Source organism: Ambystoma mexicanum, chromosome 1q (assembly GCF_040938575.1).
Source record: "Ambystoma mexicanum isolate Mex_15411 chromosome 1q, UKY_AmexF1_1, whole genome shotgun sequence".
NCBI lineage: Eukaryota > Metazoa > Chordata > Amphibia > Caudata > Ambystomatidae > Ambystoma > Ambystoma mexicanum.
The window spans coordinates 289,667,612-289,811,790 of NC_090922.1; the positions used below are offsets into that span (position 1 = coordinate 289,667,612).

The 144,179-nt window shown below is 45.3% G+C and overlaps 1 pseudogene; it reads left to right on the forward strand.

The window, feature by feature from the left end:
* Window positions 1-13,395: 13,395 nt before the first annotated feature.
* LOC138555350 (large ribosomal subunit protein mL44 pseudogene) lies at window positions 13,396-73,313 on the forward strand (annotated as a pseudogene).
* The last annotated feature ends 70,866 nt before the right edge of the window (window positions 73,314-144,179 follow it).

Below are 144,179 nucleotides of genomic sequence, written 5' to 3' on the forward strand. Positions count from 1 at the left end.
ATCATGTACTGGATCTCTGGCTTGTCAGGCCTATGTGTGTGCTATGGTGCTAATGCCTGTTTCCATTTTTTGTCTTTCATGTTTTTGCAGGTGATGACGCACTTGATGCTGTTGAGGTTGAGGAGATGGTGCAGACCCAGGAGGAATCTCAGGCACGACCGGGCACCAGTGGGGGACGTGGTGTGGTTGTGGGTGAAAACCCAATCTTACTGCAGACCATACTGTCCAGGGGTGTCTCTGGGTGCAACTCCCAAGACCTCTATTCAGGTGCTGAATCGGATGATGAGACTTATGTTCCGTCGCAGGTGAGTGGTTCTGGCAGGGATTCTGTTCTGTCCAACCCACCTGCACCAGGGGTAGAACCCTCTATGGGGATGTCAGTGTTGGTAAGTCCGCCTTTGGCGGTTACGGATGCAGGGTCACACTCCACAACATCTGATCTTGTTCCTGGGCCAGCAGATCAGAGAGGGAATGCAGTCCTGCAGCCTCAGGCAGTGCCAGCACAGCAAGGTGCAGATCACCTTGCCCCGAACAGGTGTGGTGCCCGCCGACGCGGTGGCCGTACGCCACCAGGTAATACTGTGTGGGAGAACATCATGTACGGTATGGCAAACCAACAGGCAGCATCAGTTGAAATGATGGCTTAGGCAATGGAGAGGGTGGCCACCTCCATTATCCCCCCTGAAAGGCAGATGGAGCAACAACAGCAGGCAACAGACTCTATTTGCCAATCAAACAGGGAAGACATGTTGGCGTCCAACAAGGACCGACGGGTGGCACTGGAGACTCTGTGGGAAGCCATTTCTATAGAGTCACAGGGCCACAGGGAAGCCCTGAGGGTAGAACTCAATAACCTCAGGGAGACTCTTGTTGAACTTGAGGCTTCCACAAATTTGAGGACAGAACAGCAGCTGGAGCGGCTCACACGTTCACTCTCAGCTGAGCTACAGGCAACTCAGGAGGAGATCCGGGCATCACGGGAGGCCATGCGTGCAGAAATGCAGGCAACCCGTCAGGTGCTGCATGGGGATCTCAGTACTATCATCCTCCAGAACGAGACCTTCCACACCCGCATGCTTGCTGCCATGGAGGACCATACCGGGGATTTGCGTGGGCTGCCTCCCATAGCACCACCACCTCCTGATGCAGCAGCAGAGGGTGATGAGAGCGACAGCAGCACTTTTCCCACAGTAGCGTAGCCGTGCAGGCCATGAGCCCATGGAGGTGTTTTTTTTTTTGCAGCATCCACACAGGTGGGTGTTGGTGTGCACCCTGTCCTCGGACCTCCTGGGTGCCCCCCCCCCCCACATGGCCATTTTTGATTTTTTTTTCTTTTTTTTTTTACAGTGTGTTGGCTTGTGTGGCTCCCGTGGGCATCCACTGTGTATTCCGGCTGGGCACCTGCCTGCAGGCTTGTCCTGTGTTTGGTTAGATGCTTGGGTTCCTGACACACAAACACCCCTCCTGCTTCCCGTTTCCATGGGCTTGCAAAGGGTGTGACCAAGTGACAGTGACTTACACAGTGACATTGGGCTCCCATGAGCTGTGTGGGCAGTTTGTAATCATAACTGTGTGAACATCCCTAGTGGGGTTTGTTTTTGTATTGAACACTGCATGGTGTATTGATATGTGCTTGTGCATCCATGTCTTCCTCCTTATCCGCAGGTACCTTCTTCATGTCTTCACAAGGCCGTCTCCTTTGCAGATGCAGGTGATGTTGTATGAAGTACACTAACACATTTGCCTGACAGCAACACTCTGGAGTTGGAAGGGGTCGATGTGCTGGCTTATTGAGGTTGTATGACTTACATTACCTTGGCCCTCATTACGACCCTGGCGGAAATCGGAAAACGATGGCGGAGATGCAATACCGCCATCGAATAGCGCTCGGTGCGACTATGACCCGCCACCGCAAAGTACGAAGTCATTAGCGACACCGTAGTGAACGCCAACGCTAACTGCACCAAGTACGCGCGCGCGCGCCATGCCAAACCGTAAATACCACCATGGCGCAAGGGTACGCGAATTCCGACCCTAGCGGACATGTACCTAACGCCATCAAGCATGGCGGAAAGCACCATTCCGCCATGGTGAGAAGTACGGCATCGCGAATCAACCGTAAACGGCCCCACTGAGTGCCTGTACACCGCTCCCTGCCCACAAAGCATAACTCCTCGTAGGTGCAATGAAGTCACAATGCTACCAGTGAAATGCACAAGTCACCCATGCATGCCAACGAACAAAAGATCCACAAGAGGGGCCAATGGGAGCTGCAGGGCACAGATGGCACGAATACAGAAGCCATTCCAATGGACATGACCACATTCCCCCCCCGAAACGCACGCAAACACAGGCACCTGTGACCAGCAATATTCCGAAAATCACAACATTCCACCAGTCCACCTGGCTGACCGTCGTCTGTTACACAAAACCCAATCCCCCGCCCCTGAGCATGACAACATCCAAACAGTCATATTGGCATCCCCCATCCCTGACCTCACTGGGCTCCGTGGGCAAACGCGCCCAGCACAGTACCACGCGACTATACTCCGAAACCGGAACCCAAAGCAGATCTCCTCACAATACATCGCTCCCCAAATAGGAATATGCCACATCACTCGCAAAGAAGAACGCTACACGGCCCATATCAGAATAGAAATTTAATGCACAACTAAATCACCAAGCTCATACAGCCATCAGTCCATGAACTCCAAAACACATATCACCATTGTGGGCTGCATCCGCAAGGAATGACCAGCTACTACTTGTGTGACGCCCTGTCCCATCATGGTACACAGAGCCACATTCACGTACGAAAAGGCAACATGGAAGCGCACAGAACCGCAGGCCCGTCCCAATGGGGAGGCACTAGTCCAATTGAAAGGCCGAAATGTTGCTCCGAGCCACTAGTACTGCGTAAGGGCATGTGGCCCATTGGCGATCGTCCCATAAGATCCTAATGCTGCTCCACTGATTAACACGAAGCAGCAGGTGTCGTGAGTATACGCCATCTGCAGGAGTGGCATACAGATGGCAGTGGCAAAAGGGTAGGAGATACCTGTCAACAAAAAGAAAAGAAAAAGAACAGAATGGCCATCAGAAGTACATTCGAACAACTCACTCCAATGACCACACTAAATCCACAGCCATATGCATGCTAGCCCACTCCAAAGGATCATCACCACCCCAAAACCACTTGCCACTCATAACTATCTATATCGAGGTGTAAACACCATCCCAAACGAGTGTACCTGTGCATCCGTCTGTCAAAACAGATTCCATCAGATGGGAATGTCAACGTGCATGGACACAAGTGTCTGAAGGCGCGTCGAGACAGGGAGGGCTCAACAAGGCCAGATAGACGATGGTGCCACTATGGCAGCCCTGCATCACATAGCGCAGGGGAGGCGTATAGATTCCAACAAGCCCTGTACATGGCAAACCCTGTATCAAATCAGCTGGCCATGCATCCATTCATCATTCCCTCATCCTGTTATAAATACACCGGAATATTTACTCACAAGACATTCGGGATTTCCATTGAGTCTGTGCGTTATGCAGCCTGCAAAATCCACAGTGTCCCAGCCCGTAATTTCTGTGTTGTGAAGTTACATGATTTTGGGAACGTCCGGCCTCATCGCCCACGTCACTATAGCGCATCCCAAACTATTCATATCAATCATTGCTTCCTCGCCATGGCCTCTGTCTCAAGGACATCGAACAATAGGACGTTATACTTGCAGTCAGACCTGTGGGCATCTCCTCTCAGCTAGCCGAAGACCGAAAGCGCCGGCCTTCGAATTCCTCATTTGCAACATCACGTCGAAAAGGCATCTGTGGCCGTTTGAAATCACAAATTAATCCAGCTAGTGCAGCTGTGTGTGAAAATGTCAACTGCCATCACCCACTAATGGGACGCCCCGCCCGTCGTTGCAACCCTGTACAGTGATGCATGAGGGCCCACCGTTACTCGAGTACTACGTTCCACTGACCCATCACAAGTCTGTTCGCGACTGCAAAGATTGTATGTGAAACAATGGGACCATAGCCGAATGTACATATCAACAAATGTTACACGGCCATCGTGTACAAATACATGAATGCAATAGCAAGATGCCGTTCCTCAATTAGCAGCGTTGTGTGCGGGACGTGCTCGCCCAAAGGGGAGAGCAGCTTGCACAGGTGGAATGAATCACCACAGGTGGAGGCCATACAGCCTGAAAACACATAAAGTGCACACCCAGTCTCCTCCCACAACCACACCCACTCCGAAATGCTACCGGCAGGACTCGCGATGTTGGCCCTGGGGGACCTGATAGCACTGCAAGTACTCCAACTCCAAGAAGAAGACGAACACCAACTACAACCGGCCGCACGGAGGAGACGCAGGAGGAGGAGGAGGCCAAGGCAGGGCCCGCAAGGGCCGCCAGCACAGCCACTACCACCACGCAGGCAGCCCGCAATCCCACGCCTCCGAGCACATCCGTTCAACCTCACTGATGAGCAGATCCACACCCTCTACCGTTTGGACCGGAACACCATAGCCGCAATAGTGGACATGACACAGGCTGACCTTGTCAGCATGATAGACAGCCCAACCGCCATCCCACCCCTACTGAAGGTGGTGTCTGTACTCCACTTCCTGGCCACGGGCACCTACCAGCACACAGTCGGACAGTTGCATGGCATTTCTCAGCCACTGTTCTCACGGACACTATTGCAAGTGCTCGATGCCCTCCTGAAGCACGCAGACGACTACATCTCTCTACCACGCTCGGAGCAGGACATTACCAACACTAAAGTGGGATTCCATGCACTTGCCGGCATACCGGGTTGCATTGGTGCCATCGACTGCACCCATGTGGAATTGGTCGTCCCACATGCCATGGAGGCCCAGTACCGCAACCGAAAACAATATCATTCCCTGAATGTACAGATGGTGTGTGACTCCAACAGGATCATCACACATTGTTGTGCCAGATTCCCTGGATCAACCCATGATTCTATGGTCTTGAGGAACTCTACTATACCACGCTACATGGAGCGACACGCAGGGAACAGATCCTGGCTACTCGGTGAGTCTCTTTTCATGCATGATGATGTGGGGTATGTGATGCGGCTATGACCTGGCAGGAAGGGGGGGGGGTGTGCGTACGTAGCAATGGCATTCCACATCATACGTTTATCGTCCACATACAGGTGATGCTGGGTATCCACTGAAGAGATGGCTCCTCACACCAGTCCGGAACCCACGGGACCAGCATGAGGAGGACTACAACCATGCCCACTCACGTACCCGTGTAGTCATTGAACAGGCATTCGGCCTACTGAAGACTCGTTTCCGCTGCCTCAGCAGGTCTGGCGGGGCACTCCTGTACCGCCATGAGAAGGTTGCAAAGATGGTGATGGCATGTGTCATGCTCCACAACATGTGCGTACGTAGAAATCTGCCCATGCCCCCAGACGCAGAACTGCAAGCACCTGATGATGGTCATGATGAGGGTGGGGATGTGGCAGCACCTCAAGGAGTCTGCGAGGCACCGGAGGGCCGTGACATTCGTCAGCATGTCATTGATGCATGCTTCTAGCACTCACGCCTGGTGGCTGATACATGGACACGGGACTCGTGGCACTGTGTGTGTCTGGTACATGCACAATATGGACTATACGCCTAGGATGGCCTAGTACATAATGATCATTGTCGACACATCTCATTGGTTGATCGTGCACTTGTTTATGGCATATGTGATATCATGTTGAACACCCTATCGACCCGCCACCCAAGTGAGCCCAACACACCCCCTCCACCCTCCTACCTCCCCCCCGAACACCAGTGTTCAAAGATGCTCATTGTCAGTGGACTGTCGCTATTGCAAGCCCCCTCTGCGGGTGTCTGGGGCACCCCTGCCTGTGGAGCGCAGGTTCCTCCCAGATCGACGTTGGGGGCTGCCCTGGACGGAACTAGCAACGGAAGATGTCTCTGCCTGCTCACGTCCATGCATGTCCCTAAGGGTTTGTGAGAGCTCCGTGAGCACACGGCGCACTGCAGCAAGTTCGGCACATACGTCTTTGGACGTCGCATGCAGTTCCCCCCTCAGGCTCTCGGTGCTTCTCTCCATTTGGACTCTCAGGCTCTCGGTGCTACTCTCAATTTGTGCCCTTAGTGTCTCTGTACCTCTCTCCATTTCTGCCCTGAGTGTCTCAGTTGATGTTTCTATGTCTGCCTTAGTGCCCCCACATTCATCGGCATGGTCCTTGAGGAGCGTGGCCAGTTGCTGCTGTTGCCCGATTAACTTGTCGAGGGACTGTTGCCTCTGCTGGGCCATGGCCATTTGCGGGGGGGTCACAGAGGGGCTGTTGACCTCATGTTGCCTTGCCACAGGGCTTGTGGGGGATGGCCAGTCGTCGTCTTGTGGGTGCCCCTGCGTGGTATTCTCATGTTGTACGGAATGGGACAGACAGGGGGATTGGGACAGGTCATGGATGGATCGTACATCGACATCCCCGTCTTCTGTGTCGGAGCATGCTGCCATCATTGGGGTGTCACCTATGGTGCTGCTGCCACCAGAGCCAGTGCCTTCTGTGGCATCCGTTGGGGGGACCTGTGGTGGTGGTGTAGTGGGCATGCTGGCTGCTGGGGTGCCTGTTGATGTTCCCTCCTCTGTGCTGCCACCTGATTTGTGCTGCTCCCGTGTCTTGATGCGTGCAGCTGAGGTGGAGGGTCTTTGGCCGTTGGTCTTGGCCCTCTTTGCAGGTGTGCTGGTAGGGGTGTCCTGATGCTCGTCGTTTGGATCGGACCCTGTGGTGGAGTAAAGGAGGGCGAGGGTTATTAATGGGTCTGTGGGTATTGGAATGGCATTGTATCACATGCATTGGGGTGGTACATGAGGGTGATTTGGGTCGGGGCCTTAGAGGTGCTTTCATTTGTGTGTGGGGTGAGGGTGCAGTTGTTTGGCAGCCTGCAGTTAGGGTGTGCCTGCTGGACGTGTGGTGGGTGTTTTAGGGGTTTTTAATTATTTATATATTTATTGTGGTTTTAAGGTGCGCTATGAGGGCGATGTGTGTGGACGTTCTCCTGGTCATGTGTTCCTGTTGCACTATGTGGACACATGGTACTTCACATGATTGGACATTGTGGTTTTAGCATTATTTTATCTGGCCCACCTACCTGATTCTTCTGATGTCTGCACTCCTTTCTCCATCCCTCCGACTCCCTCAATGCTCTCCATTCCGATGGTGGAGGCACAGATTTCTTCCCAGGGGGTCAACTTGATGGGTGATTCAGGACCTCCCCCGGTGGCTGTGGCAATGTTGCGGTTGGCAGAGAGTATGCTGCGGACGCGTATCCGCAGGTCGTCCCACCGCTTTCGGCATTGTTGTGGTGTGCGGGGTGCGGTCCCCACCGCGCTTACCCGCTGTGCTACCAGAGCCCATATGGCCTTCTTGTTCGCAAGTGCCGTCCTGGTCATTTGCGTGGAGAAGACGACGGCAGCATTCTCCTGGAGGGTCTCTGTTAGCACGGTGAGTTCCTCGCGGGAGAAGTGGACCTGCCGCTTGCGGTCGCACGCTTTCTTCGCTACTTTTCCCATTTTTCTTGGTTTCGCTAGGGTGGATGACGGGTTGGGGTGTGTCTCAGGGTTGTGTTTTTAGTGGTAGTGTGGTTTTAGTGGTTTTATAGGTGTACGGCGGGTTGTTTCCCGTTCCGGGCCCATGTTTTTACTTCCGTTTCCGTATATTTCCGGTCACCGTACTTTCCGGTAGGCGCACTGTGCGGTGTCCGCTGTGATGGGTGGCGGTATTGCACCTAGGGCGACGTACGGCGGCTGTGTGGGCCGTTTTGGGGCCATTTGCGCCATCGCGGACTTTGCACTTCCGCCATGGCGTGGTGCTCGTGCCCGATGGGTCGGAATGGACCGCTCTTTGCTCCTTCGTGCAATGGCGGAAACGCTATTTACGCTGTTGCGGTCCGGTCAGTCAATTTCCGCCAGGGTCGTAATGAGGGCCCTTGAGTTTGTACTGTCATATTTTGGCAATGTTTCATGCTTTGTTGCTGTATTGTGTTGCTGGCAAGTATTTGGTCATGTGTGCTGTTTGCTATTGATTACTGGGAGCATATTGTCTGTGGCCTGTTTCCATTTGGGACAGTGCACTTTGATACACTTGTGTCATGTGTTGTGCATTCCTTTGTTTGCTTTCACATTGCAGGACATGCCATAGTGTGTTGGATGGCGGAAATGGGGAGGGGTTGGGTGACATGGCGCTATTTTCATGTTGTATTTTGCAAGGGGGTAGTCATTCATGCAGCATAAATGTGTGTCTTTTTGTGACACAGCATTGGTTGTCTTTCGGTAGGTAGGGATGCACACAATGTAACACTTCCAGGTTACCAATCTCAGGCTGGTATGGTTGTGACAGTTGACTGTCCCTTATGTCATCATCATTGATTGTCAGCTGGTATGTGCCAGGGCTGTGTGCACTCCACAGGGGTGTGATTTTAGGTGCAGTAATTAGCCACCAGCTACGTACGGGCTGCCTCACCACGTGCCCTTTACCCTCCCATGCGCAGCAGCCGTGCTTGTGGTTGGGGATGTGGGGGCACCACCATGTCCACCAGCAGGCCCCGGCGTGTTGCAACGTTGTGCAGGACACATACTGCCACTATGATCCTGCATACTACTGGGGGCGCGTATAACCGCTGCCCACCAGAGCGGTCAAGGGAGCGAAAGCATGACTTGAGCACTCCAAATGTGCGCTCCACTATGCCCTGGGTTGCAATATGGGCTGTGTTGTATCTTACCTCAGGTGGTGTGGTGGGGTTCCGAATTGGCGTCATCATGTGGGTGCTCAGAGGGTAGGCACTGTCCCCTGGGCAGGTGATGATGGGTATCATTAGTGGGGTTGTGACATTACTCAGTATCTGACATGCATGCATGTGCAGTGGCATTTAAACTCACCAAGCAGCCATGTATCGCCATGCCGCCCAGCTTCTAGGTCCCGGTTTAGGGTTGACAATCTGTAAATGAAACTGTCATGGGTGGACCCTGGATAGTTGGCATATACTGAGGTGATGATTCCCTTGGGATCACATACTACCTGCACGTTGATAGAATGCCAGTGCTTGCTGTTTCTGTAGATGTGCTCAGTTGCCCTGGGAGGACGTAGAGCCACATGGGTGCAGTCAATGGCACCTAGCACTTTGGGAAAGTGTGCCACCCCGTAAAAATCCTGGACGACAGCCTGCCTTTCTGCAGGTGTTCTGGGCAGGTATATGTGCCTGCGGACTGATGGGCGTGCAGTCATGTTGGCCAACAACTGGTGCAGACAGCGTGACTGCGTGGCCTTTGACACCCCCCCCACTATGGCACTTGTCCGCTGAAATGAACCAGTGGCCAAGAAGTGCAGTACATTGAGCACCTTTTCCAAGAGGCTCAGTGCTTGGGAGCACAGGGTGGGTGATGTGAGGTCACCCTCCCACTCACTCACCAGGTCGAGTATTATGTGAGGTGGAAACCTGCACCTCCCATACACCTGGTCATCAGGCATCCCATAAAGGCTGGTTCTGGGTGTAAAATTCTGGCCCTGACTATCCTCCTCCTCCTCCTGCGGTATCCCACGACCACTGCTGCAAGGAACGGTATATTCATCTTAGCGTCTGAGCTTGTTGTTTGCGTGCACTTTTATGCTGCGGGGGTCCACGTACGCCTGCTTCCTGCTGGCGTACGTGTTTCCGGATTAGCGTGTCTTTTTTGGCACATGCGTTAGCCCTGTTCGATTCCATGAATACGTGTTGTAGGCGTGCGTGTGGGCGTTCCGCGCATTTGCCTCCTGTACTTCCCCTGTGACGCCCACATTTTCACGCATTGTTCCCCATTCCGCTTGTTACGCCCCTTGTTACACCTACTTTTGTTGTGTGCACTGTATGTGCGCTTTCGCTGTGTGCATAGCGCACGCTGTTTGAAGACGTGTGCGCCAGCATGCGCCACGCAGGATTTTAGCGCACATCCATGGATTTACACGCGCACGGACTTCCATGAATCGCTGTGCATGGGTTTTGCTGTGATTTTCATACTTGCGCTGCGATTCGCACGCTTTCGAACGCTTGCGCCGAAGTTTTCTGCGCACATTAATTCCATGAATGGGCCTGAAAAACATTTGGCAACAACTCATAGACTTACATAAAGTTAGACAAGCCCTGCAATATCTAAAAAACAACAATGAATACTACAAAGAAATTAATATTGAAGAAAACCTGAGAGAAACCATTGAAATAATTCAAGAGTCACCAGAAACTGGTCAATTTGAACTTCTAAATCCTGATACAGGGCCTCATTACGACCCAGGCGGTAAGTTACCGCCTGGGCCATGACTTTACCACCATGGCGTAAACTACGTTTACGCCATGGTGGTTGGCGGACTTACCGCCCCATTCCGACCTAGGCGGGGCGGTAAGTCCCCAATCCCCATTTACCCTTCCCCATTCCCATTTTTGCCCCATAGGGCATAATGGGAGTGGGGAAGGCGTTAATTACGCCACCGTAAATTACGGTGGCGTAATTAACTCCATGGTCCCTTAGCGCCATGGATTTTAACACCTGCTAAAAGCAGGTGTTAAAAGCTCCATGGCGCTAGGGGACCTCGTAATCAGGCGGTAAGGGTCGGCGCTGTTAACGCTGCCGTAAACCCCTTACCGCCTGAGTTGTAATGAGGCCCAAGTCCAATATTTTAGACCATTATACAATTTATCCTTTACACTCTAAACACATTATCGATGATGCACTGGGAACGTACCAAATGCGACAATCCAAAGGATATCCAATCAGCATATGGGGAAAAAGTAAAGAAGCACTGGCCTTTCCTCTACTCTTTCCCACTGGAAAAGGAGGAAGGTACGATGATAGACCCATACAAATAACAGCATCAGAATATCGCTCTTTACGAATGTATTCTGACAACCCCAGATTCAGACAAAACGTGGAATACATATTCCACCTTCTCTTTGAAAGTGAACTAGTAACTCTATGCTACGGAGTTGCACACACATTACAATCAGATACCATATGTCAGCTACGCAATTATTACAAAAAGTGCAAGAAAAAGATGATGTTTTAGAATCAAGTATTACAAATCTTTTAGCAAACATGCGTGGTACAAAAGAATACTGGTTCCGAAGTCACGGAGATGTACGCTATATGATAAGAAACCTTGGCCACCCACTTGGTTTATTACATTAAGTTGTGCAGAATATGCATGGGAAGATTTACACGATTTCCTACGCATAGCAAACAAAAACAAAACAAACATAGATATAAAAACACCAGGCGAACTCTGCTCTCTAGATCCTGTAAATGTATCAAAATATTTGCATCATCGCTTCATTGCTATGCTACACTTTATTTGTAATAAGACTGTTCCTCCCCTCAGAGAAGTTCAACACTTCTTTTGGAGAAAAGAATACTAAGCCAGAGGCTCACCACACATTAACATGCTCTCATAGATTAAAGATGCTCCTAAATTTGGTCAGGACAGTGATGCCACTGTTTTACAGCTCATCCAAAAATATGTCACTTGTGAAATCCCTTCACAAACACACCTTCATGCACAAATTTTACAATTTCAAAGACACAAATGTGGGAAATATTGTTGTCGCAAATATTTTTTAAAAAAAGGGAAATACTACACCAAATGCCACTTTGGTTTCCCTAGACCAGTTTCAGCACCAGGTCAAGTAAACAACTTCATGTCTTCAGTCAGACATATGGCCTCATTAGGAGTCCAGTTGTAACCATGCCGAAAATTCTGGCAGGTTACCACCGGACTCGTATTACCATTCCGCCTCCGTGATTGCCAGAATCACCGGGGAATTACAACCCCGGTGACCCGGTAATTCCGGAGGCAGAATTCTGTTAATCCCCATTGGGAAGTGGAAACACTGGCACCATGCTGTAATGGTGCCAGTGTTTCCAGGTCTGCCAGCAGGCGGGTGGTGTTAAACCCGACAGGTCAGATCTGGCGGGAGTGACATCTCCCGCCTGCAAGACTCTTAATCAGCCAGTCCAGAAAGAACAGTGGTGGTGGATTTACCACCACCATTCTTTCCGGACCTGCTGACTCGTAATGAGGCACATTGTGTCAAAGGTGAATCACCTAAGAACACATATTACATAAAAAGAACAGAAGAATCAAAATACATCAATGATTACAATGCAATCATTGTGTCATAATCTGTGCTGGGGCCTGATTATGGCCATGTGTGTATGATGAGTGGTGATGTCAATGACATTCTATGTGGAGTGTTGGTGTGGTGATGTCACTGACATTCTAGGTGGAGTGTGGATGGATGTTTGGAGTGCTGGGTTCTGCTGCTGTCAGTTGGACCTAATGTGCTGGGCTGGATGGATGCCCCAGTGCTTTCTCTACCTTATATCTACAGAGAATAAACCTGGATGTAAACTACTTACCTTCTGGTGTTCCTGTTCTATGAAGGAGGCCTAGTTTATCACACTTACGACGAGGATGTTTTCTGTGCTGCTGGGAAGGGGCAGCAGGCGAGAAGCGCTGCCTTCCAAGGAGACATCCATCTGGTTGTGAGAAGCTTCAGACAGGCGGTGCAGTGAAAGTCCAAGCTAGGGTCCTGGTCGAGGATCCTGAAGGTCCAGTGTCCAAGCGGCCAGAGGTGGCAGACATTTGTGCTCTGCAAGCCGGGCAAATGCAGGAGCAGTGGAGAACGAAGGCCCAGTGTTCAGGTGGCTAGAGGTTGCGGCCGTTTTTGCCCTGCTAGCCAGGCAAGTGCAGGAGAAGTGGAGGGGACCAAAAAGGGGTGCTAAGGTGCTGGAGTGTTGGAGGAGGCACAACAGAGAGGTCCAACAGTGGTGAAACCAGGCGAAGGGCCGGCTGTGGTCCGGGTGTGTCGGGTCCTTCTGCGAGGGGCGAGCTGCGCAGTGTGCACATCACAGGAGGAGCGGTCCTGCAGTGGAGACACCTGGTGAGGTGCCCCCTGTGGTCCTGGTGTGTCGGGTCCTTCTGCAAGGGGCGAGCTGTGCAGTGTGCACATTGCGGGAGGAGCGGTCCTGCGGTGGAGATACCTGGTGAGGTGCTGGCTGCGGTCCTGGTGTGTCGGGTCCTTCTGCGAGGGGCGAGCTGTGCAGGGTGGCGCAGCAGAAGTTGAACAGCGTTATGAAGGACGCCTGAGATGTCGAGCTGGTAGGAGATGTTACTCCTTTGGTGCCGTCTTTCAGTCTGTTGACGTCGGCTGGAGGAGGGCCAGCGTCGGTGAAAGGAGCAGGCTGTGAGCGTACATTCCAACAGGGAGAGCTGGAACGTGGTGCCGTCGTGGACGTTGGTGTTCATGGTTGTGAGTGTGCGTTCCAACATGGAGAGCTGGAATGTGACACTGCCATGGGTGTTGGAGTGGGTACCCGACTGGTGCTGCAGGAGCGTAGAGCAGTTGAGGGGCTGGATAAGAGGACTGCTGATGATGATACAAGTACTGCTGATGGGGAGCTAGCTGATGGGTTTGGCACGATACGGAAATTGTTCTTTGGTTGTGCGGATTGCTGCGAGGACGGGTTCAACAAGTTCATGGACGTCAACGGTTACTTCATGTGTGCACCGGAGTGGAGCTGTCATCTGGAGTTGTGTGTCCAGTGTTTTGGTGTCACTGAAAACCGAAGACAACTGGATCCTGATCTTTGGGGTCTGTACATGAGGATGAAGACGTTCAGGAAGGTGGAGGACTATTCAGGTTAGGTTGTGATTGAGGCCTGTAATTTTGGTGTTGTGTTTGCATTGTGGCCTCGGGGGGTAGTTGGGCCCTGGGTTAATGTTAGCTGTTTTGGGCCTATAACAAGGAATTTAGTTGCTGTTGTCTCCGTGTTGTGGCCTGCTGTTTAGGGTATTCCCTTGGGTTTCCTTGTGTACTGGTGGGTTAAGGGTCACATTTTGTGACAGTGTTTTCTGCATTGCAAGACTGGCTGCATGTCTTGGAGGTGCAGGGATGGCGTAGGGACCTGGGCGCCACATCATTTTAGTGCATCTTTTGGTTGGTGCAGGGGTTTTGGTGCCAGATCATTTTTCGTGCATATTTTGGCTGGTGCAGGGATTGTGATTTTGGTGCCATGTCATTATTTTTGTGCATCTTTTGGACATGTGGGTGTGGGGTTGGCGCAGGGGATTTTAGAGCCATATCATATGTTCTGGTTTTACATTTTGTTGCTTTGCATTTCATTTTATGTGTTGTCCTGTGATGTTATATGTGCGTTCGTAGGGGCATGTCCCCTGGTCATATTTATGGGGTGCTATCTGGTGCTTTTAAGGGGCAGTGAGGTGCTGTCTGGTCATTTATAAGGGGCAATGAGGTGCTGTCTTGTGGGCAGTGAGGTGCTGTCTAGTCATGTTAAGGGGCAGTGAGGTGCTGTCTGATGGTTTCAAGGGGAAGTGAGGTGCTGCTTGGGTATTTTAAGGGGCAGTGAGGTGCTGTCTGGTCATGTTAGGGGGCAGTGAGGTGATGTCTGGTTATTTTAAGGGGCAGTGAGGTGCTAGCTAAGGGGCAGTGAGGTGCTGTCTGATGGTATCAAGGGGCATTGAGGTGCTGCTTGGGTATTTTAAGGGGCAGTGAGGTGCTGTCTGGGGTTTTAAAGGGCAGTGAGGTGTTTTCTGGTCACTTGAAGGGCAGTGAGGTGCTGTCTGGTCATGTCAATGGGCAGTGAAGTATTGTCTGATGGATTTAAGGGGCAGTGAGGTGCTCACCATTAAGGGGCAATGAGGTGCTGTCTGTGGTTTTTGAGGGGCAGTGAGGTGCTGTCTGGGTAAGTTATGGGGTTAGTGCATTGATATGAGGTTGGCTGGTAGGATCAGAGTTTTGGTTTGGAGTTTTTGAGTTGGACACAGACATGGTGGCCACATGTCTGTGTGGGGATTAGAAGGCGAGTGGGTTAGTTTTGGTTGTGGTGTGCGGGGTCTCCTCCGGAGAAGGATTTGTGTGTTTCTTCCATTGTTGTTGTCCTACAGAGAATAAACCTACATGTAAACTACTTTCCTTCTGGTGTTCCTGTTCTATGAAGGAGGCCTAGTTTACCACACATTGCCCTCCTATGGAATGCAAACATAGATGCAGACAATTCCACTACAGTAGCACCTTATGTCACAGCCTACTTAACCAAAGCAGAGAAAACAGAGCTTCAGGACCTCTGGAATGACATATCATCTGACAAAACACTATCACAGAAATCGTAGAGCTTAGGCATAAAAATGCTCTCTCATAGAGATGGTGGCTGTTATGAAGCTGTAGACCATTTAACCTGTACTGCCTTGTATGGAAAATCTGACAATATAGTCTTGATCTTGCTAAATCTAGAAAAAGAGTTCTCAAATCAAATCAGGACATAGAAACAATAGCCAAAAATGATCCTAACAGCCAAGACATTTTGGAAAACAATGTACTAGACACATACTACCCAAACAGGAGTACCACTTTGGAAACCATGTGTCTCTACCACGTAGCCCAAAACTTCACATACAAAAATAATGTTAAACCAGATGAAAAGAAAGTTAGATACACAGTTGTAAATTGTGAAGGCAGCTTAGTGAAACTTACCAAACGCAGCTTAATTAATCATATCAAATTGTCATTAAAAACTCCTCAACATAAAGAACTGTATTACATGTCCCTGCTACAACATTTTAAACCATGGACCATGGAGAAAAGAGGAAGAGTTACTGGATACGTATGACTCCTATGAAGACTCTTTCAAAGCAAATGAAAGCACTATAACAGACGTAAACTTTACACAGTACCAAACAATGTTGCACAATGAACAGCAACACAAAGAAGAACTCCAGGCCCAGCTACAAGTGGACACTCCCGACAGTAGTCAACCTTCTGTAACAGGAAGCCAAGAACCACTTGGACACCCACTAATAGAAAATTAGGCACAATTAGCTATGATAGAAGTAGAAAACACCATGTGTCAGTATGAACAAGCTACAGAAGACTTCGCTGTACTGAAATCACAACTGAACAATGAGCAGGGTAGCATTTTCCAAGAAATAACAAAACAAATTGAACATGGTGTGGAACATGAAAAAAAACACTGTACCTGCCAAGACTACAAACCTATACTGCTGTACTTGAGTGGTGAAGCTGGTTCAGGCAAAACCTTCTTAATCAAAATCATCAGCAAGTTCCTTCAACAAATGTCAAACAACAAACTGTCAGCTGTAGTGACTGCCCCACAGGATTAGCTGCCTACAACATAGGTGGTGTCACTTTACTACTCCTTCCAGTAGAAGGGCAACACAAATTAGACTATTACAAACTTTCTACAGGAGCTGCAATGGAACTACGCTGAGTTTTCAAACAAATGAAAATGCTGCTAATAGATGAGGTGAGCATGGTCTCCAACCTAATGTTGGCTTTGATTCACCTCAGATTACAAGAGGTCCTCAAAACAGACTACGAAGAGCTCTTTGGAGGAAAACACATTATTGTTTTCGGAGATCTTCTTCAATTGACACCAGTGAAAGGTGAGCCTATTTTTAAAACCTTTGGGCACAAACTGTGCCGTAAAACTCTTGGTATCATAGGAAATGTCAATCGTTGGCAACATTTCCAATACAGCGAATTAACAGAAAACATATGCCAGTCTGCAGACCTCACATACGCCAACATTTTAAAAAGTATTATAGTTGGTGTACTATCTCAAGAAGCACAATCAATATTAAAAAACAGGCACATCCATGCACTCTATGGCCATTAGCACATAGCAATGGCAATTGTATGTCCTTGATGCCAACTCTTGCAAGCTGTTCAAAATTCAATGAAACAATGTTGAAAAAAGAAATGCAACCAATAATTGAAAATTGCTCCACAGATAAACTGGACGTACATGGTATGACACTACCCATGTGTCAATAAGACACAACACGACTAAATACCTTAGAAAACTCTATCTCCAACACAGCTGGTTTGGAGAAAATATTTAAATTATCTTTAAACTGTAGAGTAATGCTTAAACATAACCTTGACATGGAGCAAGGACTAGTTAATGGAGCACTTGGTACAGTTGTTGGTTTTCAAACATACCCATGTGACAAAAACAATCAATTTGTCAATATTCTCTTTGACAAACTATCAGAAGTTAAAAGGATAGGACGCTCAACAGCCCGCTTCCTTCTTTTCAAAGACATGCATGTACGCAGAGAACAATTTTCACTAACTCTAGCATATGTGTTAGGGAGAATTCTCTTATAAGGCTAATGTCCCAAACCCAATGAGTCCCCTAGCAGCTTTGCTGGATTTTTGGTGTTTGTTTTTTTCTCCTGCTAAGAGTGAGACTCTTTTCCGCCCACTCATAGGCATGATTTGAGTGTCTTTGACTCTGTGTGTGCTTATGGGCTAAGGGGTTTTTCTTTCTACTCCATAGGATATCATCCATTTGTTTATGTGTGTGTTACACAGCACCCTCAGTGCAGTAACACAGGAGTGTCATAGTGACCCCCAAACATAGACTCCATACCCTGGGACTGACTACTGTTTCCCAGGGCTTTTGAAGTCACCATTGACTTTACTAGTCCTAAATTGTGAACAGAACCAGTACAAATCATCATATTGTGGAAATACTGGAAGGGGTTAATTATATTGCCCCTGGGTCCGTTTTCAAGAGGGCACAGTCCAGTCCCCCCTTGTCGAGTTTCTGGCTGGTGGCAGTGGTTACCACGCAAAATATTCCACCGGAATATTCTCTATGGGATTTTCCCATGGATTTTAAACGCACCACTTTTTGGTGCAATGTTAAAGATACCGCTGGTTTATTTATTTAATATTAAATTCACGGATGGGTCTTTTTGCCAGAACTCTTTTCTAAAATGGCGTTTGTGTCCGTCTCTGTAACTCTGACCAAGGTCGAGTCCTTTGTTCCACTTTTTGGCGGCCTTCTCCACAGAAGCGCTCCAAATGGTGCCACTCTGTCTGGGTTCCACAGGAGGGGTGGAGGGGGGAATTGGCACCCTGGACTACGTTGCCTTGGCAACCCAAGTCGCACTCTACTCTGATTGGCCCAGTCGTGAGACGCCCCGGCTCACCACTTAGCATGTGTGATTGACAGCTAAGCTGATGAATGGGGGTTTTTCTGCATAAAAGCAGGGCCTTTGGGACTGGACCTTGAGAAGTCGCCACAGGACCTAAGAATCCCAAGAGGGAAGAAGCTGAGCCATCTGCAATGACGACACCACCGATGAAGCCCTGCTGCAATTACCTCACCACTTTCCCGACTACAAGAGAAGATCTTCTGCTGGACGAGTCTTCTTCCCCTGAGCTGGTGGGACCAACCAGTTCGCCCTTTCGCCTTCCAAAGACATCACTTGGTCGAATCGCCCATGCCAAGCACCCCGGCGGCCGGATAGCCAAACTTCACCACTTTGACCGTGAATAAAAGGGCCGCTCCTTTTATTGACAAACTCCGCGGCTGGTTTCGTATCTGTGCAGTGCAACGACTCCATGTTTCCTCCTCGACGAGATCCTCTCTTCCCATGGTCGAAACAACAAACTGCAACCACTGTCAGGAACAACTGCCACCGCTGGAGCTTCCTCTCTGTTTAAGGTACTGTGTCCTGCCTGGCCTCCCTTTCTTCAGTTTGCCCAAGGTGACCCTTAAATCCTTGGCTTGCCAACTGGGTTGGCCCCAGACCTCCTAACTTTACCTTCTTGAATCGCCCCAACCTCTTTTGAACATTCTTCAAAGACTTTTAGTGCATTTTTAAATCGTGTGATCCTGGGCACATTTCGCTTTGCTCCCTTTTAAGGGGGCCTGGCCTATGAACTTTGGCTCTACAGTCTATACTGCCTTTATTCCCTTGCTGAGAACTTCTAAAAGTGTTGGGACCTGTTTTATTTGTATGCTCTGCCTTTTTTCTCTCCCTTTAACTGAACTATTGGAGTGCCATCAGGTTATGCGCTCACATCTGTTTAACAAATCGTGGTCTTCTAATTCTGACTTGTATAATAGTTATTAATGGAGGTGTGCATACTTTACCTGACTGTGTTTTTAACTTGCTTTTGATTTGGAGGGCTAGTATACTGCCTAAAGTGTGTTTTAAATTAATAATTATATACTTTTTATACAAAGCTCTGGTCAGTGTTTGTTGTTTTTTAGCCCTATTGTGTATACTCTATATACTGCTCTACTCTTCTTGAGAGAAGTCTGACTGCTCAGCCACAGCTGCCAGGTAAATCTGGGTGGTGCAGACTGCTACCAATGGGGTTTACTGCTTACTCCTGTAGTCTTAATCTTTTTGCAGTGTTCCCCAAAGGAACTGCACAGGATTCTGCCTAACAATACACAGTTACCATTCACAAATCAAAAGGTCTTACCCTAGATAAAGCATTAATAGATATTAGTAGCACAGCCTTTAAAGAAGGCATGAGCTATGTAGCACTATCATGCTTACGTACACTTGACAGGTTATTGGTAATCAACTTTGATGCAAGTAAGGTGAATGCAGATATTCCTTGCATTCTAGAATACAATAGTCTGTGTTCACTCCACACCCCCCATCTAAAAACCTATCCTGTTCCACAAAAAACAAAACATTGTAAAAGAAAACTACTTCAAACTGAAACGATACAGGATATCACTGCAATTCTTCCAAAGAAAAAAAAAAACTAATACTTCACCAAGTACCACAACCAAAGAAGAATCTACTGGTCAAAGTAACTCAACTACTTCTTCAAAGAAGCAACACATACTCCGAACGAATGACTTCGAGACAGAACTGTCAGGTCCATTCAAATGTTCAAATATAACTGCTGTAAATTGCTACGCAAATGTAGCAATCAATATTCTATTCCAATTGCCACCAATTATTGAGAACATATACTTACACAGTACAGACCAATTGTGTTGCAACCAACAATCATGACAACACTTCCTTTGTTCATGGAATAAGACAAGAATTGGACTACTGTGCTGGATTTGTCAAATGCACTATAAACTCACAAGAAGAACCACAAGAATTTCTAATGTACTTACTACAAGTACTGGAAAACAAAAACATACCCATAAATGAAATCTTCCAGATTTCATACATGTGGAAACATACATGCACTCTCTGCAACCATGTGGCACAGGAATAAGTCCCTAATGAACGCTTCATGTATGTATCCATGCCTAACTGTGAATCCATTCCATTTCAGCAACTTGTACAACATGCAAACCATGACATATTATGTACTACCTGCAATTCAGATAATCGCTCCACCTTACAAATACAGACACATAGTAAATATGTAATAGTAATGCTTTTACGTTACAATGCAGATGGTACCAAAAACAACTGTAAACTGACTGGATTCACACATGGTCAATAATCACTTGGTAAGAAAATCTTCACAACAATAGGTATAATCTACCATGCAGGAGCCACAACCAATGCAGGTCACTACACTGCATATATAAAAAAGAATTGTGGATGGTTCGGATGTAATGATAGTACCATTACTCTAAAGCAGAGATTGCCAGCAAATCTTGTAAACGCTTAGTTAATATTCTTAAAACTAAAATGTAATACGTAATCTGGGTATGAACATAAGCAAAATTCAACTTCAGAACTGTGTATGCCAAAATGCATCTAACTGCCCCAAAAAATCTGTAACAACCCAACAGATAGATGAGTAGCATAAAAGTAGAAATAAACAATTAAAATACGCCAACAGGTATCTAATTGCCCCAAAAATCTGCAACAAGCCAACAGATAGAAGATTAGCAAGAAACAAGAAATGAAAAGTAAAACAATGAAAAAAAGATATTGTACCACAACATAGAAGGTTCATTTTTTAATCCAGCACCGATTATTTTCCCACAGGCCCAATGATTTAGAAAACAAACACAGAAACTTAGCAAATTGCGTAGTACACTGCTTTGACCAATAGTACTTGTAAAGTACTAAATATGAGGATCAAAAACATACAGAAATGTCTATTATGCAATGCAATAACTCACTATGAACCACCTACTCTAACATATGATCTTTTCTTTTATCACAGAGATCAAAAAAGTATGTCTGATCCAATTACCCATGTCATGAAAAAACTGACTACAACCACAAAAAACTCAGCCAGTAAGTATAAAATAAATACACTCACAAACGCTGCATTCCTTGTTACACACTCTACAAACATAACTGCATAGCCTAGCCAAAACTTCACATACAAACTTTACACATGAAACAGTACACAAACTTTTGGGTTGTGGATATTTGATGGGTGCTTGATTCCGTAGGCCATGCACCCTAGACTCTAGGTCCTGGCCACAACCACCGCAGCATAATGCACCTATACTATCAAACATTTTGACTGTGGTATGTGGGCTGCTTATAGGGGATATTAATTACAATAAATGCTCTACTAACATCCCAAAACTAACATCATAACTAAAGTAAAGTAGCTAGTTGTGCATTTATTATGTCCGTGTGCAGCTGCATAAGACCGCGGATAGCCGTAAACTCATCAGGGGCACCTGCCACCTAAACAAATACAGTATTTGACCCATCTCTTACTCCCCAGCCCTGCCCAGCACACCAACACACTTCCCAAAATTGCATTTTGCCTCTGTTCACCGCAGCGCTGTCGGTGGATCCAAGATGGCGGGCGCATCGAAACAATGTGTCGCACCTCACTCCTCCCTCCAGCCAATCGGCAGACATGTTGTGTGTCCACGGACATGACGCAAGCCGATTATCCAATCAGTGTCCTGTCCGCGGAGCAAACAGGGAAGTGTGTCCGCAGAGCGGACATAGATATCACTAATTATTTTGCCTTACGTTTTTGCCTAACTACTGGACGGATTTACACCAAATTATTAAAAGCACGCTTCCAGGACTAAGCCACTGCTCCTACCACAAATTTGGTGGAAATCCGTCCAGCGGTTTGAGCTTAGGCATGTGCAAAGTTTTTGCCATTATGTCTTTAGGAAAAAAGAAATTATGGGACCCCCCCTATAACTTTGCCACCCTTGGACCAAACCGCACCAAACTTTGTATAAAAAAAAAATTCAGAGTGGGCAATATACTTTTTTTTGCAAAGTTTGGTGAGGATTCGTCCAGGGGGAGCGAAGTTATAAGCCCCCCAAAAAGTTGTCTTCCTATGGGATTAGCAATTTAAGCATAACTACACAGCCACTCCCGTGGGCTGTGTAATATCAGTGAAAAAACATTGTTAAAAGAGCATTATGGTTAAGTTGTACTAACATAAATTCAGTTAAAAAACGCTGTGAAAGGCACATTATGGTTACAAGTAAAACCGAAAACCCCCAGCAATTCACCACTTATGGTAAGATAAGCAACATAACTTGCACTACCTCCGTTCTCTGCTAAGACTAACACCCAGGACATCAAAGATGACATCACAAATGTTATTGATGACATCACTGATGACATCACATATCTGGGCCACTTGTTTTTGTTTTTACTGACAATGAGAATTTTCAAAATGTAAAAGGTGTTATATATCTGCACATTAACCTTTTTATATGTTCTTAAATCACTTTGCTTACAGTTTAATCTGAGCTCATAGTACACAATCATGGGGCAATAAGCAGGCCACAAACATACAATGAATGTGTGTACATGATGATTAACTCTAAGGTTGTTGTCATTTTTTGGTGCAGTTGTTTCTTTCTTCCTTACTTTAGTTTCCCTGTATGTGCCTCTAATGTGTATGCATTGTGTGTGTTCATGTGTCTTGTTAGTACTAGCACAGTTGTATAGTAAGTCTTCAATTGTTAACTAGTTATTTAACATTACTCAAATCTCTGATGAGGTAGCATTCCTTATGTTACTGTCCAAAATTACAAGATTATAACTATTTCCTATGTTTAGATACCATTAGGTTCCTGTATTGGCAACAACACTCGAATATAATGTTCTTTAATATATTAAGTACCTCATCATAGGTCTCCCGATCACCCTTGACATCTTGTTAGCAACATTTTAAACACAGCCCCTTTTAGGGACTTTTCATTTAAATCTATATTATATGCGCTGTCATCAATTACATTTGTGATGTCATCTTTGACATCTTTAGTGTTAACCTTAGCAGCACACGGTGGTGACGCGGGTTCTGTTTGCTTAGTTTAGCGTAACTGGTTTTTCGGTTTTACTTGTAACCATAACATCGGTTTAACATTTTTCACTGAATTTCATAAGTTTCTTTTAGTGCAACTTAACCATAACGTTCCCTTTAACAAAGTTGTTTCTGTAAATTTCATGGGTTTTTACCAGTGCAAGCTAATTTCCTGCAACTTACTAATATCACACTGTGCCCAATTTTGTAACATGTTTTCCAATTTAAAAACATTCCCCTTAAAACTCTGCCATTTCCTACCTTCTAGCATCATTTCTGACACTTCTATACACTATTTTCAACTTTTTCCACAGTTTTTTGCATCCGTTGATGTTTGCGAACGTCTGACGTCATCACAGACCTTCCAGAGAGTTTAACGTGACCGTGCACTCATGCGTGGCATGATGACGTGTCTGCGAACGTGTCTGCAATTTTTCGATGGGGTCAGTGCTTCGTGGACGGTTCGGAACTGCACTTTCTAACGATCTAGGAACTTTCAAGCTCAAAATGTACCCTTGCACAGCTCCTACACCTATTCTTACTCATTATCCATTAACAATCTAGTACACAGCACATACTTGGAGGAAGATTACCAAAACTGCTATTTATCTATAAAATGGCATCAGCTATTGCCATCCCGCCTCCCCAAGAGCCACCACCAACAGCCACAGCAAAAAAAGCACAGTACTTCCAGAGACAATGAAAAAGACCATGAAGATGAGGTGGTATAAGGGCCCACCTCTAGCACGAAGAGAGAATCATGGGTGTGGCAGTTCTTTACCACTGTTGGGAATGCACCAAAGGTTAAAGCTACCAAAGTGAAATGCATTGAGAGCAACGTTGTATTTAGTCGCAGACTACCTGGACAGTAATCCTACGGGACCACCTTCATGTGCCACCACACCCAATCCAACCACTGCAATGCACCCAGAAAGGCTGTTCCTTTCTTAGCAAGTAGTAGGATGTCTTCCTCCACCTCATTTTCTTAATCGGTACTACAACAACACAGCCTACTTCTGTGGGACACGCAATCCCATCAGCTTCTGTGCAAGCAATAAAAGAGGTTGTTGGTCCATATCTTTCGAAGACAACAGTACTCTGTATATACTGCAACACACCACCCTGCTGGGGCGAGCAATTTTGAAGTGCTTTGGAAAGTGTAATCAAAGAGCACGGGAAACACTGCCCCTTACCTTAGATGTAACACACCCGCAACATCTTCCTCTGTCCACCTGCCACCCCACATTTGTGGTTAGTGCCTCTTCTTTCATTTTCCTCCCCACCTTACTTTCTAATCTCCCGTGCAAAAATAAAATGAATAATCAAAAAAACAACAAAATATGCTTCATTTAGAAACCACCTTTCACAGTTTAAAAATAACACAAAAAGAAATCTTACACACTCAATCTACTGTACATTTCTCAATAAAGTAGATATACTCAATAAGATTCTATCATCCTAATTTCAAAAGCCCTTGTGGCATTGATTATGTTAGCCCGCCCATAATGCTTACATCACTATACGTTCAAAATAAGCTCCACCTATTTCAATGACATCAGACGGCAGCGTGGTCAAACGTACCCTGTCATCACCAACGTCCTAAGGTTATCTAACGCAAAACAAGGAACTTAAGCACAGTCATCCACAGCAAATGCAAAGGCTTTCTTTCTTTTTACAAAAATTATAGAAACATTTTATTTTGAAGGAAACAACAGTACGCGGGACAGTAACAAGTATTTTTCAATTTCACACGAAGAAAACATTCAATTAAGTTCATGAAAATTTGGTTCATCTTTTCAAATACAGTTCCTAGCCACCGAAATTTGTTTCGTAGTCATTGTCAGTAAAAGTCTGTCAAAAGTCATTTTCTAATGGCAAATGCGATCAATTCATTTTAAGTCTTTGCGTTCTATAGCAAAAATGACCAGCGAATAATGTATGCACACGGTGCTCCATTACAGAGGAGAAATTAGAGCTTTAAAATTGAAATAAAAGCAACACTTTTACATTCACACGTTTCTAGAACCTATACGCTTCCATGTTGCTCTTTGTTACTGCAACCGCGAAAGGGCAGATTGTTGTCTGGCGGTCGTCCCAGATGACTGTTATTACATGTCCCAAAAAGGAGGGGGTTAGGTAAAGGCTCTATGTGTGCACTCTACACGTCCCGAAGTAGTTGCTAGGAGTTGAGCTGCGCTGCAAAAGTCAAAGGCCAGGCATACCTACACATACCCAGGAAAAATGATGAATCTTTATAGGTAATGACCCGCAAATCGCGCTCTTCCTTAAATTAGTAAAACATTTTTTACAATTAGTGAGATGAGTATATACATATATGTAGACAATCAGAATCAGTCAGCACCAGATGTTTATTGTCATGCAGTGTCAGCCGACACATGTTTCAACAAAAAAGTTGCTCTCAAGGCTGAGAAAGTAGATAAAGAGATTGTTACAGTCCAATGTAATCAAGTAAATTCACATTGAATAAGCATAACATCACACATTAGTTCAACAGAGTATAAAATAATTCAAAGAATGAACGTAAGGGGTTCACATACCCAATTCGTGAAGACACGTACCAGCGTTGCAGAGAAGGAACAGGAGAGGACAGAAGGACAGTTCATTACATTTTCATTGGTATAAATTAGTTAGTGACATAAATTGGTATTGCTGTCAGCATGTATGTCAGGCATTGCACATGCGCGCACAGCACCTCAGAGTGACACCAAAATAATGTACCCCAAAATATCGTGTCTGTATCAACCATACACAGATTCAAAAGAATGTAGGTGAGACATAATCTATCTTGTAATCATTTTTGAACTTGGCACTGAGCACGTTAAGGTGACCAGGTACTCTTTCACTGTAATTGCACCCCATATATCGAGGGCACTCAGCTAGTACTGCTGCCTTAGATCTTTAATAGCTACTATAAAATGTTATTTTTTTACTTATAATTAACTCAACACACCTAATTTTGGGGTACATTATTTTGGTGTCACTCTGAGGTGCTGTCCGTGAATTTGAAATGCCTGACAAACATGCTGAAACCAATACCAATATATGTCACTAACTAATTTATACCAATGAAAATGTAATGAACTGTCCTTCTGTCCTCTCCTGTTCCTTCTCTGCAACGGAGGAACGCCTCTTCACAAACTGGGTATGTGAACCCCTTACGTTCATTCTTTGAATTATTTGATACTCTGTTGAAATAATGTGTGATGTTATGCTTATTCAATGTGAATTTACTTAATTACATTGGATTGTAACAATCTCTTTATCTGCTTTGTCAGCCTTGAGAACAACTTTTTTGTCGAAACACGTGTCAGCTGACACTGCGTGACAATAAACATCTGGTGCTGACTGATCCTGATTGTCTACATATATGTATATACTCATCTCACTAATTGTAAAAAAAACATTTTACTAATTTAAGGAAGAGTGTGATTTGCGGGTCATTACCTATAAAGAGTTATTACATATCCGTTGTTAATAATTATTGGCCAAAAACTGTTGAAAAAGCTGTAGGCCACTGTGCTGTACCCATGAAATACACAAATCAGGATCATATAACTGTATAAGTGAAAAACTTATTTCAGTAACCACTCTACAATTACATATACACAGTAATATTCTTATTTTGCCTACACATTTCAGTGACAATTCACACGAACAATGCCTATTCTTTGCCTCAAATTGAACATTCATCTGTCAGCACTTTATCATATGGCACACAGTATACTTTTAATCCACACTTCAATAAATATTATTTAAAATCTTGCTTACTTTGCATTTTTTAAATCCATTCTTCCAATGTACCGAAGTATCAACCGCTTTAAAGCAGTTTTCCGAAAATAGAAACTTTACTCCAACATCGGCATTTAATATAGTCAATCTTATGATTTCTTTGTGGATTTTTGACACATTTACTCCTTCAGATTCTTAGTGTGCTGTATTCAAGGACACATAACAATGAGACCCTTCATGTATCGTTCACAGCGTGCCCGAGCCCGTTGCATTTTATAAAAACGCATGCCACAAAAAATGAACAATATTACTGGCAGTCAGTGAACTGAAAAACAATTAAATATTTGAAGTAAACCACATAGCACAACATTTACTTCCATTTTACTGCTATCGACTCATCTGTTTCCAATACATTTATGTTTTCTTTAAAGAAACAACCTCAGGTGCGGGCAACACAAGCACACACTTCCCTATGCATCAATAATAATATGTTCCCTGCTTTCTGCTATCGGAAGTGATTCCCCAGCAGAGATTTGCAGTGACAACATCTAAGGTATTTTGAATAAAACATATCCAATAACAACTCGCTTCTTGCAGTTCCTTGCTACAAAAGTACTAGAGCAGGAGGTAGTAGCTTCCAAGTTTTGGCCCTAAACACTGGAACTTCCTCCCACTAAACATCACAAATGAGGGATCGTTCCCTGGATTCAAAACATCTTTAAAAACCTGGTTATTTAACCAATTTTAGCAAATGTTTATAAAAGCCTACTTCAATCAGCCGCCATACGCCTTGTCAGTTTCTCTAGGACCAGAAAGACGCACACCTATTGGAGTCCTGAGCTGGATATTGTAAATAATTATGATTCCTGTATTATTTCATCCTATGTATTTTAATAGTCTATGCCATAATGTCTATTTTGTAATGCTGTCTATCTAGAAGTACATAAGTGAATATTTCCAAAACAGATGTCTGTAACTACGCCGTGATACCTCAGGGTCTTGGCGTGTAACAAATGTAATAAATAAAATAAATCAAATAAAAACTAGTTTCTCAAAAGCATCTGCAGATAGTGTGTTCCCACGCCTCAGACAGTCTTGTGCATAATGCAAGGGTCTTAACTTTCATCCTTAAACCAACCACAAAAGCCTCACACTTTGTCCGCCATAATTACTGGAACCTGAATAAATAATAGTAATGTAAATGCAAACACACTGATCACCTAAGAGTGTACACATGAACAGTGGAGTGCAGGCTTACTAGCTTCTGTATTGATGTATTCCTGCAATCATATCTATTTCTGGATTCATATACACGCCCCTCATTGCCCTCCACAGTAAGAGGTAAATGTGCAAAGGCCACAGGCACATGTTCATATTGCACATTGTCAATAAAAATGTGTTTGCCCATTATTTGAATGTTGACTAACACTGTGGCACATAAAAGTTTGGTGTATTGCAATCTGCAGACACTTATCATTGTACCTACTTTCCCGCATGTCAAATTACATCCAGTTCAATTCCATCATTCCTTCATGTTAGAAACACTTTGTAACCCCACTACATTACCTACAACTACTATAAACATGTTACTACTGTGGTGGTTGTACCCAGTGAACATATTCTGGGCCCCCAGAATCTGGCCAGTGACGTCCGATGACACCGAAATAGACCGGCGGCATTTCCGAACCCTTTTTCAACCTATAAAAACAGCTTCACATTGCCTTCATTCCACTTCACTACCATTTGTGCACCCTCTTCCAGCCATCAACGGACTCCAAATGTCTTTTCCCAGTGGCCCGTCCACACCGCCGTCCGTGATCAGCTATGGCACCTGCCGGCCTTTTTCAACCTACGAAAAAAGCCTCATATGATCTTTTTTCCACTCACCCACCCTTCTCAGCCCCTCTTCCCACCATCAAATGACCCAAAATGTGTTTTCCACACTTTTTCTCCAATGCACTGTCTGCGGCCAGCTATGTCTGTCTGCGAATCCAACATGATGGATGCTTCCAATAATATGATGCACCTATGTCCGCGGTCCTCACACCGCCCTGAGGACCAAACGAAGTCCCGTCCGCGGACCGAACAGGGAAGCGAGTCTGTGGACCAAACCAAGATATCATTAATGTTTTTTGCCCTACTTTTTGGTCATTTGAAATAAAATTACTAGACAGATTTACACCAAGTTCACAAAAGCACGCTTTCGGGAGCAAGCTACCGCTCCTTCCACAGATTTGGTAAAAATCCATCCAACGGTTTGGGCTGGAGGCGTGAGCACATTTCCGTGGTAGCGGACATTGTGGTAAAAACATATTAAAAAACACAACATTGCACTTGTCAAACTGATCAAACAATCTCTGGGGAGATGATCGGTGATGGAGATCCCTGAAGTCTGTGAACAGTCCGGATGTTCCATTACTGTCCTGTGATGTTCACGAAAACTTCAGATGTTCGTGGACATCTATGCCTATTTCTGCATTATAGGGTTGGTGAAAAACAGTTTTTGGATGGCTTATAACTTTGGCACCAATCAATGAAACTGCATGAATTTGGAATTTTATTCTGGACTTGATTCTGAATGGTTTTGCAAAGTTGGGTGGGATTCTGGCAAGAGGGGGCTGAATTAGATGGGGGGTCCCAAAATATTGTAAATGCTTATAAATGTGGTGCCATTTCACAAATCTACACAAAGGTGCGCACATTTTTTTTAGATCTAGATATACATGTTTTTGTGTTTAGTGGGATTTTGTCAAGTGAGGGCTACATTAAAGGAGGGTCTCAACATGTTTAAATGGTTTATAACTTTGTTGCCATTTTATGAATGTGGACAAAAATTTCCAGAAAAATTATAGACCCAACCTTGAATGTTCGTGTAAAGTCTGAATCAATTTTGTCAAGTGGGGGCTAAGTTATATGACTATTGTATGTACATACATTTTGACACTTTTGAAAAAATAAAACAAGGGCGGATTTCCAGCAAAATCATGTAAGGAGCGTTGGCAAGGACCTTAAAGCATGGTTTTGCAAATGTGCCCGTGTTGTATTTTTTTTACAAGTGTCATAATGTAGATACAAAATAATAGTGATATACCTTTGGTGATCTTGGTATAGCCTGTGGCCATGGGCAGTGGCCAGATTGTCGGGTCATGGCATAAGGTCATGACCCAGACAATCTGGCTACTGGCCATGACCACGAGGGACAACAAATGGCGGTAAAGTGGCCATGTCCACCTGGCACCGGCTTTGTGGTACAGTTATTTCGAAAGTGGGATAGGTTTGAAAGGGAAATAAAATAGTTCCCGTGGCAATATGGTGATAGGGTTCTCTCTTCGCCTTCTGCAGGCTGCCATGGAAAGGGAAGAGGGCTCTCTAAGGAGACCCACCTTCCATTTCCATGGTGGCAATCTTGTAAAAGGATTGTCCTTCCTACAGCAGGATGCCGCAGGCGTCCCGGTGTAAGAAGAAAAATCCTGGTTTTTTTTTTTAGCACACCAGGTTTCTGCTTTGGGAACCTGGGGTGCTAATGGCCTTCATCCCCCATTGCAGGGACTGGATTGGGATAATGGTCTGGAGCCCTCATTATCCGCCCTCACTTCGCTTGGGCCGATAACTTGGGCTGCTGGCCCGTTATTCCCCGTTGCAGTCCCTGGAACGTGGCATGGACGCCTCATTATTCCCATTAGCATAACACAAAATGCTAATGGAAATGTTGGAAAATCTTATTGAGTCTATATGCTTTACTGAGAAATGTAAAGTAGATGGAGTCTATATGATTTTTTTTTTGTTCTATTTTTTTACTGTGAAAGGTGGTTCCTAAAGGAACCTTTCTTTTGTTGTTGTTTGATGTATTTATTTTTGCAAGAGAGGTTAGAATGTAAGATGGGGAGGGAAATTAGGGAAAAGGCGCCAAGCACTAATATGGAGGGACAATTGGACAGAGGAAGATGTTGCATGTGTGTTACTTCTATGATAGAGGGCAGTGTTTCTCATGCTCCTTGATTACAGCTTCCAAAGCACTTTAAAATGTCTTCCCCCTTCAGAGTGGTGTTTTGCAGTATATACAGAGGAATGTTGTCTTTGAAAGCTGTGGATCAACAGCCTCTTTTATTGCTTGCAAGGTAGCTGGTGAGATTGTGTGTCCCAGAGAAGTAGGCTGTGTGGTTACAGTATTGGTTGAGGAAGATGAGGTGGAGGAAGACAGCCTACTACTTGCTAAAAAAGGAACAACCTTTGCTGTGGTTGGATTTGGTGTGGCGGTGCATGGAGGTAGTCCTATAGGAGTACTGTCCAGTTAGTCTGCACTGAGTACAACGTTGCACTCAATGCATTTCACTTTGGTAGCTTTAGCCTTTGTAACATTCCCAACAGTGGTAAAGAACTGTCACACCCAAGATTCACTCCGGGTGCTAAAGGTAGGCACTTCCTCTACCTCATGTTCTCGGTTGTCTTCATTGTTTTTGGAAGTACTTTTTTTGTTGTGTACGTCCTCCAGCTGGTGGTGGTGGTGGCTCTTCGGTAGGAGGGATGCAATAGCTGATGGCACGTTTAAGATAAATAGCAGTTTTGCTAATATTCTTCAGAGTTTGTGCTATGTACTAGATTGTCAACAGATAATTAGTAAGTTTAGGTATAGGAGCTGTGCAAGGGTAAATTTTGAGCTTGAAAGTTCCTAGATCAGTAGAAAATGTAGTTCCGAACTGTCCTCGAACCACGGACCCGATCACAAAGTGCAGACGCATTCGCAGACATGTCATAAAGCTGCGCGCGAGTGCATGGTCATGTGGCACTGTCCGGAAGGTCTGCGATGACGTCAGACGTTCGCGGACATCGACGGACACAAAAACAGTGGAAAAAGTTGCAAAAAGTGTATAGAAGTGATGCTAGATGGTGGGAAATGGCAGAGTTTTAAGGTGAAACTTTGTAAATTGGACAAAAATATATTGGGGTAAGTATGATATTAGTAAGTTGTGGGAAAATAGCATGCACTGGTAAAAAACCATAAAATTCACTGAAAAATCTTTGTGATAGGGGTGTTTTGGTTAAGTTGCAGTAATAAAAAAACTATGAAATTCACTGAAAAAACGTTGTTAAAGGGACGTTATGGTTAAGTTGCACTAATAGAAACCTATGAAATTCAATGAAAAAACATTGTAAAAGAGACGTTATGGTTACAAGTAAAATTGAAACCCTCCAAAATGTGCCAGTTATGTTAAGCTAAGCAACCATAACTCGCGCCACCACCATGCACTGCTAAGACTAACACCCAGGACATCAAATATGACATCACAAATATCATTGATGGCATCACTGATGACATCATATGTGAAATTAATTTTGATGAAAAGTCCCTACAAGAGGTTGTACTTATAATGTTCGTAACAAGATGTCAGGGGTGATCGGGAGACATATCATGAACTACTTAATCTATTAACGAATGTACTCATCTAAACAACATTGTATTACAGTGTTGTTGTTAATACAGGAACCTAATCATACATAAACATAGGCAATGGCTGCAGCATGCACCATAGAAGTACACTATTTATAATCTTTTAATTTTGGATAGTAAAATAATGAATGCTACCTTATCAGAGTTTTGAGTAATGTTAAACATGTAATAACTAGCTAACAATTCAAGACTTACTACACACTTGTGCTAGTACAAACAATACCCATTAAGACCCACAATGCATAAAAATCAGAGGCACATACAGGGAAACTAAAGTAAGGAAGAAAGAAACAGCATCATCAGAAAAAGTTAATAACATTAAAGTGTATCTTCATGTATACAAATGAATTGTGTGTTTGAGGCCTGCTTATTGCACCATGAGCTGAGACCAAATCCTAAGGAAAATATGATAAGGTTACCATCTAGACATATAGCATTTTTTGAAAAACGTTGTTAAACATTTGTTACAGGGACATTACAGTTACTTTGCACTAACTACAACCTATCCATACTCTGGTTACAAGTAAAACCGAAAAAACTCAGCAGTTCGCCAGTTATGATAAGCTAAGCAACCATAGCTCATGCCACCACATTGCCCTGCTAACTCAACACCCAGGACATCAAAGATGACATCAGAAATGTCATTGATGACATCACTGATGACATCAGAATCTGGGCCACTTATTTTTGTTCACTGACATATCTAGGCTAGGTGGTTTTGTTCACTGACAGTCAGAATATTACAATTCAAAAGGTCCTATATATCTAGACATTAACCTTGTCATATTTTTTTATAAGTAATTTCCTTAGAGTTTGGTCTCAGGTCATGTAGCCTCTCTCCCTGCCCCCATCCCTCTTTGCTTTGCTCCCTCTTTTTCCCTCATGGAACCACCTTTCAAAGTTTAAAAATAGACTTATAGACTCTGTCCATTTTGTATTTATACTTAAAGCAGTGAGTGAACACCTGACATTTTTATTAACAAATACATTGTAGACAATTTGCATAGAAAGAAAAGATGACAGTAATACAATTCTGTCCCAACCCCTTTTCTCTGCCATACAAAATGTTAACCTGAACTGTAATATGCAGAGTAAGTGTTTAGCCATTATTTATGGCTTTCACACTTCTCACTCTTATTACACTAGAATCAAAAAAATAGTTGCTCCCCTTTTTCAGCACTGTAAATGGAGCATGGTATTACAAGTATAACACTGACACAAAGAATGCAATTTGTAAAACCTTCATTGAAGATTCAATGGGGTTGGAAAAACTCCTACTTTGCCCTACAGCTAAAATGGGAGGAGTCTCGACCATCAAGTAATAAATAAAATAGTCCTAGATGAGTCAGTCAAATCAAAATGGCCTATACTAACAAAATCCTAATGCCTGCCCTGTATCTTGTACAAAATGTGTGAACAGGAGATTATGCAAGCAAAGGAAAGTCAGTGTTCAAATATAAAGAATAAATGTGGCTGAGTCAGCTCTCCACCCCATGTTGGACAGCACAGAGTAAGCGGTCTCTGGGGGCAAGATGACACACTCTGGCTCCGGCTCTGAACATAAAGGCAGTTCAAGACGTGGATCGAGGACCGTGTGGCCTTCCATGTTAAAGTCTTACTTTCCAATTTCCAAATTACAGTTCACAAAATAGTTCACGTCAGTCCCCTCTGCCAGGCTCAGACCTCTTAAAGCAAAAGTTCACATTGGTCTCCCTCAATCGTGCTCAGAACTTTCACAGCAAAATAAAATCTTGCAGGGGTGCCCTTCCCCAAGCTTAATTCACTTCCTTTAAGGGTTCCCTTCCCATAACATATTACACCTTTAGTCTCCCTTAGTTGGGCGCAGACCATTTCCTGATGTTGAAGATTTTCGAATCTGCGTGGGTTTTTTCTACAGACATCAATATGACCACTTCAACTTTCCAGCATTCAATTCACACTCTTATGTTATTTGCCCAAATGCTTCATGTTCTGTGTAGTTCACTGTATTATGTGCCAAAGGTCACTGTTCACCTTTTTACTCTCCCCTTTTTTCGGGGTCAATTACGATCACCTCACTTTTACAGTTCATTCACTTTATGGTTGCAAACTTTTCACCTTCCACTGAGACCTTCGAGTGGACTACTTTCTTTTGCCGGACCACTATGTTACTCAGTATCGCTGACTTTACAGCTATCCTTACTTCAAGGTGCACTCACAGGTCTGCCTTTCTACACGTCTAATACACACGCATGCAGCCTTCAACTGTGTGATATAATGTTGCCACTTCAATCTTTCTTTAGCATACACCAGTCACACCAGTCTCTCAAGTCTCTTGCCAACTCACCGGCTGTGTGTGTTTCTTTTCTTGTCTTTACTGTTTACAAGTCAAGGTTAGTACCACAGGCTTGGCGTCGCCTCCCCAACTCTTTTGTTCACCCGGGAGGGTCACAGGCATCCTTGAAACACAAATAGCAATATATAGTGTCCACACTATGGACACTCACGTCCCATGTACACCTCAGTGCTGATAAATCAGCCAAAGACTGTGTTTATTCTTACATGAACTTCAAGAATTTAATATAAAAAACCTCAAACCCAAAAACGGATGTTATGAATTCCATTAGAATCTTCCAATACTCTTTTATTCAATGTTCTTTCACATATTCAAAAGTAAGCCCTTCATGCTCTATACTTTTCGGGGTAATGTTCCCCTTCTTCAGGAGCGGACTTCTGCAGAAATAAAACACATACAAGGGCACATTTCTTAGTTATCCAATTCCTCACTTCAGAACAATGTATGGAATCTACCACCATACTGCCTAATCAGCATGCCATTAGGTTTACAGACTACATTGTAATACATACAGATGTACTTTGTTCACATGTTTTAAATTTTTAACGTACGTTTCCATGAAGATTCATAGCCTTCGATTTTAAGCCTTGGATTCCGTGATCATTCATTAGTATCCCGGATGTATGTGTTACACTGCGGCACCCCTAATCATTAGTGACACCAATGTATTCATTATGAGTAATCAATCCAACCTTCAGTGATCACCCCAAACAGTGATATTTTAATGAGTATCGAAATGCCTACCTGGCCAAATCAAAATAATTGTTATACCGATATTCTTTTATGGATAAACCCAACTAAAAAGAAAAAAAAATATTATAATAGAGAGTACTATATTCGAGTCCTGTTCTCATATATAGGACTACAATTATTCACAGTAATGGACTTACCTACTCCCTTGAAAATTGTTCCCCATTAATTCAAATTATGGGTGTATAGCATGTTCTTCCCTCACACTTTAATTTAGATTCAACCTTCTAGCGTCAGGTCTGGAAACCCAAATGTATATTCTGAAATTAAAAGGTGAGGACTCTATCAACCCTTATGGTTATTACCACCGCTAGTCTTGCACTGTTAAAGTGCACCGCACATTGACTCTAATTAACAACAATATACACCGGAGTGTGATGTCGGGGGTCTTACCTTCACTACTGGAGCCTCTACATGCATACGCCTTCGGTATCACCACCAACATCACGTGAAAAAGTGATTTGGATTCCCTTTAAGTGTATTTGACCGGAGTGGTCACATGGGATCCTCCACATCCCCTTCGGTCATGTGACCCTATACGCAGCGATCACTTGTACCTCTAAACGTTACGTATATCCCAATGTATTCATCTTATCACTTCTGCAAAATTCAAACAGCCATGTTGGCTTAGGTGAAAACACCACTGCCTAGCCACTCCACATTTATATTCATGGTATTTGTTAGAAGAACGGTTTTATGCGATAATGTCCATGCAAAAATGTTGCCATGCAAAAATGGCGCCTTTTTTTTGCAGCAACATTATCATATGGAACCTGCAGGGGACACCCCCACAACCCTCCAATTATAATTTTTTTTCAAACGGAGCGGGGGACATCCCCAAAACCCTGCTTCCATTTACCCCATATATTGTCCCCAAATATAATGTCACATATGCCGTTTCCTGCCGACTATATGTATGGCGACATTATATATGGGACAATATTACCCGATACCGATAGAACCGAGCCTCTGTAATGTCAGTGTCACAATATTTGTAATAAGGGTTTAGGAAGGTAAATACACATAGTGTAAACACATACTGTCCCCTGCATCCAATTTAAAGCTGCAGTCCCTCCTTATTATTTAGGCAGCCATCATGGCTTGGGGAAGAGTGTTCATAGCTCCTAGACTGTGTCCTTGAAACAGAATGCAGCTTTCTTGTTTGTGGTTTGGCCTTCTCCACATGTCTTTTGTGGCCTATGGAGGCAACCACCTCCTACAGGGAGCTCCTGGGGTTCTCCACCCATGGCTCTTGTCCTTCAGTCCATTGCTGTGCTCCAGATTTGCCTTCAGCCCGAAGTTCTGCTTTTTCTCATATTCACGTTGCTCAGACTGTGTCTCTATGTTCCGCCTTTTATCCGTGTGAGGAGAGATAATTGGTATGAGATGTATGCACTGAGATTCAAGTGCCTGACTTTGCCTGACCCAATTAGCGGGACATGTCCAATGCGATGGGTAAGAGTTAGCGTTATTACGATCAGTCGCCCTCTTCCTCAGCCTATTTTTTGTGTGGAAAGGTGGGGGAGTTGGGACATCAGAGAATCCTATCAAATAGGAGGTATCATGGGTATGGGAAAGGGAGGAATACAGCGTCTCGCCATCGGCTGCCACACACCCACTGCCCGATTAGCCCTAACCCAGGTGATCCTCCTGCACTGTTCCACTACCTAGGGTCTGGATCCAAAGGCGATGGCCATGCCCTGGCCACCTGAGAGAGAGATCCCCAGGGACTAGCAGATAAGGCACCCTTTGGTTTCTCACAGCACCCATAAAGTGCACAGACAGTTTTAATGTCTGTGGACTTCTCTGGCAATTAAAAGGGTTTGCAGGGTTAAAACTCAATTTACTTTTTTTATTCTACAATGGTGGCTCTTAACAGAGCCGTTTTTTAAAAATCCTTTTTTTACTTTTTTTGGTTTTCTGTACTTTACTAACAAATGCTGTACTGTACTAATTTTTTTTATATAACTTTTGCAAAATCTGCTTCAAAGTTTTTTGTTTTTCTTTTTTATGTGCTACGCCTACTAACAGATGCTTTACTATATGTGCCACATGTTGTCTTTTAATTTTTTCACAAAAACCGTTTCAAGGCATTGTGAACATTGGAAAGAAAAATCTTATTTCTGTCAAATGAGCTCCATGTCTACGAAAAATATTCACGCCATCAAACTTTATGTTCTCATTGTCAAAAGATGTAATTCCTACACCTTGTAAAAAATCACATGCAGCTTTATTAACATTCTGCCTGTCTTTTCCCATTTGTGGACAAAATAAGTTTGAATGTTTCCACATTTGCCTTTGATTAATTTGTGAAAAAATTATCTTTGAAACTGGAAACAGTTCCATTCAACTTTTACACATGCCCTTCATGGCAAATTGCAAGGATACTCCAGTCGCATACCCCAAATTGTTGCCTCCACAGTGTACAATAGTGAAGTCTGGACGTTTAAACCGATCCATATTCTCACAGATTGGTAATAATGCCTCCCAGTTTAACCCACAAACTCCATACCAGGAAACATCCACTACTTCCAATCCAAGATTATCAGAGATACCACAGTGCCCTTTAACCAATGGATCCATGAATCTCCCACAATACACACACTCTGCTTCTTCATAGCCATAGCCATCTTTCCACCACTTAATACAAGTAAGAAAACACATGCTACGCTGTGTTCCTGTACATTTCAACTCATCATCCACAACCACAAAATGATCTGGCCTATCCTCCGATGTCCACGGACATAGTGACTCTTTGTGGTCTCCACAATCCTATTTCCATGTCAGGCCTCCTTAAAAGATGCGCATGGCACATGCAAGTCTGCAAACTATTGTGGACCTACGCGGACACCATCGCACAGTGCAGCCCTTCGACCATTTTTACTTTTATGTTTGTAACACTTCCTCATTGGCTACTTTCAAGCAGTCACTCACCCAACCACCAATCACATCCAAAAACTCTACATGCAACCCTGCCACCTCTGTTCAACACTTCAGATGTACATTTCAAGTCTCTGAGTAGATGTCTCCTGTCATTCACAGCCTCCTGCTTCAAAAACTACTGTGAAACACACCAAGATTTCTATTTGCAGATTTAACAATATCTACATCTAACAAGACATAGTACAGATATGCTTTTATTTTGATATTTTATTTTTGTCAACACCTTTTTAAATATGTGTACAGGGTTGCTGCCACTTACCCTGGTATAAGCATCTCAATAAGCATATTCTTTTTTTTAACCACTGCTATCAAATGGCACATATTGCACCATTCTGCACCTGGTCACATTAGGTGGCAGTTACTTACATGTCTTCCTCACATCAACTGCCACTTATCAGTGTTGTACAAATCGTTTGCAACTGCATTCCCTTTACTTGTAGAACAAAATTACAAACACTGCACCTCTACATTTTTATGTTCAACAAAATACTCCTAAACTGATTTTTTTAAAACTCCTACATTTTCCCAATGTATCAATATCATATTTTCCAACCTTTGCCATCACATCCCTTAAAGTGCCACCATTCACCACCTGCTGACATATATGTGTATAGTGCTAATGTATGTGCACAGTTCCCCTTTCCATACATTCCTACATCAAACATGGAAACCTACATCCAACACTTTTGCATACATAAAAAAGACTAGTCGTTTGCAACTACAACACATCATATACTAACAGTATAGACTGCTGCAGCTGCAAAGTTCCACAGTGATACCATTAACCAACAATGTGCCCTACTTTTTAAAAACACTGCAACACATTACAAATCCATTGCACCACACCAACTGCACTTTTCTTATTAAAAGCACAAGGACAAAAACAGTCCTACTCCCAAAATAAATACATTTTTCATGCATGTTTGCATCAAGTCAAACTTTGATGTACAGCTAATACCATTCCATATTAGCTGTAGTACAAACTTCCCTGCACTGCAAAAATGAACTAAATAAGCATCTTTTTACACTACACTAATATTGACCCTGGTGCTTTTTTCCAATAACTCCTCCTACCTTAATAAATAACAACCTTTGTTAGTGAAATTATTTTACCATTACCTCATATACCAACTAACCTTCTTTTGTAATTAAAGGAAAAAAGAAGATTGACAAAGACAGCTACTGAATAAAGATAATTCTTCACATCCAACAAAGTAAGTCTATCATTATAGCATGTATATCTTGCTAATTGTAACGATATACCATCTCTACACACTAGCCTAAAGTATTTATTTCGACTGAACATTATTGTACTTCACTAATGCTCATTCTATTGCAGCTTTCACACTCTTTCTAATCCTATCTGAACATTGCTCTTTATTCAAAACACTGCCAATTGATTACTACCTAACAACACAAAGATTTCTTACCAACGTCTATAGCAGAAATACATGTCTTTATTCTTCCATACCCGTATGCACCTCAAGTCCTCAATTCCAACTCAGCAATTTTCACACTCATTGCATTCCACATTTCTAACACACATTAGCACACATAGATACTCTTCCTTGTCTTTTCAATTAAACCCACACAACCCTCATATCTATAGACTAAATCATACAATTTCAGCAACCACTGTTTTCATCAACACATCAAACCACCACTCCCTTAATCACTAACAGCAGTACTGCTGAACACATTCTACTATCAATACTTCATTACCTATTCCCCATCAAATGAATATACTTATTATATACAACACCGGATCTGAATGTCATATTTATCAAAGCCCATCACAACTATACAGCTTCTTACACTTACAAACTTCCCAATCACACCTATCATCCCACTACATAATCACACAGCACTCTATTCATCTTTACAATAACACCCACACCTCCATGCATAATACGTGCATAAACATTCCACAACTTTGAAACACAAACTTTATTTTTTCCCAACCAACAGAACAGAATGCCTACTAAAAACCAACCATGTAGAAAACAATGAAAATATAGAGCAGATAAAAATAAGAACAAGCCATATAGTCATCCGCCTCTAAAACAATGTATAGAAAAAATTAAACAGGATAGCTAGTAACCTCCTTCAACCAAAGTAAATGAGCCAGCACTAAAAACGTCAGCACCCTCTTGCAAAAATAAAAGTAAAATAAATGTACAAATAAAAGCAGACCTAAGAATGAACCTAACACTATATCTACCAATATTAACAGAGCCACAGTAAAACATTCCAGAAAATCAATTTTACAAAAACATGTCCACCATTGAGTTCTTAACAAGCTCATGAATTAAAAATAACTGCAAAACACAAATCCTCAAGGCTCTAATGGACAGCACATTTCTACCAAAGAAAATATGTTTATATTAATTTTAAACAGAATAAAACCACTAACTTATGTAATCAATAAGGAGGTACTTCTAAACATGTGCAATGTCAAAATAGATACCATTTCAAACTTCTGTGAAGGTGAATGTTTTCACACATGCAGCACAGAACCATATTTCAATGAAGAGGCTAATAAGCAAGGACAAATAAACATATTTTCCATAGACAATAATGGGTGTGGCTATCAAGGGGTAGGAGACACCATTGTGGCAAAGGAAACCCTTATAGAAAAAATGTCCCCAACAAACTTTCAACCAAGTGTTCTTTTCGTACAAACAAACTATCCAGTGTACAAATGGATGTGCAGCTCCATTTGTAACATACGCCAACAATCCTTCAAATCTGTATGACAATTCCTTAATCACTATGTGAAACTAAAAGACAAAAGCAGAATCAAAACATTACAAACCAAGGACCCCTACCCAATACGCATCCATACTGGACTGCACGGGCATTCAATAGCCTGCATTTCAGGAACTGCTTGCAAAAGCACCTTCATTCACATCAAAATCTTAGCAACACATCATTCTGCTTTACAAAACCTTGTGCATAGATTATAGTATGCAAAAAGTCCTGCTCTAGAACTTCAAAAAATAAATAACGTTCTCCTAAATGGAACAGTCAAAGAACTCCTTCGAGAAATAGAACACATCCAAAGTAAACATTTTGGAACTGAAGTTGACTTCAAAAATTCAGTAACTTTCGATAATATTAGCGAAAACCTCACAAACACCAACCTCTTTACAAACACATACAAAAAAGAAATTGCAAAGTTTCAAAACACATCTGCTGAAACACCAGACAAAGTGTATGTCTGTTGTCACAGACCATTTTATAAAAAGAGCACAAAAATGGTAGATATGACCTACAAAATAGAAGACAATGAAGAATCCCAATGTTTCCAATTAGCTTTATATCTAACAGCAGAAAATAAATACAAAATAACTGACCCCTCAATAGTTTGCACATACTGCAATACAAACCTTGACAATAACCAAATGCCATCACAGGCTATCATTAAATCGTCCAACTTCCAAAAGTTCTCCAACAACTTAACTTGTATGAGAGTATTATAATCCAACCAGTACACCCATTTCAAGCTATAATACACCTTCAACACAAAAGGGCCAAATCGCCTCCATCTGAGTTACTAAATGGCATTCATGGCAGAGTAGTATATTTGCCATCAGATCTTAAAGAAAATGTAGAAACTCTAGGAGTACGATCGTCAATAGAACAATCTTTGATTGTACTAGTTAATGGTGTACCAACAAAAGATGAAAAAATGTGGCAACAACTAGTAATCAAAGTTAGACAAGCCCAACAATATCTTAAAGAAAAAAATGAATACTAAAGAGATATAAAAATAGAGAAAACGTAGGAGAAACCACCCAAATAATAGAACCTTCACCACAAACTGGCCAATTTGAATGTGTGGATCATGTTACTGCAGCCAGCATTTTAGACCAGTATTCAATTCACCTAATGCATTCCAAAGACACCATAGAAGATGCATTATAAACATATCAAATGCATCAAGCCAAAGGATCACCAATGAGCATGTGGGAGAAAAGTGCAGAAGCACTTTCTTTTCCTCTACTCTACAGGAAAAAGAGGCAGATATGATGGAAGATCCATATAAATTAGTGCATCAGAATATCACTCTTTACGAAAGTATTCTGGAGACCCAAGATTCAGACAAAATGTGTAATACATTTTCCACCTCCTGTTGGAAAGTGACCTAGCAACTCTATGTTATGGAGTTTCACACACATTAAAAACAGGCTCTCATTTCTTAAACATCTCAGCTACCCAACTGCTTCAAAATATAAAATACAAAGATGAAGTTTTTCAGTCAAGTATCACAAATCTTTTGGCAAACATGCACACTGCAAACCAAATTAAAGAAGGCAATAGATATCAAAACACCAGGACAACTCTGTTTCCTTGAACCTGTCAGTGTTTTGAGATACTTTCACCATTGCATCAGTGCCATGTTACACTTTGGGCCTCATTATGACCCGGGCGGTAAGGGATTACCGGTACCGGTAAGTAATCCTTGGCTAATAGCGCCATAGTTAACACCTGGGTCGTAATGAGGCCCTTTATCTGAAATAAAATGACCCCTCCACTCAGAGAAGTTGAACACTTCTTTTGGAGAAAAGCATATCAATCCAGAGCAGCAACACACATCCACATGCTTTTGTGAATAAATGACACTCCCAAATTTGGCCATGACAGTGATGCCACTGTTTTATAATTTATTCAAAAATACAACACCTGTGAAATCCCTTCAGAAACCACACATAGTGACCTACGCACACAAATCTTACGCTTCCAAAAACATAAGTGTGGCAAATACTGCCAGCGTTGATATAAAACAAAGGTAAATACTATACTAAATAAAGCTTTGGCTTTCCTAGACCAGTTTCCATCAAAGGATAAGTTAATAGCTTCATGTCTTCTGATAGACACAGTGTAAAAGGGAAATCCCCTAAAAACGCATACAACCTAAAAAAAGACGAGGTATCCAAGTACATTAATGATTACAATGCAATCATTGCCCTCTTGTGGAATCCAAATATAGTCATACAATATGTTGCAGACAATCCCACTGCAATTGCAAGATATGTCACAGCCTGACTCATCAAAGCTGGCAAGACAGAACTAAAAGACATTTGGGATGACATATTATCTGACAAAACCCTGTAACAAAAATTGTACAGCTTTGGTATAAAAATACGGTCACACAGAGAAAGTTGCAGAACATTTAACAGGTACAACCTTATATGGGAAATCTGAAAAAATTGTCTGGCTAAACCTTGGTCCAGCTTCATCCCGAAAAGGGTACTAAAACCCTACCAAGTGATAGAAACAATAGCCACAAATGATCCTAACAACCAGGGCATTTTAAAAAACAATGTAATTGACACATACTTTCCAAATAGAAGTACTGCTTTAAAAACATGTGCCTGTACGACAAAGCCCAAAACTACTCCTACAAAAACAATGTTATGCCATATGAGATAACTCACAAATATTCAATCTCAACTTACGAAGGAAGCCTTGTAAAACTTACCAAGCCCAGCCCAATTAATCTTAGAAAGCTATTGGTTAAATCTCCACAATAGATAACTTTTTTTACATGGCCCTGCTACACCTTTTCAAAACTTGGAGAAATGTAGAAGAATTATTAAGTAACAATGACTCATTTGAAGCTGCATTCAAGGCAAATGAAAGCAGTATAACAAATGTCAATTGTAAACAATGCAAACAAATGTTGGACAATGAATGCCAACAAGAGAAATAAATTGAAGCTGTACTGTACTGCACTGTTCTCTCTCCTCTCCCCTGCTGATGTCCCAGACTACTCTGTGCACTGGTCTCCTGGCCACCCACTGAACTCGGGCCCAGGATCCTGCATGACCACTTGCCCTTGCACTGCCTCCGGGCTCCCCCAGCACTTAAGGGACTGTTTCTGCAACCCTACAGTCCCTTCTCTCTGTGCGTATGAGTCACCCTCCGGCAGCACTTATTGAGTTACCTCCACTCCCCCCGGTACTTGCCTCCTCACTTTTCCCCGCACTTGCATGATCTGAATGACACAAGGCCAAGTAAGATAGTTGTTTTGTCCTCCTTCTATTTCCCCATCCTTGTCGTGTTGCACCTAGAAAGATTTGTGTACAGGTGCATTATATATGACATATCATATCATGAAGACACTCCTGAAGGCAGTCAACCTTCTTTTAGAGGAAGCCGAGAACCATTAATTCTAAATGAAGCAGAAATAGCCATGACTGAGATAGAAAACACCATGAATCAATCTAAGCAATCTGAAGAAGACTTGTCAGTGCCCAAATCACAGCTAAATGATTAACAACTCACCATTTAACTAGAAGTAACTGAACAAATTGAACATGAATTTACACTTGAAACTAAAACTTGTACATGTAAACATTATAAACCACTGCTCCTGTATGTAAGTGGTGTAGATGGTTCTGGCAAAATGCTTTTAATTAAAATAATCAGCACATTTCTAAAGACCTAACAAACAATATTTCAGCTGTTGTGACAGCCCTCACAGGTCTAGCTGCATACGGCATAGGAGGTGTAACTTTACACCGACTACTTCTCCTCCCAGTAGCTCACCAAAACATATTAGAATACTACGAAATATCATCAGAAGATGTTACTGAAGTACACAGACTTTTGAAACAAATGAAAGTCCTCCTGATTGATGAAGTAAGCATGGTTTCCAACCTCATGCTTGCGTTAATTCATCTCAGAATGAAAGATGGAAACAAAGTTAACGCTGACATTCCTTGCATCCTAGAACACAACAGGCTACATACACTGTACAATCCCATCTAGCTATGTACCCTGTACCTCAAAAAACAAAACCTTTAAAAAGAAAACTAATATAAACAGAACCTATACCAGATCTCCCTGCATTACCACCACAAAAACAAAGAACAACTGCTGTTACATCAAATAATACAAGCACCATATTCTCTAGTCCAAACACAAATGCACATCCATCAAACGATGTCTCAACTTGAAAAAGAACTGCAGGCCCATGAAAGGAAACAGAAGACAACTCTCTGATCCATTTAAATTCAGCAACACAACTAGAGTAAATTGCTATGTAAACGTAGCAATCAATCTTCTCTTCCAATTGCCACCAGCTGGTCACAACATTTACTTAAACATCTTGGACCAGTTGTGTTTGCAAATGCCAAAAATAATCCTGACAGCACCAGCAGTGGCACTGGTATAAGGCAAGACTTGGAGTACACTGCACGAATGGTAAAATTCCCCACAAATACACAGAGGAAGATCCACAAGAATTACTAATGTACCTACTACAAGTACTAGAAACCAAATGCATCCCTATAAATTCCAGATTTCATACATGTGGAAACGATACATGCACTCTCTGCAACCATGATTCACAAGAGCACTTCCATAATGAACGACTTGTCTATGTATCCATACCAAATTGTGAATCTATTCCATTTCACCAGCTTCTGTAGAATGCAAATTATATCATATTTTACTCTTTTTGCAATTTAAATAATGACTCCAGCATCCAAATTAACTCACATGGCCAATATGTCATACTAATGCTTCTAAGGTACATTGCAGATGGTATCAAAAATAATTGTAAGCTCACTAGTTTCACACACGGACCAAGTATCACTAAGCAAGAAAACCTTCACAACAATAGGCTTAATCTACCACACTGGTGCCACAACAACTTCAGGCCCCTATGCTACATATGTCATTACAAGTGGTGGTTGGTTTGAATGTAACAACACTTCTCTTAGTCCAAAACATAGGTTACCAGCAATTCTAACAAGTGCCTACCTAATATTCTTGCAACCCATATTTACTCACTAACGTATGGTACAATACACAATTAGAATACTCCAATGGGTATCCAACTACTTGCAACATACCCTTCATTATAATACACTAAAAATATGTAATCACAGTTACACCTGCACAGTATATCCACAGTACTAAAATAGTACTTGTAAAATCCAAAGGAGTTAGAATACACCAATGGGTATCTAACTACTTTAAACATACCCTTCTTTACAACCCACTTCAAACATGCCATCACACACTTACATAATATATCCATACTACCACACACATGTATTCTGTAACATGTATATACGTTAAAACCATGTAAATGGCAGAAACTGTATTTAAATACAGTATTTTTCTTTATTTATATCGTGCTCGTGTTTCAAAGCACGACCATGCAAAGGGAGGGGAACAAGGGAGAACAAAAAATAAAAACAATGATCTTACTAGGCCCAGTGATATTAAGAATGTGCAAGTGCATGGGGAAGGGAAAAGGGGGAACAGTGCATAGAAGGGGAGAAGTGGAACGTGCAGAACAGAGGAGAGAAAATAATAAGTTAAATAAATGAATAAATACAGGCAATGAAAAAGTGGTAGTGCAGCCAGCAAGTGGCAAGTGCAAGATTAGTCAGATAGGGTATATCTGATAAGTGCAGAGGAAGAGTGGGGGACTGTATGGGTACAGATACAGAGCCCAGTGCCATGGGAGGCCCAGAGGCAGTGCAGAAGGGAGGCAGGATGAGCAGGTACCTGGGCCCGAAGGACAGAGGGTGTCCAGGTGCACAGTGCCAAGAGAGAAAAACAGGTCATCAGGGGAGAAGAGGGGTAAAGGCGGAAGCGAAGAGGAAGGTCTTGAGGTGCTTCTGAACCAGAGATGGTTCTCCTCAAGTTTCAAGGTGGCCGGTAGGCTGTCCAAAAGGAGGCCCCGGCCGAAGAGAGAGATCTGCCCCCAGCTTGTTTCTTTGAAAAATGACTGACCCTGAGGGAGTTAGAGGTAGAGGAGCAAAGGGCTCGAGAGGGGAGGTATTTGCAGAGGGATAGTTGAAGGTATTTTGGACCCAGGCCCCAGAAAGCCTTGTGGACAATGCAGAGGGTTTTAAATGTAATCCTTGCATCCACTGGGAGCCAATGAAGGGATTTCAGAACTGGAGAGATATGATCCCAGGGCTTGAGGCCAAGGGCAAGTATTGCAGTCCTGTTCTGGATTCAAGCAGTATCCACACTTATGGTAGAACTCAATGATATTGTTCAACCATATCACAAATACTGCATACACCCCATAGACTACCTATAATTACTATACGCATATTACTATGGCCACAACCACAATAATACAATTGAACCATATCATAAATATGCATAATACACCTTCAAATAACATGATTCACCCAGTCACACATGTCCGTGGACACATGTCCGTTTCCGCGGACACATCCCATGTCCGCAGCTTGGAATATGGCTGCGGATAGTAAAATTGGATGGAGACTTGGGGGTACCTGCAGAGCCTTTTTTAATTATGTAAAAACGGCTCCATCATAACTTCTTTCCACTCCCCCACCCTTCCCAGACACTCTTTCAGCCACAAAATAACCTCAAATTTTACAGAGTTTTTTCTCACCACACTGTCCGCGGACAAAAGCTGTAGTCCGCGGATCAAACATGGGCACCATTTAAAAAAAAAATATGCAGCTCACATTTTTCAACAACCAATCAGTTTGCATGTTTGATGTCCGCAAACACCATGCACCCTCTGATTGGTCCACAAGCGTCCGTGGACACCGAACAAGGAAAAGTGTTAGCAGACTGGAAGCAGCTATCACAAACTTGTTTGTCTACTTTTTGCCCATTTTAAAATCCATACCTTTGGGGCAGGCGTGCTATATAATTAAACAAAATACAAATACAAATTTAAATTGGCAAAAGCATGCTTTCGGGATCAAGCCTCCGCTTCTCGCATAAATGCATCCAGCATTTTCAGCTGTAGCGTGAGCAACATTTTTTTCCATTATGTCTACGAGGATTTCAAAAGTTTTCGGGTCCCCCTGTAACTTTGCCCACCTGGACAGAAACTGCACCAAACTTCGCAAAATCATTCCAAGGTGGCCATATACATTTTTTGCAAAGTTTGGTAAATTGTCATCAAAAGACACCAAAGTTATAATCTGCCCAAAAACTGCTCTATCTATGAGCTGAGCAACTTAACCATAACTACACGGCCGCGACTGCAGGCCATGTAATTATCATGCAGCTGTTCTGTGTGCATACCTCTTTCCAAATAATTCTATGGAACTGCACTCAGCCAGCGCCAGAAGATCGGGGAACCTGTTGCGCTCTGAGCCACTTCTCTGCAACACTGCCCTTTGTTGGCCGGCCCTGGATGTTGCGGGCACCGGAGCTGACGACCCTGTCACACTCTGCTGCCCTAAAGCAGAATTGTTTGCTCTCTCACCCTTGAAGGATTACCCACTTGAGGCGTTGATATAGTAGCACATAATCCAATATAACACAACACGTTACATGACCCAATACATGAAATAAGCAAATAGCATACCTATCTGCTCGTTGAGCAGCAAAGAAAGAGGAGGACGTGACAGTGGATAGAGAAGATTTGGGCAGGAGGTTGAAGAGGATTGGTATGTGTCAGTGCACACCAGTCATACCGAGACTACGAAAAGACTCAAATGGAATGGGACTGGTAAAAAAAAGATTCTTCATATTTGTTTGGTTATCATGCTATAGTTATGGCTTTGCTCATTGAGAAGTAAAGATTGGAGTAAAGCATAATCTGAGCCTCCGGTCTTGACATAGAATCCAAATATTTAAAGTCAAGATTCAGTCAAAGTCACTCAAAGTAACTGCTTTGTAAAATTGGCCAAAGCATCTAGGGTGAAATTGTGTGCAAAACCATCTTTAGTATTACAGTAGATTTGATGTTGGACTAAGTAACTTCCTGCTTCTTGATGCATTACACCCTACCAATAAAGGGCACAAGTTGAGAGACCATGCGGGTGGACGGCATCTACCCCCACTATTTTAAAGGTCGGATGCTGTCGACCTGTGTTTAAAGAATTTTGAAAAAAATTGCTATTTTATGCACAGTCTTGACTCAACCAAGAGTCGAACCCACTGAAATCAGTTGGGGGGATGAAACACTAGAGCCAAAAGACCACAGGAAGAGCTCTGCAGGAGTTGGCAGTGTTCAAATCTATTTTGAAATTATCCTCTACAGGACATATTTTGTTAAAGATACTTAGATCTAAAAGCGTTCTCTTTATAATTATCCAGCAATATAATGTTAACAATCTTCTCTCTTGGAAAATGCTTATTTGATGTGTGCAATTTCTTCAATTGTGGCAGACATCTTGAATGAAATTTGCATATTTCAATGTAGGATCTGTTGAGCTCCTGGCACGTCACTTCCGAATGCGTGCGTCAAAGGACTCTACTCTTTTAATTTTTTTAGGTCTCAAATCCGGAATAATACCATGACTGCCAGTACTTACGATCAGTCAAAAGCGTCTAAATGTATTCAAAATTAGGAGATCCACTTCATTGCATTTGCATTCAGAAAACTCTGAAACGCTGCTCTTCTTGCCGACTCTAGCTCAAGCTGATATGGGCCTTGTGACTAGAGGAACTACTAGAGGAACAAGAACTGTCTCTTCAATTTAACACCATTTCTACAACTTTCGGTAGGATTCCTATCCACTTACCATCTCTATTGAGGACCTTCAAGGACACTGATGGCCGGGGGTGGGGGTGTGGGCGGGGGCGACGGGCACAGCACACATTCATGTTTTAAAATGAATCTCTAAGAAGTAATTACAACAGTTCATTGAACGTGTAACACGCTCCACTGTAGGAATTGTATCTTGAAAGCGGCACGCTAGCACTTAGTTAATAGACATATGAAAGTTGCACATTTAGCTAATTGCATTTGTAGCTTCTTGTTTCCATCTCGTGCAGTGCAATGCTGTGGGGAGGGGTGCATTTGTCAATGCTCGGCTTCCTTCAACAGCAGTCATTTGCAAAACCATTGGACTAGAAACGGCTATAATTGTACTTCCCGCGCCGAGATCTTTCAGAGAAACCCTGACTATTCTGAAAACTCCACACAGCCGAGCCGCTCCACCAGTCACCGTGCTAAGCAATATCAACCCTCTTATCCTCATTAGCACTTCTCATATTCCCATATTTGCCACTGTTACCAAACAGAGGTGATACGTTGAGGTTTATTATGTTTATTCGGTTGTAACTGATCCAAATTGGATCCTATTCCCAACGTAAAATGTATTTCAGAGAGGACTGGCAGTTTGTCAGTAATGGAATGTGTGCCTCCTGAAAATACGCCGACACCGCCATGCTCTTGAATTAATGCGATTTCTAGTTTAAGCGCAAGACTTCTACTACTCTGGCCCTGGACTGAAACAGTAAACCTGGCACGTTTCTTTCTCTTTTGTAGTGACTACGCTTGAGGTACGTTTTATTATTTTAAGTTTTGTAACCGTTTTATTTTGCCTTGATTATGAATGCAATGTGTTTACCTATTTTAACTCTGCTGCATGAAGGCTAAATCAGCGGCAAGTGTGAATAGCATCTATTCTAATCTGACCTCAATCAACCAGAGTGTCGGAAGGGGAGAAATATATTTTTCTATCTAAAATAAAAAATGTACATTAGAAGAGAGCTTGTTGGTCACAAACGTTGCTCATCAGTATCCACCTAGAAGAGTGAGGTTTCATTTGAAATTCAAAGAGTAGACATTACAAGATTATGGACAATGTACACAATAAAAGCTTCTGATTATTAGTTTGGACCCAGGATAAAGATACTGCTGCGATCTATGAAGTGATAATATATGAAAAATATGATTGTAACCTATACATAGACATGTGTACAGAATGTCCTAGAATGAACACTCTCTGCATGATTCAATCAGGAAGACGTGAACTGCAGGGTTCCATGTCATTTCATCGCGGGATGTTTTTTCGCAGGGTTTTTTTACCGCAAATTTTTAAACAAAAAACCGATCGAAATTAGACGAAGCCCCCATTCCCATACATTTTTTATCTAGTCCCAAACACCCACACCCCATATATATAATTTTCCAACCCCCCCTAAAAAATTAGATGGGTTTTTTTGTTAATAAATTTGCGGTAAAAACCCTGCAAAAAAACTTCCCGCGATGAAAGGACGCTGTACCGAACTGCAGATGAAAGTGTGCTGCTCTGCAGAACTATATGGTCCAATCGTGTCTAAAGCGCCTGCTCGGACCCACACTACTATTAGGCCAGCAGTGATCCCAGTTATTAAGGTGAAACAGGAACTGCCTGACAGCTATATCTCATGCACTGTTTTTGGTAGCATAGGCTGATGGCAGGCAATCCTCTTCAGGCAGGGTGTGAGTTTGTACAGAAGCAATCCAAAAAACAATAGTATGGGGGTACCAAAAAAGAAAGAATGCCCAACGAAGGTTCTATAATAATACAATCTTTAATTAAGCAGGACAAATATATACAAATTATAAAAACACTACCGGCCCACCCCTGAAAAGCACAACATAGAGAAAGTGGACTTTAAAATAAAGAGGCACCCTGGATTTGTAAACAGGTGTGCTCAGGAAAAGATTTCAGCAGCAAAATGTCAAAGTTAATAAAGGTGTCTTTAAAAAGGTAAATGAAATGATATTTTATTTATATCACGCTCGTACGCAAGTGTTTCGGAGCGCAACCAAGCAAAAACGGAGGGGAACAAGGGAGAACAAAAAAGAAAACAGCGATCTTACTAGGCCCAGTGATATTTAAGAAAGCGCAAGTGGGGAGCCACCAGGGGCGCTGAGATGATCTGACGCTCCTACGTCTGTCTCATCCGAAAGGTGCAAACAAAGAGACTTGAGCCCCCCAAACTCCCCAGGACTGAGGTGCAGACCGCCACCGCGACCACCTGAAGGCTTGGAGCACCCGCTGAGCCTATCCCCGGTACTCCGACGTGGAGCAGAGCCCAAGTTCTGGTCGAGTGCAGAGCGAAGGAGGAGAAGACCTTCCTTCCCCCCACCCCGCGGCTCTATGCAATCTACTCGAGAGCCGCGGAGCGCGAGGGCCCTGAACTCCAGCATGGGGTGAGTTACAGCACCCTGGGCCCCCGCCGGATCTGGCATCACAATCCAGACGAAAAAGCAAACAGAAGTGAGATGAGCCTCGAGGTGCCAGGGTACCGCGGACTGTGCCAGGTGACCTCCTCTCTTTGTTTACAGTACTGACGTGCTCTTGAATCCTCCTTACTACGGGCCCTGTGCCAAAGGATTCCCTTGCTATCCTCACCCCGGCGCTTCCACCAAGGAGCCAGACCGCCCGCAATACTGTACCACTGGAGGGGTGTGATTAGCGGCGGGTGGGGGACCTGCTCCCCCTCATCACCCCCCCTCAGAAGACAGCAGCGGTTCTTACCAGAGGTTCTTGACCAACGGCACCCCTTCGGGAATGCTCTGCGCAGTCCTTCTCTGCAACGGGGCCTCCCCCTGGACCAACTCCCGACTTAGGACAAGGGAGAATCGGACTCCCACCGCCCCCCAGCTGTGCTTGTGGGGTGACTCGGGGGTCAGCCCTCTCTCCCAGCAATCTCATTTCCTCTGCAGTGTGCGGGCCCTCAAGGTGAACCCACAGGGGGTCCAGACCCGTCCGCATTGATCCACCTTCTCCCCCTTGCATGAGGGGGGTGCCTTTTGTCTGGGGCCTAATTCAGTGATTTCCCACGGGAATGCTTTCTGCAATCAGCACACCTGCCCTGCACCAGATCCGCCGTGGCACTCTTATCGATCCCCCATCAGGTGGGCCATTGGACTCCCTCCGGCGGGGTAAGTGAACTTCCAGCAGCCATAGCGGGAGACAGAGTGAACCAATCACCTCTGCGCCTGCCCTGGCATGAAATCAGAGGGAGGAACCCCCTGGAACTACCGTCGCGGTCACCGGCCCCTGATATTGGGTCGGGTCCACACTAGTCAGGACCCTCACTCTGCCAGCTTCCTGCTCCCCCCACCACGACTCTAGAGAGGGGTCTCTTAGCACATCACCTGTTTGGACCAACCACAAGGGGGGAGAGGCCCGCGCACATCGCCCCGCAACCGGGGCGGCTGAGAGACCTCGGGTCACTGTTGTGATTGATGTCCAGCTCTTGTCTTACTTTTGACTTGTTCTCCTTTATGGTCTGGTTGCTCCTTTAGCAAAAGCCCCCCCACGGTTCTTCACCGCATCATGCGCTCCATGTATGCATTATCCGAGCAGCCTCCAAATCGATTTCATCCTCTGCCCTTTGATCAGCACCGCCCCTGCGGGTCGACTAGCTTCCCCCTGTTGCCCGGCCCGAGAGAGAGTGGGCCTCATCACGAACAGATCCGGCACCCCCGGCCAGGGATGATCACGGTAGCATTCAGAAAAATGCCTTGAGTAGCTTCAATTGACAGCCTGGGCCCAAGGGGGAGGACTATTTTGCATTGATCTTCCCTTCCACCCAACCAGACGGCGCACAGGCTACACCCGGATGAGCTGGGTTCAATCTCTCCAAAAGTATCGCTACTCTCCATCTCTAGCCCTGACTTCAGCAGACATGTCAACCACTGCACAAGCAGATGTCATGGACGCCCAGGCGATGAATAAAAATATGACTGCCTTGCTGGAAGAAATTTGTGGCTTTAGGGCGGACATCAGCAAAAGGCTGGATTCTCTAGACAAAAAGGTGTACTCAGTTGACGACTGTGTCCAAGCCCTGGAAGCGAATCAAACCTTAGTCAACCTCCTTGAAACCCAAATAGACATGCGCCTATCAGAGTTGGAAAGGAGGGAGGAGATATGCACCCTTAAACTTGATGACTTGGAAAATAGGGAGTGCCGGAGCAATCTGAGGAGTCCCGGAACACGAAGGAGAGACTCAGGCGGACATTGTCAGGACCGTCAACTCAGTAATTAGTAAATTGTTCGATGAGGGCAACACCGATGAACCAATGATTGACAGGGCACATAGAGTGGGCTCCCCGAACAGGTGCCTCAGGTCGATCCTAGTAAAATTCCACTACTACTTGGAAAAGACTAAGATCCTCGACTTGGCAAGGAAAAAGGGCCCCGTCACCTCGGAGGACGCCAAGGTTACAATATGCCAAGATCTCTCGACCTTTACTTTGGTCGTCGTCACCTGTGTGGTCCCCTCACATGATGGCCCCAACCTAATGGAGTGAGGTACAGATGGGGTCACCCTTTGTCCCTTTCCTTTGAGTATGACGGTTACAAATACTCCCTGATCACGGAGGATGATATACAGGGGGTGACTCAGGAGCTCCTAGGCAGACCTAATTCGGGGGACAGCCGAGAAGGTAAAAGAAAAGATCCTTTACAGACCTGAGGCCCGAGTGGACCTCCCGAAAGATACAGAGTTCGAGGTCACAGAAAATATAGGAAGGTGACCCCGGCCTCACCCGGCACTTCCATGGAATGACCATACCCTGTTTCTATCTAAGTTAAGATCAATGAAGACAGCGACTCGGCCTTACTGGGGGCTTTGGAGGACATGAGTCCGACCCAGCTACGCCGATCTGGAGCGACAACGTTGGTGATGTATCCTACCAGTTCTGTCAGCTCCGGTGGGAAAGGGATGGGGTCTCTACTTCCACACTGGTGCTTTGAAGAGCGGGGGGGGCTCAATATTGTTTCTGAGTATCATGTGTATCCACCCTTCGGAGGTGGACTCTGGTGGCCTGGTTTGTCAACATATACAATGTCACATGTATTCCAGGTCCTCAAGAGGGCAGGGGGAGTTGTTGGGGGCTTTCGATTGTTGTTTATGGGTTTGCATCTTTCATACCTTCCCACCGTGGAGTGAAACAGGGCTGCCCGCTGGCGCCCGCTCTTTTCATATCGTTCCTAGGTGACGTTAAAGATTCTCAAGATATGATCAGGTCATTTCCTCCCAAAGTCGGCAACGTAAGGGTCAATCGACTTCTATATGCCGACGACCTGATAATCCTCGACCACACACAGGTCGGACTCCAGCGCCAACTGGACAACCTCGCACAGTACACCAAGGACAATAATTTGGAGATAAACAAATCAAAAACTAAAATCTTGATCATGTAGAAAAAGAGAAATAGGAAGAAAGAAAGCCTGCAGTGGTTCCTCTTCAAGTCAAAAATTGAAGTCGTCTCGGCGTTTAAATATCTTCGGGTCGAAATTGACAGCTCTAAGAACGCATCTAGTATGCAACAATCTTTATGGACAAAGACTAAACACCTAACAGCCCAGCTCAGAGCAGTTGATAGGAAATATGGCAAATTTAGCCTGTTACCTGCAATCCAGTTTTATAAGGCAAAAGTAATTCCGTCCCTGGTTTACGGCATGGATGCAACCCCTTCAATCCCGTCCACTCTCTGGCCTAAATTGGAAGGCTTTATCTGGCGAACAGTACTTGGTCTTCCAAAATCCACATCGTCTGCTGCAATAAGGCGAGAACTTGGCCTGCTCTCCTTGACTGCAATAGTGGCCCAAAGTACAATGCAACTATTTAGAAAGATTCGACACCCGGAGAGCCTCCAAATATACCGCATGATTAACGAAGAAATCATGAAAGGAAACAACCAGATGCTAAAACACTGGGTTGAAATTCAACAACAAACATTGCAGGAGATCGCGTGTTCAGAAGAAGATCTACTCCAAAATCCTTTAAGAATCAAATCGAAAATGGAATGGCTAGATTGGATAAACACAAACGAAAAAGCAGTATCAAACAAACTGCTAAGCCATCTGCCACCTGCTCCTAACACGCTTAGAGAACCCATGGAGTACTGCACAAAGTACCCTAGTAAATTGTTAATGAAAACTCTACTAAAAGCTCGTCTCAACCTACTACCCACCCAGGAAATTTTAGCTATCAGAGCAGCATCTAAGGACAAAACTTGTCGACTCTGCAAAAATTCAGAAACAATAGAAACTACAAGACATCTACTGATGGCCTGCCCGGCGATTGCACAAGAAAGGGACGCCTTCTTTGGCCCTCTACGCATAAACTCTTTCGTAGACGATGAAGATACGTGGTGGAACGGTCTAATCACAGGAGCTCGTACTAGATGGTTAATTCCGACAGCTAAACTTCTAATCATCGCCATGGAAAAGACCAACCTCCATTGATGCCAACGTGAATTTGTATCCATTAGCTATAAGGCATCCCAGATCTCTCTGACCAAAGAGTCCATCTACTTCGTAATGACGAAAAAAAAACGCTTTGTAAAAATCTAAAAAGATTATACACAAATAAAAAATAAAAAAATAAATAAATTACTACCAAGTTGGGAACTATCTCCTATGGAACCATTTGGTTCAGTCAGGGATTAGAGTGTATGGAGTCAGCAGGGGGGCACACTTCAGGAGAGCTACCACAGAGGAATCTTGAGATATGGTTATCCCTCAGATGGCTGAGTCTAATAAATCACTGACCCTGGGTTCACTTAATGTTCAAGTCTTGAATTCCCCCCATAAACGATCCTTGGTGGTCAGGGAAATTAATAGGCTGAAACACCACGTGCTATTCCTTCAAGAAACTCATTGGGCGAGGGGTAGGGAAATGGCACTTAGAACCAGGGTTGTACAGGATGTTTTTCACGCCTCATGCCAGGCAAAAAAAAGGGGAGTAGCGATAGTTGTGTCCCCAAAAGCCCACTTTGTCCCACAAGCTCAGCAAAAGGATCCAGAGGGCTGTTATGTGATGGTCAAGGGGGAAATCAGGGGTACCAAGATAACGCTGGTCTCATTTATGCCCTGAACGAGGACCAAGACTGGTTCTGGGAGGGGAGTAAACCGAAAATCATGGGGTTTACGGAGGGTGTCCTCATGGTGGGAGGGGACTTCAACATGGTTCTCGATCCTGAATTAGACAGGAAATCTGATCAACCACATACAGATCCTCACAAACAGAGGAGGATATCTGCCTCCTTCCATAACACAAATATTGACCTGGGCATTTCAGACTCCCATTCAACACGGAAGGGGTGTGCTCCTCTGTTTACCTTTTTCTCCAGCCCTCACTCCTCATTTTCTCGTATTGATTATATTCTAGTTGACAACTCACTTTGGGAGAGGGTATCCAGCTTCGGGGTGGAGTTGATCCCATGGTCGGACCACGACCTAGTAAGGGTCCAGATAGGGATGCCCCCAGAACAGTCCCGGTGTTCGAGGTGGTCATGCAATGACTTGTTGTTGCGAGACAAAGGGCTGTCCCAGCACCTTCTGCTGGCTATAAAGGATTATTTCGCATTTTATGACAATGGTGAAGTTGGGGAAGCCAGTGTATGGAAAGCCTTTAAAGCTACGATTAGAGGGGTACTCATAGGAATGGGAGCAAGAAGAAAACAGGAGAGAAGTAGGGAGGAGAAGCTCCTTAGAGATAAAATAGAGGCTATCCAGCCGGGGGGTAATCTTAGGTCCCAAATGTTCCCGGGCAAATGGTTGGCACTCCAACGACTGAAAGCACAATTGGCAGCTCTCCTGGTGGGACAAACCGAGAGAAAACTAGCTTTTCTAAAGCAAAGATATATGGAGGAGGGAGAAAAAGCTGATAGGATCCTCACCTGGAAATTGCGGGAACTCAGGAACAACAAGCGAGTCCATGCATTGCAACCTCCTGGAGGTGACAAATGTATAGATGATACAGGGATAGCGGAGCACTTCCGTTCATACTATGAACCTCTATACCTCGGAACATGGGGGAGAGGGTTCCATAAAAGACAAGTTTTTAGACTCTCAACCAATCCCTCGCCTTTCCCCTGAACAAGCGAGCCCTCTTGAAAACCCCATTACCCCTCAAGAGATAGTGGATGCAATAAGTTCTATGAAAGGAGGTACCACCACGGGTGATGACGGTTTCCCCGTCTCCTTTTATAAGACCTTTAGATCTACCCTCACCCCTTTCTTGCTAAGTTGTTCAACTCTGCTCTTGATTCTGGACTCCTCCCACATTCCAAGCTTTCAGTCCTTATAGTGGTGATCCCTACTCAGTGCCACTCCTATCGCCCTATTTCCCTTCTCGACATGGACGTGAACATTTTGGCAAAGCTTCTCGCTAATAGGCTGGCTCAGCATCTTCCGGCTGTAGTCCATGGGGACCAGGTTGGGTGCATCCCAGGCAGACAGGGGTCCAATAACATCAGAAAGACCTTGGACCTTATGCATGAAGCCTCGAGTAATAATGTAGAAGCCTATCTCCTCTCACTAGACTGAGAGAAGGCCTTTGACCGTGTCGAATGGCCATACATGGGCAAAGTTCTGAAAAGAATTGGGTTGGGTGAAAAGTTTTGCGGATGGATAGCTTCCCTGGACACCAGGCCCTCGCCTAGAGTTGCTGTAAATGTCACGGTATCCGATCCCCTTCTTCTCTCCAGAGGCACCTGATAGGGTTGCCCTATCTAACTCCTTCTATATACTCTTGCTAAGGAACCTCTCGCCAAGGCGATACAGCAACATCCAGGGATCACGGGGATAAGGGTGGGAGATTTAGACTTCAAACTCTCTCTTTTTGCTGACGATATTTTGGCCTATTTAACTAATTTGGGATCCTCTCTCCCCAACCTCCTCGACTTGATTTGTACTTTGGGATTTTTCTCGGGCTTGAAGATTAACCCGACAAAATCCTGCTTAATGCCAGTGGGGGTGGGCTCCCGGGACATTGAGAAAGGTGGTGTAGCAGGGGACATTAAAATAGTACATAATGCCATTCCATACCTTGGGATCTTCCTCCCTAGAGACTTGGGTACCCTCTTTGAATTGAATTTCCCCCTGATCCTTTCTAAAATAAAACTGGACCTTGCCAGGTGGGCCCCTTTGACCCTCTCGTGGTTCGGATTAATGGTGTCCATCAAAATGAACATCCTCCCCCACCCTCTCTACCTCTTCTCATCCCTCCCCACTGAGATCCCAGAGACTTACTTTAGATCCCTGCACTCCATGATCCAGCGGTTTATATGGAACGGCAAGAAACCTAGGATTAAACACGCCACCCTGACGCTCCGGAGGTCCTCTGGGGGGTTCGGTCCCCCTGACTTCCACCTATATTACAAGGAAGCCCAGCTCGGTTTTATGCTGGAACACATACAAAATGAGATGGGCACCTACTGGACATACATTGAAGACACCCACAAGCAACCTAGGAAAGAAGGGATCTTCTATGGGCCCCTTATAATGAGCTCCCCAGCCATGTGAAATTTCATCCTACGCTATCTGTTTTATGGGATATTTGGAAGCCCAACAGGGAAAACTTGGTCCTTTCTTCTTGGCCTTCACCTCTCTTGTCTCTATGGGGCCTTCCCCTTGATCTGGGTAATAGGGAACTAAGAAATACGCAGAAGTGGTCCAACATGGGCCTAGAATGGGCGGCTCAATTGTTCCATCAGAAGGTCTTCATAGAATACGACAAATTAGCTGAGGCAATGGGGGATAGCCCAATGTCGACATTTGATTATCTCCCCATAAAAGGCATCTTGACCACTCCCCCATGGAACAAGGATCTTGCGCGCCTCCTTCAGAGCATTGAGAAGGAATTGCAGAGTCCTCTTCACAGAGGGGATCCCTTGCTAGGATCTATGAGGTTCTGATCATGGCCCAGCTGCAAGGTAGACAAGGGTTTAAACAATTCTGGGCTGAAAAACTGGGGATGGTAATAGAGGAATCGACCTGGTCTAAAATATATGAGTTCCTCTTCTCAGGAACTCTGTACACCACAGCTATGGAGCACAATTTTAAGAGGCTTCATGCATGGCATTTCCCGCGGGACAGATTGTCAAAAATGTTTCCTCCCTGTGCCCTAGGGTCTGTGGTCAACAGGGTTCATGGTATCACATGCATTCGGAGTGCCCAACAGTCCCGATTTACTAGTTGAGCTTTTGTGTTGGATCAAGACATGATGGGTATTTCCGTGACCAGGTATTCCCTGGAGATTCTCCTCGGTGTCCCCTCTTCTGAGGTGGAATCGGGTGGTCTCCCACAGGTCATTAAGGGTATGCTTAGAGCTGGGAGGCTCGCCCTTGCACAGAATTGGAGGAGTAAACTAGCACCATCCAAGTCAGAGTGGTTGTCAAAATTGTGGGCGATCTTTACCTATGAGAACTTAACAGTGTTAACTCATGACACAATGGAATCGTTCCTGTTGGACTGGACTCTAGTGCTTCTACATGAAGACTGTGGGGCACTGAGACTTTGATCACTTTTTTCATGGATGTCCCCCCGTCTCCCAGTGTCTCCTGATTTATGCATACGACCACCGCCTTCTTTTGTGTGTTTTTATAAAACCCACTCGGGTCAGCAAATGTTTGATCCACAATCTCTTTTTTTGTGTTGTTATCTTCTTTGGTTTCAAGGTCTCAGTTTGAACTCAGTAGCTCTCGTGCGGGTGGTGGGGGACGGATGGGGGGTTGTTTAACTCCAGATGTTCTTGTCGTTGATTTATTGCTTTGTGTTGTAAGATGGTGTTTTGTCCTAATCAAAATGTTCAATAAAAACTTAATGGAGAAAAAAAAGAAAGCACAAGTCCATTGAAATGGGAGAGGGGGAAGGTGCATGGAAGGGGGAGAGGGGAAAGTGTAGGGCATAGGGTAGAAAACAGAGTAAATATTAAATAAATAAAAATAAATAATGGCGATAAACCATGGTAGTCCAGCCAGAAAGTGGCTAGTGAAATTTAGTCAGATGAGGTATATCTGATAATTGCATAAGAAAAAGTGTGACTGTATGGGTACAGATACAGAACTCTAGTGCAGAGGATGGCCTGGAGGCAGTGCAGGAGGGTGGCAGGGTGAGCAGGTACCTGGGCCCGAATGACAAAGGGTGGCAAGGTGCACGATGCCAAGAGAAGAAACAGATCAACAGGGGACAAATGGGGCAAAGGCAGAGGCGAAGAGGAAGGTCTTCAGATGCTTCCGGAACTGGAGAGGGTTTTCCTCAAGTTTCAAGGCAGAGGGATAGTTGAAGGTATTTTGGACCCAGGGCCCAGAAAGCCTTGTGGGCAATGCAGAGGGTTTTACATGTAATCCTTGCTTCCACTGGGAGACAATCAAGGGATTTCAGGGCTGGAGAGATACAATCCCAGGGCTTGAGGCCAAGGACAAGTCTCACAGTCCTGTTCTGGATTAGTTGTAAAGGACGAAGAGTGGAGGCAGGTAGATTTAGAAAGAGGCTGTTTCATTAATCCAGTCTGGACAGAACCAGAGCTTGGGAGACAGTGAATTTTGAGGGAAGGAGAGGAAATGCAGAGTACCTCTAAGGAGGTGCAATAAGAAATGTGACTTTTTGGAGATGTCAGAGATGTCTACGGAGAAGGAAAGTATAGCGTCAAAGATAACCCAGAGGTTATTAGCCGTGCAGGTGGGGTAGGAGGAGGGCCAAGGTAGGCCAGCCAGAGTGTGAGAGGAAAGGATGTAGATGGTGTGCCAATAAGGAAGTTACTTTGGGTAACTTCCGTTAAATAAGTTGGATCCAATCACCCAATACCAACTATTTTTTCAAAGAAAGCGCAAGACTAGGAGTGTGTATCCCAGTGATGTGGAGCCATTTTGTTACCTAGTAGCGAGGAGCCTGGGCCATGGACACACAATGCAATGTACATATGACACATGGACACACTAGGAGTACCTCACTGTACCATGCAGGATGGTGGCCTCCAGCTCCCTCGGTCCATCACCACTCACAAGCACTTAACTATCCCTCCATAAATACCTCCCCTCTCCAGCCCTACTTTTAACTCCCTCAGGGTTAGTCATTTTGCAAAGAAACGAGCTGGGGGTAGATCTCTGTCTTCGGCTGGTGTCTATCCCTCTCTCAGGCTGTGCAATGTTGGGTTAGTCCTGAAAATCCCTGCCAGAGATGTGGCGTACAGTCCTCCATTCATACCCCGCCAGGGCTACAAAATAACAGCATGGTGAGATGCCTATATCACCTTTAGAATTATATGCAGCCAATCAGGATGTAGGGAATGCCACTGACACCGATAGTAATGGCCTACGTTGCCTGCTCTCTTGAAAGTCTACAGAGTTGCTAATTTACCAGATCTGCTCCCCTCTGCGCTCCCTTTTCTGACTTCAGCCTCAATGGCAGGTTTTCTGGGGTTCAACACCAGTTTGTGTTTCAATCAATTGAATTCCTTATGTGATGAAACCAAGTTGAAAGTATTACACTGGTGTCTGTACAGCAATATGTGCAATTACAATGGTAAGAAATGATAACCAAAATGTGACTTCCTAATGAATAGAGAACCTTCCGATGTTCATTGTCTATTAACACAGGAATAGAGAATTTCTTCTCTAAAACTCAACAATGTATTTGCTGATGTCTCAGAGGATAAAGGGGCAATCACAAAAAAAATGCAGGAACAGAGTTACAAGTGTGTATGGGAAGTTACATGGGGAAAATTGGCACCTACACACCCCACAGAAAAATTGTCCGTTAAGAAGATGAATGTAAAGAAAATATAAATGTTTTGAAATATGGATGATATTGCATTGATGTAACATATCATCATTATAATACTTTATAGCTTGCACCTAATGTGTTTTTGAGAGTGTGCTCCTTCCTTTCTCAGAAATGTATTTCAGATTCCTCTGACATCTACACGTTCTCCTGCTGAAAGCCCTTTTATTGTGTGAGGGAGTGAAGGGCCGTTTGGCCCCCCTACACATTCTATGCGAAATGGACCACTTGCTCACGCACAAGCGGGGGGCGCCTGCATTGCCCTTATGCTAACATCAGCATAGGTGGGGCTATTGTGAGATACACTTGGCTTCCATTTTGTGTGCCCTCGACTCCATCTTTGAACTAGGCAGCACTACAATACTACGAAAACCTTCTCTCCTCTCTGCAGCACCGCACACATCGCGCTCATGAACCCCACCTTTTCTTCTACTGTCTGAAGCTTCACAAATCCCTTTCTCACGGATGTGCAGGGGATAATTGAAACACATAACACTATGTGTCTTCTCACTCTTCCTCTGAGATCACTGTCGTGTGTGAACCACCTCGGACCATGACTTGTATCTCATCCATCTCCACAAATCTGCTCCTGCCCTCTTAACCCCAGTGTTGGAAAATTACTGCCAATGTAACCCTGTGCCCTCCTAAATTATTCTCTTGATGTACCAGAAATGTGACTCTGCTGTGCAGCCCACCCCAGAGTGCCCCCACCAAATCCAGACCCCTGTCACAGTATATTGTTTTCTAAAACTAACATATGTCATTATACTCCCCACTCGCCTTGATGTGCTAGGAACCGCCCAGTCACCCAGGTTATCATGGAGGACAAGTCCCCTACACCCTGTACCTCATAAAAGTCCCAATGAAAGATGATGTAATTCTGTGTAAGCAATTTATAGGTTTGCAAGAATTACTCAAAGGTATACCAATAATTGTTGTTTATTATATGTCCAGTTGTAGTTTCTCATGCCAGCTTAGTTAGTGTCAACTCTATCTCGCCACAACCTAACCCTCACCCCATCCGGACGCAGGCAGCTGGACTTCGTGACACACAACTTCCCGCCGACTGGGCAGCCTATTCTGAGGAAGCAGCGCCTACAGAGCCATATGGGACATCACTCTCCAGCCAGTCATGTGCCAGCATTGTAACCTATATTGTGATGATGATATTTTGCTTCATAATCTTGTGTAATCGTAATGTTTGCCGGAGTGCTCTCGAGGCAGCAGAGTTCTCTGGATGTCAGTTTTATATAAAGGTTTGTTAACCTTGCAACCTGTTCTCTTAGTCTCATTCCCTACTGAGATGTGTTGTTTATTCTAACTTGGTATCGGTGCAACGGGGAGTGATCCTTTACACTTGCAACTCATAAGAACTGGCAGAAGACATCTCAGTGGTTGACCTTCATCGGGAGCATATACTTTCAATTTGACCTTTTTATTGCTTTGGAAAAATTTCATATTTTCTGTTTCATCCCTCCATAATGTAGTTGTAGTCCAACAACATTTGTAGAGAGGTGAAATAAAAGTCTGATACTGCAGCTATGGTAAGTGAACTTCTTTACTAAGTTCCAGTGACAAGGTATATACATCAGGTAAGTCCAAGGGTAAGTAAGTAGGAAAGTACACAGGAGACATCCACAAGCCTCCACTCTCACAGGCAGCTTCACTCTCCAACTGACATTCATAGAACATCCATGGGCACTCACACCGCAACATTCCACAGACATAACATTCCATTAGGCATTCTCTTAATCAAGCATGCATACAGGACCAAGGCAGGGAACACAAGACACAACACATCTCACTGCTCAAGAGAAACCAAGATAAAGGTATGTAAAGAAGTGCAGGGGAAATACACAGGGTAATGCGACCAAAGTACAAACCAACACAGGGAACACAAGATGCTCCACATCTCCCTCCTCAACAGAAACCAAGATAAGGTACAGAAAGTAGCACAAGGGAGATACACGGGGTAATGCTACCTAAGTATAAACCAACAACAATCTTGTCACCTCCATTCCAAACTCCAAAACTCCAATCCCAAACCCACTCACTCCATTCAGAAGAACAAGGAGGCTCCCACCTACCTCGTCCCTTCATCGACCTATTATGAAGTCAAACAACCATGCAAAACACTCAAAGTCTGTTGCTGGCCTAACAACAGACACTCAAACCAAGGAGCCATCCCTAAATCTCAACACCGCACTATGCCGCGCACTCCCGAAACAGCACCCTCATTCATCAATAACTTAGGTGTGCTGAATCACAGCACACCCTTCATCTTCTAGTATTCTAAACAAGAACAAACAATCAAAGCTCAAAATGCGCAGAGCACAGGCACACACTGCTGTGCACAGCAGGTGAAGCGGACCACCCACTAAGGTACTGGCAGGAAACCCCCTCAAGTGCAGAGTCCAAAACCACGATATTAGTGGCATGGTTGGCAAAACACCCCTATAAAACATGTGCTGTGCTTCAAACCCCCAAACACTGGTACGGGTGACAAACACCCCTAAAACATGTGCCAGGTTCCAAACCCCAATACTTGTGGCACAGGTAGCAGAACATCTCTACAAAACATGTGCCAGGTTCCCAACCCCATTATCTGTGGCACAGGTGGCAGAATACCCCTATAAAACGTGTCCTGGGTTCCAAACCCCAATACTTGTGGCGCGGGTAGCAGAACATCTCTACAAAACATGTGCCAGGTTCCCATCCCCATTATCTGTGGCACAGGTGGCAGAATACCCCTATAAAATGTGTGCTGGGTTCCAAACCCCCAAAAATTGTTAAGAGGTAAAAATGTCCACCATTCTCCCAATGCACAACACCCTGAACCACACACAAGGTGAACATTACAAACCAAATACTGAAACTATAAATATTTTGTGTAAAAGTCCATAAAGTACACGTTGCTCCTGTGAAAGAAAACGTTAGTGCAAGATATAGCACTGTCATAAAATTGCATTGCTGTCATATCACACAATAAAAATAATGGGAACTAATCTCAGCAGAGGCCACATCAAATACATTCATATCAGCCAAACATCAAACCTCACTTCAAGCTAGATACATCCTTGAACACTTCTCAAGAACAGGCCTCACATGACATTTCAATCAAAACATATAATTGCAAGATCTCTCCAAAATGGGTCTCCTATTCTGGCCAAAAGAAACATATTGCTGCAAGGTTACTTAACATGTCTCCCTGATCTGGACAGAAGAACCTCTTACAAATGGGACCCAAAAAAAAACCTTTTGAAAAAACATGAAAAATGAAACACATTGCAAATGTCAATTTTGTCACCATTTCCTTGAATCACAATGAATAACAATGGAAAAGAGAGTGACACCTGCCTGGAACAAGATGCCAGACATTATAGATAGTGGTGCCTCAGGTGCTACTCCACACCCTGTCCTCAATAGCAGGCGTTCGCTTCGTTGGACCTTTTTGTGACATCAATTAAGGCCAGCAAACCGATATATCTGATTGCACAGCCGTCCAGCATTATCCCGGGCTCTCAGACGTGCCCAGGGAGAAGCTCACAGCCGGAAGGAAACAAACGACGTTGGCAGGATGAATGAGGGTTCTTTCCTATTATCCTCTGGAGGAACACTCACAGAGAAGAACAGCTGTTGCCATGACCAAGCCTCCTACAGGCGCAAACATTTCCCAGCGTTCAGTGGAATCACCATCATCACACGCTCAGGTCTCCTGACATCACCATTGCGTGGAGCCTGTAGGGGGCATGAGGCCCCAACAAACTCTGAGTCTCCATTTGCTTCGAGCCCTGCAGCGTTGTGCTCACCTCTCAGGCATCCCACAACCAACCCCCTAGCTCCTTCACCACACTTCACCCTGGTAAGGCCCACGCACAGGGAAAAGGCTCCAGATATTACCCGGATCACCAAAAAGCAAACAGGTGCCCTGACCTTCATGGCCCACAGTGTTAACTGCTGGCTGTCACAGCAGCTCTTATCACATCTCCCAGGCATATGTCGCCTTCATTGATCACTTCCACGCTCTGTGCCAGTGCACAGGTGCTGTAAGGTGGCCCTGCTGGTGCCAGGTCTTCCAACTACTACCAGCAGTTTACTCCAGTGGGCTGGGCAAAACATTTTCAAGGTGGCTGGCCCCACTGGGCAATACAATGCCAGTGGCCAAATATCTGTAAGGTGGCCCCACTGGAAAATGCTGCTCAAGTGGCCACAATTCTTAAAGGTGGCCCCACCGATACTCCTGTTTCAGTGACCAAAATGCTTAAAGGTGGCCCCACTGATGCTCAAACTTCAACATACAGTCGAATCCCCCCTTCCTGCCTTGCAACTGCTGTTGGGCCATGGGACAGGGGTCATCTCCCCTCTGGGGGGCCGGTGGAGGTCCCCTCATTGGTCTCAATGCTTCCTTCCTTCTGTAGGGGAGGACAGGCCTTGAAGGCCCCCCTCTCCTGCATTATCCTCCCCAGGTGAGGACCATGGCTCGCTGAGCGTCCCCTCATGCCACCCGGGCCCAGGTGGAGGAGGGCTCGCCCGCCGATGACATTGCCCCCACGTATCCATCATACACACACACACACACTAGAGTTTAGACAGGCCTAGAAGCCATCGTGCCCAGCAAAGATGGCGTGAGTTCAGCACACTGTAGCACGGCCCCCACCTTTGGAGGGCTTTCCAAGCATCCCTGCCGCCGCAGCACCATGGTAGATCCGCTGCGAGCGCGTTCCCATGAGAAAGCCGGGTATGAGCTAACCCGAGATGCTAACACTGTAACATTTCGTCGTTCACAATGTAATACTGCACCCTGCATGACCTGGTCCGCGAGGCCGGGGCGACGGGGAAGAAACTGTAGCATCACTGTCTGAAGAAAGTAGAAAATAATTCAAGTATTGGTATTAATGAACTATCTCCTTTTAAACAGGTTCTGTAAACTGTGAATCAATCATAAAGATGTAACGTTTATATGATGTCACCCCAGGTCTGGACTAATGCTGCTATAACCACAGAGAAAGATGTCGACGAAACGTATAACCTTTATGTGTATAAGTGTTCTTTCAGTTTTATGTAGAAACCTGAACTTGTATATGTTTTCTTAGTCACCCGTAGCGGCTAGTATCAATCTCTGTAGGCCATAACCTAGAACTACCTCATGTAACGTCTAATGTACATAGAATAATCAAACACTGTAGTGAATATAATGTTAGGTAACGAAAAGGTACTCAGACTGAATATATGAACGAAATGCTCAATGAACTTGAAGTATATATGTATGGCACCGTAGTTTAAAGAAGACAAACGATATAAAAGTTTTTGTATTTAAAATTCAGCAATACACGAGGAAAATACCTTTTGTGAATATATGCAAGGCCATTCTCCCTCCCACCCTACGAAGCCTGCCAAATAGAAAAAAGCTAAGGCCTGTGCCGTGCACCCCCACCTCCCCCGACCAAGCTGGAACCGCTTCAGAGAGTCAGAGGCCCCAACACAGCATCCAAGGCCACTGGCCGCCACTTGTGTTATTTACAGCACGGTAATAAACTCACGTTTGAATCCACTGATCTACCAGCACCCTCTCGTAAATCCCACAATCCCCAAGACCACCCCAAGAAGTCTGACCCCGCACAAACACTACCCCCGACAATGGGACAAGACACAGAGCCCCCATCATAGTAGCCTCTAACGTAGTAATAAAACATGTACCACCCGGCCCAAGCCCCCAGAGCCCAGCCCCTCGACCTGAAATACCAGACGTCAGAACACCGGTAAATCCAATAGATGACCACCAGACCCCTCACAAGGTGCATTCCTCCTGTGTTGTATTTCATTGATTGAAAGATTTACTGTAGAAGTTAGATATGGGGTTTTAAGTAACTGCAATGTGCATGATCTAGGGCACCCAAGTCAGGGAAGGTATTCATCTTTGTCACAGGCTGCCCCAGCGTACCAACACCGCCCGGATGACCTCAAGCCGGCCTGCCAGGCCCAACCCAACCCACGAGGCTGACCAGTGACGTCCTCCCACCCGGACCAACCACGCTGCAGCAACACCTATAGTTAGTCGACGCCACCCAATCCCAATTAACTTGTGCCCCCTATAGTGTGTAGGTTCTGATGACGTTTTTTGTATTAGAAATATGCCTGCCTTTGCGATTGTCAGGCAGAGCGCTCTCGGAGGTTGCAGAGTTCTTTGCATGCCATATTCTCTTGATAAACTCCCACTTACGCTCACCCGCACTCTGTCTTGGCCTTATTCCCACTGCGGGAGTGTCTATTATTGTCTCCCATTGCGGGGAGGATCGTGCTAACTTGGGGGCGCTTCCACTCACTTCTAGACACTGTTCACTCTGGACAGCTGTATATTCCTGGCCCTTCCCTCAAGGCAGCTCATTGCCAGTGTTACATGGTGAAATGAAAGTCTGATACTGCAGGTAAGGGAAGTGAACTTCTTTATACAAGGTATATATATCAGGTAAATCCAAGGGTAAGTAAGTAGGAAGGTACACAGGAGACATCCACCTGCCTCTTCTCTCACAGGCAGCTTTACTCCAACTGACCTTCATAGAACGCCCAGGGGAACTCACACCACAACATTCCACATACATAACATTCCACCTGGCATTCTCTCAAGCAAGCATTGATGAGGGACCAAGGCAGGGAACGCAAGACACAACACGATGCAATACAAAAATCACTTTAAATACACATTTTTTTTGTCAAGGTGTTCCTTCCTATGCCAGTCACCCTGTTAAAAGCCAAGGGTAAAGTTGAGACATTATATTATCATCTACAGGACAGAAAATGACACTGAAAAATGTATATTTTTTAACAGAACATATAGCAATGAAAAAAGAGCCCAGCAGAAAGCAGGATGTCATTATGAGGGACGTCTGTGCCTCAAGTCATTGTTATATGCACCACGTGACACAATGATGGCACAAGATCTTGCTGACACGCCTCTTACAAGACCGAAGAAAGGAGACCCACGTCGCAAAGGCTGACATGAATGCACTGTAAGGGCGTATGATATTTCCGGGTTACACTCGCCTCTGCACCATTAAAGATAGTCGAACACATTGCAACCCAGCTGGTAACTCCCAGCTGAAGCAAGGATCTCTAAACACACGCGGTGGTGCTGTAACAAACGCGGTCAGAGCAACGTTGATGTGTTTAGTGCCATTAGCACCTGCGAGTAAACACACGCAGATGCAAAAGGCTACGTTAAAATTTTTAAAAAAGAAAAACTTACCTTCAGTCCTGCGACACCTCATCTCAGATAGAGAGTCCATTGTCGGTGTTGACGACAGTGACGTAATTCACACTGAAAGCGGATTCCCTGACACGAAAGCAGTGTGCGTACGTTTTTCCTTTGTTATAATTGATATCAGTTTTTAGCACCCAGTTCTAAAGGCGGCATTGGGGGTGAGCAACTGAGGCACAGGGTGAGCTGGGTGCAGCTATGGGAAAGCCTGGAATGCGGCCTATACCAGAGAATACGTGTCCTGAGCTCTCTGGTTGACTAGTGTCTCCCACAGCCCCCAACCAGGGTGCTAATGATTTTTGATCATTAAAAAAAATACGGGCGTGATTTTCTTTGGCACATCCTCAACTGGAGGTTGGTAGTATGTGCAATCTATCATACAGCTAACATGCCAACTTTCAGACATTTTATGGCCATTCCTGTACACAACAACCACACCAGCTGCGCACATATCTGGTGCACCCACGCACCATACGACACCCCCTCTCCCTACTGACTTGGACTACGGTTCCCAAGGGCGTTCAAGCTACTAGCGCTTTGAAGTCATACCAATGATACATAAGGCGCTAAATAAATGCCAAGTAACATACCAACATAACATAACACGCATGCAACAATGCATAAAAGAGAGGTGGAATTAGACAGTTGATGTGGTGTTTTAATTTCTAGTTACAAAGTGTGAAATGGGTTAACACATGTTTTGCCTTATGTCACTCACTGTACTTGGGAAGAATACAGAATTATTTCCAGTGCTATCCATGTGTGTTTTGATGGATAGGAGGTTATGGGTGGCTGCACTACAGAAGTGTGCTTGACCTGATCAAGACAGCCCAAAAACAAAATGACGATGCAGGCCTGTTGTGTTGAGTGTCAAGGAGTGTATAATGCAGGATTCTGCATCCCGTGGCTCTGCAGATCTTTTGGACTACGACTCCCAGGATCTCTCACCATTTATTATGCTTATTAGGGCTCATGAGAGTTGCAGTGCCAAATATCTATGAAGGCAAAATAACCAGAACCAGAACCACATCCCCGTGGTTATGCATAAAAGGCCATTCACTCCATCGTTTGCTTGGAATTCTGCGACATGTAGTTTTCCTATCTTTAAATGGAAAAGAAAAAACTACAAGTCACAGAATCCAAAAGGAAATAACAGGACTGGGTTGCAATCTCACGCGTGACCACTGGCAACGTAAGAGTTCTGAATGCCCCACGTAAATGTTGGTATAAAATGTCGCTATTTACACCAGCATTGCATTGCCTTGCACTTGTAGGACAATCTGGGATGAAAAGCAGAAGGTATTGTTATGGAATTGGAGGTTTATCTTTCACAGAAGCAGATTGTTCTCACTCAAATATGAGGCAGGCTGTCTTTTACAGAAGCAGCCTTTGCTTTAAGGCCAAAATCATGTGTGACGCCGGTATTTTAAGCTGCATTACAATACCGGTGTCAAACATGCCTTTGGCTTCACCCCTATTCCAGTGCCTGGCACTTATGGGAAAACTGGGATCAACAGCAGAAGATGGTTTTTGGAATGCGCGTCTTATCTTTCTCAGAAGCAGCTTGCTGTCGATCAGGTATGGGGTGGCTCGTGTTTTAAGGTAGCCACGCATTGCTGAAAGGCCAAAGTCATAACCTGGGCATGGCACTTGTCCCTATGTATACCAGCAGCACTTCACCTTCCATTCAGTACCCGTACCTCCCCTTATTCGGGAAAAAGGGCAGATGGAGACATTAGTTCCTTTGTTGGCATAAAAAGGCTGCAGATTTATTATCACAACATACTAAACACTACATGTTTGTCATCACTTCAAAACCAAACTTTGTAAAAATTGTTCTCCAGGTGCGGCGTTCAGCGGACTGCTCCATCTCAACAAGCTCCCGGACTCTTTCCCCCAGCGTCGATGCAGCGAACGAGGATGCTGACTGCTGTCCGAGCCCAATTATATTTCCTGGCGGGGCCCTTCTCTTTGTTGCCCTTTCGCTGGCTTTTGCTCCTGTTTGGGTGGCATCCCGCTCCCTTTCTTCTTTGCTGGCTGCATCCCTGTTTTCGCAGGCTTTTGCTCACCCCCTACCCCTTATCCAGAGGGAAGGAAGGAGGATGCTGCCATGTTATCTGTGAGCCTCCTTGAGGTCCCCTCATCGTCATCTCCATGTTTCTCACCCGTATTGCAAGTGGCATTACAAATGGTGCCCAGTAGATACAGGTTTTGCTAATGAATGGTTTGTGGCTGTCATGTGATGTCTTTGGTATTTTGTGCAAAGGATGGTAGGCTGAAGACAAAAGGATCTATGTACTCTGAGGTTGGTTCTGTAAGTGAATCAATACCTAATTACTGAGTTTGCTTCCAGGTCAGGGGTTTAAGTTTCGAGTGTTCTGACATACTGATGCCGGTCGGGATGGCTTGGCTCTTGCGTGCTGCGGTGTCACCACTCCTCCACAGGCAGCGCTTCATGCCCCTGCGCGCTCCTGACACAGGTGCGAGGCAAGAAGCGCTGGTTGCGTGCTTACCTCCTACTCTTGGTGAATAAGAGCAAGCTGGAGGCACCCCTGCCGCCAACCCCACGTTCCCAAAAGCCGAACTTTGACTATCATGCAGAAATGATTGCGTTTGGCCATAGATTGCATGAAAACTTTTCCTTGGACCTTCTCAAAACTGCCTTTGTGAACTCCTGCTACATAAAGCAAGAAGAGGTCAGCCGCCGAGAACTTAGGGTGGACAAAGATGTTGTGGCCCTAAACATCTGTGACAACCAAGAACTGTCTAAACAAGGGTTTTTCTTCACTCGTACTTACCTAAAAACATGTCTCGAAAATGCATACCCAATGATGCACCTTACAGGCGTAGACGCCATTGTGAATTTTCTAACTGGAGAAAATATCATGTGCCAGGTGGCACATCACTTAGGAATCGAGGACTTGACTCTCAGCTCAGAGTGTCCAGTTCTGCAGAGCATCCTGCAACAGACATTCAGTGCTTTGGTGGGCGCCTTGCTCCAGAGCAGTGGGCAGCAGAAAGGTGAGATCTTTATTAGGGACTTCTTGATTGTGCAGCTCATTGGTAAAGACCTATTTGATATGTGGACTCTCTCAAACACTATGGTATTACTTGTGGAAGAATTGGCCAAGTGAGGTGTTTCTGCTCCAGAGCCGATCCCCAGACAGTCTGGAACCAGCACAGTCCTGCCATTGTACTTTGTGGGCTTGTACTGTGACAAGAATCTGATTGCAGAAGGTCCAGGTGAAACCTTGCTAGCAGCAGAGGAGGGGGCTGCCCGGGTGGCCCTAAGGAAGATATATGGATATACTGAAAGCCAACGACCGTGGGACTATTCCAACCCCAGTGAAGAACAGAATTCTAAAAAGGCCATCCACAGCAGCTGGATTCCCGCTACCCTGTCTCTGACCCCTTGTGAAGTGCTCAATACTATTTCTATCATGGAATAAACTTTACCCAAGTTTTCATTGTGGGATATTTGCTGTGTCATTCCGCAGTTGCGTAAAGATCTAGGAATACATTCTGACCGCTCAGCTATGAGACTCCATAACCGGAGATTGACAGGAATAATGTACCTTTCAATTCACCAAACATGTATACATGAAAGGTGAAGTGCAACAAAAACGTGTCTGTTAGTTGTTCAAGTGTGTGCTGTTCATGGATTATCTCATCTAGTCTGATATGTTCATTGTCGCACAATAAAGGCCTTTTCTTGAACAGCAAAAAATAAAATACCTAATTTGATGGGTCTACTTTGGGGGAATGGGCTTGTGACTTTGGGAAGAAGCCACAGAGTTGCCATGATGGGGGTGAAAATATTGTAGGAATGTACATGTGTCCTTGATGATGATGGTGTCTGAATGCAAGCTAGAGCATTGATATGATGGGTTATTTATGACGCGCTTAATACTCAGAGGTTTCGAAGCGCGGACCCGGGGATCGAACCCGTGTTGCTCCATGTCGTTTTGCTTCCAAGGTGAGCAAGTTTCCCCTGAGCTATCCTCCGGAGACATTGATTCATCTGTCCAGTTTTGTGACAAATTGAGTGGAGCATTGCTACTTAACAATTGGTGAAAAAAGAGGCATATTAATGTTTCCATACTGCTTTTAGAAAATCTTTCCTATTCAACAAGGTTGCCCCTTTTATCTGCCTCTTTGATAAGAACAGCACTGCCTACCTAGATTGCATGGTGCTTGGCATTCGGCAAATTTGACTTTTTTTGTTGTGTCTGTTTCTTTGAGCTCGCAAATCTTGAGACAGCTCGTTAAAGAATGTGTCCGTGTCAATGACATCCTTCTGCTGTGAATTGGTAATGAACAGGTTATAGCGTTAGGTTGCTGTTAAGCAATCAATGTTCGTGCTTGTAGGCAGCTGCGGCAGCCCGAATGCTGATGTCTCCAGTCTTGCACCGACAGCATGCTGCTTGGGCGAATTGTAAACCAGCTAGGATTATTTTACGCCTCCGCTTGAAGGTAGAGTCAGCATAGCACTAAGACTTGCTTTCGAGCGAGCAGAAAATGCATATCTAGGTTGGTTATGTATTTATAATGCTCATGCTGCATGAGTGTACGTTTGCAATGAGCTGGGGTAGCATGCACTAGCTCTATATTGGTATTCGTGAGCCACGTGGACTGTTTTCCAACCCCTGTAATTTCTTTAATCCGACTAATGATATTTCAAAAGTAACGTTACCTGCGGCTTTGGCTAGTTCCATGTGAGTTTGTTAGTGCTTCTTAGCAGTCATTGTTCAGCAAAGTCTGTTTACAGTAAGTGCAATGCTCTGTAATCCGTGTCAAAGGTGCAATGTCACTTCTTAGGTTGTTACAGAGTTACTGAAGCCATTGTCATGACGCCCCACGCACGCAGGTTATAGTTTTACATTGTATTCCCAATTCAATAAAACAACAATTATATGGACAAATTGTGAATAACAATAACGAGTGCAACCGTCCCATTACAGAAAAGGCAGGAACATTAAAACCAAAAGTTAGTGGTATCGAACGCCAGAGGTAAAATACTTCCCATTACATATGGGGCAAAAACCCATAACTGTCAGTAGGCAAATGTCCTCCAGTGGCATAACTATAGTTGGTGGTAAATAGTAGGGATGGGCAGGCAATTTCTCAGATAACGCCTTTTCTGCAAGGGAGAAAAAGAATCATTTTTCAGAGACCATCTTTTCTGTGAGGGGCGGGCAGCAATAACAATTCATCAGATAGCAGGTTCTCGATGAGGGAGAACTAGGACAATGTTTCAGAGAGCGTCCTCTTCTGTGAGCAAATCTATAAAACACACAGATATTTCCACAGAAGGAAGGCAATGCAATTTCAGCCCATGCAGAAAAAACAATGACCCTTGTGTTCTTACTCAGCCAGTCAATTGTACGCTACTGACACATTGAATAACCTTGCTTTGCTTCCCTTAGGACCCGTATTAATTAACATACAGAGAGTGTCCCTAACAAGGAAAATACCAAAGTCAAAAGCACGGTGTGACAGGAGAGAATAGCTTTGACCACATGGTTCTGTAGATCTCCTGTTGAATGCTGACTTATATTTGCTTGATGAATAAAGGTGTCTGAAGTGTGCGAGTAAAGGGTACATAGGTCTTTTAAAAACTTCCTGCTGACCCTCTTGCACCCTCTTTCATCCCTGACTGCCTATCTGCCATCCAGTCCTGGTCCACCTCCAACGATCAACACCTGTAAAACCCATTGGGTCCCCTGCTCCCTCCTTCTTCCCTTCAGCCTGGCCTTCCTCATCGGGCTCTCCCATGCTCCTTCTTCTGAAGCCAGAAAGCTTGGAGTCATCTTCGACTCCTCTCTCTCCTTCCTCCCTCACACTCAGGACATCACCAAGAAGTCCCACTTTGAGCTCTTCCTTCTATAAGGAATTCTCCATTTTTCACTTTCCGCCAGAAGCCCAATGTTAACCAAGCCCTGGTACACTCTAGGCTTGACTATTGCAATTACCTTCTCCTGAATCTACCTTATTCCACTCTGCAACCCCTCCAGCTAATCCAGAATAGGGAAGCAAGACTTATCCTCGGCCTTAAGCCCAGCGACCGCATCTCTCCTTCCCTAAAAAGTATTCATTGGCTCCCCGTTGCTGCGTGGATTAAATTCAAATTCCTCTGCATTATCCACAAGGCTGTCTGGGGCCGGGGACAACACTATCTTCAACTTTATCTCACTAAATTCTCTCCCTCAGGACCACCACATTCCCCTGGCACCAACTCTTTGTGTGTAAAGCGTTTCTCTGAACAGAGAGTAGGTGGTCGATAGCTTTCCTCAGCTGCCCCCCTCCTTTGGAACCGCCTCCCCCTGCCCCTGTGCCTTGAATAGGACTTCCTTAAATTACGGAAGCTGTTCAAGACTTTCTTCTTCACCTACTCCTTCCCTTCCTCTCTGGTCTACTAATCCCACAGTTGCTGTGATAGGTGTCTGTGTCCTTCTGCATCCTTGGGGCCCCTGAACCCTGCATCCAATCGGCCCAGCTCCTGTCTACCCTCAGAACTTGCCTTGGCACACCCTCCACCCTGGAGGTTCTGCACTTACTCCTAACAGGGCCCCTGGCCATGTGGCACTCAAGAGTCCAAGCACGTCATCCATGGTTCACCCATGAGCCTGGACTCTCAGCACTTACACCCTCTACCCTCTTCCTTCCTGAACGTGCACATTCAAAATACTCACAAGCCATAGCAGGTTCTTCCTCCTTCCTTTTCTGTCCACTGCTCTTATTAAATATCTTGTCTGTAATGTATTTCACTTCCTTGTTCCCTCCTGTTGGCCTGTAGGGCTTTGCAACTGTATTTTACTTACTGTATGAGTGCCTAACAAGCAAACAATAAAGAAAGAAAGAAAGAAATAGTATGTCTTTGGATCTCTAGAATATCTGAATAGCCCAGCCAGACCATGGGTTTCTTTCTGGCCTCCAGAGAATATGTCATACATGTTTCTCACTCAAGGCATTCACAGGAATTTCTATGGCCCCCAAAAACAAGTGATCAGAAAATGATTACTGTTCAAATGGGTAGCAATTATAATGATGAAAAACATTATTACAGTATCTAGTGGTGTGAGGAATACAGCATGAAGTGCTACATAAACTGGGATTTCTATTGCATTTTTTCACTTTGTATTTTTTGTGGAATTATTTAATTTTCTATTGTAGGGGGTTTGCAGGGGCAGGCTAAAAATACATACTGGGGAATGACAATTGGACAAAAAAGAAATGTGCATTTTTCATTGACCGTGGCTCAGGTTGGACTTCAATGTGGCAGCAAGAAAGCCCCTCTGGTGTGTTTTGTTGGCACCAAGTCTGTCTCGCACTGCTGCCCCCAATCAGTGGAGGCTCGCCCATTTGGGGAACTAGAGCGTTGCCCCCTTGCTTTCACCCCCACGCCACCCATATATTTTCAAGACCCTCCAGGTCCTGCAAATAAAAGAAACAAAGAAGCAAAATGTACATTTAAGAGCGAGTGATTTTAACTCACTGCATCATAATGCAAATGTTGTATTTGCATATGAAAAGAATGTAAAACATTTAAAGTCTTTGAAAATGCAAAGACTCATGGTGTTCCTTATGCCCTATACAGCACTTTAAATGGGTGAAGGCCACGGAATAAAGTGCTAATGCGTTCAATCATGTAAAGCTCTGCGAAAGATATTGGAAGACCACAGGGGATATCAGCCCTTCAAGATTCCACGGGGCACGGTTAAAAACAGCCCTGCAGGCAACTTGAATGGCTGTCTGTCTCAGGCTTGGGGCGGCAGGATTAAGCTGTATGGGTGCTTGACTGCCTGTGTAGTTGATATGTGAGGACCTGATTGTGAGCTCTACGTAAAATAATGCAAGTGTCATTCCAAAGACACTTTTATTATTTTACACAAGGCTTCCAATCAGGCCATGAATGTGTGTGTCTTTGTACGTGTTGTGTATGATTGAGAGAGAGGCTGTATGGGTGTGTAACTACTTCTGTGAATCGTGTGTATGTGTCTATGCCTGATTCTGAGCTCTGAGTAAAATAAGAAAAGTGTCATTCAGTGATGTTAAGACACTGTTGTTATTTTACAAAGGGCTGGCAATTAGGCCCCGAATGTGTGGGCCTGTGTAAGTGTTCTGGTTCGTGTCGGGTATGATTGAGTGAGAGGCGGTATGCGGGCCTGGTTGCCTGTGGGTATGCTGTGTTTTTATGAATGTGTGAAAGAAGCTGCATGAGTGCGTGACTGCTTGTGTGCACGTGTCTATATAAATGCGTGTACATTGTGAGACAGGCATGGTATCAAGAGAGACACAGACTCGTAAATACGTTTTCAAAACCTTTATTTCTTAAAGTTTTGGGGTTGGCGTAATACCTAACTGGCCCTAATTGTAAAGGGAAGGTTCCCTCAAATAATGTTTCTGAGGGCCGTTGATATCTACAAGTCCAAAATAATAGTCCATCTGTGGTAAACCTATGCTTGCCCTCACTCTATACAAAAATGTGTTAAGGGGTCTCTTGTCAAAAACGTTGGTCAATGTCACAGAAATGAGTTAAATTAAAAGGACTGGTCATAGGACCTTCTTCACAGGACCCTTAGGGTGATTTCAAATACCTTCAGTGTAATTGAGTTCTTTGGAGTCCCCTTCCCTTCAACTTATTCCAGTTTCAAACACCACAAAATAAATGTAACACAGTTCCTCTTGGAGCTTCTCAGGGTTCCCTTCCCCACGCTTCAATCCTTTCATCACTATAAAGAAAACCAATAAGTCTCCAACTTGGTTGGGCCTCATAGGGGTTCCCTTCCCCATGCACAGGCCCGTTCCAGCTTTCAAACAAAAATTCAATTTTATCATGATGCACTTTGCTTTCCTAAACAGGCCTCTCAGGGTTCCCTTCCCCATCAGGCCTCCTCCAGCTTTCAAACACAAAAACGAAATATACCACAGTTCTTTTTTTGTTTCTCATGGGGCCCAAGCTTAGGCCCCTCGAGTTCCAAATACAAGTTCAACTGGTCAGGACATGCCTTTTCCTTATTTACAGTTTTTCTTACATAAAATCCTCTCATGGGGTAGAATCAGAGGCTTTTGAAAACTCGAGGCTCTTTGCTTTTAATCAGCGTGACCACTCTGATTCTTTCCCTCTGAATTTGTTTCTTACTCCTGCTTTCTTTTGTACTTTTTATCTTCAGGTGCTTCCTGCACCACTTCCATGTATTTCTTTCCCTTTGTCATGCACACTTGCACTGTCTTTTTCTTTCTCTCAGGTGTGCCTCTTGCATGCATCCTTCCTTTTGTTGTGCACACTTGCACTGCTTATTTTCTATTGTGCCTCTTGCACACTTCTTTCACTCTTCTGTGCACACTTACACTTGTTTCTTTCTTTTTGGGTCGCTCGCACCCTTTTTACACAGACTTCTTCCTATCCTGCCTCTTGCACACTTATTTCACTCTTCCTTGCACACCTGCACTTGTTTCTTTCTTTCTGGGTTGCTCACACCCTTTCCTTTTCTTCTGAACTTCACTTTTACCTGTGTACCGCAAATGTATATGTTCTCCTTTCTTTGCCACTAGCACGCTTTCTGTTTCTTTGTTACTTGCTGTTTCTTAAAACTGTCGTTCTTGCTTTCCACTTCGTGCCGCTTTAAAAATATTGCTTCTTCCTCCCTTTCCCACCCCAGCCACCTGCACGCTCCAGATTTTCTCTCTCTCATGTGAAACTAGCCCGGTAGCGTAGCAATGGTGAACGGTCACTCCGGGGTGCTTTGTTTCTAAGTCAGGGTCTCACCACCTGCCCCTCAGACAACTTTGGGCCGGGGGTACGTCCCAAGGGATCTTGGTTGCCTCTATCTCGCCTCAGTATTTGTTGGAAATGGGTGGGGGGAAATGAAATGGGATTGAAAATGATCTTTATGGGTGGAATAATCATAGGATGACTAACAGAGGAAACAGGGGAATCTCCTGGCTCTGGTGATATACCACTGGGGTGATTCCCCTTTTGTTAAGGTGTTTCCTACTCCTTTTCCCCTGCCATAAAATACTGATCTTGATGGCCTCCCCTTGGATCAAAAATTTGGGGAGATAAATAGGTCTTAGGTTTAAAGTCATGACCCTGGCCTCCATGTCAAATTGTGGTCTCCTGTCATGTGAGCCAAGGATGGAAATAGAGTTGGGCTTGGAGTTTTAGAATAAGCAATAGTGCATGCTTGCACTCCCTTATATTCCCAGAGACAAGAATACACTGCACGACCAAGGCAATCTTCATGGCAGAAGGCATGGGTGATGAGAGACGTTGGGCTAATTGGTTCGGGAGATAAAGTCGAGTCTACCTCCTGCAAACTGAGTACGAGCTTGCGTGCTGCTAAGTGAATCGAATGTTCCAGACATAGCACGAGCGTGCCAACCAATTGTAGAAGGCCATATAATGAAGGGCCTTAGAGTTTGAGAGCCCGTAATATATTGTGTATTTAATAAAGTTGAGGATGACTTGCACTAGAGGTGGGCACAAGATGTCCACCTGACAGTAGAGACCCAATCACAACCCAACCCCTTCTAGAAAATATACTTGGATGTTCCCCTTGATCCTATCACAATCCCACTTGGGTTTCTGATTTTTTCCAAATAGTATGGCATCACGTATGACACATTTTTACTATGTAAATGTGATTTTTTATAAAATTTATGAGAGACTCGAGCGAACGTCCGTTGATGTCCGTTGTAAATCCCTTTTTTTTATACAATTGATATTAAAACAGAAGACTTTGCCATCTTCCCGAGTTGGTTTGATTATTTGGTGTTGCAGTTATTCTGCACCCCATCCATTGCATGTGTTTTGCCAAAAGGGCTCTAAGCTTCCATGGTAGCACTGCAGATGGTTAAAAAAGATCCAAACTAGTTCAGTTCCAGTATTTCTCACTGTTTTAAACAATTAGCTTCTACCAGCCATGGGACTGTGTCAATGGTATGCCCCCTCTGGGACGGCCTTCTTATGTCCTTGGCTGCCCCCTCCGAGCAGAGCAAAGGCCGAGCAGCCTGGCAGTTCTCTAGTGATCAGATCAGAGTGGACGGGGTTGGGTGGTATTAGTCCCAGTGTGGACCCTTTAAGCCATGCTGTTACCTCTTCTCCACCAAGAACATTTCTACAGCAGTTCATAACAACTTTTCTGTGGGATGCCAACCCCCCCATCACCACACTCTTAGTGGCATGTGGAAAACCACTCCCGCTTTAAGATATGCCTGGGCTCAGCCTCTCCCCTTTCATCCCCTCGACCCCCTGGAGCAGGCTGGGCTTTTGTTACCTGTGTGGTTGACCTGTCCACCCCACCTCACACACAAGTGTAGGTGGGGGCAGGCTCTGATGGTTGGGTTCTGCAGACAGCCGCAAGGGGATCATGAAGATTGGCCTAAGGTGGGTGCAAGGCTCCCCATGCTGCCACCCTCCAGCATGTGCATCTACTGGGTTGATCCTGCCAGTAGAACATGTTTGTCTCAACGATTGAGCCACAGACTTTTAAGTACACATAGCCAGTACAGTAACACTGTAAATGGCTCATTGAATTAGGGATGGTTCCTTTGATGTCTCCATCTGTTACTTGGATAACTATGGTAAATCTACAGTGAATACATGCTGACAAATGCTAACCTCCCGGGATGCATGCATTTCTCAGACCAAGTCCAATCCAGACTCGAACGGCTGCTTTGGTGACTCTAGCTAAGCTTGGGCAGATTGCATGTCCCCGTGATGGCAACAATGCATTATGATGTCTGCCCTATCAACTTCCGATGGTACTTTCTGTGCGTACCTTGGTGATCACAGGTAACAGAGAATTAGGATTCGATTCGAGAGAAGGAGCCTGAGAAAGAGCTACTACATCCAAGGTAGTCAACACGAGTGCAAATTACCCACTCCCTACTCAGGGAGTTAGTGATGGAAAATTATAATACAGGACTCTTTCAAGGCCCTATAATTGGAATGTGTACAGTTTAAATCCTTTAATAAGGGTTAATTGGAGGGAAAGTCTGGTGCCATCAGCCATAGTAATTCCAGCTCTTATAGTGTATTTCAAAGTTGCTGCAACTAAAAAGTTCATAGTTGGATCTTATGATCGGGCTGATGGTCCGGCAGGAGGCGCGCTAATGCATGTCCCAGCCTCTGCCTTTCAGCGTCCCATTGATGTTTTTGACTTAGTGTCCTGGGGGTCCGAAGTGTTAAACTTTAAAAACATTAGAGTGTTCAAAGCATGTCGGTCGCCTGAATACTTCAACTGGGAATGATTGAATAGGACTCCAGTTCCATTTTGTTTTTTTATTTGTAACTGGGGCCATGATTAACAGGGGTGGCCTGGGGCATTCGTATTGTGCTGCTAGAAGTGAAATTCTTGGACATTCTCATACTTCTGACCATAAAAAATACTAACGACTGATCTGGCAGTATCCCCATGAACCACCGAGCAGCTTCTGGGAAACCAAAATCTTTGGGTTTCAAAGGGAGTATGATTGCAAAGCTGAAACCTAAAGGAATTGACGGAAGGGCACCACCAGGAGTGGAGCCTGTGGCTTAATTTGACTCAACACGGGAAACCTCACCCGGCCCGGACACGGAAAGGATTGACAGATTGATAGCTCTTTCTCGATTCTGTGTGTGGTGGTGCAAGGCCATGCCTAGCTGGTGGATCAACTTGTCTGGTTAATTCTGATAACAAACAAGACTACCCCATGCTAACCAGTTACGTGAACTACAGTGCTTAGCAATCAACTTCTTAGAGGGACAAGTGGCGTTCAGCTACACAAGATCGAGCAATAACAGATCTGTTATCCCCTTAGATGTCCAGGGCTGCACGTGCACTACACTGAATGGATCAGCGTGCGTCTACCCTTTGCCGATAGGTGCAGGTAACCCGCTGAACCCCATTTGTGATGAGGATTGGGCACTGCATTTAATTCCCATGAATGAGGAATTCCCAGTAAGTGCAGCTCAATAGCTCATGTTAAGTCCCTGCACTTTGTACACATCGCCCACCGCTCCTACCGATTAAATGTTTAAATGTGGTCTTTTGATCGGCCCTCGCTGGGTCGGCAATGGCCCTGGCAGGGCTCAGAGACAACAATAAAACTTGACAAACTAGAGCAGGGGTCTACAACCTTTATGCTAGCAAAAGCTGCTTGTATTTGAGGGCCTATAGCTCAGAGCTACTGGCGTGAGCGACTGATGTGGCACTGTTCAGGAGCATGGGAATTGGTGCAGAGATTCTTATGGGCAGTGTATTTTCTCTTTATACTGAGTAAACATATGCATTCAACATTATATGAGGAACTTCAAAAAGTGTGTATTATTTTTTGGGGGATTACACAAGCCAAACCAATCTGAGAAGGACTTCAATCAATGTCTTATCATGCTTAAAAACAAAATCATCCAAAATTCTGCTTCGTCAAAAAATAAAATCTTCAGCTATTTTAGCTCATCCACAATTCATGCAAATTAGAACATTGCAGCATGCTCATGTGCTGTTTTGCAGACTGAAGCCAGTGAAATGTAAGCCAAACCCTAATTTGTTGACTACACTTAAACGATTTATAGATGAAAATAATGCAGAAGATTGAAAAAAAGGACATATTGGAAGACAAGGGATCCGTTTGTGAATGTCCTCCCTTCTTGTGACATGTGGGCTTTCAGCATGTGCAATGTAGGAGATACATGGGCCCTCGTGGATAGACAGTGTGGCTTGCATGAAAAACAGTACAGCATGAGGAGTTTGTTTCATATGGACAGACAGTGGCCCTCATTCCGAGGTTGGTGCTAGTCATGGCGCTATTAGCCCCATGACTAGCACCAATACCGGTACCGCCACCGACGTGGTGGTATGGGGACTTACCGGTCCATTCCGCCATTTGCAGGCCCGAAAGCCCCCATTTGAAATGTCATTCCCCATTCCCATTTGAGCCCCCATAGGGCTCAATGGGAAGGGGGAAGGCAGCAATAACTCTGGTATCCCTTTGCGGGTCCCGTCCTTAACACCTGCTAAAACCAGGCGTTAAGGGAAGAACCCACAAAGGGACCTCGAATAAGGCGCAAAGGGATTACCCGCACCAGTGTCATTACCAGTGCCCGGTATCCCTTTGCGCCCGGGTCGTAATGACCCCCAGTATGGAGAGACAGGTAGAACAGTAGACTAAGGGCTCATTAGAAATGTGTGGTCATTCTGTGCTAAATCTACTGAATTGATTACCTCTACCACCACTTGGTCCCGTGGATTTACCCTGGGATTACAAGTAGAGGTAGGGTGGCGTTAATCCCCATTTTCAGAGTCCATAGTATCTCAAGGGGGGATTTAGGCAGAATTACTGCTGCAATAATTCCTCCAGTGGTAATTCCGCAGATTTTTGCTTATTTTTGGCAGTAAGGTGGCAGATTTACCAGTTTTTTGATGGTTGAAAATTCTCCACCTTACCACCAAAACTGTACCACAGCGGTGCGGCAATGCAGCGTTAACAGAAGTACAGCCACATTACTGCTGTTTTTACCAACACCGCCACACTTGCAATGAGGCCCAATGTGACCAGCAGGACGGCTGATAGCATGAGTGAGATGAGGCACATATAGATCTTGCGATGAGCTTAGACATAGCAATTTATGACAAATCGACTGACGTTGTAAGGAGAAAAGGTCACAGGCTACGTGAAGAGTTTGGATTGCCATGAAGGACTTAAGTCTCCAGCACATTTTATCAGCCGCATTTCACATGTGCTAAAACCCAAATGTTTATGAGCGATTTATAGCTGGGCAATTCTGCTGTGGTGCAGAGATGTTTTGGAATTGCATTTGCAGAAACCAACCAGTCCAACCTTTACATTTTTACCCAATAGCCATTGCAGTGATGGCATTTTGCACAAGTTTGTAAGTGCAAGTTATAGTGTTATGTTGCTTGTCATTGGTGCAAAAAAGAAGAAATATGTGAAATGTTGCCCATTCTGTGCTAAGCACTAAACATCCTTATAAAATTATAAAGGTGCAGTATCAATGACACTTTTCACCAAAAAACTTCAAAATTGTACTTGATCAATTCTTAAATTAATATATTATTGGTATTGCTGCACAAGTGCACATTGGTGCTAGCATTCTGCCCATGCCATTTTGTCCACTTATGTTAGCATATACCAATGCGTGTTAATGCAAAAAAACATGTAAATTACTAAATTAATGTTTACAAGCTGCTGATGCGCTGCAGCCCCTCCTATTACTTGTGGTTTCTTCTTTGCAAGGAGAGGCGGGGGGAGGTGGCAGGGGAAGAGGACCAGGGACCTCAGACAGCAAAGTAAACACAGAGGGCATCAATATAACTTTGTTGGTGCAGAAATAACATACCGGTTTTACCGTATACCGGCAGTTTTCTGCACCAGCAAAATACAAGTTTGCCATTTGGGTAGAGGAATTACCTCCAGCTAAGAGAGGTAATTCTGACACCCTACCAACAAAAAATAGCCCGTTTTTCAGGCACCGGTATCGGCGGAGCAGACGCCGGGGAGCAGGATCCCTTCCACCAGAGGAGTCTATGATCCAGAAGATGGACAGGGATGCCTGACAGGCTTGGATTATCCTGCCGGAAAATCCCCAATCACACACCAGAGAGGGAGCCCCTACTTGCCCCCCTCCACTCCAAGCTTGGCCCTGAGCCAACGTGACAGACAAGCACTCCTGTCTCAAACCCAGGAGCGGGTGAATTTTGGCAGCCCCTCTCATCCCCCGAGTCAAAAGGTACATGCCTCCCCATGTGGACTGGGGCACAGGAAGGCAGACAAACTCTGAGCCATGATGCAACCGGGCACACTTAACGCCCCTGCCACTGCCAGCCCTCCTCTTTTTCCCCCTGAAAGGTGAGTTGGAGGTCACAGTCACGGAATGAGTGTATCCTGCCTCCATCACCATGGGAAGCCCTGTCATGCTGTCACAGAGGACGGTGGACAGGCTGAGTGACTGGAACCCATTTGTTATAAACAACAATGGTCTCGGCCGACTCCCAACTGGGAAAGCTAGATGGGGCACTGGCCCGCCTTGCCATCTGAGCAGGACGGGTGGCGCTGCATCCCCCCAGCCTCCCCTGCACGGGCAGGTTCAGGCCGACATCTGGATGAATACAAGTTTTCTGTGACTCTTGTCGGTGGATCACTTGGCTCACTCGTCAATAAAAAATGTAGCTAGCTGCAGTATTTAGTGTGATTTGCAGGACACATTGATGTTCGACACTACAAACTCACCTTGCAGCCCCAGGTTCCTCCTGGGACTACACCTATCTGAGGTTTGCTTGAATGTCAATCACCCCTGGAACCCTCCCCGGGCGCAAATGTGGCTGTCGCAGGGACCATGTTCCCTTTGTCGCCCTAAAGTCAGACCCAGATCAGCACCATCGCAGGATCATGGACAACCACGTCCATCAGACAACCTATCCTGAGGCGGGTTTCGGTGCGGATAGAAACAGTGAACACTTGACTGCAGCGGAGGTGTCATGCTGGGGCAACCCCTCAACAGCCTCGGGCCTGAGGCCAGCCGTACGAGCTTCAGCTCTGCGACTACAACCTGAGATTCAATGTGGCGATCCACTGAATGTAAGCATCTCACTAATCAGAGGTAAAGAAACTAAGCAGGATTCCCTTATTAAGGGCGAGTTAAGAGGTAAGAGCCAATATGAAATTCACGTCCAGTGGCGGGTGTAGGAAATGTGGCATACAGAAGACCGACTCCCCAGTGTCACTCATGGGGCCCAATTCATTCTGTTCGGGGCCCACCACGGAGATGGCCTTAGGCCGGTAGTGCCCCCTGGCGTGCCGCAATAGGGTCTTCTCTGAGTCGGGTTGTTTGGGAATGCAGCCCAAAGTGGATGGTAGACTCCATCTAAGGCTAAGTATGGGTGCAAGACCGATAGCTAATGAGTACAATAAAGGAAAGTTGAAAAGTACTTTGAGGAGAAAGTTCAAGAAGGCATGAAACCATTGAGACCTAAATGGGTTTTGTCCGTGCAGTCTGGCCAGGTGATTCAAGATGGTGGGCAGTTTGAGCATCCAGAACAATGGGTCACCGGGAGAGAGATGATGGACCCCCTGCTCCCGGTGCGACTGTAGTATGGAGTGGACTGTCCTCAGTGTGCCATGATTGCGGGCAGGTTGAGCATCCAGAACAATGGGTCACCGGGACAGAGATGATGGACCCCCTGCTCCCGGTGCGACTGTAGTATGGAGTGGACTGTCCTCAGTGTGCCATGATTGCGTCGCACTGCCGGCAAGGAGGCCCACAAAGGGTGCCAGTACACTGCAGTGATATCGGTTACCCATTAGACCTGTCTTAAAACACAAACTAGGGTGTCTATCACATGTGCGAGTCCAAGAGTCAAACAAAACCCTGTGGCACAATGAAGGTGAGGGCCAGCGCATACTAGCTGAGGTTGGATCCCATTGCGCCATTGGTACCTCTCACCGGCCCTGTCGGCGAGGTGGAGCATGAGCATATTTTATAGGACCCTAACAATGGTGAAGTATGCCTGGTAAGGGCAAAGCCAGAGAGAACTCTGGTGGAGGCCGGTAGCGGGCCTGACATGCATATCAGTCATCCAGCCTGGATATAGGGGCGGAAGATGAATCGAATGATCTAGTAGCTGGTTCCCTCCGAAGTTTCCCGCAGGATAGCTGGTGCTCATATACTCCAGTTTTATCTGGTAAAGTAAATGATTAGAGGTCTTGGGGCCAAAACTATCTCACCCTTTTCTCAAATATGGGTGAGGAACCCGCCTTGTTGGCATTGCATTGAATGCCAGTGCCCAGTGTGCGACTTTTCATATGTAAAACTGACTCTGTAGGATTAACCAAATGCCAGGTTAAGGCATGGATGCTGACTTTCATCGGACCCCAGAAAATGTGTTAGTTGATATAGACAGCAGAATGGTGGCCATGGAAGTCAGAATCTGTTAAGGAGTGTGTAAGACCTCAAATGCTGAATCAACTAGCCTGGCAATGGATGGTGCTTTAGCATATGGCCCATACCCATCTGCTGCCAGCCCTGAGAGCCACAGAAGCTAAGCCACAACGAATAGGAGGACTGCTGCGTTTGCACGTTAGCCTGGGGCGAGTGCCTGGGTGGAGCAGCCGCAGGTGCAGATCTTGGTGGTAGTAGCAAATATTCAAACGAGAACTTGAAGGTTGTAGTGGAGGAGGGTACCATGTGAACAGCCGTTGAACAAGGGTCAGTTGTTCTTAAAAGATGGACGAGCGCCATTTGTATGGGACAGGCAATGGCCTCCGTTGCCCTCAGCCGATCAATAGGGAGCCGGGTTCAAATCTCCAAACCCAGCTTGCCGGAGACCGGCACCCTTGCAGCATCCATTGCAGTAACACAAAGATCCCCGGAGAATCTGGTGTGCGCCCTGGGAGAAGCTCTATTTTCTTTGAGAAGGGCAGGGAACCCTGCAATGGGTTTGGCCCAAGAGAGGCACTTAAGCCTTGGAAAGCATTGTGGTTTGGGCGACATGCAGTGAGCTGTCGCTGGTCCTTGTTTATCCAGGGGAGATGGTGTAAATCCTGCACCAGCCATGCCCATATCCACAGCAGGTCTCCAAGGTGAACAGCCTCTAACATGTTCGAACTATGCAGATAAGGGAAGTTGGCAAGTCAGATCTTTAACTTCTGGATGCAAATTGTCTCTAAGGGCTGGTAGGATCTGGCTGGTCGCGCAATGTGGCTGAACGAGGCATACCCCCTTCCCCTGCCGCCTGGGTGCTCCACCAACTCTGGATGTGAACCAGGCCCTTCCTGTGGATCACCCCAATTGGGGTGGTGGACTCTCTCCGTTCCCCTCCTGGAGTTCAGGCCGGTGTTCGGCCTCAGCCAACGCCTATCAGCTGGCTTAGAACTAGTGCAGACCAGGGCAATCCGATGATTTAATTGGAACAATGCACCACAAAGGCCCGCAGCGGCTGTTGACAAAAGGGGCCTCATTACAAACTTGGCGGTGCGGTAAAAAATTTGAGGTAGTTCCGATTACTTCAATTTTTCCTGCAGCAGTATTACCTCTGGTGGAATCACCAGATGGTAACATCACAGATTCTTTTGAGGTAAAGTGGAGGAGCTTCAAGCTGGAGGTAACTCTTTCAGTTTTCCTACAAAAATCGGCAGTATTACCATCCTGTAATACTGTCAAACGTCCACTTGTCATCCAGCGGTATTATTGCTGGATGTAATACCTCTAGTGGTAATCCAGCCGGACCAAGTGGTGCTAACAGTAATACCGTGTGGTGGTATCTCTGTGGTATTACTGCCAAGATACCACCAAACTTGCAATGAGCCCCAATGTGATTTCTGACCAGTGCTCTGAATCTCTAACTGAAGACATTCAATCAAACTTGGGTAAACGGTGGGAGTAACTATGACTTGAGGTGGGCAAATGCCACGTCATCTCATTAGTGGCACACATGAATAGATTAACAGGATTCCCACTGCCCTTACCTATTATGTAGTAAGACCACAGCCAGGGTAATGGCTTGGCAGAATCTGCAAGTATGGGAGATACTGTTGAGCTTGACTCGAGTCTGGCACTGTGAGGAGTCATGAGAAGTGTAGGCAGGGCTCAAGTCGAGGATACACGCGGCTGGATGGCGTCCACCCACTTTTTTCAGAGGGTGAACGCCATCCCTCGTGACTGCAAGCTGATTGGCAATCATAGGTAAAGTCTCCTTCATGCATACACAGCACCGCGCTGCTTCATGCCCAGCACAGTGATGTGTATGCATGAAGAAGCACTATACCTTTAAGAGCCAGCGGGCCAAGAAGCAAAAGCTGTGGGCTTTCCTTTGGTCTAGGGAGCACTTCCACCATAGCAACGACAACACCATCAGGAGTTCAGCCGGACAAGTCACGCCTCCCAGTTCTTTCAAGGACTTAACATGAACTTTGGGCTCTGAAAGGAAGCCATCCCGCTCCCATCCACTTTCAGGTATGTATTTTTTTGCCAGTCCCCCTCATTTTGCCTCAGTTTTAAGCTATCTGCCTTATTTTCACATGTTCATATTAATCACACCAAAACGTGTTTATTTTAGGTAAAATGTAACATGTGCCTTACATTTTATATGAAGCATGCTTTTATCAAAATTGAAAGACAAAATGGTAACCTTTTCATACATTATATTTTGTTATGAGTATTTAAGCCTTGAGAGTACCTTTTTAAACTCCACAGGCTATGTTCTGCCTTCTGCTGAATTGCATTCTGGCATTTGTAGTCTTTAATTTAAGGTGGAGTGTTGGTAATGCCACAATTCTGAACCTTTTCCTAGCATATATCTATAAGGTTTTCAATATTTGTGTGAGTACTTTATAATGGTTTGTGTACTTTCCAAGTTATCTTTATAAAGTATTGTTGAAAGCCAAAGGTGGGGGTGAGAGGGAAAAGGATGAGAGGGCAAGTGAGTCATGAATATTTGCCCAATATTTGACAGAAGAGGTTACAGTCCAGGAGACTGGAGAGGTTATGTTCTCTGGTTCTGGACCTATATTGACTTTCATGGCACAGGACGGGGATATGTATGGGTGGACAGTGTCCGCAACCCCTGCAGGGTGTTTTTGAGGCCAGCATTAAATTTGCTTGCTCAGGTTCGGCCAATAGGATTTCATCCCAAGTTATCATGTTTCCAGTGCAGACGCTTACACAAAAGACCACATAAAAGTGTTAACAAAGCACATGTCTCCTGTTTGGATTTTGTTTTCCTTGGAATATTTCATCATACATTGGTGGGCACCTTTTATACGTTGTCAGTATAGTTATTGAAAATTCTCTTTCTCTCTTATTTTTCCTGCTTCATTAATTATTTTGAAAGGAAAATGTTCATTTGTCTTGTGAACTTTCATCTAAAGAAAAAGATCAATTGAACTAAATGTGTATCTTTCACTTTAAGATATGTCACTTACTGTGCATAGATTAATGGTGGCAGCTTTTGATTTTTTGCTACAGGAGCAGAGATTCCCACACTGAGTGACGCGAGGGAGCTGTACCAATTCCCCAGGTCGAAAGAACACATTTTCCAGCAGGAATAGGAAAAGAAACATACAGTTATATTTGTGTTCGCAAATATCAGGTTTTCCTTGTAGAATAAGCCTTTAATTTTTCTTAGCTTTATGAACCAAATTCAAGGCCTAATCATTACGCGGATTTCTCTTTATGAACTAGCATTATGAGATGTGGCAGACTGCCTTTTCAGTTTAGCATTCACAATGTAATGAAGAATTGGCCTTTGGTTTTTAGTTCTTGGTCATTCACACAGCATTTTTATGTGCTAGATGAAAATTAAAGGCTGTCTTCCTTGTAATTTGGCAGTCACAATGTCCTTCCCAGTTCCCTTCTGCAGTCTGGCTTCATTTTTCACATGTTCCTTCATTCCACTGCAGAAGTACATACAGTTGAATTCACTAGACACATTAGCAGTGTTGCAGTTTTGAGCTGGCTTTTCAGTCTGCCAGTGTGCCTTCCCATTACAAGAAGGTATTTCTGCATATGTTTGGCCTAACCTGGCCTCTCAGCTCATTTGATCCTGGGTTGAAAGTATCCCACATCAGGTTCAGCAGTAATGGTGCGGAAGGAGACATAATGAAGATGGCAGTGAGGTGAGCCCTTTCTTGCAGTTGTTACATGCCACTCAGGGGAGCACATGGGATGGTGCCATTGTACCTTAGGATGTCTTCACTCTGTTATGAGAATTGACCTGTGTTGGATTCAGGTTAGCAGGTGCAACAGCAATGGTTCAGAGGCAGACACCATGAAGATGGCAGTGAGGTGAGCTACATGGTGACATTGTGCCTGGGTATGTCTTCACTCGGTTGAGGATTTTGTGTCTTTGACAAGGATACTGTTATTTCCACTTGCTATGACTGGGTAGGCGGTTTGTGCACTTGAAGTTGTTGGGGTGCCATTGTAGTCCCCCCCCATGCTATGGCGCACAGGCAGGTTGCCTCTCACAGATGCACATTCTCAGGGCATTGTTATCGGCAAGCTGGTTTGGCCCTATTGCATCATTGAAGGGCATTAGGGATGTGGCTTCAGAGTGTGTGCTCCACAGGGGTTGCAGTTCAGGTGAAGTATGTTTGTACAACCTGATTGAATGTGTACTGTCTATGTGCCTTTTGGGCTACTACGAGAATGGGTGGTACCTGTAGATGAGGCTGGTGTCCCTCCTGAAGTTCTACTTCTATTCCACGACCTGTGGCAATATTGTGCCGGACACAACTTGACACAATGGTCTTGCATACTACAAGGGTGCATATAGCAATATGCCACCTGAGTGGTCAAGGGAGCAGAAACATGACTTGAGCATCCTGATGTGTGCCCCACTATGCCCCTAGTGACTTAGTGTGCTATGTTGTACCTTGTGTCACCTGGGGTGGCTGGATTCCTGATGTGTGCCAACAAGAATGGTGAAAATGGGTAGGCACTGTCTCTTGCAAAGATGGAAAGGGTTGTTGGTAGCATTGATTGTCATGGGGATGACTTGTTTTTCTGGGTATCGTGTGACTGCATGAATGTGCGTGATTGTTGATACTCACCCACCAGCCAGGTGTTTCCAAAGGTTCCTGATGCAAGGGCCTGGTACATCAGGGGATGGCAGAATATGTAGCTGTCATGCATGCATCCTGGGTATTTTGCATTGACATGCATGATGTGCCCCTTGCATCACAGATCACCTGAGCATTAATGAAAAGCCAATGTTTCCGATTGTGATAGATGTGCTCAGGTTCTGAGGGGTGCTGGAGCGCTACAGGTGTGCAGTCGATGGCTTCAGGACCCATGGAAATGTACAATTGTGTAGAATTCCTGGCACACTCCGTGCCCTACCTGCAGTGTGTGTGGCATGTATATGTGCATATGCACACATGCTAGGATGCACCTCAATACCTGGTGGAGACACGGGGAATGCGTGGGCTGTGAAATGCCCCAAACAATGGCTGTGGTGTGCTGCAATGGTCCATTTGCCAGGAAGAGGAAGTGTAAGGCTGATAGTATTTTCACCTGGGATTTCAGTACCTGTGAGCACATGGTGGGTGATGCCAGGCCATTTTCCCACTCCCTCACAGGTCTAGGATGACATGGATAGGGAATCAGTGTCTACCATACACTTCCTCATGTGGCATCCCAAATAGTGTGGTTCGTAGATGGAAGAATCTGGCCCTCCTCCATGTAGTATGATCAGTGCTTGTATAGCAGGATCTGGCATTGTGGCGGTCCTATGTTCAATAGGGTTGCATTGCGCTTTTATACTTGACCTTTCATTGCGCTTTGTACTTTGCGATTTATATCAGGTAGCTGTAAGATCATGAGATATCCATTCTCCTTTGGACTCCTGGCAATTGCACGATGGCTTCCATGAAAAGGGTTTCCTTAGCGCTTGAATGGGGTGTCTGTTGTTTACATGGTGCTTCCCTCCCTACACCCATGTTCTTCCTCACTTTCCGCCTTGAAAGGGGATTTTGCTTGTTCCGCCCCCTATTTATTTCTTTGCGCCAGCCCTTCCCATGTGTTGCGCTCTGTGTCTCACAAAGTGCTCCAGCACAGCGCAATTTAGGAAGGATAAGCAAAAAGTCCAATCCGTGAATCAGAAAATGGTTTTCAGTGTGGCACACAGTGTACTTTTTACGGCACAAAGTGACTTTGCGTCATACTAAATATTTTGTAAATTAGGCCCGATGTGAGCACAAATGCTCATTATACTGAGAGCAGTCAAGTGATGGCACTACCTGAGTGTATCCTGGCAACAACGTGCACATAGTTTGAGTACCTGGGGGTACAATGTCAATGCCTATACAAAGCTTATACATTAGCCAAAACTATTGGCTTTGTCAGCATGTATTTTTGAATGCATCAGGCCCTCCTCTCCTTTCTTTCCCTAATAGCCAAGGCTGCGCTCTAGGTCAGGCAGATGCATACACAAATGTAAAACCCTGCTTCTGCCTTGCCCTGGGTGGCCGAGGCCCATTTAATGTACTGCTCAATCCATTTCAGATGGAAAACATGAACCTTATTCTGACGTGGGTAGTCATTTTAGTGCATTATTCTTATAGGTTCACAGAGAGCATGACATTACGACATATGATTGAGGTCCTGTACAAATGAAAGAGGACAATAATGTGTCCTCTTACTGCATGCTCCAGGCAACTGAAAAGGAAACCACAGCCTCGACTATAGAACAACCCACATGCGCCAGGAATGCAAACCATTCGCGGATATTGGACCTTTTTTTAAGACACGATCCTTGAAATTGTTATTCCTTTTGATAGATAATCTGAAAAGAATGTTTTTTTCTTCGTCTGGGGTATTGTTCTATAGCCATCACAGGGGAAGTTTCAGTTGTTGGAAGGACTAAATTGAAGGCAGACAATAGAGACAGTTGCAGGATTACAATAGGATAGTCTTCCGCACAATTGTTTACATTCTATATATAAGTGATGCTCTGGGAGATACTGTATATCCTTTGCATAATGTTTTACTTTTTCTGTATTGCTGTACCTTGATGTTTCTTTTTTGGGGGGGCCGAGGGGATTACCGAATGAAGGAATTTAATTGGCAACACAGGTCGCACTGGCATGTTATGCAGAAAGTTGAATATTTTGCAAACGCCATTTTGAACGCTGAAAACCCTGAACCACGGCAAAAGAGATCCTTTTTCCTCGAATGAAAGAGCGCAGTGCAATGCCAGAGGATGCGCTTAGGCCCATCTATCGATTGCCAAAGAAGCAGACATGATGGAAGCTGAAGGGTGGGTCAATAAGAAGTGCACACACCATGGGAGCCTGGGATAAACTAAAAGCACAGCTGGAGAAAACGAGAGCACCGCACCTGCACGGCAAGCAATCGGAAAGAGCAAAGGCCGAACCAATATAGGCTGACCATTTGTGTGTGGTGGCGATTGATTGCGTGCTCCTCCTGATTTCTTGTCACTATGACGATGAAGTGACGCAAAACATTCGGATGGAAATGGTATGTGTGATGCCTTTTGCGCTGCGTGAATTTCCACCTGCTCAGTGCTCTGAAAACATTGAGAAATGGTTCGTTTGTGTGGTCAAATCGTGGTCAAATTAGGAACACTTCCCGGGTGTTACCAGACCACCGCCCGGGTGTTACTAGATGGGGAACCAGACAGAAAGCCTTGTGTATTGAGTCGAGGAAAAGTTAGGCCCAGTAAAGAATCGAGAGCTGTACTTATTTGCTGTGTCTCCTCATGGACAGCGTTAATAGTACAATGTGTTGATGATATCGGTTTAAAGTGAATGATGGGTACATGATGACTTCGAGATGTGCTCAAGAGTTCACGTGAGCGGTGGGGGCTCACCTTAACCAGTTATTCGTATTCACCCTCCCTCTTCAGGAGGGCTCTGATGATCGTGTAATACCTAGCCCACCCACTGACAGAAGAGTCAGACGATTGACTGTATGCACAATATCTTTTGGGGGAAACAAAAGGACAATTAGAAAAAAAAGGAAGCCACAAGAAGGGGGCCTCGCGTGCAAGAGACGGAGCGAGGATTGTACAACTGACAGATGCACAAAGTCCGATCTTTAGAGGGATGTTAAACATTTGTTTGCATCTGATCAAGGTTGTGTTATTAGCACAGTGAATCCAAGCAAGCATACGGAGCGCAAGAAATGGGATTGCTGTTTTACAATAAATATTTATGGGAGAGCTATTGACCAACTATTTGATCTATGATGTGGCATATCACCCCAACGTGAATTAGCTCTGCTCCAATAGATTATATGTGTGAATTCTGACTTATGAATGCTTCCTGGGAATTACTAGTGTTTATAAAGAAATCGAACAAGGAATATGCGATTACACATTGTGTACCCAAAAATAGACCTGCCGTTCTAATCAAGCACTTACAAAGCAAGGCTTACCCCAAAGTTATACACCACCCGTATGCCACCAAATCACTTAATGATGTACTAACACATTTAGGGTGCAGCACAGAGGTTCCCTCAAGTGTGTTAAACACTGGCATACTTGATTTCTAAGGTGCAGTTTGTTACAGTTATACAGTCAATAAATGTAATTATATAAAAAAAGAGCTGGTGACATCTCTGCCTTAAGAAACAAGCCAAGGTTGTGAAGCACACTCCTGAGAGACAGAGAGTAAGCCATAAAGCACGTTCCGATAACATGTACAACCTATGCAGATGACTTGGTCCTGTTGGACTGTACCCAGATTGCCTTACAACGGCTGCTAAACAAATTGTACAAGTATCTGGGAGCCAACAATCTTGAAATAAACACAGCAAAAACTATAATCATGACCATTGGGCCGCTAGGCAACAAGAAAGACAAAGCATTTAGACGGACGATTGCCAGCGAAATCTTGTGTAAAGTCAGTCACTTCAGTACGGTACAAGGGTATCATATACAACAACTCACTTTGTGAACATCCCTGGATCCAAGATTTAACTAACCAGATGACGAAGTTCGGCCTACAAGGAGCCAAAATATACAAAGATTATGGCAAATTCACCATAGCTCCAGTATTGACCTTCCAGGTATTGCATTCGGCGCGGAAGCTGGCTGGAACATCCAAGAGATCAACTGGCACAGGCTAGGAGGCCGCTTTTGGCGGCGAGTGTTAAAACTCCACCGGTACATTTCAATGACAGCAATACGACACAAACTGTCCTTTGATTCCCTGTATACCAGGGTAATGTGGAAATCATTGGCCGCAATGCGAAAAATGCACTTGAATCCATCAATCCCGGCCTATCAGATGTTTGCAACTGAAAACAAGGGCGTGTGAATCGGTCTCTTAAAATCTTGGACAACCCGGCTGGACGAAATATTGTCAGCAGCGACATAAAGAAATCTGAAATGCTAAAAAAGCCCAAAAATTACAAAGAAGAAACTCGAGACTTGCTGTTGGATAATAAACCTAGAAAAACGTGAAAAACTCCATTCTGCACTGTGTTTAGGACCAGGCGGAAATAAGTTAAATGTTCCACCTAGATTGCTGCAACATTGTCCATCACAACACCATCCAGAACAATTCTTAAGATTCAGACTGAATGCTTTAAAAACTAAAGAAATGTTGTGGCTAAGACGCAACAAAGATATGAAAGACAATCAATGTCGCTTCTGTAGGTTAGCAACAGAATCTCTCAAACATTTACGAATCGCCTGCACAAGAACCAGGAACCAGCGTACCTGACATCTTGGAAGATTTGCTCCCATCAATGAAGACATGGAAGCCTGGTGGTTGTATGTAATTTCAGGCAATAACATAAAACTGTCCTGTGCTGTAGTTGATTATATGGACATGATCCTGGCGAAGGAAAAACAGGAAAGTAACTTAGATCTGTGAAACACTATTTAATGTGACTCAACGTCGCACGATGTGAGTGACATCGTTGAGACGAAGACTTTCCTCCCCTCTCCTTTCCTGTTTTATTCTCTGCTTTTTTGATTTATGATTTGCTGCTTTTATGAGACCTAGGACTCAATGGACGAAGGATTGTAACAAAAGTTTAATTCTTTGTATTAAACTGAAGTTTTGCAATTAAAAAAATATATACATACAAAGTGCATGGCTAGCGGGCAAAGCTTTACCAGTGTAAGACAAAGTAAGGGAATTTGAAAAGGAAATATGAACAGGTAACACCCTGCAGCAAAATGCTGGTGCTCTCGGGTGTGCATTTACAATACATTGTGCATCAAGTGCAGACAGTGATGACAAGAAGTGGCAAAGAAAGGTGGATGGAAGAGATGTAGCCGAGAAGATGCTGATGGATGTAGATTAAACAGTGGTGGGTTGTGGGGATCTTGTGGACTGTGTGAAGGCTTCTGTTACTCTGATGTGTTTTGTCCGAGGTGACAAGTAGTCTTGGCATGAAAAGGTTCCAGATTTCAGCTCAAGGGACTTAGGCATAATTCTACAAAAGTAAATATGTCGGAGGATCAGGGGAAAACCGAAGCAGTGGATGCGACACCTCCTCTCTAGACACAAGGCGGGGAAGAGACCAATGATTTTGCATTTCAGAGTAGTCACATTCAGAGAAAGAGCGGTGGGGAAACTGATGTGTGGCAATCGCGAGGGGAGAAACTGGTTAATTGGGTGGTATCTGAAGGCAAGAGAAGAAAGCGACACTGCAATGAATGACACGTTCAAACTCATGCACAATAATTATCTTGATAGTGATGCATATATGATACAAGTGCATAGACTCACCTTGTTTCTTAAACGACTGGGTGACTCTTTATGGAGAGAAGCAAGATGGGGGCTTTAAGGAAAAACAGCAGCAGAGGAGGGAATGAAGAGTGATGTGAGTGAAACTGAGAGAATCCTAGGGTGCCTCTCAGGCCCACCCTGCACCACATGTGCCATGGATCAGGTGCTATTAAACCCCCTGCACCTCTGACAAATAGAGTTTCCCGCACCCCATCACCAATGGGGCTCAAACTCGCTATCGTTATCCAGGACCATGCACTGCACTGTACCGTCCAGCTGCCTCGTGCCTCACTTCAAATGAAAGCTTCCTCAGTCACGGAAGAGTGTCAACTGACCCAGCCAACCCTTTAGACTCCGATCTTCAGTCCCTTCTTTCAGGATAAAGCTGCCCCACCACCAAACCCATGTCATGCTCACAGCGCCAAACCCAAATGCCCATTCTAGGAAACTCAAGAGAACCATTGATCCAGTTCCACTTTCCACCACAGAGTGCCTGAAGAGTACAGCCAATGCCTAAACCGACTGGGAAGCAGAAAATGGCACTTGGCATAAACTAAGACTGCTCCACAACAATCAGACCCACCGGCAACCCTGTGATCACACCATGGGGGTTTTCCCCAGGATCCTAATCCTTCCCTCTCACTTTTGTCTCCCCCTGGCTGGTCCAAAAAAAACCAACAAAAAAAGTCAGACAGACCCCTAATGTGAACATGTGAACTGACCTATGCCCGACTAAGAACCCACATAAAAGGAGCAAATGCATGAATTACCAAGAGAGGGCGCCTCAGTACAGGTCCGGCGGTAACCGTGTGGGTAATACTGGCGGGTTGCTACCAGACCCGTAAATATTTGCTGGTGCCTGACTTCCCAGTAACACCAGCCGATTACAACCCACATCGGTCCGGAAAGTCAGGTGACAGCAAATTGTAATTCCCCTTTCCCACAGGACTCTATGGGAATGGGGAACAAGGAAGCACCGACACCGTTGTTAATGGTGCTGGTGCTTCCGTGATGGTCTGCATACCGTGGCCGCTGTGTCCGGCAGGGTCCGACCTGTCGGGCACAGCAGCTCCGGCATGCAGACCTGTAATATGTCGGTCCAGGAACAACGGTGCTGGTAAGCTTACCGGCACCATTGTTTCCAGACTGGCAGGCTCAGAATGAGCCACAGGGTGTTGCTGAAATAAAAACAGAGAGGGCAACAGTTTCAAAAGCAGTAGAGAGATCAAGAAATAGCATAATAGAAGAAAGGTTATGATGACAATCACGAGAGTTGACATCAGAGATGGAAAGAAGAGCAGCTTCAGTATAATGATCCACACAAGAATGATGCTGGATCGGAAAGGAGTGAGATAGCAGGAAAGTTAAGTAGTACAGAATGGTCAAGATTATTTTTTGTAAAATAAATTTGAATAATAGTAGCATGTTTGTCATGATTAGAAAAACAGCCAGATTAAAGAGAGGATTTAAAGAGAAGAGCTCATTAAGGAAGTAAGGGAAAGGTAGATGTAATCAAGGAGTCAGGTGTAGAATCAGAGGAGCAACAGTAGTAGGGAGAGTCCAAGAGATGAAAGAATCAGCTTCCTGTTAGGATTCAGCAGCAAATAAGAATGAAGTAGAAGAGTTGATATAAATATTGTTTAGGTCAGACAAGGAATCTGGTTGAGAAAAACAGGACTTAATATCCTCGAGTTTAGAGGCAAAGTAAGATCTTCAGCTGTAAGATTAGAAGAAGAATATTGGTCTGCATGTAGGGGAGATAGTTATTCTTTGAGAGTAGTAAAAAGCTGACGATGAGAAGAAGCTTGAGAGGATAAAAGTGATTGATGCTCGGATGCTTTATCCTTTCGAGAGAAATAGAATAAGATGATTCAAAATGTAATAAATGAGATATAATGCCAAGTCTCTTGCTTTTCCCCAGGCTTGGCCAGTGCTCTTGGGCCTTTCCCCCACCAAATACCTGATCACCATATACGAAAATATTATTTTGGGATCAATGTTGTTCTATCGAGCTACGGAACCCAAGCACAGAAAATGGAGGTTCTGATCTACTTTCTGAACAAAACCAAAACAATGCAAAAGGAAACCTCACCCGGACAAAAAGTATGTATAGCAAGTGGCTGCCAATGAGATGCTCGTGCAACAATGGAGCTGATCATTAAACAATCAATAAAAGAGAAAAGACGAGGGTGAGGTGTAAACATACACCTCTTCCAGCCATGAAAGCAACAAACATGAAGGCAGATACCCGCTTTTTACAAGGTTAAAGAATATAGCTGAGAAGGCACGATTTAAGCAAACATGCAATACGATATCTCACTTCGGCCTCGTGAGCATCTGGTGGGAGCTACTTATCTGACGGCCATCTTGTGGGACGAAACATCTGGTGCCTGAAGAAAAGACGGTCTGACTAAAACCTTTGCCTCTTAAATTCACCCGGTGCTGTCAGAAAATTGAGGACAGGGCAGCCTGAGTGCCTAACTTTAATTTTTTAGCATGTGATTAATGAAAAAAAAAATTCCGCCATACCAACACCATAGTAAATCAAGCCACTTCGGGGTGAAATGGGTTAACAAATAAATGTTTGCTCCAACGCCACGACAGTGTGTAAAAAAAGTGGCATTCGAAATGAGATGTGTGGTTGGGGAAAAGTTACAATGGTTAAAGTGCCTCTCCCATGGGTTATTTGAAATAAACATTATTTCAGTATTGAGGATATTGAGGTTATCTGTAGTATTCCATGGTAAACTAACAATCTTCATAGAAATAGTATAAATAAATGTCTTTATTCCTATGTAAATATATCAATTTACTTCTGGTTCATAGGTGTTGTTTAGAGGTGCACAATTATTTGCACTAGAGTGTAGTAGGTCTGGGAGATGGAATCTGAGAAGAATACATATCCTTTGGGTGTAATTTTGCTTTTCACCCACGCATTGACACCATATAGCTGTGCTAATCCTTATCACCATTGCCGCCCACTCCGACCAATCCCCATCAAGGCCAGACCCAGGAGGGTCTTTTTGTACAGCATTCTTTAAGACTCTGTAGGGAGGAGTCACGTGTGACCCAGTGACAAATATCACCTTGCTCTATTTGCCTCGCCACAACCTTCCATAACAGATCTTCCCAAACCCATAATGTGTCACTCATCAGCTGTGCCCTGATGTCGCAGTGTACCAGCCTTGGCCTCACAAACAACCCATATCTACTCAAGAGATGAAAGACGAACTGAAAGCACCAGGTTTGCTTGCACCGTAGAGCTGACACGTCCATTGTGAGAGGGGAATCCTGCACTAGTGCAGTGGCTGATTTACACTTCATGATAGATTCTTTTGCATGTGTGAGTTTCCGACCTAGCTTTCAAATAGATTTACAGCCCTAATACACTTAAAATCTGGGCCATTTATATTTTCCAGTAGCCTAGCCCTCTCTTTTGGCAGGAGAATGTGAGCATTAGGAAGCAGTGTTGTGGTTTGCCATGGGAGGGAGGAGAGGTGAAATTGTGTGAGACCACAGCCTGTCTGCACATGCTGCCAGTCAGATTTGTGGTTGGGGTTTGTGTGAATGGGGCATGAGATTATTCATTTTTATTAATATGATCATCGTTTTTTATTAATAAGATCATGTGGGTAGCTATGTCTCTAAAAAGTGAGTGCTGCTAATCAGACCCCCGTTCATAATGCTCAATGCAAGAAAAATATAGTGCACATGGACTTTGCTCTGCTAGTCTAATGACACCTTCCAGCAGATGCCTTGTGGTTTGGCAACATGGCAGTCCACAGTGACATGTGCATTCCTGCGAGCAAAAGTTGAAACCAAACGTCCAGCATGTCAGGATCTGCCTGTTAACAGTGGGCAACACAGAGTATATATTAAATGATATAAATGTAGGCCACAAGATCTTGTGGCACATGTCACATCTAAATATATACCAGGTCTTGCTATGACATGGTCATCTCTGGGAGTGCACCGTTATATGGGCCAAATCCTTATCTAACTTTCACACACTCAATAGAACACCAGAGCAAAAACTCAGATGAGCATGAAATATCACCCACACACTCCATGCACATTCCTCTTCTGCACCTACGCATATACACACCCTCACGCTACACATACACAGTGCACAAATGCACAATGCACATACACAAGCTCACACTATACACAAGGCTTGCATATTATGTTTTAATGCTTCTTTCTTTATCTATGGAAAACTACCCAAAATAAGCTTTGGCGTTCAATCCAAGATTATTAATGAAAATTCAAAACGTCTTTGATTTCTTTCATGCTCTAGATTGTTTTCGTATTAATTGTCAATTTCTGTCAAATTATTTTGGATAATGGAGGGATTACTCCATCTATGCCATTCATTCATCGGGCTAAATGGCTCTTTAGTAAGGGTTCACTTGACATCTTGAAGCTGATCAGGGGAAGTAATTTGGCATTTGTAGCACTTTGATCAAAATGGATGCCATCCATTGGGCCTCTGCCCTTGATTGACTCTTCCATTGAATTGAAGAATTCCAGTGTATTCCACCATTGTGGTGTGACAGTGCCATTGTACCCATCTGGAAGAAGGGTAACTACGCAGACCCTGGTAACTATAGCCTGTTGGCGATGCTAGGCGCCTCATCCAAGAACCTTTCTCACTTATTGTTAAGTGAGTTATGGAATTGGGTAGAGGGCTGTAACCGTATTCCCTTAAACCTGACAGGCTTCCAGAGGGGACAAAGCATCACCACTAACTGCCTCACACTGACGACAGTCATCCAGCAGGCACGTAGTGTTCGCCGGAGGCCAGTCTATGTGGCATTCATCGATTATAGTGCAGCCTTCAAATCCACAAATAGGGGTCAGCTATGTAAAAAACGGTTGGCTTGGAACATCGCTGCTGGCTTGCTCGCAATGATAATCACTCCTCCAGAATCAAGATCTGGTTGGATCAAACTGGAGCGGCGTCAGTATGGATTCCCACTTATCAGGGATTGAAGTAGTGATGTAACCTGGTGCCCCTCCTTTTCAACTTGTACTTGGCCGACACGGGAGCAGAACTGAGCAACCCTACTTCAATTACCCCAAAGTTGGGTATGTAGACAACATTGTGCTGATATACCTCACTCCGGCTGGCCTCCGTTCAATCATCTGAAGACTTTTTCTTATTCCAACCATATGGGGCCTCATTATAAGTTTGGCGGTAGCCTTGCTGGTAAAACTGGCAGGCTGACTCCAATCTTGCGAAAAAATTCCGGCACCCACGAATGGGCAATTACCGGGTCATTACAGCTCTGCTGGACCCGGTAATTGTCCATTTGCCGGTGCTGGAATGGAATGCTACCCATTCTCATTTCAGCCCCGTAGGGCTCAATGGGAATGGGGAGGTCAGATGCATCGGCAAAATTCACAATGGTGGCGGTGCATCCAACATGCTCTGCTTGCGGATGCCAGTACAGCCGCCATGTCCGACCTGGTGGCCGTAATGACACCCGCGGGCAGAACTCGTAGTTTGCCGGTCCGGGAACTACGGTATCGGCAAGCTTACCAGTACTGTAGTTCCCAGACCGGCAAACCTGTAATGAAGCCCATGGTATTAAGCCCCCCTAACTGTAAAACTAAACAGATGGGATGGAGTCTGGATGGAACCTCTTTGGATGTGGTCGGCGAATACAAATATGTAGGTATTTTACTTGACTGTAATTTTTCTGGCACCCGCCACATGGAACTTCTAAAGCTGAAAGATGCCCAGGTCATGTGACGCTTGAATAAACTGGATTGCTAGGGTGGGGTATACTCTGTGGGTATTCTGGCACAGTTGTATTCTCATCTAAGTTCTTGCCTATTCTTATGTATGGTGTAGAAAGTTGGGCTTACGCAAATAACGCTGAACTCTCTAAATTAGAAGGTGTATTGCTGAAGAAGTTGTTTTGACTCCTGATGTGTACGCCGGTGGAAATGATCGACCTTGAATTAGGTATGGTCTCATGTGCAGAGAGAGTTCAGCTCTCTTATCTTAATACCCACTGGAAATTGGCCAGTGCCTCAACTGGTAGCTTAAACCACCTCATTTTCGAAGCTGTGGGGACGAAGGTCTCCTGTATGCCACATAGCATTTCAGCTGATATCATCTCTGCATCTGCGAGATGGCGCTCTATGGCTCTGGATGACTCTTTGAAGCTTCAATTCCAGTGCTATAAATTTGAGATGAGAAAGAACGTCGCCATTGTAAATAGTTTATAGTGTTAGTGTTCCTTTTTTTATTTTAGGGCTTTTGGACTATACCCCACACTTTTGTAAATAGTTTTTTTGTTAGGTAGGTTATTAGATAGGTTTCATTTGTTTCGTTGGGCTCATGGACCCTTGAAAATTGTATTGTACATAGTTGGACGTTGGATTTATTTGGACATTTTAATTTCGTTTCACCATGGATCAATGGATTTACCTTTTTGCGTTTCATTTGGATTTGGTTTGGTGGACAGGCAGAGAGTTTTGGCCATTTTTCTTTTGGATTACTTGGATTTTTTTGAGGAATTTTTTATTTTTATTTGGACATGCATTTCATTTCATGTTTGCCATTATTTTATGCTTTAAGTACTTTCAATTGGTTTTCATGTTAATACATTTTGATCTTTTACTTCAATGTGTGGGATTCACTCATTGGGTTCATGCATGTTCACATGTGGGTTTACTCAATCAATGGCAACCTGTGTGTGTGTGTGTGTGACGGACATGTGTTGATGTACATAGTTGACTTTTGGTTTGTGTCATGAGATGGGCATGTCACTGCTGGGTGGGTGAGTGGGTGGGGGGACATGAGTGGGACATGAGTGGGGGCCTGCTGGCAGGTGGCCCTCACTGCTGGGGGTTGGGGTTGCAGGGGGACATGAGTGGGGGCCTGCTGGAAGTTTCCCCTCACTGCTGGGGGGTGGGGGTGCAGGGGGGACATAAGTTGGGCCTACTGGCAGGTGACACCCACCGCTGGGGGTTGGGGGTGCAGGGGGACATGAGTGGGGGCCTGCTGGCAGGTGCCCCTCACTGCTGGGGGGTGGGGGTGCAGGGGGACATGAGTGGGGGCCTGCTGGCAGGTGCCCCTCACTGCTGGGGGGTGGGGGTGCAGGAGGACATGAGTGGGGGCCTGCTGGCAGGTGCCCCTCACTGCTGGGAGGTGGTGGTGCAGGGGGATATGAGTTGGTGATCATATTGCAAGGTGACATGTGGCTTGGCTGGGGGGCATGCCCATGGTGGGTGGGCTGCCTGCAGGACATGACCAGGGGTGCAGGGTAGTCCCCTGTGGTGTGGGCTGCCTGCAGGGGTCATGGAGGGGGTAGAGGGGACACCTGGGAGGACCCACACTGCCAGTTCACGTGTAGGACTGCCCACGCACCACACTGGATACACGTAGCCCGCTCTGACAGCAAAATCGTGTGTGAAACTTCCCCCGAACCCCAGTAATACACGTATCCCACTCGCACAGGCCCTTTCGCGTGTGAAACTTCCCGCCAACCCCAGTAATACACGTACCCCACTCGCACAGGGTCTATCGCGTGTGAAACTTCCCACGAACCCCAGTAATACACGTACCCCACTCGCACAGGCCCTTTCGCAAGTGAAACTTCCCGCGAACCCCAGTAATACACGTACCCCACTCGCACAGGGCCTATCGCGTGTGAAACTTCCTGCGAACCCCAATAATACACGTACCCCACTCGCACAGGGCCAATCGCGTGTGAAACTTCCTGCGAACCCCAGTAAAACACGTACCCCACTCGCACAGGCCCTTTCGCGTGTGAAACTTCCCGCGAACCCCAGTAATACACGTACCCCACTCGCACAGGGCCTATCGCGTGTGAAACTTCCTGCAAACCCCAGTAATACACGTACCCCACTCGCACAGGGCCTATCGCGTGTGAAACTTCACGCAAACCCCAGTAATACACGTACCCCATCGCACAGGGCCCATGTGAAACTTCCCGCAAACCCCAGTAATACACGTACCCCACTCGCACAGGGCCAATCGCGTGTGAAACTTCCCGCGCACCCCAGTAATATACGTTCCCCACTTGCCTTGTGCTGTGTGGCGGACATGTATACTGGTACAGGGTCAGCACAGCCCTTTGCGCTGGATTGGGGATTTTGATGACTTCTCCCTGCGCGAGGGGCGTTCTTGGGGGCGTAACTGGCGCTGCTGCAGGGTCGCTGCCCCACTGTGCGCCACGGCTGGTTTTGGTAGCTAAAATCCATGAATACATAGTGCGTGGAAATGGATTTTAGCGCACGTGGCTGGCGCAGAGATTCACACGCGCACACTGTGCGCCAGCCGTGTGCGCCACTTGTGCGCTAAATTCTATGAATTACCCCCTAGGTCTTGGTAATCACTGGCCTGTCACTCGCTATCACTCTCTTAAAACATTATACATGTATACAAACCGAGAGGCCATTAACAAAATGCAGAACACAGCATGTTCTCGTTGGGCAAATCCCCAATGTGCTGCTGTCTCTTTGAACGGATATTGTGGATTTAAGAGTTTACTATTACAGTGACATGACGTTGTTTGTATTTTTTTGATGCCCTTTATCAGGGCTGTCCAACTCCAGGCCTTGAGGGCCTGATCCATACCGAGTTTTCAGGATAACCCTCATTAATATTCATGAGCTAAATTTGCATTCAATGATTTTAAATGTATGCAGATTTTTCCTCATGAGTATTAATGAGGGATATCCTGAAAACCCATCAGGATTCCGGATCTCGAGGCCCAGAGTTGGACAACCCTGCCCTATATGTTTGTTTACTGGTATAAAGTTTGAAAAGAGGAGGAATCAGTGGCAGGTCGGTGATTTCGAAGACTCTCTGAAAATCAAAGTAAAGATGGAAAGTGTTGAAATATGATCATTTCACAGAGAACGCCCCTTTTTATATAAACACAGAGAGAAACAATAGACTTTCTTTGCTCAGGTATCTCACTGTCAATGGCAAATCACATAGAATATGTTTGAGTGCTCACTTAGAATGGTTCGGCCAGAGTCCACTTTTCATGTAGGAGGAGTAGTGTGCCGTTTAGCAGTAGCCAGCTGTCCGGTATTTTGCAGGACTGTCCAGTGTTTGAAGACTAAGCCCTCCGTCATGCATAGAGCATGTGCCAGGAGCTCTAAAATGTATCCTATTCCTGCGATTGTTGCTACTTTGCTGAGTGAGCACCTGCTTATGCCATCCAGAAGAAGCATTCCAGAGAAGGATGCAGCACAGAGAATAGGCTGGACCAGCTCGGTCTGCCTTTTCCAGTTTCCAGCTTTTTTTCTCCTAGCCTAATCCTCACTATAGCTGCTGATTCCATAGGAGCATTGGTCTATGCCTTCGTTTGTCTGTGTCTCAGTACTGCAGTTGACTTGAGGCACTGCCTCACTCTGCTATCACATTTTTCCATGCCTATGGCCCATTCTGAAGGTTGTGGATAGGCATTTCTATGTAGCTTCAAGTCTTCTCTTCTCAGTTTTGGCAATTTCATTGTGGTCTGGCACAACTGATACACCTACAATATTGGCACAGGAATACAGATAAGAGGGAATGGGAAGTGAGGAGGCACACAAAGCCTTTGTATGTTTGACATTTTCCCCACCCATTGACTGTCCATGGCCATGCTAATCTCAATGGCCATAACCTCCCACTACCTACCCCTGCCTGCCCGACATACGCGCCCCTGGGACCTCTTGAAGCTACCTCTGTCGTGCTGTATCATGAGGATCATGAGGATGCCATTGTTATTTTTAAGTAGTCTTCTGAAAGGTAATGACTAAATAATTTCATTTCTCAATATCAGCTTCCGGTGTAGTAAAAATGTTTTACCCAAATGTGCCTTCAACCACTTGATTTTAAGTAATGTCTTCTGTTACATCTGCGATGGTGATAAAAGAATCAAATAAACTCAAGAGCTTAGATTTGACATGATTTATTTGGGAACTTGTACAGTGAGTGGGCAAAATAAGAAAGCTGGGTAGGGATAAAGGGCCATAGTACTGGCATGATACATCCAGTGGCTCTATCTAACAGGGAGTGAAGGTAAACTAAAAGTACAATGTGGCTTTTGATCATTTTCACGATGTTCTGGGGTTGCCTTCAAAGGTTCAGAGTTCAGTACGTACACAAATAGTGTATATGCCCCCCTGAGCAGGGGTGATTGCTAGTCACACCCCGGAATTCATCCATGGAGCAAACCGTTTTATTATATTTTTAATGGGAGATGGGCCAGCGCATATTGCGTGAACCCAGTCTCCCATTAAAAATAAATATGGCTGGCTCATTAAGAAATTATAAAGGGAACGTGTCCCTTTTCTCTTTCCATTGCAGCGTAGCAGCCGGGACAGAGAGCCAGGACTGGAGCACACAACTCCAGTCCAGCAGGTAAGTGGGGTGGGGAAGGGTGCGAGATGTCTTGGAGGGTTGGGTGGGAGGGTGGTCATGGAGACGGGCAACAGGGAGAGGTACAGGCACATTTATTTTGTATCTGCCTAATTTTGCAGAGAAAATACTTGCAAGTGCCCATCAAAGCTACAAACTGATCAACCTTGATCCTTTTCTGGATTGCCAGACACCAGGAATTTGCTTTCTGGGATTTATAGTTCAGTTGTCCTCATTATACTTAGCATGTGCCTACATTGGATTAATGCATCTGTGCACACTGGGTCATAGGCATGATTGTGTCTCATGCATGCAAAGATGCAATCAATTACATTGTTTGAAAAATAGTGATACTTGTACAACTGTCCTAAATAAAATCCCAATCTGTGGTGAAAAACAATGTGTTCTTTTAGCCGATTTTGGGCAGTATCCGGTGACTATTTGTGTCCTGTAATATGTTTTTCTCTTCATCTGTTCCTTGCGTTCAATGCCTATTAAAACAAGCATAGGGAAAGACACATGTTAAGCGTTTGCAGATATTTTCACCATGTTCCCATGTACTCACGTCATTCACCAAGTAAAGCCATCTATGGCCAGGTAGTACTGTTGGTTATGGGTGAAAGGATCGAATATAAAGGATCGAAATGCAATACATTCGAGTCAAAAGGACCGGATAAACAAAAGACCCATTTTCTTTTTTTTTGGGGGGGTCCCTTCACAAAGCCCCGTTTTTAGGCCATAAACCATTAATGTTACCTATGCTAAAACCCCCCCCAAAAAATACATAAGAAAAGGCATTTGGTCTTTTTTTCCGGTCCTTTTGACTCGAATGTATTGCATTCAATCCTTTTGTTTTTGAATGAATGCCTGGACACCAGTACTGTTATGGAAGTTCCTGACAATGCCTATCCCATGGCCACAGCAGGACAAACAAATTTGGCTTTCAAAATGTTTAACTCATGCTTCTTCAGGAATGGACAGTCAATGCCACTCTCTGGGCTCAATAATAAGAGGCACGGTTGTGCCTGCAAGCATCCACATGTTTATTGCACCCACGTTTTTATTTCTTTGCTATAGTCTATCTCAATTTGTGTTAATACCCAAAAAGAACCACATTTCACCACATACGGCCTCATTACGACTCAGGCGGTAAGGGGTTTACGCCGGCGTAAACAGCGCCGACCCTTACCGCCTGAGTACGAGGTCCCTTAGCGCTATGGCGGATTTAACACCTGCTTTTAGCAGGTGTTAAAATCCATGGCGCTAAGGGACCATGGAGTTAATTACGCCACCGTAATTTACGGTGGCGTAATTAACGCCTTCCCCACTCCCATTATGCCCTATGGGGCAAAAATGGGAATGGGGAAGGGTAAATGGGGATTGGGGACTTACCGCCCCGCCAAGGTCGGAATGGGGCGGTAAATCCGCCAACCACAATGGCGTAAACGTAGTTTACGCCATGGTGGTAAAGTCACGGCCCAGGCGGTAACTTACCGCCTGGGTCGTAATGAGGCCCATAGTTTTTCAATAGGAACATTAGACATATGTTGACAAAAAGATGATGAATAAACAGCATTATCAGTGACTAAAATACCTTTGAACAGTTGTGCAGTGATTCTGTTAAGTGTGCAACTGCAGCAAATTGTCTTGAAAGGGTCCCTGACCACTGTGTTTAAAAGAGGACATACTACACACGCCCTATGCTGACTCCCTGCATTGAGAGACAACATGTTCCTCTACCTGCCACCCCATTTACACCTAAGGGGTCAGGGCCAATAAACCTGTTGACATTGTTAAACCACAGCCGCTTCCTAAACCGTAAGGTTTATAAGCGTGGAACATCATCGCCATCCATGATATCAAAGCTGAACCATTGCCACCCGCTATGCACATAAAAGTTTTGTTTGCTTCTACCACTACCATCAGATTCCACATGGTAGAGTGAAGCCAGGTGCCACTAACAGCTTTTGAATCGCGCCCAGAAGATGCCATGCAAGATAAAGGGTATTTTGCTTCCCCATCTTTGCATGGCCCATTTGGGAATCAGGCTGGGGTAATGCAGCTCTGAATGTGATTAGAAGGTGCTCCTGAGCCTCCCTGCACATACAGGCTTGTTGTTTCATATTCCAGGGAACACTCAGGCTCCTCCATACATGTGCAGGAACTAAGAAGCTTTCCCCACTCTATAGTTTCTGTTTAAGTTGCGCAGGAGAGGGAGAGCCATCACGGAATCCTGGCGGAGCCGATTCTTCACCGGGGCTGCAGGTAAGAAAAAATATGTATGTGAATGTGTGTGAGGGTACGTGTGTAAGAATGGGTGTATGTTTGGAGGTGTAAGTGAATGAAGGAGTGTATGTTGTGTGGGTCTGTGTGTGAATGAGAGAGTGTAATAATATGGGTGTGAGGGTAAAAGAGTTATGCATTCTGTGAATGTGCATGGATGAATTTGTGTGTCATTCAAATGCACCCTCACAACCCCACCAACCATCAAATTAGAGTCCTGCTCATTGTTGCAGCCAGTCTGGTTACATTTTTTAACTGTGAAACTGCATGCCATTTCTTCATGTTTGCTTTAATCATTTGAGCAAATATGATAAGGGTTATTATGTGGGTAGAGTGGCTTAAATTGACCACGATGTTCAGTAAAAAATGCCATGCCAGAGGCATATCATGCATATAATGCAACCAGATGTAAGTGTTGTTATGTGGCTTGGCTGGACTGCATTGTGGCATCCAGTCTGGTTACGTTTCATGCCTCGGTCATGGCATTGTCTACTGGACATCATGGTTAAAGAAAACAATGATGCCCAGTAAAATAAAACATAACCACATTGGCTGCAGCAATACAGTCCAGTCTAGCCATGTAACAACACTTATCATGTTTAGATAATTAGTGTTGTCATGTGCCTAAATGTAGCCTGCGCAGGTCTAACAGGAGCGCTAGACTCTGGCGGGCTGTCCGTCGGGCCTACACTTCTGCCACGCAGGTGCAAATTCTGGCAAAGACCGCTTATCCTCCAGGTACCGAAGCCCACACAGGTGAAGTCCGCACAGGCTAAGGCACTGTGATATGGCACCCCAAAGACCCATCCCTTTAGGTAAGCGTTCTTGCGTCACTTGCTCTTAGGCCACGAATCCTCGTATTCCGAGCTGGCCCTAACTCCTGCCCAGCCCCGCTACCCGCTGCATTAGGTAAGTGAACGGCTCTACTTGCACTAAGGCCCTACTTCCTCGTATTCTGAGCATCGCCCGACTCCCACCCAGGCCCGCTACCCGCTGCATTAGGTAAGCGCTCTTGCGCTACTTGCACTAAGGCCTCGCATCCACTTATGCTGAGCTGTGCCATGACTCCTGCCAAGGCCTGCGAACGGCTGCATTAGATAAGCGCTCTGGCGCTACTTGAACTAAGTCCTGCATCCTCGTATTCCGAGCTGCACCCCGACTCCCGCCTAGGACTGCTACCCATTGTATTATGTAAGAATACTTGCACTAAGGCTCCACATCCTCGTATCCTGAGCTGCCCCCGACTGCCGCCCAGGAACTCTACCGGCTGCACTAGGTAAGTGAACTTGAGCTACCTGCACTAAGGCCCCACATCATCGTATTCTGAGCTTCCACGACATCCACCCAGGCCCGCTACCCGATAAACACCCTTTGTGAATTCTGCAGATGCCAAGGCCCCCACCTGTCTATCCCCCCAATATCATTCAGGAACAGGCACCTCCAGCTCTTCACCAGAAGACCCCACACCAAACAGCCCACGCCTCCCCCTTCAGCACCACACTCCATCCACTCCAGAAACAAGCTCCTCCGCTTGCACACCTGGCCCTCCACTTTCCCACCTACCCCTAAAAACTGCCCCCACTTACCCTTACACTCCCCCGAACAGCCTCTCCCGATAAGCTCCTCAGATGTACCCTGATCAACGCCAGAGCAGTCCACGTGCATGCCCCTGAAATTCCGGAACTCCTCACCTGCAACGATCTTGACCTGCTTGCCATATTTGAAATATGACTCCATTCTGCAGAAGGCCCTGCACTATCCATCTCTATCCCCCAGGACATGCCATCATGCACAATGACAGAACCCAGAGTAGAGTCGGCGGATACGCTCTAATCTAAAAAAATACCATCACCATCAGGGCCACCAACTCCAGCCGAATCCCAAACTGCGAAATGCTGTCTACCAAACTCAGTCTCCCAACCACCAATACGTTCAACCCCTGCCTTATCTATCACCCACGAGGCCCCATCTCATCCTTGGAGGAAGACCTCATGCTAACCATCAATCCTTCCATCAAGCCCAGCTCTAAAATCTTAATCCTAGGAGACCTAAATCTTGGCCTCAATGAACCCACAGACGCACATGCAAAAAGCCTAGCCACAGCCTGGGGCCGCACCTTCCACTGGATTGCCGACGTTAACTACAATCTGACCAGCCCCACCAGCACAACCTGACCATGGTCTGACCACCAAAACATTACATTCGACGTCAACAAGAGGCCCAGCGCTTGTCACTCAATGAAACCTGAAGCCTTAGCCTGCTGCACCCAAAACCTGAACAAGGAAAGTCTCACACCCCTCCTCTCAGCCCTCACAATCCCATTCAACATGACTACAAACCCAGAGACCCTGGTCAAACTTTACAAGAAAACCACTGCACTAGTTGTTGACACTCTAGTCCTGCGAAAAAAGCACAAAGCCAAGCAAGCTCTAAAGAAGAACCCCTGGTTGACCCCTGAGCTCCTTGCCTCCAGCGCCAAGAAATGCACTGCCGAAACAGCGTGGAGAAAAGCCCCTACCCAGGTTTCAGAGCCCAGTATACCTCCCTCACCAAAGATTACAAAAGAGCGATTCACACCATCAAAACCAGCAACTACAATACCAGAATACACAATGCGCAATCCAACACCCGCAAGCTCTTCACAATCTTATGTGAACTTGAGTAGTCAGTCCCCCCCACAAAGCTCATCATAGATGACACCTTGTGTAACAAGGTACAAGAAACCCTCACTGGGAAAATTGCCTCCCTCCAGATGAAAATCTGCACCAAGCAACTGTCCATCCTCGCCAAACCAGCACAGTCACCTCCATGCCCCTCACACCTCCTACTAGCTGACCGATCACCCAATTTGACTTCCACCAAATATCAGAACCCGAAGTGGCAAATATCATCAAAGGCTTTAAGACCTCCCGGTGCAAAGGAGGTGCCTGTCCGGACCCTATCCTATGTGCTAACCGCCATGAAAGAAGCCTGGAGCATCCCCGCTACTAAACAAAACCTCCCTTGACCCCACCATCCCCACCAACTAGCGCCCCATTACCACTGTACCCTTGATCCTCAAAATCCTCAAACATGCAGCATATATCCAGGTCCAACAATACCTTGAGGACAACCACATCCTAGGCAGCCGCCAATCAGACTTCCGACCAAGGCACAGACTGAAACCTCTTTGCTGGATGTAAAAAAACAGTAGGATGATATCAAAGACTCAAGCAAACTTGCCCTGCTCCTCATGCTAGACTTATCAGCAGCATTCGACCTTGTCGACCACCAGAGACTCTGCACCCACCTCACCACAATAGCAAACATCTCCCTAGCAGCAGCAGACTGGATAAGATCTTTTTTGGCAGACAGATCCACACAACGTCTTTATGGGCAACCATGTTGCCCCACCGACACCAGTAACCTGTGGAGTCCCACAAAGGTTATGTTTCTACCCAACCCTGTATAACATTTATACAAAACCCATTCTAATCACCTGGATACCCTTGGTATATCCTACACAAATTATGCCAACGTCACCCAAATCCTCCTCCCTCTCTCAGGCGCTTACCACCATGACGCTGCAACCATCATCTCAGTTGATTACATTGTTCAGAACTGGATGGCAACCCACCAGTTATGCCTCAATGACAACAAAAGTGAGATGCTCATTGTAGGCTCTTACACTACCCTCTGCAGCATGGATCCAGCCTAGAAAGCATTTGAAATTGACGGCAACCGGATACAAACTACCGCTGCAGCCAAAACCCTGGGCATCTACCTAGACACCACCCTTGACCTCTCTCGCCAGGTCAACGGCATTGACTCCTCTGCTGCCTACACAGCAAAACTATTGAATGCCAGCAAACCATTCCTCACCACAACCAACCATCTCACAATAGCCAGAGCCATCACTAGAGCCCAACTGAATTATTGTAATGCCCTCTTTACAGGAACCTTTTAACGTAACTTATGCAAGCTGCAAACCATTCAAAACAATGCCCTCTGAGCAGCCCTAAGCTTTTCCAAGCACAACCATTTGACAAAGCCAAGGAAAGACACCCACTGGCTCCTGCTCCATGAACAGATTAAATTCCAGACCCTCTCCATCGCACACAGGTGCAACACCAACACTGCCCCGGCCTACCTATCACACCCGGTGGAGAAATAGACCCCCCCTTGTCTTCTAAGATCCACAAACGGCCATCTCCTCAGAGTGCCCACCTTCATCTGAAGGATCGCAGGAGGACTGAGCTTTCCTGCCATGGCCACAAAGCTCTGGAACAATCTCCCCATCCCCCTGAGAAAGGAACCTTCCTCCTGGACCTTCGGAAAAAAACTAAAAACTGGGCTCTTCACCTAAAGCTCCCTGAGCTAAGACACTAAGACACCCGGATACTTGTATACTATTTTCCTCCTTCCCTGTTACTCTTCTCATGTAAAGCTCCCTGAACAAAGACTTTAAGACATCTTGATAACCCTCCCTCCTGTGGTTTGTCGCATTGTTTCTTGTATTTTCCGTGTTCTGTATTTCTTGTCTCATAATGTAACTAGCGCCTAGATACCCAAGGGTTCAGCGCTCTGCAACAAATGCAAAAATAAATAAATTAACTGGCATGAATTGCTACAGCCAGTCAGGTTATTTTGTCTTACTATGGCAATGGCATTACATTGTTTAATGGGCTTCATGGTTAACTAAAACATAATTGTTGTTATGTGGCTGGACTACATTGCAGCAGCCTGTCTGCTTATGTTTCCTTCATCTGGCATGCTGTTTTTTACTGGGCATCTAGCATAAACTAAGCATGATGGCTGTTATTACGTGGCTATAGTGACCTGCATTGGTGCAGATAGTCTGGTTATATTTTTTACTGGGCAAAGCCAAAAGGAGCATGTTCTTACATGGTTATTCTGGCATGCATTGGTGCTGCCAGCATGAACATGTTTTATTTTTTATACTGGCATATATTGTGGGTAAAGTCATCAAGTTGGAAAATGCTCTCTGTGCTATTGATGACTTGCTTCTATTGTTTTTTGTTTCATTTGTTACCCTACAAAATCAAATGTAAACTGTGTGGCTATTAACCCAATTTTGCACAGAAAGTGTGCTGCAAAATGCACAAAATGCACAATTTTAACACAATATTTTAAAAAAAGTGTTAGGGGCAGTACCCCCCAAAACACAACTTTCCTGGGAAAGATGTCTGCCCCATCAGTTAAAAAATTCACACACTGCCACTGTACAAGAGAGCACTGATCCACCACTAACTACTAAATCATATAAAAACTGTATATGTCTGACACTGTCAAAACACATTGAGCAGAGCAAGCACCATCAGGGCTGTGAATCTCCAGACATCCGAAGACACATGAAGCTTATTGGGGGCTGCAATAAATAGAGATTTCGTAGCCCGGGCACGATGGAATCAATAACAGAAGAAGATTCCAGGAAGTCACAAAGTAGAGTAGTGACAGATTATCTAGCCCTTTAGCAGGGACTGCGGTAAAGAAATAGGACAGAAGTGTAAAGGCACAGAAGAATCAATTGGCATGTCTTTAGAGGTGGAACAGCAATAGTTGATTTAAAGGCAGCCAAATGTGCACATTCTTGTAGTGATGTCTTAAGAATAGTCATCAAGGATAGAGATGTGGTAACAGTGCATAGTTTAAGAATGGAATTGAAATGAGGAGGTAATCTGATGGGGAACTAGACTTTCACAGGAAGTAAGAAGAGAACACCATTTTTGTGCCAGAGAGGGCAAGGATGAACAAAATACCAGAGGGACCACAGATAGAGCAAATATAGAACCAGGTAGATATGCTTCATTTTTGCATTGAAAAGGGTATGATGGGTGGATGGGGATAGGCTGGATCTTGAAGGGAGGTAGGATGGGGTGTTATCTTACAATCTGAAAAATCTGCTTCTGAATATTGGGAGAAGCAGAAATTCAGGATGTCAAGTAAGCAGAGTTGACTCTCCAAATGGAGATGTGATAAGTCTTCCATGCATATTCATATTGAGAGAAATCAGGTGGAGACCAATATCAGCACCAGGGCCGTCAGTTGTCGACTTTTAAGGTAATCACACAAGAAAGGGGCTGATAACTTCAAGAGTAGAGAGCTTCAGTGTGGCTACTTGACCAGATGTAGAAGTGAGCCAATGAACACATTCTTCTAATAAGGAAATAGAACTCACCAGGAAGTCCATCAAGCTAGACTATAAATCAGGGATGGAAAACGTATGCCAGAGCTGGGTGTGTGAGTTGCAGAAGGACTGGGAGCTTATAAAAAAGATAAAAATAGTGAATGCATGATTTGTCCAAGTTAATGTTCAAACTTCTTTGGGTTAGACTATTTCAGAGGGGCCAAAGATAAGTTTGTGCGCATAGCCCAGTGGGTGGAACTGATCAGACTGTCAAAGGTCAGTCTGTCACTCATAAGAAACAGTAGAAGAAATTGGGGTTAATCCCACCATAAATTAGAATCCTCAAGGATTCTAAGCTTGAAGTGCCGTAGAGTGAGATCAACCCTAGGTGCCAGGATTGCGTCAAGTTAAGAGTAGTTAGAGAAAGCGGGCAGAAGTTGAGCAGAAATGCATATCCTTCAAAAGGAGAGATGCAATTTTGACTGAGCATAAAATCGATTGCAGAGGGTGCCAAAATCGTCCTTTTGCTATGTTCTCTAAAATAATGGTATAACCTCCCCCAACGTGTGCAAGTCGGTCATCATGATGCAAATTAGAGCCAGTAATGACTGCAGGAAAATAATCAGGTCCACCTGGGACGTGATCAAGGGCTCTGTTACAGCTGCCTGGTCGAGAGAGTAAGTGCCATGGACATTAGTAACATGAGACTGATTTTTCACCTGGGACATGCGTGCAGGAAGAGCCGAGGAAAGCACACAGAAAAGGGCAAGAGGAAGAATTACATGTTGAAGTCGGTGGTAGAGGCTCTTGTGCTCTTTATGGAGGAACATGCAGTGGCACTGACTGTTCCACCGGAGTTCTCAGAAAATGTCTATGACTGTGACAGATGCCGGCTGGATGGCAGCAACATAGAGAATTAATACCCAGACTGCAAAATGGCAAAGTAGCCAAGGCAACATCAGTAGCGGGTGGCAATGCTGTAGGGCTAAATCCTTCACCAGAAGTGTCGGCCGCAGTGGAGACAGTACCTTCCAAAATTCCAAAGGCAGTCATCATATAAAATTGGGGTGTGGACACAGCTAACACACATACACACGCGTACGTTCACACCTGATTACACACTGCAGTATTTGTCACAACTGGCATGTGTTACAGCAATTACAACACAGCACTTTGCTAGGTTGAGAGGGATGCAAGTACCCCTGGGGACAATGCAAAGCACATTCCACCATCACGTGTGTACAGGTGAGTAATAAATGACTTATAATACCATATCATATCTACAGGCCACCTAAGGGGAGTGCTGATTCCATTGACAACTTATCCAGTCTCCTCTCCTCCACAACAATTTCCTTCTCTGATAGCACCTTTCTCAGAGACTTCAATGTCCCAGAGTCCCAACCAGCAAAACACCTGTATCACTCACTACACTGCATGACCAACTCCACGGACTTGAAATTGCACTCTCCCCCACCCATGTCATATGCCAAATGCTCCACCTCGCCTTTGCCTCCTCACTACCATTTGCTGTATGAACACACTCCCTCTTGACTGGACCAATCATGCCACCATCCCTCTACTCTTATCATACACATCATTGCCACATAAAGGCTAGCCTAAATGCCCAGAGATTTAAGGTCGCTCTCCCCTAAAGATCTCTAAGGTACACTAGACACCCTCGATGCAAACTTCGGGACATTCCCCATCACAGGGTATGACACAACCCTTCTGGAATCATTCAATCACTTTGCCAAGGCAGTATTTGTTGACAATGGTCCCCTAAACACAAGCCATGCCAAAGCCAAACCTTCCACACTGTGGTACACACCCCTCAGCATGTCACCAACAAATGCGCAATCAGATCCTTTGAAAAGCAATGGCACAAAAAACGCAGCTCCGAGGATCTCATATACCAGAAATCCCTCTGTGCCCAATGCAGACACATGATCTCCAATGCTAAGACTGTTTATTACACCTCCACCATTGAGGTACCAGCGACAGAAGTAAAATGTGACAGAAGCAATACCTTCTTCATAGGCAAAATTGATCAAATCAAAACCTCAGAGTTGGACAGAGTTCCACTTTCCATCCCCTCCCAAACGTATCCCCCTTGCACCAACTTCATGCCCCTCTCCCCCAGGAATCTCTCATATTCACTTGCCTCCCTCAACCCCACCACTTGCCAGGGCAATGGCGTCCCAGTCTCCCTCCTCGAACAGTTCACCTGCTCTGTGTTCAATGCACTCCTCTGTAGTTCGGGGCGAAATTGCTAGATTTTGCTCGGCCAGCCACAGAAGCCAAATTTCTCAGGTTTCGATCCACTTCACCTGTTTCCGCCATTCCGCCACTCCCGTGGATTCCACCAAAATGTTTGCGCTCCTCCAGCGGGTTGTGAAATGAGAAAAATGCGCTGTTGCGCACCAGCTTCGCCTATCCCTTTACAGCAAAACCTACCGAAGCAAAGCAAAAGCTTGCTTCAGCAGATTCGGGGGCGCACCACATTTCCCTTTCCTTTTCAGACGTGCTGTTTCTCTATGGTGTCCCACAAGTATTTTACGGTAACCCGCACAATCGTCACGTTTTGGTTACGGTTTCAGCCGCACGGGACGCACACTTCATGATCATGCGCTTAGTGCAGAGTTTTGGCACCGCAAAACAGAAATTATTTATTATACCACAAAATGTTGTCGGTGCACAGCAGAATGGTGCGTACGTGCAAAATCTGACAACGATGAGAGAAACATACCGTTTTTGGCGGTGGCGGCATGCAAATGTCATGATAACCAATGCAAAACTGTGCTGGACGAAATATCCGGTTTGACGTGCAAATTCCTGCTGTGGCAGAACTGCAATGCTAATGCCGCAGAACACGTGGAAGCAGAAACCAGTGAGAATTCCGCCAGTTTTGACTCACAGGTAGAATTTCCACCCAGCACTACTCCTCAGCATCGTTAAGGTGTCCCCCAATGAGAGCTCTTACCCAGCTTATTGCCAGACCCACTCAAGGCAGGTTTCATAATGCTTTCCTAAAGAAGCCCCAACTTAACCCTGACTACCTAGCTAACTAGAGATCCATCACAAGTCTCCCATTCATTGGGAAACTCAGAGAAAAAGTTGATTATAGTCCCTTCTCATCACCTGGCTTGGTTGTCCATTTATAACTGACTGTTCTAACTATTGGCTAAAATCAAACCACTCAGCCTCCTTCATGACTGCTGGTCTAGTTTCTGCCACACATGCAGTATCAAGATTGCCAGCATCAAAGTGGCGGACAATGTATTGCAGGTCATGGATGTTGTGATGTCAATTGCTAATACACGCTAGACCCAAGATATAAACCAGTGATTTGGAAAGTGAAGAAAATAAAGCGACCTATAATTACTGCTGTCAATGAGGGCAGTCATGAGGTTACACGTAATGCATTGTTTTTTTAAGAGAATGTTTCAAGAAGACTCTGTAGATGATGATTTAGATGTATAGGAATGTGGTCATGATGAACTGGGGGATGGTTTAATGTGGGACAATAATTTTGTGGAGAGTCGGAGTAATGAGGAGATGACTCAACATATAGAAGGTAGCAATTTTCAAAGTGGTTACAATTCTGTAACTAGTGGTGAGATATTACATCCTCGGCCTGGAGAAAATGATGGTAAAGAGGTTGGTGATAATGTCAGAGATAAAGTGGTAAGCAGTCGACATCGTCGATTAGTCCGCAAACCGGATCGGCTTATTGAACAAATATAAGTTTATGTGAAGTCAAGAAACTGTAAGCCATTTCATTTATGTAAATATGTGTAATATTAAAATTTTAATAGAACAATGGTAAGAGACATGAGATGTTAAATGATAAGTAAGAGGGGATTGTTCTGATGTCAATTGCTAATATGTCACAGTGAGAATGCTCGTGTCATGAGCTGAGGAATGTGGAATGTTGGAATGTGAAAGGTTTCGGGGAAAAGTCAGTTAGGAATTAGACATTAAAGTAGATTGTTGTGAACACCCGTCGGTCTTCCATTTATTATAAAAAGGTATTAATGAGTCCACAACAATGGACAAGGGTGACCCGGCCACTCCACTGCATTCAACACTGTCAAATATCAAGCACTCCTCACCCTCACTGCTGACAGGATGGGCCGCTCCAGGACTGTCGTAAAATGGTTTGCTTCCTACGTATCCTGCAGACATAGCAACACCAACAATATATGGCCAAGAAGGAGGCGAGGAAGGGCCAGTTGTTAGATATACATCAAACCCTTACCAATATCGATTTTGGCTGGAAATTTGGCTCACATGGTACAATTGTTAGATGTAAAATGAGCCTAAAATTGGCATAACGTAAAGAAGCCATGGCAGTTGGAAACTATGTTGCTACTGCATTTGACACGCATGAGTGGCATTCATGGCAGCACCCTTGAGCCACTGCAGTGTTTCATTGGATCTGAGTCTACAAGTTGGCAGCTAATCTGTGCAGCATACTGGGATGGCTGCACCCTCTTTCATTCACCCCATTTCACGTGACAATCTACCAACACGAGCCGTGGGAATAGGCATAGCACAACGCTGGGCAGGAGGCAATGATGTGCAGACGTACTCTCATGTTCGGCATGGATGTGAAGTGCATAACCTGGGCATTTGTCCATCTTTGTACCAACATACATTATACTTGCTCATTCTTTTTGCCCCTTTCCTCTCCCCCCAGTTATGTGTTGTAAGGGATTTCAATCAGGCACACACCCAAGTCTCGCCCAGCATGTAGTGCGCAAATGAAACCCTTATTTATTTGTATCTATAAGTTCAATATTCCGAATGATATACCACCCATATCACACCCTTCTGAAAATCCCCCCCCCCCCAGTCACACTGAACCAGGAATCAGGCTAGTTTGCAACGGTAAATATTTATTTATGTATTTAAAATTTAAATCACAACATATTTTAATACGTACAACAATCACCAAAGGGTGATACGAACAATGAATAATATCTTTAATGCACTGGGAATCAGGTAATAAACACAAAAAGAATGCAGCAAAGAAAAGAATACTCTTGGGTTGGTTTGGAACAGTTAGCACTATGGTTAGAGGTTCCCCATGCAACACCCCTCAACCAACCAATAGGCAATTTAAATAGATATGAGGAGAGAGCAGGTGCTCAGGAATAATACAGAACAAACAGAATATCACTCCCACCTTCCCCCCTTAAACACAAGAGAAAAACGGATTTGACTTTTCAACTGTCAGCATGGCTTTGCACCTGGCTGAGCAAAAACACTAAATGTGTCCAAAAATGCTTAAATTATTATAAATTTCTACTGCAGCTGCTTTAAACAGATGCAAGCAAGCAAAAGCAATGATTTAATCAAAAGAAAACATTTGGAATCTCAAAGGCAAAGTGGGAAATAATTTAAAGACAATTCACACGTGTAAAACTTTTGTAAAAATATAAATTTGCAGCAAACTTTTACTATGAGATTTTTGATAAAAACTGGTCAAATACACTGTTCCGCAATGCAGTGTTTAGTTATGGAGATAGCTACGGATGCCAGGTATCAGTGGGAATTGAAATATCTTTTCTATCTTTAAAACTGAGGGAGTTATGGAGGTTTTAGTGAGATGTGTTTTTCAGAAATAACGACATGAGTTTGGACAAAAACTTCAGTTCAAAATCAGAAAATATGGCTTATGCTTTTACTCAAAACTAGAGCATGCAGACTAGACAACCAGGTTGAGTCGAAGTAAGCTTTGACACTGATTCATGACTTCAGTAACAGATCCCCATCGAGTTCAACAGCGGAACCTAGTAAATACTCAAAGTGGGAATTATGGATCAGAGTTACACAAATAACGATTACTATGAAAATGACGCTTTAGCAAATAGACAGAATACGATAGCACTAAGATTTTGACACTGTTACTGGTTATGAAATTAAGGATAGTTCAGAGATTAGGGTGGGACATGATAATGCAAGGTATACAATAGTTCTCTAGCATCCTGTTAATACTCACAATCCACTGGGATTTAAGATTTTAGGCCTGTCAAGATTCTGGTCAATGGATTGGTCTATCAGGGAAGGACAACACATCAGGCGCGGGACAGGATCAGCTAGGCCGGTCACCCGAACTGCACGGGATCTGCCCTTCTTGTTTCTGGATATTTCAGATCAGCAGGATTGCGAGTTCATCAGGCAAGCATTATTGTAGCAAGCTAGATAGTTTCAGGATGCTTCCCCACACCACAGCGCTCCACTGGGTTTTAAGGATTAATTGAGGGTTAGTTGAGGATTAGTTGAGGATAGAGGCCTAACTGAAAATGGTTCAGCTACTGCTTGACCTGGTGATTGGCATCTTGATCTGGAAGGATGTTAAAGGCTGGATTTTGAATGCTGGATCAGAGTGCTTCCCTGGAATCAGAAGAGAGAGTGTCTATGTGTTGTCAGATGTCTCTATTTATCCTTTCCAATAACATCACAAAAATGGGTGTATGGGCTGGCTTAACTAGGCTTGCCCCTGTGAACTGGGATTGGATCAGAGCCTCATCTCTGCCTTGCATCCGAGTGATTGGATCAAGGACAGAGGATGACAAGTTTTATGGTTTGGTTTTTACAATCCTTAGAAACCTCCCCTAGCCACTAGTATAAAAATCGAATTTTGTCCTAAATACATATTTATATATTTGTAACCTCTATGAAAATCACATACAATGATCACATATTTTATGCAGTATCTGTTCCTCAAAATCCCAAAGCGGTGAGACCTTGTTTCGCCTTTATGCAGCATTTTGTCCAATTCTCCATGAAAACATTTTCCAAACTTTCCAAACTTTCTCCAAATTTACGCAAATATGCGTGTTTACCATAGGAATGTGTGTGCAGAGTTTAACAACCACATATATTGCCATTCCTGTTCAGAATATGCAACACAGTTCCACCACGTTTTGAAATGTAGGGCCAAAAATGAGAGTAACAAATCTGCCCTCTTTATATTTTTCCCCATTTCTGATAGTGAGTTATCTTTCATTACATATTCTTAGCAGCAAATGGTCTGCCTTTTGTCAGTCTCTGGCAGCAAGGAGCAGCCTCCACCTTTGGGAAATCCTTCTGCAGTCCTAGTTTACGAGCTTTTCACACGTCCATTTCCTTGCCTGGAGAATCTCTTATTGTTCAGTCCTTGGGAGCAGACACAAGTCTGTCCTACCCCACAATTATCATATGTCAGTGAGCATCTGCTGAGAGGAATGCCCTCCCCTTGGGTGTAAACCTGTTTTTCAACTTCTTCTTCAAGTTAAATTCTTAATTTCTTGACCTAAAAATCAGCACAAAACAAACTTGGTGCATCAGATGACATAGATAAATTACATTCTTATATTTAAGCATGTGGGATCAAAACAACTGAGATCCGAATTCCTTTCAGCAACAGTCCTTTTATATTTGCTAATCCGGCAGATCTTTAGTTTTGGACAACTTTAAGTTTAATCAGGAGAGTCCATTTGACAGGGGATGTCACTCACTGGTAGCCCAGTGTGGCTGTTCAAAGAGACCCAAGCTACTCCTCACTGATGAGCCCCAACAAGGGTGAAACATGTTTGGGGATGCGTGTGATCTCGTGCAGAAGGGATGTGACCTAGCGGTTCGGGCTGGACTTCCCCTTTTTGGGGAGGGGCCAAGTCTGATTTGCATATGGTCTTTCCCCTTCTATAATGGCTTGGCAGGCGAAGAACGATGGTCTGGAGGGATGCCCCGAGCAATGCCAGTGGTTAAGATTCAGTCTAAACCTTCCAGCCATCACCTCTATGTTTTTGCTTTGTCACCCCGAGTGGGACGGGTATGCCCAGACGTGGGTCCCGTGCCTGCTGGGCCTAGAGACCCAAGCTACTCCTCACTGATGAGCCCCAACAAGGGTGAAACATGTTTGGGGATGCGTGTGATCTCGTGCAGAAGGGATGTGACCTAGCGGTTCGGGCTGGACTTCCCCTTTTGGGGTGGGGCCAAGCCTGATTTGCATATGGTCTTTCCCCTTCTATAATGGCTTGGCAGGCGAAGAACGATGGTCTGGAGGGTTGCCCCGAGCAATGCCAGTGGTTAAGATTCAGTCTAAACCTTCCAGCCATCACCTCTATGTTTTTGCTTTGTCACCCCGAGTGGGACGGGTATGCCCAGACGTGGGTCCCATGCCTGCTGGGCCTAGAGACCCAAGCTACTCCTCACTGATGAGCCCCAACAAGGGTGAAACATGTTTGGGGATGCTTGTGGTCTCGTGCAGAAAGGATGTGACCTAGCAGTTCAGGCTGGACTTCCCCTTTTGGGGTGGGGCCAAGCCTGATTTCCATATGGTCTTCCCCTTCTGTAATGGCTTGGCAGGCGAAGAACGATGGTCTGGAGGGTTGTCCCAAGCAATGCCAGTGGTTAAGATTCAGTCTAAACCTTCCAGCCATCACCTCTTTGTTTTTGCTTTGTCACCCCGAGTGGGACGGGTATGCCCAGATGTGGGTCCCGTGCCTGCTGGGCCTAGAGACCCAAGCTACTCCTCACTGATGAGCTCCAACAAGGGTGAAACATGTTTGGGGATGCTTGTGGTCTCGTGCAGAAGAGATGTGACTTAGCAGTTCGGGCTGGACTTCCCCTTTTGGGGTGGGGCCAAGCCTGATTTGCATATGGTCTTTCCCCTTCTGTAATGGCTTGGCAGGCGAAGAACGATGGTCTGGAGGGTTGCCTCGAGCAATGCCAGTGGTTAAGATTCAGTCTAAACCTTCCAGCCATCACCTCTTTGTTTTTGCTTTGTCACCCTGAGTGGGACGGGTATGCCCAGATGTGGGTCCCGTGCCTGCTGGGCCTAGAGACCCAAGCTACTCCTCACTAATGAGCCCCATCAAGGGTGAAACATGTTTGGGGATGCTTGTGGTCTCGTGCAGAAGGGATGTGACCTAGCAGTTCGGGCTGGACTTCCCCTTTTGGGGTGGGGCCAAGCCTGATTAGCATATGGTCTTTCCCCTTCTGTAATGGATTGGCAGGCGAAGAACGATGGTCTGGAGGGTTGCCCCAAGCAATGCCAGTGGTTAAGATTCAGTCTAAACCTTCCAGCCATCACCTCTTTGTTTTTGCTTTGTCACCCCGAGTTGGACGGGTATGCCCAGACGTGGGTCCCATGCCTGCTGGGCCTAGAGACCCAAGCTACTCCTCACTGATGAGCCCCAACAAGGGTGAAACATGTTTGGGGATGCTTGTGGTCTCGTGTGATGAGCCCCAACAAGGGTGAAACATGTTTGGGGATGCTTGTGGTCTCATGCAAAAGGGATGTGACCTAGCAGTTCGGGTTGGACTTCCCCTTTTGGGGTGGGGCCAAGCCTGATTTGCATATGGTCTTTCCCCTTCTGTAATGGCTTGGCAGGCGAAGAACGATGGTCTGGAGGGTTGTCCCAAGCAATGCCAGTGGTTAAGATTCAGTCTAAACCTTCCAGCCATCACCTCTTTGTTTTTGCTTTGTCACTCCGAGTGGGACGTGTATGCCCAGATGTGGGTCCCGTGCCTGCTGGGCCTAGAGACCCAAGCTACTCCTCACTGATGAGCCCCAACAAGGGTGAAACATGTTTGGGGATGCTTGTGGTCTCGTGCAGAAAGGATGTGACCTAGCAGTTCGGGCTGGACTTCCCCTTTTGGGGTGGGGCCAAGCCTGATTAGCATATGGTCTTTCCCCTTCTGTAATGGATTGGCAGGCGAAGAACGATGGTCTGGAGTGTTGCCCCAAGCAATGCCAGTGGTTAAGATTCAGTCTAAACCTTCCAGCCATCACCTCTTTGTTTTTGTTTTGTCACCCCGAGTTGGACGGGTATGCCCAGACGTGGGTCCCATGCCTGCTGGGCCTAGAGACCCAAGCTACTCCTCACTGATGAGCCCCAACAAGGGTGAAACATGTTTGGGGATGCTTGTGGTCTCGTGTGATGAGCCCCAACAAGGGTGAAACATGTTTGGGGATGCTTGTGGTCTCATGCAGAAGGGATGTGACCTAGCAGTTCGGGCTGGACTTCCCCTTTTGGGGTGGGGCCAAGCCTGATTTGCATATGGTCTTTCCCCTTCTGTAATGGCTTGGCAGGCGAAGAACGATGGTCTGGAGGGTTGCCCCGAGCAATGCCAGTGGTTAAGTTTCAGTCTAAACCTTCCAGCCATCACCTCTTTGTTTTTGCTTTGTCACCCCGAGTCGGACGGGTATGCCCAGACGTGGGTCCCATGCCTGCTGGGCCTAGAGACCCAAGCTACTCCTCATTGATGAGCCCCAACAAGGGTGAAATATGTTTGGGGATGCTTGTGGTCTCGTGCAGAAGGGATGTGACCTAGCAGTTCGGGCTGGACTTCCCCTTTTGGGGTGGGGCCAAGCCTGATTTGCATATGGTCTTTCCCCTTCTGTAATAGCTCGGCAGGCGAAGAACGATGGTCTGGAGGGTTGCCCCGAGCAATGCCAGTGGTTAAGATTCAGTCTAAACCTTCCAGCCATCACCTCTTTGTTTTTGCTTTGCACAAAGATTTTTGACAGGAACTGTCATTCACAGGCAATCCGGTTTTGCTGAGAAAATGTTTTGCTTTTTACATTTCAGGACCTTGTACATTCACAGTGCTTCATTAGATTAAATGGATTTTAGCGCCAAGCAAGATTTTGAGTGTTGGACTGTGTTATTTACAGGTATTTTGACATTTCAACAGCAAAGTAAATGTCATTTACAGGCAAATTTTGGAGTTTCCCTTGCAAAGCCCTGCTTCTCCCTCTGTACTCTGTTTATTTGTCATGGAGCCCACTGGCAGTTTTTCTGCAACGTGTGCTCTGTTCCACCACACATGCACCGTGGGTGGCAGGTTGTCAGCCATCTTTTCGTGTGTTGAAAAACTCGGTTTTGGAGGTTTTGGCACACACAAGGATTCTGCCGCCATTTTGCTGTTTCTCGCACCATAGATAGCAGAGTGAGGCCGCATAGTATAGCAGAGTGGGTCAATACATCCCACAGTGCAGAAAGAGACATGTCTTTGCCCAAATACCGCCTCGCTGTCCCACGACATCAACTGCCAGGCCTTGCCATACCGCTATTCCTAATGTAGGGTGGGTGTGTGGAAAACAAAAATCCTCTCCTTGGCTTGTGGCGGGCATCCTTCAGCTGGGTGCTGGATGCTTCCTGCAGCAGGATGCCCGCCGGTATATATTGCGCTCACCCCACCCCCCTCCTTTGTTGCCCTTCATGGGCTTTGACAGCACTTTGGTGCACTTTACTATGACCCTCCCCCTTACCCAGGGGGGTGAGAGGAGGAGGACCCTACCTGGGTTATGGGGATACCTCCTCCATTTTGCCCTCCATCGTCACTTTCATATTCTGGGCATTTGTCCATCTTTGTACCAACATACATTATACTTGCTCTTTCTTTTTGCCCCTTTCTTCTCCCCCAGTAAGGTGCAGAATGAGACATGTCTTCTTTTTGGCATAAAAAGGCTGCAGATTTATTTTCACAACATCATAGATTCCAAAACACTGCACACAAATTAGGGAAAATAGTTCCGAAGGTGCGGCGACTGCTCTGTGTCCAAAAACCTGCTCCCCCCTTTTCCCAACAAAGTCCACAGAAGGCACAACTCCCCCAACCCTTTGTGTCTGAGCCACGCCGGCCCTTGCAGGTGTTCCTGGGCTGCGAGTGTGCCGTTTATTCGGGGGAAGCTGAGCCCTTATTGCTACCACCAGACGCCCCTACTGCTTAGGCTCCCAAGAGGCGCCAGTCCAGAGAAGAGCAAAGACCCTTCCAGCTTTCCAATGGTTCATTTGGAGCTTGTCTCTTGTCATTGGTCGCCCAAACACTGCCACACTAAAGGTGGGTTACAGCCCACCGTGGCTCCCCCTTTCCCAATTCATAATTCCAGGAGTTTCGTGCAAACATTCCAATAAAACAGATCCATCCCTCATGTCCACAAATGCACTCCATCTTTTAAGTAATACTTGAGGGATTTCAAGTTGATCAGTACGTGTCTGATCTGTGGAAAACCTCTGCCCTTGCAGAATTTTGCCATAGCGCAATTCAATTTTCTTCTTGATTTCTCTACAGCTGAGTGGTTCTCACCCCCTCCGTTCCTGCCTTGAAATTATTTCTGACCACAAAATCCCGGTCTCACCCAGCTGTGCCGACAACTCCTGTAAAGAAAACATCACCTCCCTCATTAAAGCGCCCCTCCCTAGGCTCATTAAATCATTGCCCCCCAGGTGTAGGATCAAGACATCCGGCTTTTGCTGCTTACCCAGCAATTTGTGAACGTGCTCATGCAGCTGAGCCCATCTATCCAGACAGACCTTCTCCTCCTCCTCTGTGTTGCTGCTAGTACGAAGGGGATGAGAAGGAAGCTAACGCAACATTTTTTCAGGTCTGATGTATCTTTTGAAACACCCAGACCTCCATCTCCCTATTTGTTTGATTGCCTATGTACCCAAGCCCACCTCAGCCGCTGATGTGGCTGCCCCTATCCTAAAGGAATGAATCCAGATCACCCATTCTGTTATACCCATCTTCTCCAGTGCCATGTCCACGACCCCACTGAATGGAAAATGGCTTAAGGCTGACCCATCACTGTGCACAAGAAGAGGAGACGCCGTACTCGTAGGCAGCCTCTGTTGGTGATAAGCCGCCAAGCCCGCTACCAGGCACACTATGCTCCCTTGGATGCCCAGGAGTGTCACCGTTCTCCCTTTCCCCTTCTGGTTTGTGTTAGACCTTAGAAAAATGCCCACCCGACCCTCTGTCAAGTGAACATCTCCCAACCTTAAAAACCCGGAACCCCTGCCATCCCTATTTTCCGGCACCAGCTCACTCACTCTGAATGCGCCAAAGAAAGCTAATGTGAAGGCTGCCGTGAACAAAACCCTCTCAGACACATTATGACATACCACCCCTAAGCATTCAATCAGACTGTGCAATTTTACAACATCAATGGGCCGTCTTGCATCTGGCTTCCTCTCAGCCTGCTTGGCCCAACCATCCATTGCCATCACAATGTAATGCTCTTTCGTGGGGTCTGCTTTGCCCCCCTCGCTTGCAATAATAGGCAATTGCTGGCAAATGATACGCGATCCAAGATCTGGTTTTCCCAGACCACCAACACCATCCAACAAAGGCCCGTACTGGCAAATCCCTCTGCCTTTCTGTCAAAACCTCATTCTGGAAGGCCAAGAACCGATCCCAGCACACCCTGTATCTTCTCACTGTGCCAGGTGCTAGAGCGGTATGGATTAAGGAACTCAGGTCCCCCCAATCATGCTCCACCACTGAGCCTTGAATGGGGTCATCATCTTGCTTGCTTCTGGACAGTTCCGCCGAAACTTCTCCCACTGTAAACGAGAGAGAGAGTCAGCGGCCACGTTTTTCACCCCTGGAATATGCCGTGCCCTAACTTCGGTGTTCAATGTCAGCAAGCATTTTGTGAGCTTTCTAAGCAGCTTCAAAACCCTGGAATTGCTGGACATCCCCTGATTGAGGATCTGGACCACTGCCAAGTTGTCTGACCAGAGCAAAACCTTTTTGTTCCTCAATTGCTTTCCCCAGAATTTAAATGCCACCACAATGGGGAATAGTTCTAACAGAGTGATGACCCTAGTACTGCCCTCATGATGCCATGCTGCTGGCCAAGCCTGACCACACCAATTGCTCCCCAAAATTGCCAAAAAACATGGGAACCTGAAGAGTCAGTCAATAGTTTGAGCCTATTGCTGCTGGCCCACTCCTCCCTCCATAGCAGCACACCATTAAAGTCATCCAAAAAAACATCCCACATTCTGAGATCATCTTTTACTTCAGAGCCTAGTTTGACATGTTGTCAAGGAGTTCCCCCCTTCTTACCTGAGTTCGATCTTTGCTGGATATTTTGATTGATGCCTTCTTGCGGACTGATCGAGTCTTGAATAAGGTTGCACAAGTCTCGTCCGACTCCAGCGTGCGTTCAAAGTTCTGGGATGCAAGGATCCAGGAATCCGGGAAATTAACAGAGTGCACTTCTAGCACACGAGTCCAGTAATAAAGAAAGGAAGGAAAGGGACTAGGAATGGGGTAGGCTGGAAGAAGCAAGGGAAACAATACCGCGAGCTACGGAGCACACGTCTGGTCGCTACTTCGCAATAGCATTGAGACGCGCGAAGCCGCGGGAGGCGTGGTCTATAAATAGAACACTCTACGTCCAAGGTGTAGAGCGAGGAAGGTGTTTCACAGTGGACGGCCATGTTGGAAGTACAAGGGAGTGTAAGCCCCGTTGAGAAAAGGACCAGGAAGTCCAAAAGGGGTGTGTTCTGTAGTTCATGACAGTATGCCTCCTCTGAAGACCCGTTCCTCCGGGTTTGCCCGGGTGTATAAAGTGAAATCTTCTGAGTAGTCGAGGGGCCTTGAGATTAGAAAGTGGTTCCCAGGTTCTTTCACTAGGAGGATATCCTTTCCATTTAACCAGGTATTGAAGCTGACCCCGTTTATACCTGGAGTCACATATTCGGGATACTTCATATTCCAATTGGTTGTCGACCAGCAGAGGAGGAGGACGGCAGGATTTCCAGGAGGATTGGGTGTAGGGTTTTAATAAGGATGTGTGAAATACTGGGTGAATTTTCTTCCAGGATTCTGGTAGTCTGATCCGGTATGAAACTGGATTGATCATTTCCTTGATGGGAAATGGACCATAGTACCGAGGGGCCAACTTGTTTGGCCGTAGATGTCGGGTAGTAATTTCGAGGACAACCAGACTTGATCACCGATTGCACAAGAAGGACCTGGTCTTCTTTTGGAATCTGCATACCTCTTAGTCTGTGTTCTGGCCCTCTCTAAGTTTTCTTTGGCCTCCTGGTGTACGTTGATGAGGGTTTCTATCCAGGAGTCGACAGTAGGTACTGGTGTAGGATGAGGGAGAACAGAGGGTAGAACTGATGGATGGAAACCTTGGCTACAATAAAAGGGACTGGTCTTAAGTGCTGAATGATCAGAATTGTTGTAGGCGAATTCAGCCACGGGTATCTGGAGCGACCAGTCATCCTGAACCTTGGTGGCGAAACATCAAAGATACTGCTCCAGGGTCTGATTAGCACGTTCTGTGGCCCCGTTAGTTTGGGGATGATAACCAGACGAGAGGGCGCGTTGGATTCCCAAAATGCGACAGATATGTTTCCAGAATTGAGAGACGTATTGAGGTCCTCGATCAGATATCATCTTGGAAGGAAGTCCATGTAAACGGAATATGTGTTCCAGGAAGATTCCAGCAAGCTCGGACGAGGATGGCAGCTTACACAGGGGTGTAAAATGAGCCATATGAGTGAACAAGTCTATGGTAACCATGATGGTCGTGTATCCTCGGGAAGGTGGTCATTCCACAATGAAGTCTGTAGCAATGAATTCCCATGGCCTTGTTGGCAGTGTAGGTTGCAGTAGAAGACCCGCCGGTCTCTTGTTATCATGTTTATTTTGACTGCAGACAGTACAAGCTTTGATGTATTGCTGTACATTGGTCTTCATTCCAGGCCACCAAAACTGTCTTTGTATGAGACAGAGGGTGTTGGTTATGCCACGATGTCCAGAGTGAAGGGTATCATGACAGAGGTTTATTATTCTTTGTTGTAATTTCTATGTAGGAATAACCAGTGCATTGTCCTTGAATGAATATCCTTCCTTAACTCTTAGGTTCCATGGATTCTTCCATGAAATATCCTTCCCGAGGTCAGAGGATTGGGTTTGCACTCGAATTTCTTCCAGGATGTTGTAACGCTCACCTGATTCCCATAGAGGCGCCGGTCTTGACTGGGCGTATACCGTATCTTCAAAGGTGATGTGTAACACACGGCTGGCTCTTTGGGCTGGACCTCTGTGCACTGTATGTCTGACTTGAAGGGTAAGATGTCTGCAGATAGAAAATATGGGATTAAGGAATTGGGTTATTGAATGTCTCTCTCTTCTTCCCTTTCTCTTCTCCTGTAGAACCCCAAAGGTTAACGCTCTCACCTTAGGTAAGTGAACGCCGTGCTCTCCATCTGCCTCGGGGCAGGGTGCTGTAACCAGTTTCTTCACTGGATAAGGGGAGCAGGCCTCTTGACTTCAGAGGACTGCTGTCCGTCGTTTACTGCACGAACGGTAAGTTTCGAGTAATTCTAATGTCTTTAAAGTCTTTAGTAATGATGTTTCTTGTTTTGCAGGGTTCCGGCGATGGCGGATGACGGGCTGAAGTGAGTTGAAGATGGAGTCCGTGTGATGAATTGAAGCGCCTGGAAGCACGTAAGTAAGCGCTTGTTGCCTGCTTCACGATGCGCTCTAACTGTCTTTTTATTTTGCAGGTACAAGTTCAGAGCGGCTGCAGGGTGCCGGAATACCCACTGGGTTAGATGTGGAAAGGAGTAATGGCACGTGAGTATTAAAGTTCCCCAATGTCTTTAAACGCACCTTGTTTTGTCTTTCAGATGCGGGATGCAGCGCCGAAGGCCTCCGGAGCGTGCAAAGAGTTGGTAAGCTTTTGTCTTTCAGATGCCGGAATGCAGTGTGAAGACCTTCGGAGCACACGAAGAGTAGGTAAGCCTTTGTCTTTCAGATGCCGGAATGCAGCGCGAGGCGTTGGTGACAGCCGATGGACCAGGTAAGTGAAGAGCTGTCACTGAAGACCGTAATGCTAACCTGTTCTTTCTTGTCTTTATAGGTGTTGCTGAAGACTGGATTCAGGATGGTAAGCCTTTTTCCTTAGGCCCAGGATCAGATGCAGAAGACACGATGAGCGTTCTGCTGCAGAGGATGCAGAATAACGCAAAGCAAGATTCATCCATCGGGTGTGGTTTAAATAGCCTCCTGTAGTGCTTAGGTGTCTCCTTCCACAGCCACGCCTAGGTAAGAAAAGAGGTCCTGCTTTCCAGAAGAGTTCCAGTGTTCTGAATCTAGAGAGTGGCTCCTGCCCCACCCAACAGGAAAAGTAGTTCCAAACAGAAGAGGATCAGAGGCTCAACTGGCAGGCAAGTAAGCAGCATGGTCTGCTGCAGGTAAGTCCACCCAAGCATTATGAGCCTGGCGCTTCCAGCGCTGGGACTGGGCATATTTATGAGCCTGGTGCCACTGGCGCCAGGACTGGGTCCAAAAGGTCCCAATTGGGACTGGTTGGCACTCGGAACCTGGGTTATGGATCTGCTTCCAAGGGAGTTGGGAAAACCCTGACCTTTTGGAAGCAGAGATCATGACAGATGTTGACTGCTTGAGCTACAAAGATCGTGTGGGGAAACATCTTAGGATAGGCCTTGTCTTCAGTAGTTACATAGTCAGGACATAGAGATAAGGCGTCAGCAATCATGTTTTGTGATCAGGGAACATGAGTGATTTGGAATTGGTTCTGGGCAAAGAAGTAGGCCCAACGCGCCTGACGACTGTTCCTGCACTCCAACAACTGTAGAATTTGAATATTCCGATGGTCCGTGCGGACCTGAACTGGATATCTAGCACCCAGAAGCAGATGTCACCATTCAGTGAAGGCTTGGCGGATAGCTAACAGTTCCTTTTCCAGGACGGAATAGTGTGTCTCACTGGGAGTCAGGGTTCGTGAGAGGTAAGCAATGGGGTGTTCCAGTTTATCCTCAAGTTCCTGCTTCAAGACCGCTCCTATGGCGTAGTTAGAGGCATCCGTCTCCACTAGGAATGGCCGATTTATGTCGGGTTGGGCCAAGATGGGGGCTTGCGTGAACTCTGTCTTTAAACGTTGGAATGTCTTATCTTGCGGTGTAGACCAGATAAAGAGGGTGTCTTTCTTCAAGAGGGCAACAATCGGCTGAACGATCTCAGAAAAGGTAGAAATGAACTTCTGGTAGAATTTGGCAAGCCCCAGGAAGGATTGAACTTGTTTCACGGACGTGGGAGTGGGCCATGCCAGTATGGCCTTTACCTTTGAAGGGTCCATATCAATTCCTTCTGGGCTAAGGATGAATCCTAGGTAGTGAACAGAAGTAAAGTGAAACAAGCATTTTTCGGGTTTGGCTAAAAGAGTGTGTTCACTGAGTCGTTGTAATACTGCCTTTACATGTTCTTCATGCTTTAGAGGATCCTTGGAAAAGATCAATATGTCATCCAGATAGACAATGACGAAGAGGAATAACATGTCAGAAAACACCCTATCCATAAAACGTTGAAAAACTGCAGGGGCATTAGCTAGTCCAAAGGGCATGAATAGATATTCATAGTGACCAAAGGGTGTTCTTAAGGCTGTTTTCCATCCGTCTCCTTCCCGGACACGGATCAAATGATAGGCACCCCGGAGATCCAACTTTGTGAATATTACGGCGCCTCTCACAGCTTCCAGGATATCCGAAATCAGGGGCAGTGGGTACCGATCTTTGAGGGTGCATTGATTTAAGCCACGACAGTCGAGGTAAGTTCCTTGGTGTCCTTCTTGGGAACAAAGAACAACGAAGCACCCGCTGGAGATTTTGAGGGTCTTATGGTGCCGTTTTCAAGGTTGGTATTGAGGTATTCTCAGAGGGCCTTTTTCTCAGGTTTGGAAAGGATGAACATTCTGCTGAAGGGAATCACTGCTGAGGGATCTGTATCTATGGCACAGTCTTCAGGTCTGTGAGGGGGTAAGGCCTGGATTATGGTTGAAAATACATCAGCATATCCCGGATAGGCCTCTGGGACTTGTATGATATTGGAGACCATGAGTGGTGTTTTCTGGTCTCTTAGTGGTTCTTTAGGCGGTGTCGAGGAGGGATCCAGGAATAGACAGTGGGACATACAAAACTCTGAGCCTAGGAATAGTGATCCTGCTGTCCAATTTATATACGGATTGTGCTTCTGTAACCAGGGCATACCCAATACCATGGGGTAATGAGCTGACTCATTGATGTCGAATGTAATCTGCTCTTGGTGATGGTTTATGGAAAGCTGGATCTCTTTTGTCTGCAGGCTTATGGGTCCTGAAGTGAGGGGTCTTCCGTCGATTGCTTCCACCGGCTGCATGGTGCTTCGTGTCTCATATGGAATATGATGACTAACAACCCAGTCTTGATCAATGAAAATTCCCATAGCTCCGCAGTCTACCAAGGCCAGAATGGGATAGGTTTTATTCTTGGAGGGCGACAGGAAGGCCTGTAGTATAACCAAATTGTTTTGTCCAGGAGAGTTCAAGAATGGAATTGATGTGGAGCAAACATCTCTCCCGAAGCTCTGCTCCATCTAGGATCGGATGCTGGTGTTTCCCGAACGTCGAGGAGGGGCTAGAGGACACTCCCTAACCAAGTGTTTGTCTGAGGCAGAATACATGCACAACCCTGTATGAATCCTTCTCATTCTTTCTTGCGGAGATATAGGTCCATGGAAAGCTCCTATCTGCATGGGTTCTAGTTGTTCAGAGACTGAGCCTGGGTTTGTGTCCGTCTTGGTGGTACTCTCAAAGGACAGCTTTGGAGGATTAACTCTGAATTTCTTCTTCTCTGCCTTCCTTTCCTGGATACGGAAATCTATTTGTACAACAAGGTCCATTAGTGCCTGGAATGAGTTTGGGTGAGCCACTCTGGCCAACTCATCCTTAATCTCCTCATTCAGTCCTCTCCTGAAAAGGGTAAAACTCGCCTCAGGGGACCAATCAGCTTCCTTGACTAATTGCTTGAATCGGGTAACATAGGTGAGCATATCCTGGGATCCTTGCTGAAAGTCTAACAGGCGTTCCTGGGCACTATAGACCTGCTCTGGACGGTCAAACATGGTCTTATAGGCTTGTATGAAGCCATCATAGTCATCTAGGAGAGCATCGCCGGAATTAACGAGTGGTGTAGCCCAGGTTAAGGCGTTTCCTGAAAGGTGGGAAATTATGAACCCCACCTTAGCCCTGGGAGTTGAAAAGTAGTAGGGCTTAAAAGTAAAGTGGACCAAACATGAATCCAGGAATCCGCAAAGGGTTTTTGCCGACCCATCGTATTTGTCCACTATGCTGCCCTGCAACACACTTTCTTTTGTGGCAAAATCACGGGATATAACTAATTGTTTGAGAGCAGCGTTTTCCGCCTTTAGATTCTGCACCTCGGTTGATAGCTCTTGCATGCCACGCATCAGGTCCTGGACGGCCACTTCCATGTCCATATCGAGTTCGGTCGGTTGGCGTCTCAAACTGTCAAGGAGTTCCCCCCTTCTCACCTGAGTTCGATCTTTGCTGGATTTCTTGATCGATGCCTTCTTGCGGACTGATCGAGTCTTGAATAAGGCTGCACGAGTCTCTTCCGACTCCAGCGTGCCTTCAAAGTTCCGGGATGCAAGGATCCAGGAATCTGGGAAATTAACAGAGTGCGCTACTAGCACACGAGTCCAGTAATCAAGAAAGGAAGGAAAGGGACTAGGAATGGGGTAGGCTGGAAGAAGCAACAGAAACAATACCGTGAGCTACGGAGCACACATCTGGTCGCTACTTCGCAAAGCATTGAGACGTGCGGAGCCGCGGGAGGCGTGGTCTATAAATAGAACACGCTACGTCCAAGGTGTAGAGTAGGAAGGTGTTTCACAGTGGACGGCCATGTTGGAAGTACAAGGGAGTGTAAGTCCCGTTGAGACAAGGACCAGGAAGTCCAAAAGGGGCGTGTTCTGTAGTTCATGACACATGTTGTGATGCAATGGTTTTTTAATGTGTCCCAGTGTTTTTAGAAATAGGGCAAACATTGCCCTAGTGATAATACCGGGCAAACTTTGCACTTACACCAGTGCAAAGTTATAATCTGGGCCCACGTCACAGATGATCAGCCCAAATCAGATGGAGAGTGAGCCAATTTGAATGAAAATACATTACAGAAATACTATTTCCTACAGTACGCGCCAGCCTCACCAGAACTGGACTTTCACCAGAGTCTATTTAGATCTTGAAGATGCTCTTTTTGAATGTTTATTGGTGTGAGGATATCCCGGGCTCATATTGAAACAGGCACCAAAGAAACCAAACATGGAACAGAAATGTGCACTACAAGAGGCCAAGCCTTCTGAATACATGTTGGCATGTGTTACTATTTTTTTCAAAATACCCCCCAAAATGTAAAGGCTGATCATGAAACAAGATCCCGCTTATTGAAGCATTCATACCAAAACCTTAATTCAGATTTAAACATGGCAAAAACCTGTATGAGGGATTGGTATATGCAAAGATTGGATATACTTCTTATAGAAATACCATCACTTCAGGTGCATTCAGACATTGTGGTCGTTAAAGGGCATAATCCTTCGGGCAGATGTAGTGCTTGTCCTTTCATCTTGAAACAAGTTTGTGCATGAAACCTTTCATCAGGAAGTGAAATATTTTATCAGTTGAAAGATTACAAAAAAATGCAATCTATGTGATTAGTTGCCCATGCCAAAAAATCTACTTCGAGATTACTGCTCGGCCAGTGTGAATCGACGCTATTGAGAAGAGATGCAAAATTCACATGGGGAGGTTGCAGGAAGCCTTGGTAATTCATTTTGTTGAAAACCGGCATTCAGAAAATTGACTTCGAATGTATACCATAAAAAGATAATATCAAACCAGACTTGTGTTCATATATTCCTGCATGCAAATTGGAAAAACTTGAGCAGCATAGAGACGCAGTAGTTAGAGCTGGAGCTAATGAAATCATTGCTTGGCCAATTTTACTTAGAATCATACGTGACAAGCCCTGGGCTCAGGCCTTGTCAGGGGAGGGACTGGGGCCCAAAGCCCAACCCCCCGGGGGTGCAAGAGAGAGTGTTGTCAGGCCCCCTCCAAGCCCTTTATTACTGACCTTGGCACGGCTCCAATGCCACAGAGAGGAGCTAGCAAGTCGGACCAGCAGCATGCAGCCAAAGCGCTGCAGGTAAACCTGGAGAGGCGGCGTGAGAGGAGAGCACAGGGAGCAGCATGGATGGTGCTGGTAACACTACTACGAGAGACCAGAGAGCGGAGGCAGATCAGGCATGGCCACCACAACATGCTGCCAACATGGAGGACGGTGCAGTAAACAGCAAGATTAACACCGTGGGATGAGACGAACGTGACCACACCAGTCAAAAACGGCAGAGAACGTGGCCTGGCAACCCTAATCCATGGAATACAGCAGCTGTAACAACACCGGTCGCCACATAAGAAGAAAGACCCAGCTCCAGCTGGCAGAGTAAGCTGGAGCCCCATCCCACTAAGGCACAAAGGGATGGCTACAATAAACCCCACTACACCACTAGGGATATTTTGTTATTAAAAAGCCCACATAAAAGCCTGAAATAACAAACCTCCCTGGGGGACCAGATCATAGTCCATATTGGAAAAGGGGCAGGGTTTATACGTTCTTTTAAGACCTCCCATAGCCTTCCCCTGTTACACCCCCTCAAGGAAGGTAAGTTATTGATCAGGGTGAGTTGCCCAGTCCTTTCAGGGGTTGGGTTATTTAAAGGGAAACATGGTGAGTGTGAAAGAGAGAGACTATTGGAGAGGGGGGTTTGGTGGAGTGTTTGTGTGTTAGAGTAAGGAGTGTGTGGACTAGCAATAGAGTAGAAGGTAGTGGTATTTGAAGATATTAATAGTTGGGAGTGGTGGTGGTAGTTTTGGGAGGAGTAGAGTGGTAGTGGGAATAAGAAGTAGTCATTGGTAGTAGTAAGTGGTAGTGAAAGTATTGAAAGTCATAGTAGCAGGACAAACAGTTGGTGAGAGTAGTAATGGTAATAGGAGTAGTAGAAACAGCAGAGAGGTAGTCATGGTAGTGTGGATTCAGAGGAACAGCAGCGTGGAGTCGAAGGTGGAATAATAGTGAGGAGGAAGAAAGGAGATAGTAGCAGAGGTATTCGTAATAGAGTTGTAGTTGGAGATAGAGGACTAGAGAGAGTGATAACATCTAAGCGTGGAGGTAGTAAGGCAGAGTGTGAGACCGGAATGACAGTAAGACGGCAGGAGGAGAACTTATTAAAGATTCATATATTGAAGGGTCGGTTACGAGTGGGTATGAGAGATGTAAGAGTCACACTGGCTGAAAGAAGGCACCATCCCTGTCTCAAGAACACAGCGGGATAGGTCACGGAAAATTAGGTCTGAGGGAGTTAGGCGGCCAGCGGTTCAGTGAAACACGAATTGATCAAGGTATACAAAAGACACACCGGTGTCACCAATCAAATAGTGACTAACATCCCTGTTAAGGATGCCTGGCTAGGGAGGGGATAAACCATGAGGAGTGAGATAGAGAGGGATGGCCATAATTCAAAATTCCCTTAAGAATCTGGAAGACCCTATAGGACCCTGTTAAGAACCTGCAGCCTATCTGTCTATATTTTTACCAATAAACACCCTTGGACTGTCTTTCAGCATCAGTTTGGTTTATTTGTGGTAGGCCACCCCATCACACACATGAAAATATGCAGAAATAAAACAAGCACTGTGGGCCAGTCTTTGTGTCAGGCAGCTCAGGCGGCTGCCTAACGTCAGTCAGCCTCTAGGGGGTGCCGCGAGCCGTGATTGGCTGATGGGCAATGGAGCAGGAAAAGGTGAGGTTCTCTGATTTTACCCACCTCGTATTCTGGGACGGAAGCACATGTCTTGCTTACCTTGATTGGCGCTCAGAGTGGGCACGGATGAACACACCTGTCCAATCATTGGTGGGGAACTTATAAATATCAGATTATGCTGCATGCTATTTGTGAGAAGCAATATTTGTCACATGCATGACCTCTTGGCACTGGTTATGGACGGTGCACACTCATGCAATATACTACAAGTGTGTCCCCCTCCCCTCCAATGCACTTCTCTGACGGGCAGTATATCCAAAAAATACATGTGTAATTCGGGTGCATGGAGCACTGTCTGCTTCAGGCTGCAGCCTTTGCCCACAAGGCAGCAGCAATTGACTATAAATTTGCAATTAGCAACATTTGTTTGTTGCTTTTTCACTTCCTCGTCCCATGGGTGCATGCGCGGCACGTCCTGCCTCAGGCTATGTGCATGTGCACTGATAGCTTGGGGCTGGCTGACTGGCGTGCATTGTTGTCAGCCCCGCCATTCCGAAAACAGGAGCGAGTGTGGATGCATGCACTATCAGGTAGTGTGTACAGTCTGTACGTTTGGGGGCTTGGGGCGACTTGGGGCTTGGGTACACACTAGAAGTGATATGTGTGATTGCGGCCCTCAGTCTCTGAGTCAGGCATGTTGTTCCATTAATGCAGCACCCGGGCCGTGTCTCGTGGCTCGGCCCGGGTGCTGCATTAATGGAACAACATGCCTGAGAGTCTGACGGCTGCAATCACGCATATCACTTCAAGTGTACACATTTGAAGTGATATGCGTGAATGCAGCCGTCAGTCTCTGAGTCAGGCATGTTGTTCCATTAATGCAGCACCCGCGCCGAGCCACGAGACACGGCCAGGGTGATGTATGGAACAACATGCCTGAGAGTCTGATGGCCGCAATCACGCATTCCACTTCAAGTGTTCACACATGCATCTGACATCTGGCTACCAATGCTGTTCCCATTGTGGGGCAGGTCAGATAAAAAAGTCAGTTATTTTCTTTTGGGCAGGCACGTTTAAACATGTTACTAGATTGTACTGTTAACCATATCAAATTTGCATAATGACATTGAGTAGGTCATTTTCGTTATATTGACATATTCATCATAATGAGCCGAAATGTATTAGAGATCAATATGTTTGCCCAAGAAATAGGAAATTGTTACTTGGAGAAGGTAGGACTACCTGAGGGTTAGATCGGGTAGAGCGCTCGCAGGACTTTGGTACGAGGCACCTGTGAGATATGGCTTTACAGAATGACTGGCAGCAGAGACGTTTTTATGGGAGGGCAAAAGGGGCACTTGCCCAGGGCCCCCACCTTGGAGGGGGGCCCCACAAGGCTTGCTGATCTGAAGACGTAAGATTCCATTGTTCACCAGTCTTAAATAGCACACGTTTATGGGGTGCTGCTGAGGCTCTAAACTCCTTACCTTTTGGCAAGTGCATTCTGCCTTCATCAATTTATCATGTATTGCTTGCTCTGTTCACTGTGGTATACATAGGGCCTCATTACGGCTTTGGGGGTAGCCATGCCGCTATTGGCGGCATGGCTGCCTCCAAAACCGGGTCTGGGTTCCCTGAATGGGGAATTACCGGGCCATTCGGAGTTAGGAGGGCCCGCTAATTCCTCCCTCAGGGAACCAAGGCCCGGACCTTCCCCATTCCCATTCGAGCCCCCATGGGCTCAATGGGAATGGGTGCAGGGAGCTAACAATGGACCGGCCCGTTGTTAGCTCCCTGGTCCCCTCACGGGCCCCGGTAACGACACCTGGTTTTACCAGGCGTCCTTTCCGGGTCCCGCGAGGGGACCTCGTAATCAGGCGGAATGGGAATAATGGGTCCGCATCCATTAGCGGACCCTGTTAAACCATTCCGCCTGACTTGTAATGAGGCCCATAGTTTGTGTGTTCCTTAAGGCACAACTCTGTAGTATTCTTTCCGTCCTGTAGGAATTATGTTGATCATGTGCAATAGGCAATCAGGAAATGCATATTGATAAATTGAGTGCCACAATGGTTCAGAAGTTAGCTTAGTGTGTGAAGCACCCATTGCAGAGATATGTGTTCATATGCAAACGAATATTACGTTCCAGCAAGGCTGGCTGAGCCTTTCCTATGTCTGAAGATTATAAACCTGCCTCCATGTGCACTTGGTTTTGCAGAACAACATCTGCTATTATCAGCAATGTACCTGTACCAGATAGGGGTTGCAATAAAAACTAACATATATTCTGTATGGTGATGGTCTGTTCATTGGTTTGTTCAGATGGAGTATTGTAAAACCTATAGAATCGATCGACTCCAATGATGGCATAAACTGTTAGTCCAAGGGATGACTAAATATCCATATTCAAGACTATGGAACGACAGCGTTCATGTTTGTATCCTGGATTTGCCAGCAGACGATACAGTGATCCTGGTCAAATCATCTAATATATCTTACATTACTGTGCTGTCTTCTGTGAGGTTTGCCTTCTTGCATGCTGCTGGTATCTTTTAGCCCATTACTTGATCTTTCTTCTTATGTAGGCCATTTGGGTGGAGGGGTTGGTAGACAGAAGAGAGCGGACCATATGTTGAAGGCCTCAGGCAAGCATATTTTAAGGTCTGCTTGTTTGACACAAAAACGGTTTACACAAATCCCAGCTTCACCCTTAACTAATGTGCGATCCTGGGCATCTCATTTAATCTTTTATTGCTTAGCCTCTCAATATGGCCAGTCCCTAAACCTTTCAAAATTGTCAGCCCTTCCAAGTGATTTCCTTCTCATGGTATGATCATCATAAAAGCCTTATTTGTGGTTTCACTGTGTTAATAGTGAGCATATTTATATCGCACACCACAGGCATTTGTTCCTTTGATATCTAATGGCAAAACTATTTGAAAACTATATCCCACTTCTAATCTCAGTCTGTCTGGATAAAGACACCTTCCTAGTAGCTTCTAATCTGCCTCCACTATCCATGCTACAGTATGTGTAGCGTTCTCCTTCCTTCCAATTGGTGGTCTAGATCCATGCATGAGCACTTTTGCATTCTCTGAGGCAGCTAATGTGAGTTCTCTGTCTATTATGGGTTACATGTACCTTTTACATACGGTCCTGCATTACTACTACATCTACCTTCCTGGATGTTATTTATAAAAAAGTATCCTGTATGTATTAGAACAGTAACCCCTTTGTACACTGTTAATGTTGTTCTTCAAATGCTACTTGCTTATCATTCTGATTAGAGCAAGAATGAAGAGGCAAAGGGGACTTAAAGGAAGTAAACATGCTTATTAGGCTGTGAGACAGCATATCAACCTATAGGTTGTGAGCGCGAAGGGTGGGGGGGTGCAGCCAGTATTCTTGATCCCTTAATTCCTTTGGTTTGGTGGAGGGGGGCCCAAAGATGTCTGTGCCCAGGGCCCCAAAAGTGCTTAAAATGGCCCTGGCTGGCAGGTTTACTGGGCTATCAATGGGTATGATCAGCAGAGAGAGTGAAGGTCTGTTAGTTCGTAGTGTCCTGAAGCTATTGGAAGCATGGTACATGTTCTCAGCGGGTGAGGGTTTGTAAGCTACTAAATCAACCCCTAAATCTTAGGAGCGCAGAAAGTGCAGATCTACAAGCCCCCTAAATGTGAAGGATTTCCATCTGGTAAGGTTGTGGAAGCTCTGCTTGTTAATTATTAATACAATAATGTGTATAATGCTTTCTCAGAATGGATGGTCTGTTAACCACACACCCCTTCACACACCCCTTTAATCAAACTCCATGCCAAAAGCATACTGTACACCTGTGATCTAATGCATCAGTATCCTGATCAGCAGCACACACTCTACAGT